The following is a 144,179-nucleotide window of genomic DNA, read 5'->3' as shown; positions in this document are numbered from 1 at the left end:
AAAATAAGCGAACACGATCTGGTTTTCTTTTTTTTTTTTTTCTCTTTTTTTAACCCTATTTATACAGATGTTTATGAGATACAGAGGAACCGTCTCGGACTTGCAGTTTGATTTCTCACCTTAGGATGCTTTCCTTCCAACAGAAAGAGAAGAGAAAAAGGAAACGGAAGAAAGTGTCACTTGGTACCTACTGGCCGGGCCGGGCCGGGCTTGGGGCCGGGGGGGCCGCGCCTCTCCGGCCCCGCCGGGCACCGCCCGCGGCGAGGCGGCCCCGGTCCCTCCGGCCGGCGCCGGGCCGAGTCCGGGCGGCCCGGCGGGGGCTCCCGGCGGCGCGGGGCCGGGACGGGGCCGGGCGGCGCTGGCCCTAGGAGTCGCCGGGCCCCGCAGTAGGTTCCTTGCCCGGTCCGCGGGCGGCGGCGCCCACCCCCTCGTGCAGGATGAGGTCGGGGGACTCGGAGCGCGGCGTCTCCAGGTTGCTGGCGTCCGTGTCGCTGTCGCTGCCCTTTTTGCCGCCGCCGCCCCCGTTGTGCGTTTTGATGTGTTTGCTCAGGTGGTCGCTGCGCATGAAGCGCTTGTTGCAGACGGGGCAGGCGAAGCGCTTCTCGCCCGTGTGAGTCCGCAGGTGCCGCTGCAGCTCGTCGGAGCGGGTGAAGCGCTTCCCGCAGAAGAGCCAGTTGCAGACGAAGGGCCGCTCGCCCGTGTGCCAGCGCAGGTGCGCCTTCAGGTGCGAGGTCTTGCCGTAGACCTTCCCGCAGCCGGGGATGTGGCAGCTGTGCAGCCCCTTGCGCCGCAGGCTGGCCCCCGCCGGCCCCAGCCGCTCGGCCTCCTGGCAGTTGGGGCAGTCGCAGGTGGCGCGGCCCGAGTAGCGGCGGGCGGAGCGGGCCGAGCCGCCCCCGGCGGCGGCAGCGGCGGCGCCCGAGATCATGGCGCTGGCCGCCGCCACCGCCGCGCTGGAGTCCGTGTAGGAGGGCAGCACGGGCTTGAAGCCCTCCTGAGTGAGCAGGTGCTGGCTGGTGGAGAGCAGGTGCGAGGCGGCCGTGGAGCCCAGGCCGGTGGAGCTGAAGGCGGAGTGGGTGAGGGAGCTGAAGTCGGGGTTGTAGGTGCCCAGCTGGGAGTGCAGCGAGGCCTGGGGGGCGCCCGAGTGCAGCGAGCTCTGCAGCCCCCCCGCCGGGTTCTGCACCTCCAGCCAGGAGCCCGGGTTGGTGTGCACGTCCCACCAGGAGGAGGCCGCCCCGTTGGCCACCTCGCCCGCCGAGAGCGTGGAGTGGAAGCCCGACTTGTACCAGGACTCGTAGGGGTGCGCCATGCCCACCCGCGGGTAGAGGCTCTCGGCCGCCGAGCTGTGCACTTTGGAGATGAAGGCCGACTGCCCGCCGGGCTCCTGCGGGGACACGCCCGCCGCCGCCGCCGCCGAGTTGGAGAAGAGGCCGCCGTAGTCGCTGCTGAAGGCCGAGGAGGTGGGCGAGGTGGAGGCCAGGCAGAAGGCGCTGTTGGCCGTGCCCGTGCCGCTGGCCAGTCCGCTGGAGCCCCTGCTCGTGGCCACCGTGAAGCCCGAGAGGCTGGAGCCCAGGTTGCAGCTGGAGGTGGAGCGTTTCCAGGGGTGGAAGCCCCCTTTGGCGAAGGCGCTGGACTCGGGCAGGGTGGTCAGGGGGCTGGTGTTGCCGATCTTGTTGCAGGTGGCGGCCAGCATGGCCAGGGGAGTCGTTCCAAATCTCGGCTCTTCCTGCGGGAGAGACAAAGCCGGCCCGTCAGCCTCACCCCTGCCGCCTCGCCGGGCTCCCGCGGGGACGCAGCGGCGCGGGTGGAACGGCGGCGCGACGAGCGGCACCGCGGAAAAGTTTTCTCCTATTTCGGAGGGAGGCTCCGGCCCTGCCCCGCTCGGCACGACTCGTTAACCGCCGGGGACCGGTCTCGGCGCCCGAGGGGTTTACATCGGAAGCGGATCCCGGCGGGGACGAGCGACACGCGTGTTCCGAGGGGGCGGCTCGGGACGCCCCGCGCAGCTCGAGCCTACCGCCGTGAAACCGAAAATCCCGTGGGAACGAAATACGGCGTCTCCTCGAGCCACCGTTCAGGAGCGGCGGAAAAGCGAGATGGCAGAAAGGCGAACGGGGTGCGGAGCCTCCGGCCGGCGCCGCGACGCTCCGAGCTAACAAAAAAATCTTTGGAAATTTACCGTAGCACTTCGAGGTTTTTTTTTTAAGAAAAAAAAAAAATTAGAAAACAAAAGGCAGCACAAGCAGCCCGACTTCTCTCCGGCCGAGCGAGTTCTCAGACCAAACTCCCTGCGAACGACCCGACGGGAAACCCGCGGCGAAATCCCCCGGGGCGGGTGGGGATGGCCTCTGGCCCGCGGGCCGGCGCGATTTGCGCGAGGGGCGGCCGCTGCGCGGCGGCGGCAGCAACAGTTTTCCCCGAGGGCAGCGGGGCCGCGCGCGGGGCCGACTTACCCCGAGGATAGACGTAGCCATAGCACGTCCCTGGGCTGGGCGGTGGGGCGGAGGGGGACGGCGCTCGGTGTGCGCCCCGCGCTGCCCGGCGGCGCTAAGGACACTCCGGCTCGGCGGGGCTAAACTCTGCCTAAGTGCGGGCAGCGCCCGCTTTGAAGTACCGCTGGCGGCGGCGCTCGCCCAATGAGGGCGCGGGCGGAGCGGGCCGGAGCGGCCCGGCAGCCAATCAGGCTGCGCGGAGGTGCCGGCGCCGGGGCGCGGGGCGCGTGCCAGTCAGCCGGCGCGCGGGGAGGAAACTCCCCGCTCCGGGCCGCGGCGGTTGCGCCGCAATTAACTCCGAGCGGCGGCCGCCCGCCGGGCCGTGACCCCCGCCGGCAGGAGCCGGCCGCGGGGACGCTGCCCCGGCACCCGCGGCCCTGCGGGAGGAGCGGGGAGCGGGGGGGCGGCGGCGGCGGGCCGGTGTCACGCCTGAGGCCGCTCCGCCGCCGGCCGTGGACCGCGCGGGCGGTGCTGGATCCCCCGCCTGCTCATCCCGGCACCTGCCGCCCTCGCCTCCCGTAAACCGACCCTGCGGTGCTTTTATTCGACAGGCCCTCCGGTGCCTTCGCAGGGCGCCGGGCAGCTCTCCGTGTGGGGTGCGAACCGCTGACGTTTTGCGAACACACGTTCGTTTTCTGGTTTTGCTTTGCTAAATACTGGAAGCGATTCCGGGCGCGACGTCTTTCTTACTTTCTTTGCAAAGGGAACCGAGGAGGCGTTTTAGTGACATAAAGCGCCAAAACATCCAAAGGCAGGGAACCGACAGGCATCCCGTCGCTCTGGTAGCGGGGCGGGAGGGGGGTCGAGGGAAAGTAGGGCATCCTGTCGCTTAAGAGAGAGGATTTTGTTTCACAGAGTCATCCCCGGCAAAAATACTTTGAAACTCAAATTCGCAGCCTGCAGCACTTTTCCCAAGGCTCACCTACCCCCGTGGAAACAGTGCTGGTGATGGCAGAAGGCTTGTTCCCTCCTGGCAGTGCTAGGGCGCTGCTGGAATAAGCCTCCCCAGCACTTGCCTGTGGCCTCTGCACTGTGCACACTCCACACGCCCAGTGAGCGACAGAGACTTTACCTGCTCTCTGCATGTGCGAAATGTAAGTCCAAACCTCGGCTCCTCAGTGTCTTGCGAGCTAGTCCCTTTGATTTGTAATTAGTGGAGGCTTCTGAAGCAATTGGCCAGAACTTGCCCGTCCTGTGTCCGCGGCGGCTCGGTAGGCGCGCAACTTTTCATCACCGCGACCGGCTCTGCGAGGTTGGGAATCGGAGCTTTTCCCCCTGCTCCCGCCGCCCCCGGTGCAGCCGGGGACAGCTCTCAACCAGAAAGACGAGTGCGTTCAAGCAACGCCGGGTGCCTGCTCTGCATCTGAGGCAGCAGCAGCAGCATTTCCTTCTCCTCGGTGCCGCCTCAGCCATCCAGTGTAAAACCTCCTAGCAGATGCAAAATAGGCATCGCTAAGGAGCAAGATGGAGAAACCGCGAATTTGAGAGGATTTCGCTTTTCTTTACTTGTCTTGATACTTTTTTTTTTTTTTTTTTTCCCGTGCTTAAATAAGGCGGGCAGTGCATTTTGTTGGACATTGTGTTATGCAATCTGCAGGACGCCTGCCACGCTAGGGAAGGATGTCCCCGGCGATGAGCTTTTATTTAAACGTCTAAGGCTATTTTCAAAGGGCGCTCGCCTTTTTGTCGCCGCGTATTAGACAGAGTCGGGGCAGCGGGAGGAAATACTGTTGTGCGCTTAATGCTTTCCACATTGGCTGGCAGCCGGCGCGGGGGTCCGGGGAGAGCCTGGCTCGGAAGGGGCTGCCTGGAGCAGATCAGACGCGGCGGCTTTACCCAGGGGGGCTGTAGCGCTCGGCGGGTGGAGGCGATTGAGAGGCGGTGGCGGGGGGAGCGGCAAAACCCCCGCGGGCGAGGCGAGGAGTCCGACAGGGGCACCCGGGAGCAATCGCCCAACAGGTGACTCCTTCCCTCCCTCCCCCCCCTCCTCCCTCCCCCCCTCCCTCCTTCCCTCCCTCCCTCCTTCCTTCCCTCCTTCCTTCCTCCGGGGGGAACCCGCTCCTTCCCAGGAGCCCGCCGGGGTGGCCGTCAAGTGGCAGCGAGGCGCTTCTGGCCGGCCCCGGGGCGGCGGGGGGAGAGGGTCTTTCCCCTCTCCTTGGGGAAAGTCATAAATAAAATAAGGCTGGAAGGCAGATCGAGAGCGTGACGTTAGAGAATGTTGCCTCTACATCAGCGAGTAAAGGCATCCGCTGCCCGCTTGCGCTCCCCCAGCAGCGCGGGGTCTCTGCTGGGCCGGGAGGCGGGCGATGGCTCTGCCTGCCTCGCATCTATCTCCTCGCCCCCTTTGTAGTCGGAAAAGTAACTAAAACCCGCAGGAAGGAGGCAGGCGGTGGGAAGGCTGAACGAATGGCGGCGAAAGGGGGAACGCCGCTAAAATCTTTAGGGGGTCAAGTATTTTCAGACGGATTTTTTCGTCCTCCAAAAATCGAGTTTTTAAACAAAGATCAATGTGTTATGCTAAAGTGTTGAGCTGACTGTTAAAACATTTGGGGGGATAATGACAATGTAACAAAGGCCTGGTTTGGAGTGAATCATCACCCTTTTAAAAGTTAAAGCAATTTTCAGGAGAATAGCTTTCAGCAAATGCTTTACATTATTCAAAACGGCCAAATAATGCTCTATTATAGCGCCTGAATGCTGCCAGTCAGCCCATAAGTGCAATTTGTGCAAAGGCTCGGTGCCTTATCTCCACTTCTTTATAAAGAGGTGAATATAAAACAATTTCTTCCAAACCCAGACAGAGAGCACGAAAATTGCTTCCCTTTCTGCAATCAGGGCAATTTAACTGGAGTGCAATTAGCACTATTAAATGTCGATTCTGCATAAACAAATCTGACTAAGAAGCGAAAGTGGGGTGAGAACCTCATATAAACTGAAACTGATTTTTTAAAATTATGTATCCGGGTCCTTTACAATTGATCCGTGACGTTTTCATCTCGGAATATATTTACATCATAAATACATTACGGTTAAATCAACATAAATCTTTTTCTTTTTCTTTTTCTTTTTCTTTTTTTTTTTTTTAAATCTCAATATGAATACTAATAAAGAAGAATAGCCTAATTAAATGCAACAGTTCACTTCCTTTGAACAATATTGTTTCCCATCTTCCCTTTACGCGTGTCTTTTGATCTGTGCAACTACTAAAGTTGCTGTCTTCAGGAGGTAAAGCTGGGAAACAATTCGTTCATTAAAGCTGATTGGGAGGCTCCTGGCTTCATATTCAAGAGCGTCAGATGAAATGGCTCTTCTGTTCAAACAGAGCTCTGGAAAAAAGCTAACAAATACTTTCCAAATAAATCGATTTAACAGCAGTTAAATGGAAGGTTGCTGCACAATTTCCCCTGCATCCTAGGAGGGGCACGGAGTTTTACACATGGATCTTACGGGTGGGAAAGGGACAAACCCTTCCAAGTTCAAGAGAAGCAGCCTCATTTTGTGCCAAACAGAAGAGACGTGGGCAGGAAACAGGGAAACTGCTCATCGCCGAGATAAATAATTGCGTCCTGCCAGATTTTTTTTTTTTTTTTTTTTCCGGCAACAGGACTTCCGTGCGACCCCCCTCCCCCCTCTCTCTCAATTACACTTTTCATTTACGTGATCTAGAAACCACCATTGATTATCAGAGCAACGCGGAGGGGGACCTGGTGATAAATTAATAACTTCAGTTAAGAAAAGGCTTCCCCACTATTCTGCTCAAGAGTAGGGGAAGGATTATATAGAGATAGTGTTAAAATACAGACCTTGGTGCCTGTTGAGTCCACTGAATTCTTTCCGCTATAGAGTTTTTCATTTGTGGGTAAAGATGAAGTGCAGCTTTTGATTAGAAGGAAATCTTTTATAGTTAATAAAAAGGGAATGAGCACTGGGATCAAACAGATCATGGAAATTAAATGAAAATTATGGCACTCTCCAACAATTTCTGCCTGAGCTTTCCTATGATGTTTGTTACATAATGCACTCCCCGCTCCTCCTGCCCCCTGCGCACAGAGCCCCGAGGTGGAGCATCAGACTGGGCTTTCATCTTTTCCCCGATCTTTAAGGTGACACACTATTTAGGAGTAACACGGCGACCCGTATTGCCCTGCGTTTAAAAAAAATCTGCACGATAGTTTTAGAAATCCTCTCGTCTGCCGAGCGCAGTCAGAAACGTGTCTGAGGAACTAATTCTCTTCTGCTAAATTTATTTGGACCATGTATTTTAAGCCTTCGCTTGTTCTGTTTATCTCAGCCGAGGACACGTTAACAGTTCAAGGGAGGGATAGTGTCAAAGGAAGGAAGGTGACTGCAGACTGTATGATGATTTTAATTACTCCAATTATTGGAAGATTATTCAACAGCATCAAAGGTTTGTTTTCTGCCTTGCTAGGAAAGTGTGAGGAACATTGTACGAGGATTTTATCTCTCGGTTCACGTGCTTTCCAGCGCTGTTTTGATATCTAGGTTAGACACGAGAAGCTCAGACTGCAGCAGGTTTGAAATTCAGCCCGTGCCAGCGTTCATGAAGCTTTCTTAACGCGAAGGTGTTTCTAAATAGAAGGAGTTTAATTAGCAAACGGCCGGACCCACGTTTATAGAGCGTAAAACCACCTTTTCACGCAAGTCTATTAAAGAAGCTCTGATGACTCGGTAATTAGGTCTGTGTTTTAAGCGGCGGAGCGGTGGCCACCAGGGCTCGGCTGGCAGCCCCCCGGCAGCGGGCCCGCCCCGGCGGGTCCCTGCCCGCCCGGCCCCTCGCCCCCCGCCGCTTCTCCCGGAGGCGGGGGGAGCAGCAGCGCCGGGCGGGGGGCAGCAGGGCGGGCGGGAGCCTCACCGGAGCAGCCTCACTGCGGGAGAGCCCTGTCCCCACACCTCTCCTCGTACCCCGCTTCTGAGACCCTCCTAGCGTTTGATATCGCATTTTCAGCCAGGCATGACTCGGAATGTTGGCTGTGATCAAGCAAGCTGTCCCTCTGCAGATAGAGAGATGTGGGAGCGTAATGGGCAGGATGATTGACGTGACAAAGTTCTCTTCGGTCCACAATGACCAATAAATCCTCCCGCAGGTTTCGCCCGTTAATGAATTGCTGGTTTGGAAGAGGAAAATACGATGGACCCCCCGTTCATAGGCTCCCCTCTCCCCCCTCCTCCTGTCCTGGGCTTAGGGCGAGGAAAGACAGGGAACCGTTCATTGTGCTCCTTCTGTGTTCTGTAATTACTGGAGCTCAGGCTTAAGGTGAATTTCAGCTCAGATCATGAACCATTTCACGTTCAAATGCAAGCTTGCAGTACTTTCCTAGTGGCAATTAGGAGCCTATTACAAGCCATTAGATTGATCAATGTACCTTAAACAATGTGAATGATTTATATGGCAAAGAAAAAAACCTTCTTACATCCATTGTACTGTTCCAGCGACCAACCTGGCCCTGTGTCTCCATTCATCACTGCTTTAAACCACAAAAGCGATTTATTTAGAAAACTTACATGCAAAGAAACAGGCTCGATTCCTTCATCTGAAAGAGTATCCGAGCTTTATCTGTCTTTATTGTCAAGAGATGTAGGCTGGAAGAATTGAGGCATATGGGGGAAGGAGGGGAGGGGTGGATTTGCTGGTTTCCAAACGGATTAATTCACCTTGTACCTGAAAGAAGGAAACAAAGAGATTCCTCACTGCTTCCTAAACAAACCCCTAATCTGCTGTGCATATGCAACGCAAAGAGGAAAGCAGTGGCTTACACATGTGTTTAACAAAGTGTTTGGGTAGCTTTTTGTAGCCTTTTAATGACATCGGGGACTCAGAACCACCAGCCCTGGAAGTTCCATGGCAGCTGTGGAGCAGAGAGTGGGCTGGGATGTGCTAGGTGTTGGAGGAAGGGGGTACATACAGCCTTCTTCACCATGGATAATTATTCTGACCATTGTACAATGAAGAAATGACAAAATATCAGCTGCTGACAAAGCCAGAGCAGCCATCCCGTAGGCCTTGGGTCTGTCTGTGTTTGTCTCCTTTCGGAAGACCCAGGGAACCTCTCATGCCTGGGAAATTCCTCCCAGCTCCTGACAGCCCCTGAGTGAGGGGCTGGGAGAGGTTGGTGGCTTTGCGCTTGCCAACGATTTGTTAGGGGTACAGAGATTAAGATTGGAAGGAACAGGACCACGCTTTGCCATTCATTCAATGGATGGCCTGTGTTTCTCCCATTTTCTTTACCTTTTTGCTAACCTTATTCACCTTGCTACTTAGCACTGCAAAATTACTGTCTTCTCTATACCTACAAAGTGACTGAATGAATCTTTGGCTTGGTGTTAAACTGTTCTGATGTGTTCCAAATTAAAACTACTGAGAAAAAAGCCCACACATGTGAACTAACTAAGCCATTCTTTAAAATGGGACTTTGATGGGAGCAGTGTAACTGGTGACAGTGTTTGTTATAAGAAAACCCCAAACCTTTGTAAATCTTAGTTCAGCTGGAAATTTATTTTGAGATTTCACACGAGGGAGAATGTTATTCATTTAAGATCCCAATTATCATTTGTGTTTCAGTAACAATCTGGTCTACTGTTTTCTACATTCTGGGCTCTGGAAATGGCTGCAATGCTTGTCAAAAGTCACCATTTTATCACGTCATTTTCTGTGAGGAGGTGAGCACGTGCACATGTCAATATCGGTACAGAGAAAAGAAGCAAGGGATGCGTGTCCAGCCCTATCAAGGGACAAGAGCCTTTTGTACAAAGGGCAGATACTGCCATCTGATTTTCCAAGTTGTCCATATGGGATTGAGACTATTCACTTACTTCTCTAGTTACTAGCTGCTTGCTTTCTTGATAAAAAGGGATTAGTAAAATGCAATATCTACCATCAAACAATAGATGCAATAGGAATAAGAGCTGTCCTTCCCCTTCCCTATAGGAGATCCCATAACAAGAGGAGGAGTGTTTCTATTGAGCCTGTCACGTACTAAACCCAGTTCTTCCCTTTCTTATAGACCCTATGCCATCGAGAGCTTAACCCACAGAAGCAGCAGTGTGTCCTCCTTAGCTTAAACCTGTTACTTCCCATAGAGGAGGCATAAAAGAACAATAAAAGATATGGAGGCCTCTTTCAAAGGTTATGTAGAGAGTGTCCATTTAGTCACATTGTGCTTTAAAGTCTTTTTCCTTTCCCTGAGCTTTGTATTTATCACTTTGCCTGGGAGAATTGCTGGGCCAGCCTTCTCAGGACAGGTTCTGGCCTTCTACAAAACTGTCTTACTTGAAGGGCTTTCTGCAAGCCTTAACCTACACATGTATAACCTCTTGTACAAAAGCAGCCTGTGCTTCCTAACATGCTGCTTCAGGCACTTACATTCCATCTGGGTTGCAATGCCCTTTAATTATCAGTCTTCTTATTGTGATCAAGTGAACTTTTACTAATCTCCACATTTATTGTTAAGGTAAATAGATGCTGCTTTTAATCAATATGGAGGGCCACACCAATGCAGTTCATAGTAACTTAAGTCAACTGTAAAGAGTTCAATGTGTGTATAATTACAGAGGATGTCAACTATTCACTCTAGTCTAATTCATTGTCTCTTTAGAAACAGACCTCTTCCTTTTCCCGGGTCCCACCCTCACCTCCTTTGCTCCCCCTGCCCCAGCAGAGGCCAAGCCAGCAGCAGCCCTGCTGAACTTCAGTTTGCTTAGCGGATTGAAAGTGCTAGGTGAATATAAGCATACAGGTACAATATAACACCTTCTTCCAACAAAAAAGATTGATTGCATTTTGGCCTTGGTATTAAATACGCTATTATCAGAAGAAGCTGAAATAATGCATACAGTCACTTCAAAAGAAAGCAGGTTTCCTTTGAGAACATACCTATTATTTCAATAGTACTTGAGAACTATTTCAATAGAGGCCAGGTTGTTGCTTACTAAAATACTTTTGAATTGAATACGTATATATCAAGGTTTCTTCTTAATTTTAGTTTGAATTATTCCTGAAGTTCTCATTAAATTTACCATTTGTAAAGGACAGATTAAATGAAAATGGCTTTAAGAAAAATAGAGCTTGAAATTATTTTGGCCTTTCTGACCTGGAAGAGGTGATAATTTGCAGCAGCACTAGATACTGGACATGTCTGACATTTTAGGTACTCCCTCACAGTTTCAGACCTTTGTACAGATGAACTCCATCTGGGACAACCCAGCAGTGAACTTTTTGTTACCTTAATGTAAATGAGAAGACTACAGCTGTCTTAAGCAATCTAGGCAGGCACCACCAATGGAAAATGAAACTCGGGCAAGGGCAACACTAAGAAAAGAATGTCTATTATCCACAATAATGCTCCTAACATTTTCTAAACAGCTATTACCTGTGTCTGTCCATAATTGTCCTTGTTACAGTAACGGTGCAATCTTCCCTTCAGAACACTTATAGAAATCTTTCTCCACTGACTTTTCCAAATGTAAACAACCTATACAGCATTCTCTAATGTAAAACAAATGTGGGAAGTAGGTCCCACATTAAAGAATCACTTTGACTGGAATGTCTGAAATGCTCAAGGGATTTTTGGGTGGATTAGAAAATACCACCATTTGCATTCAGTTTCCAAATGCGGTCCAACAAATACTTATGAGTGTCAGTAGGACCTATATAGCTCACTTTCTCTTTTGCAAAGTGATGCAAAACAAGCTGTGGTGGATTTTTGCTATCTGATATTTCTCACGGCTTTTACTGCACATGGACATGACTAATTTTCAGTGTTGACACCAACAAATATTTGTCTATTTAGAAAACAGCATGACTACAAAATTCCCAGTTACAGCAAAACAGCTAGAAGCCAACATCTAAATCTCCCCACCTCCACCATGTTAGTTACTCTCATTAAAAGGCGACTGACTCTCTGTAAATGCAGACCATTAAACACCCCAGAAGGATTGAAAGCGGTGAAAGAAAATGCAAGTTTCTCATTTCTAGAATCTCATCTCTGTATTAAGAAATAGGATGTTCACAATTCCTATGCAGTTCTTCTACAGTGAAACTTGATCCACCATCATGCAGTTTGGAGGAAATTTAGCAAAGCTCCTAGGTTTGTTCAGCCTGGAACAAGTATGACAAAAATGTGTTCTGTTTGCCTGTTTTCTTGTAAATATGATGGCTGAAAGCAGAGGTCTAAGAGGAAGAGCTGGCAATGTCCTCCAGGTCTTTCGTAGTATCACTGTACCTACATCGGTATGTAAAATCAACTAGTCAGACCTTTCAGTCATCATCCAAGACATTATGCTCTAACTTCAACAGAGCTTTATCTGAGTGAAGACTACATGCTCCTATTCAAAGTACGATGTTGAAGTCAGTGCATGTAAGAACTTGTGCTTGTTCAGAGAAAAATTTCTGCAAAATTGTAAAGTGCAAAATACAGATTTTGGAACAGTATGTTGCTGCATTCTCCTTTGACTCCTGAGACTGTTTTGGAACCCTGTTTTCCCAGCAGTGGGAAGGTGCCAATTCCCAGACTGCAGACGCGATACTGCACTTTTCCAGGGACTAGCTGTAGTACCCACAAAGAGACTAGCCTTATCCTCCAAAGCAACAGGAGTGCAGGAACACAGCTTTGTGTCAGAAGTGTAGACTGGAAATGCTACAAAATGTGGGTTTATTGCCATGTGAGGTAGGGACTCAGCCCATATAACACTGGATGTTCTAGTGATGTGTAAAAAATCTGCAGTATCTGGAGTTCTGCAGCTCCAATACTGAAATGCTGCGAACACAAACTATTTGCAGATTGTGTCTTACCTGAGCATGCACCCTCACACTTGTGGCTGCATAAGGAAGAGGGAGGGGATCTCTGTAAATTAAACTGCTTAAAAAGAAAACCAAATAGTCAAACTAGCAGCTTGGTAGTTTGATATTCGATTGCCTTTTGTTACAGTATTTTTCAAATAGCTGTTACCATAACAACATAACATATTTTTCTTTTAATTTTTTTTTAGCTGTTTGGAGAAAAAAATATTCTTGCCAGAATTCTTCCATAATAGCTTCCATTAACTGCAGTGACTTCTATTGGGGAGGCCAGTGCTGATGTCTCCTGCTGTCACAAGTCACTCACAAATCTAGCAGATGCTTTGTTTGATAAGGCCAATTTGAGCTTTATAAAATGTGTTGTGGGTTTTTTTCCCATCTCTGAAGAGCAAATATCAGTTAGGATGAGATTCAGAACTGATCATTTGCCAGGAGACAAGGTGCTTGATACCTGTCAGCAGAATATGTCCCACACTTGAAAAAGTAGATCAGACTGAACCGTAAAGATTCTCCTTTAACATAGCAATAGTGTACCAAATACCAAGAGATGGAGCTTAGAGACATATATAACAACAACAACAACAACCACCACCAAAAAAAACCCCCAAAAAACCCAACCAAAAAAAAGGAGAATGAGAAGAAGAAAGAAGGTACAAATCCTGTAGGAGCCCAGTATTTTTCCCTATTCTATAGTACATATTTTGCTAAACTCTTAAGGTAAATGCTGTAGATGGGAGTGGTTTATCACAATCAAACAAAACTTACTATAAAAACAATTGGAAAAAGCAAAAGAAAAGGAATCCACTTTAAACATTGATGCTGCCCCAGAAACACTGGCAATTGTATTTTGGATTCCTGTAATTTACATGACTAAGAAATAATCATTTTTGCAGGCCCTCCACATATTTGACAGTAGCAAACATGTCCAGATTTAATATTTAATAGTTTGTCCGCTAATACCATCTTGTTTCTGGAAACAGGGACAAAGCTACTTATTTTTGCAAGGTTTATTTTATAATAATCTTTTTATAATTTTATAACAGCTAGAACCATGTTTTAGTGCAAGTTGTTTAATTTTTGTAAGCAGTTAACACAGAATAAGAAAAGGTTCCATGAATTACTTCAATGTTGTTATCTAAAATTTCTCAGAGGAGAAGAAAGTTTAACTACATGTTATTTCTATGTTGATTACCTGGATCAAAATGACTAGCAGTGAGCCAGCCAGTACTGGCATGCTACTTTTCTAGGGGAGGTGTGCAAGGGTGGACAGCCCACGTTTTCCTTGTATTAGCTAAAAAGAATATTTTAAAATCTTTTAAAGCAAAAAGTGTTGCTAAACAATGTGCTTTATTTTTCATACTCCTTACCATAAATCTGCATTCACAAGAGTCGCTTAATTTCATTCCAGAGAGGATATTCCAGATTTGCACAAGTGTAAATGACTTTGTAAAATGAATGGTCATAAGGCTTCGGTGAGATTATTGCCATGAGATCAAATCTTCTATTTAGTTTGTGAAAGTATCAAACATTTCAGTGAGCCTGAAAACAGCAGTGTTGAAAACAGCATCACTAATCCTGTTGCTCTATTTAAAAATCAGAAGAGATAGCAATTTTTTCCTGTGTAGTTCAGACTTTTTTCCTAATGTGTAGCTGAAAATATCTCTGTGAGTAAATTAATTTTTCCCAAATTTCAGTCATTTATTTTAAATAAAGCAAATACACATTGATATATTTCCACTTTTAAGAATGCTAATTCCACTTTTGAGAATGCAGCGGGTCCAACATTAGACTGTCTGCTAGAGTATCTCTTTCTGGTTTAGCAACAGAGCTATGTCGGGGTTGATGAAACACTCCTTGATCACACATCACTCAATATAAAAAGGTGAAAGTGGTACTACAGATGCCTGTAATTTGATTGATAATGTTAAAAATGTTCATCCACACAACTCTCCGCTAGATTTTATTTGTTGCAGTGAGGTTACTCAGTCTGAGATAATTTCATGCAGGCAACAAATCTGCAGTTTCGAAATCAAGTGCTCCTTTTTTACACTCCATGTTGTTTGTATGTGCATGTAAAAAATGTAAATGAGAATTATTAAATTTATTAACAACTAAAATCTCTTGCATTCACACCAGTCTGCTGTAACTAGGATATAGAAGACAAGCTTTAAACAACAAGAGCTTTCATACTCTGCCCTAGTGTGACCAGTCATTGTAGGTTGCTCTAGAACTCATAACTACCGAGGGGATTTTTTGAAACAGGCCTTATTTGAACTTCTGAGCATGGTCTATAATCTTGCTTGATAATTACATCAACTGTGACAGTTTAATTCAGTGTAGGTATCCAAAACTATTTCTGAAATTAATAATAGGCATGCTTTATAGCTTATGCATGTCAAAAGTTATAAGACAAGTCTCATCATAGAATTTAACTATTTTAACATGACTTTTTAAATAGTCCAACAATTTAAAACAATTACATAACATTTTTTCTTTCTAACTTTTAAAACAAAAAAATGTTTCATTGCATTTATATGGTTGAATATAGTTAAGTGACCTCTACAAAAGGCTTCCTCTTTGAAGTATTCTCTGAAGAGAGCTTCAAGGCAGCTGAGTGTCTCAGATTGTGATTTTGTAAGGTTTTGATGCTAGAAAATTGTTTAACAAACAGCTTCAAAATATTTAGATTTTGATTAATAACACACAGTGCCATGGTATTTAAATAATATAAAGTATGATATCTAACATGTGGCAGAAGACTATGTGTTCCACATGGTTAGAAGAATAGGAATGGGGGCATACCAATATCTGAGCAGGAGGGAAATAGTTACACAAAGCCAATCAAACTATTTGTTAGAAATATATTAAACTGTTGTCTCTACTTGTGCCAAAACTTTTCCTCTAACTTTGTGCTTGGAAAGGATGTTCCTTCAGCAGTGTTCAGCAGTGTAGGGAGTTCTGGTTACCATTGCTTGGTTCTTCAAATGTCCACATTGTGTAGGAGTCTGCAGAACCCTGGATTTAGTTATCATTGACTTCCCAGCTGGGAACAGGGGATATTAGCCAAATTTCTTAATACAGTAATATATAAATAATACTAAGTAAATGCAGGAAATACGTAGTTGTGTATAACCGTATTGAAGAGCAATGCTCACACTGAAATCAGTCACAGGGCCTCAGAACTGTTGACTGTAGTTAAATTCCTATATAGTTTGACAATCTTCTCAAATGTTGAAACTTTACAGATAAAAGAAGCTTTTCTCTGCCAAAACTTCTACTCTGTCTAAGGAAGTAAAATACTACTGTATTTGGAGTCTTTTCCGTGAGAGAACCTGAACTGATGTTAAGAGGTACTGAACTAGCCTGCATTGAAGGGTTCATTTAAAAATCCCACCTCATTTATACCCTAATTACTTCGAGATTAGGATCACATCTACTCTCATAGTAATTATATATTATCTGTATATATTAGCTCTAGGATGATATCTGATGTTTGCGTACAAGTATTTATTTTATCAAATGAAGAGGAGAAAAGATCTACCCAACTCTAACATCATATGTCTATAGCTCATTCGCCTTTAAAAAAGTTCATAACCTTTTAATTCCAAAACAGAAAAAACTTGTAACTTTAATTTCTATTTAGGGACAAGCAAAAGGGGCAAAATAAAAGCCAAAAGCACTGATTTTTTAAAAATCAATTGACTGGATTAATCAAATATGACTGGAGCAAAATGCAAACTAATTAGCTATTTACCATGAGTACATTAACATTGTGAATACGCAAGTTGCCATTTAACATGCCAATTCAATGCTGCAACTGCCCAGACATAACACTGTCAGAAGACGAGGTGTTCCTGTAATTCTTACTGATTTTAACTTTTTTTTTTTTTTAATAATGGCTAGAAGTAATATGTAGCCACAGAGATGTTCAACAGAAAAGACTCATAACCTGCATTTGTGAGCAGTTTCACATTTGATCTATCAGTTGAAAAAAATCCTTCCAGCTGCAGTTCTCTATTAGTGATGGGCAGTGGTTACAATGCCGTGGTTACAATGCTGAAAGCATACTCCTTTCAGCCATGCACTACTATCTAAAATGGACACTGACACAAAAGTGATTCTGTCTTCAGATAGATTAACATAGCCATGACTTAAAAATGTGAAGAAAAGAGCTCATTCAGCAAGCCATACTAATTATAACTAGCCCACACTTGCAAATTGTTTTAATTGTAAACATTCCTGGATTGGTATTACTAAATCTCAAGGATTATTTTGCAGTTGTTGAAAATGGTCTCTATTTAATCTCTTTCAGAGGAGTTGAAGCTAGATGTGAAAAAAAGAGTAAATAATAAATAAAAGCTTTATAATCACATGTCTTGATACCTAACCAAATTATTATCTAATGACTGGAATCTAACTTCAGAATCAATTACAGAACTTCTTTTTTAGTGTTCATTCACCCTATTACAGAGATAATATAATAAAGATTTTAAGAGGACATTTTTATAAGTGGGAATATGACGTATTTCCGTGACTTGGGGTTTTGAGACTTTAGATCACCATCTTTAATCTCAGCTAAACGAAAGAGAGTCTCTCAAGCTTCTTAAGCACAAATACATTTTAGTGAGTATCCACAAGAAATGGTATTTAGGGCTTTTTAAATCAAGACATTTTTTTTTTCCCCAGGTGCTTTCCCTGGGTGAATTCCCAGTCTGAAGATGCACAATCTACTGCACAATCTATTCCAATTTCACATTTCAAAATTAAGTAGGTTGGTATTTCTCCAGTCAGTAATGCTGAAGGGTACATACTGAAAAAAGGGAGAAAGACCTTAAATCCTTAAGATATCAAGTACTTTGAAAATGTTTAATTCTTGCAGTCTCCAGGAATTACAGGAATATAAAACTGCAGTACTGATGTTGCTGACATAATGCTTTTTACTAGTGGGCTCTTTGTCAGGTACAGGAAGACTAATCAAAGCCTGAGGTGGCCTCGTTGTTATAATTTCTTCTTTCCCAGAAGTCTGGTTTCTGAGATACTGGAGCATCAGTTTTTCACCTGATGGATTGTTGACTTACTGTGATGAGGTTTCACAACCAAATCCTTCTTACAATGTGTGATTTACAGGTCTGGCTCTAGGCAAATTCAAGTTAAGCTATTTATGTCCATGTCACTTTGGACATGTCTTGTTTTGTGAGCAATTAATAAATAGGTCATGTTTTGTACACTGGAGATATTGTTGTTTGTGGTTCTCCCAAAATTTAAACATTTTACATGCCTCAGACCACTTCAGGAAGCTTGCAGGGTAAATGGAGTCCCCTGCTGAGCAGCTAATAAGGGAACTCACACTTTCAGAAAAGGTGTGTCTAATAGCAGGGGGTTACTATAAATCTGGTTTGAAGTACATCCTCACTTGAATGTTATGGGAGTGGCTTCAGTATCCTGCAGTTTCTGCATCCCACTTGTAGGTGCAGCCAGGCATATTTATAAATGCTGAAGGCTGAAATTTTTAAAGAGGAGTTATCAGCTCTCCTCAGAGATGAAAAAATAAAAAAGTCATTGGTTTAACCTTCTTCCCTCCTTCAAAATGCTACACGTTCTTACTATTTTCAAGTCAAAGTCACAACTTCGGGGGACTTTTGATTTCTGTGATGGTTGTACATTGAATGCATACGTATTTATTTGAGCTTAAATAGAGAAAATAAAAGAAGTAAAACTACTTTTGAAAGTACTTTATAAACGATCCCAGTTCTAATACTATGTTGTGTACTAGATAATATTGATATGAAATTGACCTCTGAAGTAAGAAAAAAAAAACAAACCAGGAAATATTTATTTTGTAAATGTAATGATTACATTTGTTCATAGCAGACTCTTAGACATAGTATCTCCCAGACAATGTTTGTGACTGCTGGGACATTTCAATTATTTCTAAAGAAATCTATGAAAAATGACTGAAAACCTAAGTTCATTCACATAATATCACCTGTAATTGTGCTATTAATGGATTTAACTCATCTTGCAGTTTCCTGAAAGACTGGAGAAGCTTTCTAGATTTTCTTTTCTAAACCTTGAGGGTGCTAAAGAATCTTTGAGCTTTGTCTGTTTCCCAAAAGCCCTTGCTTAGGTGTTTCTAAAACAGCTTGATGTTTTTCAGCTGTGCAGAAGGCATTCAAGCAAGTGCTAAGTGTATCAAGGGTAGATAAGAGGCCAGTTCAAGCTTTTAATTGCTTTCTCTCCTGTTTTTGTGGGTAATGTATCGTGGCTGCTCTGTTACTTGTACTTCCAGGTACAGACTGGGGAGGTGGCTGGGATTTGTATATGATCTATATGAATAATTTTTTTTTTTTTTTTTACCAAGTGTTTTACCAAATCTGGCTGTTAAAGATATTTTTGTGGCTAGCACAGCTGATGATCTGACAGCAGATATAACTTCAGCTTCAATGCTGTGGAGGCCATCTAGCCCTTCATATTACTATAGCATCAAGATGAATATTGGCACTAGTGACCATCATCTCTTTCCTGACTGAATGCTGTTCTTGGGCATTTTGTGCTTGATAGTATACCTCTCCAGAAGAGTGGAAATCTTAAACTCAAAAGAATCCTGAGGCAAATGGTATTTCAGTCTCATCTAATTCCTGTGATACATCAAGTGCTGAACGAAAAAAACCCAGAAATGACAGAAGAAATAACAGGAGAAGCTCAAGATCACCTTTGGCCTGAATCAAGAGGAGTTCTTACACTGCCTTGCAGATAGATGGGTTTGCAAATGCTGCTGTTGTTAATTCCCTTGAATATATGACCCATGAGATTGAAAGTAAGTGATAAGAGATCTCCTGTGTTGCCATGCTCGAAGATATAGGCAGAAAATCATCACTGGTTTCCTACAAGAAAAAGTTGTGAGTTGGTAAGTGCATTGAGATTTGCACTGGGGGAAATTTCAGTGACTCAGGCTTTCTTGACTGTTGAATGACTTTAAAAGTAGCCTGTGTTTCTGTGGGGATCACGGAGAAAGCATTAGCCAACATGAAAAGTATCATGGATAATTGCTGTGAAAATGGTTAACGTTATCTAAGATTCACCTATGAAGTCATCTAGATTTCCAGTTTTATCCACTGAAATAAGTGATAAATGTGTGAGCTCATGTTTTTGCTCTGAAGTATAGTGGCTATTGAGGCAAAATTCTTAATCATTTATTTTAATTTTTAACTGTAGGTGTTTTTATACTGTGAGCCTTTTTATCTTCTGGGTGTTTTAATTATAACTTTGTTTTGAAAACAAGACATGGCTTTGCTTGGCTCTTTGCATAACAAAATCAAGACCTTCATCATGAAGTTTCATCCTTGAGTCTGCTGAGTTAGAGAAAAAAATTAAATACTTATGAAACATTTTATAACTTTTTGGCTGAAATATGTGTTGAGATTGATAGGGATAGTGGTCAAATACTGGTGGTCAAATACTTCTCTGAAACAAAGCACGATTAGGACTGAAACTTGCAGATTCAGACTGTGGAAGTATGTTTCCAATCTAAGGGTTAAGAAAAGAGAGGCAATAATTCCAGTTATTATTCAATGATGAACTGAAACTTGTATTTGAGAACTGACTTCATAAGTTATCCCAGCTAAAATGAAAAAAGAAATACCTTTACTTGGAAGATAAAAAATTGTAATATTGTTCTCAACCATCTACTTAGGAAAATTGTGTACAAATTGATGTAAATTGGGTATTGAAGCAGAGGTATCACTAAAACTGTGACTGATTTTATTAAGTCTTCTCCCACTTTGTGCTACAAAACAATCTCTATCTTCTCGTTGGAATGGTTGGACACAGCTCTGTAATTGACTGTGTGGATTTCTTTTCCAGAGGCTGTAAATGTTTCAGATGTGTCTGTCAGGTCATATACCAGTTACACTTTAGTGTTAGACAAAAATAATGACACTTCGTCATTACTCAACTAACATAACACAGCAATTCAAATCTGGCCACCTACCTAAGCATTCCAACCTATGAAACGCTGTGAGGGAAGAAAATTGGAGTGGGATCATCACTTGGCAGATACATATCATAAATTAGTGATCTTCTCAAGGCTTTTTGCTGAACCAGCAGCTCAACTAAATAGCTGTCATTGAGGCACCGAGCTTGCATTGTAAGGGAAGGTAGTAAGAAGAAATCATCAATACAAACGTTTTAAAGCAGTCACTGATTCTTTGGAAGATAAACTGAATGGGATATGTAAACATTCTCAGCTGTGTGTTTCAGGCTAAATCGAGGCACCAAGGTAAGGATCATCAGTTATTGAAAGCTGCTTGTGGCATGGCCCCAAGTGAAGTGTAAAGGCACTGCAGTCCCTGCCTGCCTGCCCAGGGGCTTGGCTGCCTGTGCTCAGGGCACCTCTGATGCGGTGCAGGGGTGTGACCTGGCATTGGGGTGCTGTGAGTAGAGAGAGATTCTCACTGGGGGCTTGTCTGTGCTCCAGAGCTACGTTTACACTCAGGTGTGAGGTTGTGTGAGGCCTGCCTCTAGTTTTGTGACCTTTTGTGAAGGTCTTGTGATTCAGTCTCCAATGTATTTTCACTTGGCTACTTGGCTCGATCATGGACCTACTTTGTCACTATGGGGTTTTTTGGCAATTACTGGACTTTTGGCTGATCCTGGTTACCGTTACCAAACCTGCTTTGCTCTTCTTGCTCGGGTATTGTGGGGATGCTGCTGCTGTGCTGCATGCCTGGCCAGAGTTCTGCGGGCAGCTTACCTGCTCCAGGCCACCAGCTGCCCTGGTGGGAAGGGGACAGTCTCCAGCCCCTGGGCTGTGAGCTAGAGCCACCAACTGGCACATTTCACTCCCTTAGAGAACTTCGGGGAATGTGGAGACTTGTAATTCAGATGGAAGAGAAAAGGGCACATAGGAACCAGGTTTTCTCTAATTAAAACCAAAAGACCCATTTATTTTGGTGGGAAAGACTGCAACCAATTGTAAATACCATTACAAATGTTTTTGGAAACAATGGTTTACTTCTGCATGCCACTCCAGATCTTTGGGACCTTTGAGCTTTCCATCTGTCATCCAAAATGAAACTCTAATGGGTATAATTAACAGAGGAGGTAAAAAAAAAAAAAAAAGCTAAATGCTAATGTCATTGACTGACTTGGTTTGTGTTTCATAATTAAATTGTTCCCCCCTTTACAATTACTAAAGGACTTTGGACTAAGTTACTGTGCCACTACTATGAAATAAGGTAGGAAACATTTTATCGTATTTTGATTCCTATTTTTACCTCAATTTACATTATGGCATATTAAAGATTTCCATTGTTCAAATCAGTGAACTGACATTATTCATTGAGATTTTAACTCTAAATGTTTTCACTCTTTCAGTTTCCATCATGGATTTAATATAACTCAAATATAACTAATTAGCACTGAAGTACAAATTTTGTTTATCACGTTATTGAAGATATATTTTTTTAAAGCCTTCATTCCGATTACTTGTTTATTATGATATACTGCTTCAAATTAGAACCTTGACTTATTTTAATAAGGATTCTGAAATCTATTAATACATCCTGCATGTAAAAATGCCTAACAAGAATCCTGTTATTTCCATAACATAGTGGTATTGCTGTACACAAAGTGATTGTTTTCACCATTTTATTCAAAGATGCATAGTGTTAATACTTACTCCCCAACTTCAATATCACTTTGGAACCACTATCCTGAGAAGTAGATAATGTTAGAAGGCGAATTATTAATGCAGACTGGCATGGTCATCAATAGGCTACAAAATACACTTTTAAAATCATGCTTTTACAAACATGGAACAGACTCTGCTGTAGCACTGTATGCTCTAAAAGCTGCAGACACATTTTAGAAAACACTGATGAAGCCATTACTGCTCCATCCATTTGTTCATAGTATATATCATTATTCAAGAAATTTAAGAACTGTAATGATGGAAAATCACACAGAAAGAAAAGAAAAGAAACATGGACTTTGTCAGAAACAAGGGCTACATTTTTATTCAAGAGGCCCATAATGATGGAAAATCACAGTGAAAGGCAGAGACGAAACAGGGATCCCATAAAGGACTGACACACCACAGCGGCACAAGTAGTAGAACAGTCATAGCAAGTGGATAAAAATAAAGAAAACAAAATTAACTAGAGAAGAGCTGGACTCAGGCATGAAGCGCAAAACAGAAACAAATCATAGCAAATGCTGAAGATTAATTTCAAAGAATCTGCCGAGAATGAGTGGAGAGACAAGTTGCATCAATATTAATGAAGCTGAAATAGAACTTCAAACGACCATGAGTACAAAATGGCACACAGAGCATTTTCTTTTAAATAGGTTGGAGATTGGATCACGAGACCTTCACAAAAATGAACAGAATTCACAGAAGATGTTATTATGGGAAATATGATAAACAATCACAGCATAAATCTTAAAGAACTATAGAAATATTAATTACCAGAACATGCATTTATTTAAAATCAATAGCTTATAAACAAGATATTCAGGAAAGTAAGAGGATGAGACTTTTTTCTGATATCCACTGACCTATAACTGTCTTAAAAGGATCATGTATATCTTCAGGTACCAGTCTTTGATTTATTTTTCTTTTTTCCAAGCTGTCTAGGAGAGCTAGCCACCTCAAATCCTTAGTAATATATTCCACTTTAAGTTCATATAATGTGCAAGGAAATACTATTGCTCACCTTGAAATCAAAAAAGAATAAATACATGGGTTTTTTATAAGTTGGCAGTCAGAGCTCTGTGAGGGCAGGAAATAAACTTTTCTTCCCAAATTACTTAAGTTACCCACTCATATTAGACAACCATGACTACAGGCTATGGAGCTTTCAGAGATTCTTGGATTCTTGACATTAAAAATTTCTGCCCACCAGCTGACAACTGTATTCACTTCTCATCAGATTGCCTATGGTTAGAAACAAGGGTTTACACTTTAAGAACCTGATTTCTAAAAAAGACCAACACAAATGTGTAATTTTTCAGATGATGTTGTCAGGAGTCCTTCTAAATTGTAACTGGCATGTCAAACATAACTTTCTCCCTTGGGGAGAAAGGAGAGCAAGCAAGTACCTTTCCTGATAAACATCATTCTTCCCTATGAAAATTCCTTGTGACAGGCAAAATTTCAGTGTCACAGAGATACAATCAATTCATCTGTTTCACTTATGTAACAAATTAAACTATTAAAGGTTCTGCATCTGACACAAGAGTGGCTGCATGTTTTTCCTTCCTTTTGTAGCAGGTCCCTGATGTTATTTCAGTGCCTTCCCACAGCTTAGCAGCAGTAGTTTTCTCCACTTCAGGGGTCTCATTGACCTGGCTGTAAGTGCACTAACCTTTCTTTTACATCGTAGTAAAGACATAATGATCTAAGTAAAGCTATTGAGAGGAATAAAAATACCTCGTAAGCCAAAGTTTTGGTTTAAAAGAGAGACTGGGATATAGAATGTTGGCATAAATATACATACAGATGTAGATTAGATTTGGCAGAAGAAGAGTTATTTGCAGTGTTTCTTCAGGGGCGCAGGACTTGCATAGTGGCAGTCTGTAGTTAAACTCTGGCTGAAAATCCCTGTATAGAATTTATCTGGGGTCTAAAATCCATATTAGTGAAATCTGTATCCAAGTATATATGCTGCGCAGTCACACTTTGATTGTACCCACGAAAATATTAGGATTGTGAGGCAACAGGATTTCTGTGATGGTGTTTTATTTCTTATCATGGTGATAGTAAACTTTAACCCTTGATAAGTAATTTTCCAGTGTTTGGTAATAGGATTTCATTGTCTTTCTAGAACTCCTCTGCAGAGGTGTTCTCAGGCTGTCACTGAGCACTTCTGGCGTGCGCCATTCTCTGCTGCTGTGCACATCCTCCATCCCACAACTAGCTGGGCAGGACAGTGATCTCTTCCTATTACCGACGTGAACGTAATTCTCATTTTCGGAAAACGCTGCATGGGATACAATGGGAAGGTGACTGCTAAACATAGGTTTGTACTAAGCTCCATTGGCACCTTAACAGTTGTTGCTGGATGATGGTGCTTGCAAGGCAACTGTGGCTGTTACAGACCTGTAGTGGTAAGGACTGTTAAGACCTCTGCAATTGCTGTGGGCTCTTGGTTTATGCTAGCAGCACCAAGAGTGTGTGTGCATACGCAAGCTGTTTCTTAAGCAGGGGGTCAAATGCACCATCACACTTACAACATGGCAAATCACATGTTTACAGATCAGAGTACTGTATGGTTTGGAGTAGAAAGTTAAGAACAACTTTGTAAGTAAATTATGGGGAAAACATTGGTGTTGTGTGAAGCTTTGCTGAGCTGCTAAGCTTTTCCAAGTAGAGAATTACGAAATTACAGAGTAGCTAAGAGGTCCTTTCCTGAACATTTAAATGAGGCATAATTGTATTGTGACTTTTTCTTATAAATAAGAATACTACCCTGAAATTAAAGAAAAACAATATATATAAAAGCCAAGGTTTAAATTGCTTTTTTATTGGATTTTTATAATACAGTAGCTGAATTACTAGGAAGTAATAATTGGATTCTTATCATAATCACAGTATTACAATACCAGCAGTTTGCCATTAGTATTTACATGTAAACTGAAGCATTCTATAAAACAAATCTTCATTATAGTTGCGGAGATCACTGTAATCCTAACGTAGAACAGAAACTGTCATCCCACCTTCTCTAGGCATACAGTGTTGCCACAGTATTTCTGAATTGCACCGAGGTATACACCCATCTGATCATCCTAACAATGTACCTTCATAAGGTAAAACTCCTAGATGATTGCTGTTGTGAACTTTTGAAATTTTATGCATTTTCGTAAACAATCTCATCTTCCTGTATGTGTAGGTATGATGCACTTTGGTGCTTTATTCAGTAAGCCAAGAGGAACATGTCACAGCCCATTTCAGTGTACTCTGCTGGGCTCAACATCCAGCCAGTTACTCTCCATCTTTACTGTAGCAAGAGCTGTAGATGATGTAATTTTTGTGAGAGCTCTGGCTGACCTGGTAAAGGTTGCAGATTTGCCAGAGCTTAAAGAATTCTTTGCTATTTTGCAACTATTGCCCATGAGTAACTCTTTTTTTCCAGCCTCTAGAAATGTAGATGCATAGTACTAACCAGTTTTATCTGAACTCTTCAGGTTATAAAATACTTTATAACATGTTCTTCCATCAAAATAGACTGTATCTTATCAGGCTAGAACATAACTAGTTTAATCTGCATTAGGCTAGGCCCAGAAAGAGGTTTGTGGGTTTTTTTCTCTGAGAACATGTTTTTGAGTTCAATTATGCAGATCTCTCAATATTTTTTTACACCATGTTCAGTATATGAAACAGAATGAAATAATTGAATCTATCATAAAAATATTACATGACGAACATTTTTTGTGCCCTAGAAGAGAAACATGAAATATTCTTTGAAAACCAGCAAGAGCCTACTATATATACTTGCATGGACATTTAATTCCACACAGTTAAAAAATCTAGACTAAATGCCAAATATTATATTATTTTAGCTTTCTGTGTTGTAACTTCAAACTCACACCTTGCACAAAATCTAGAGGTTAGAGACAAGTTACAGAAAAAAAATACAATTTTCGCTACGGTTTTTTTTCCTTTCAGGTATCTCCCAGGCTGCTGAACATGCCCAAAGATTTGTAGAAAACAGAATCTAGTGTAAGTGCTTCTATGGGCTTATTCCTAGTCAGCATTCTTGCAGGGTTTTTTTGTTTTTTTAATAGCTATACAGGCATACCCAAATTAAGAGACAGAAGTCTCCTTACTAGTAAATTAGAGCATCTTCTTCCATGCTCAATAATGCTCTCCAAGCCACAAGAAGTATTTTACACTCACAATCTGTTCCTTTCTCATGCTTTGTTGTTCAACTATCAAGCATATTGATTAATCCACTCTTCAGTGTTACCATCCCCAACACTAAATAAATGTTTTTCTTAGACCACTACCATTTATTTTCTTCTAACAGTCCTTTCATATCCTATCATTTGTAGAAAAAAAACTAAATGAGGTTTTGCTAGAATAGTCCTAGCATCTCTGAAGCCTAGAAAAAGCCTAGTATTGCCCACTCCATGATCAATCCCAATTTAAATTTTTTTTCTCTGTTTTTATTAGTAGTAATCATAGAAGTATTTTTATTTTAGGTTGGTACTTACTTTTACACTGTAATTTTGCTAGGCTAGTTCAAAGTAGACCTGTTATTTTTTAACTAAAATTTCATCATTCCCAGGTAATTTCTCCTATATAGTATTACCCTCTTCTTGGGTTTCTCTCTCTTTCTGTGACTGAATCTGTCTTTCACAATTCTCACTATGAAAATCTCAGTACACATTATGCCTGTTAGTGATACTGTCCATCTTAAAGTTGTGAAATTTAGCTAAAATTTCCAGACTCATGATCAAGAAATATTATTAATATTTTTGCAGATCAGACTGTTCTGCATTATATACCTCTAGACTGCTGAAGTCTGGGATATTTCAGAAAGGGGTGAGAGACTCTCTATGCCGCCACAGCAATCCTGACTGACTTCAGAGCGGCACTAATGTCATTAACAACTTGTTACAATTCCTAAAACAAGGATAGCTAGCACAATACAAAAGGATGAAAATGAGTAACTATAAAATGCAAAGCATAGTCTGATTTTAAGCATATAAAGAACAGTATAAGGGTAGATTCTCTCTGAAACTGGATGAATCCACAGTTAAAAGAACAAACCCTATTGAACCTTACCAAACAAAATGCTTAAAAATATTGTATTAAAGAACAGTTCAGCTGGGTGATGATTACCTTTAAACTTCATAGAACTCAGTGAACACCGTTTAGTTTAGACTGTGCCCTTGAGTAGTGTTTCTTTCTAGCACTGAGTGTATTAGCGGGAGTCATCCAGTTCCCTCCAAGTGGCACAGACCCAGGCAATTCAGGAGCGGTGGTGTCCAAAAGCAACTGTGTTCTCCTCACCCCCTGGGTTGCACTTAACGTTGCCTGGTCACAGCAAGGATCAAGGACTCTGTCTTTATTCTTTCAGTTGTACAAAACCACTTATTTTTGCAGTTAACAGTGACTTTGCAGTAAATATATGTTCTGAGCAGCAAAAAGCAGAGTATGTTGGTGGTACAAACCACAAGGTGTTTGTTTTATTACTCTCCCTTAAACATTGTTTTTAATCAGGTAGAGTTGCTCCATTGCTGTTTGACTTCTGCACGTGTTCCAGTTGTACAATAAGCCGCATTTGTGCGGGAGAGCTGACATTGAAATGACTGCTCTATAGATGGTTTTTTCCTTTAAACTTATAAACCATGTAACAGAGTTAAGATTATTATGGTATAAACTATGTATGCCAGTTTAAAATGAAGTTTTTACCATTATGACAGATTTAGATAGAAACATTCAACCAAGTAAGGCAAACCATGAATCTAAAAGCAACTTGAAATCAAAAGCATGTAAAATGAAGTGTTACATTGTCAAGAGACAATTTCTAGCTGAAGGAAGCAAATGCTTTAATGTCCTGTATCTGTATTTAGTGAAGTGGCCATGCTAACAGTAAATTAGATATAGAGATTAATGGGGGAGAGGCATTATTACAGTATGTTGTATGAAAACCATGTTAAAAAATTATATTCAAACTTGAAAATTTTTGCCCAGCACTGGCTTTTGTACCATACATAGATGCACTGAAGTACATTAATAAAAGTAGTCAAGATCTTAACAATTTCTTTTTCTCTTACAAAGTTCATCTGTTTTGCCAGGTGTCTAAAATAAGAATTATACCTATTGTAGGCTCTTGTTATATATATATATATATATATTTATATATATATATTTATATATATGGTATTGGAACCATCGCTTTTAACATCTTTGTTGGCAACATGGACAGTGGGACTAAGTGCACCCTCAGCAAGTTTTCTGATGACACCAAGCTGTGTAGTGTGGTTGACATGCTGGAAGGAACAGAGATGCCATCCAGAGGGACCTGGACAGGCTGGAGAGTTGGGCCCGTGCAAACCTCATGAAGTTCAACAAGGCCAAGTGCAAGGTCCTGCACATGGGTCGGGGCAATCCCAAGCACAAATACAGGCTGGGTGATGAGTGGATTGAGAGCAGCGCTGAGGAGAAGGACTTGGGGGTATTGGTTGACAAGAAGCTCAACATGACCCAGCAATGTGCGCTCGCAGCCCAGAAAGCCAACCGTGTCCTGGGCTGCATCAAGAGCAGTGTGGCCAGCAGGTTGAGGGAGGGGATTCTCCCCCTCTACTCTGCTCCGTGAGACCCCACCTGCAGTTCTGTGTCCAGCTCTGGGGCTCCCAACATAAGAAGGACATGGACCGGCTCGAGCGGGTCCAGAAGAGGCCACAAAGATGATCAGAGGCTGGAGAACCTCCCCTATGAGGACAGGCTGAGAGAGTTGAGATTGTTCAGCCTGGAGAAGAGAAGGCTCCAGGGAGACCTTACAGCAGCCTTCCAGTACTTAAAGGGGGCTACAGGAAAGATGGGGAGGGACTCTTCATCAGGGAGTGTGGTGATAGAACAAGGGATAATGGTTTTAAACTGGAAGAGGGTAGATTTAGGTGAGATAGAAGGAAAAAATTCTTTACTGTGAGGGTGGTGAGGCCCTGGCACAGGTTTCCCAGAGCAGCTGTGGCTGCCCCCTCCCTGGCAGTGTTCAAGGCCAGGTTGGACGGGGCTTTGAGCAACCTGGGCTAGTGGAAGGTGTCCCTGCCCACGGCAGGGGGTTGGAACTAGGTGATCTTGAAGGTCCCTTCCAACCCAAACCATTGTATGGCTCTATGATATAAACACACTCCTTTATATCATGTAGCAAACTGCTCACGTCTGTATTGTGCTTATGAACCGGTGAGAAAAAAAAATTGTCAAAGTTAACTGGCTGCTAGATAAATACCAACTTTCTGGTCACAGACAAATATTCAGCAGAGTTGAATAATTTTATTTTAAGACAGTCAAAAAACGCTTATATTCTGAGAGCTATAATGTCTGCCCTAGAGAGATGGATAACAAAATTGACTGACAAAATGTAAGGATGGTGAGAAAATCAAATATCTGGAAAAGCTCCCCAAAAGTAGCCTTTCAGCAAGTTTGTGGTCTTATTAATAGAGCTAGGCAAATCCATTCCTCATTGTTGCTGTGAAATAGTCTTGCATAACCCTACAAATATGGATAAAAGTGGGCTGTCTTGAACTTTAGAATGGTGGAAAACTAAGACATGTTTATTCCATTCCTGAAAAGGAAACCAATGTTGGTTACGGAAGTTTGTAATTTAGGAATGTGAAAGATGCAGGGGCTGCTCTGCTGTTATTTATAAATATTTTATATTTATAAATACTTTTTTATAATTTCAATATTTCAGGATATTTTTGAATGTAGTAATCCAAAGTTTAATTCAACAGCTAACTATATTTTAATCTTAATTAGTTGGTTGATATTTTTTCCATTTAAATGTATAGTGTTAGATATTAAGACAGTAGAAAGACCTTACAAGCATGTTACTGACAAGAACCTACTATTATTATCACTATACTGATAGAAAAGTTTTGAAGAGACAGGGCATTCTTTTCCTCAATCATATTGTTGCAGAAATCTCATGTCACTGAAAAAAAAAGTTGCAACAACCATTTGTTTATGTGTAATTCCAAATTAGGTTTAGTAAAAGTCTCCTTTCTTAGAAAAAAGATTTTTTTTTTTTAAATGTTCAAGATTATATTCCTTTTACTGTGGCAGAGATGATATATAATCTGATGATACTCTCACCTTGACTCCTTCACTCTGGTGTTTTTCAAGTTTTGAGAATTTTATCTTATGGACTTAAAATAGGACATGCTATAAGAACAGTTTTTACTGCCTTCTCTCCTTCAATTTTCTTAGCAGGCAAACACTTGATGGTGCCTGTCTTTAATGGTTCAGGGAAGCAGAGACTGATTTAAAGAAAATGTCTTTAATTTTTTTGAAGAGTCCTGGGCTGACTTCTATAACATTCCACATTTAATTTTTCACAGAGTCTAAATGTTTCCTCTTTTCTTCTTGAAATCTCTATTTTATTCCCAGATCATTCTCTCAATAGGAGAATTGTTTATTATTTATTTATGTATTAAATGGCCATGTGAATTTTTATAAATAAATCCCAATGTGTTTACAATTGGCTCCTCCTGACCACGCATCATCTTTATAAATATCTAGATAAGCATAAATAAAAATCTAGTAGCGTGCCCAACCACCAGCGCTTCTTTGAATTGAAAAAGCATACAGATGCTCAGGGCACTTCTCTGGGCGCTGGGGATTTCACCTTTCCAGTGCTTCCTGCTCTGGTGTGGGATTGTTGGGTCATGAAACAGAAGACCAGTAAATCTGAGCCCACATCTCTACTTGCGGTGAACAACATTACTCTTTGTGCCTTGATGTTTCCCTTTCATTTATGTTATTATTTCCACAAGGGTCCAGGTTCTCGTTCAGTTTTCTTGCAAGCCATAATCATCTTAGAAAGCTTTTGGAGCTCACGCTCACTAAAAAAGCCTATAGAGAAGGACATCCTAAATAATAGCATCACATATTTTGACAGGGCCAATTTAGGTTGAGAGAATTGTTGTTTTCTTGCTGAAGACTTATTTATTTATTTTTGACAAATTCTTTTAACAGAACTTAGACAAAGTTAGATGAAAAAGGAATTCTTTTTCAGTTAATTTTTTTTTAAAAACTCACGAAAGGAAATTGCACATACAACTAATTTACATTCTCGGTAGTTTCTGAAGGTAACGTTAGCACAGCTTTATGACAGAAGAAAAAATTGATCCAGACACAGAATGCAGACAAGATGTGATCATTATTGAGTCATATTAATTGAAAATCTTTCTTTCTGTACAAATTATATAATCAAAATAATGCTATGCGGGGGTTGATGATCTTAATGACTCTTACATCTGGTTAACTATCTTTATTCTGTTTACAGATTAAAACTATATACTTGTTTGTTTGAAACAGCAAATGGAAAAAAATCTTTATTCTGAGAACCGTCCTAAATTTACATGCTGTATTACCTAATACCTGCTAGAAACACTGACTTCTGAAACAGGTCACTTCTTCGCAGAACTGACCCACAGGTCAAATCTAGCCTTGCATCTGAAGAATGAATAAACAGGCTTTGCATTCCTGCATTCTTCTTCTTAGGGACAGCAAAATTGATTTTCTAGAGCCATTTGTGAAACAGTAAAAGTGCGGGTTATTATAATAATGATCACTCATTATGCTAAATTCCTATTTACAGGTTAAATGGAACCTCTGTGTGGAGATAATTTTTCCAGCACAATTGTAAACTCTGGCAGACCCCTTTTACTTCCTCCTGACCATTTTGGCAGATTCTGACGGACAGAATAACCACAGCAGGGTTTAGTGCTTCTCTTCTGGAGGTGGAGATTGGACTCGCCTGCAGCAACTGTCCCTGGGGTTCTTCTCTTGCCTCCAGCTCTGAGTCACCAGGCCTGGGAAATTAGAAGACTTTTCCTCACATTCCATTTTTCTGCATAGGAAGAATGCAAATACTCACTTTTGTAAAGTAGCTGGGAGTCCTGACAGCAGGTAACAAGTTAAGTCTTACAAGCTGTGATGGGAAAAAACCCTGATGGCCCATTGCACCATGTGCTCAGGGCTGCGGAGTCCTCCTGCCTGTCCTGTTTGTGGCTTCTTGCCACACTGTGTGCCTGCTGGGGAACCACGCCTCAGAGAAAGGGTTACATGCAACGGCTAGAAGAGTAAACCAAGTGAGTTTTGTTACCCGAAGGCTTTGTCCTACTCCTGGGGCAGGAGAAAGTGAGGAACGCTGGGAGGATGCTTCATTTCGGTGTGAATTCCTCAGGCTGGTTTTGTACCTCACGCAGCCCCAGTTTGGTGGGGATTTTTGCACCTTCACCTTTCTTAGACCAGTTTCACCACTTGGCACTGCTTCCCAGAGGCACGGCTCTGTGCCTCACTGATTTTTTTGAGGGATGGAGATGGGGGACACCTGCTGCTTCCAGGAATGAGGCTCTGGGTGCCCGGTGTTCTCCTCAGGGCTCGCTGCCGTGGCCACCAGCCTTCCTACCAACCGCAGGTGTTGGGAGCCCAAGTGCTGGCCTTGCCCCGAGCCCCAGAGCTGCACGGCATGGAACTGGGAGCGTGGGGAGGAACAGGTACAGCTGAGGCTTCGGGTTTCTGCAATTACAGCAGACAAACGTCAACATCAGTTCCTACCACTCCTGTTTCATATGTTTGTATTGAGGCTGGTTTGGGGTTGTATTGTATTTGGGTTTTAGCCAAGAAGGTAAAATAGTAATTTATTATTGATGAAGGAAACATGTTTAGATTATATTATAGGATTTATGTGTATCTTGTGGAACGAAGTTGTCTTTCCTCTGCGTATGCTGTTTTTAAAACCCGTGTTTGTGCTCCTGCAGGTCACTTTATAGTGAACGAGCTGCTGTTTATACGCGTTGTAGTTGATGAGGTGAACGCCGTTCCGTCTGACCGCCGTACCGGGACGCTGCGCAGGGACCGCAGCCCGCGGGCGGCCGCCAGCGCTGCGCCAGGCCGCGGAGCGCAGGAAGGGCTCTGGCGGAGGGCGGGCGGCGCGGCGGCCCCGCCCCCCCGGGCGACCTTTCCCCTCGCGACGCTCCCACCAATGGGCGGGCGCGGCCCCGCCTCTTCCGCCGGCGCGTCCGCGTGCCAGGGGCCGCTCGCGCTGCTTCCTCTCGGGCGGGGGCCGCTCCGCCAGCTGAGCCCAGCCGAGGTGAGCCCGGCCCGCCCGCCCGCCTTCCCCCTCGCCCCCCACCCCTCCCCGGCCTCTCGTCGCTGCGGCGGGGGAGCCGCCGCTCTACCGGGGCGGGTGTTTCTTTTCGGCCCTCTCGAGGCGGAGGCCCCAGCTCGGCCGCCGCGCTCTGCCGGGAGCGTCCCTCTCCGGGAGGAGCCGAGGTTGGAGGGTGCGCGGCGGGAGCCGGGGCTGTCGCGGAGGCCTTCAGCGTGCCCTGCTCTGTGCTTTCAGATGCCTCCGAAAAAGGGAGGCGACGGGGTTAAATCGCACCCGATCATCGGAAGGTTTGGGACGTCCCTGAAGATCGGGATCGTCGGGCTGCCAAACGTGGGGTAGGTGGCCAGGGGAGCGCGGGGTGGGGGCTGGCGGCGGGGCGGGGGAGCAGGCGGGGCCGCTCTCCCCGAGTTCGCCTCTGCGCCAGGTAGAGCGAGTGACCTGTCAGGCTTTCAGGGTGCAGATAGGCGCCTGTAGACGCGTCTGCGAACTGAGGGATGCAGTCTAAGTGTTCTTGCTCAGGGATAGACTTAGCGTCTTTACCTTGAACTACTTATAGGTGGAGCGATGTGAACCGCTCGGGTAACGTGAGGCTGGTATGTACAAGTCTGGACAAGATAATTGTGAAGAATTAAAAGAAAAAAAGTCTTAATTGGTGCGGTTTATAAAATACTACGTTTTTTTGCATTTTTTAACTTCTGCCGTTGTGTATGTGTAATGCATGTTTTTATGCAAACGCACATGCATAAAAATTCCTTTCATATTTAATGTTTTTGGAGATGGTGACGTGCCCGGGAAGGCGTCAATGATACCCTGTCGTTAGCACTGAAAAGGACTTCCTTTCTTGAAACTTCTTCAGAGTTGGTAATGAAAAAAAGTGTAAGTTAGGGAGAGATAATGGAAGATGAATCGTTCTCTGGCATGTTTCTCGTCGGTAGTTGTTATGGCTCCTCAAAGAAGCCGTACTTAAGGCACGTAAAAAGGATGATGAATTATGTGGAGAATATCTGTGTGAAACTATTGGTATTAATTTGTGTATCCTATTTACTAAAAGAAGTTCTCAGCATTCTGAAACTTTAAATCTGTACAAAAATTGGAGGAAGTCTTTGAGCATGCTTCAGAGCCATAAGTACTGCTTTTTTGTCTCTTTGTTATAATTTACATTATTTTTCAGGATGTTAGGTAAGTTGTACACCAGAAGGGAAGTAATTAACAGTAACAGTGTATGGCATGTCAATGGGGAAAAATAGCATTTTCAGTTATGTTATGATGTAACTTTCAAAGAAGATTGTAACTGGTGTTTGAGCAGATTGGCAGTATGCAGGGCAGCTTTCAGATTTTCTTTTTTTTTTTTTTCCCCCGTGGCTAAGAAGTTATGTGAAACTAAAAAAACCCCAAATCCCATAATATTTATAATAGGAAATCCAGCAGTTAAGAACTTTCTCTTAGCAATAACTGAAGAATTGCTCTCTTTTGGTTTAAGAAAGGCCAACTAACAAAATCATCTGCTATTTGGTTTAAGTGAAAATGTTCTTTTTTCCCTGATAGAACTTGTAAGTACTTTTCCACTGATATTTAACAAGGATGACAAATGTTTGATAAAGTAGAACTATATCTCATATGCACAAAAGATTACTTGTAATTGATTACTGACGTGGTCTGCTTTTCATGCCCCTTTTTTTCCTCTTTTGATTGTTGACTTTTATTGCTTAGATACTGAAATTGTGTTAATACATAAATAAATCTGAAGAAACAATACAGTTGTGGAAAAAGCTGGTGAGTCTTGGCAAAACTAGTCCACTGTGAATAAGTTTCAAGGATCCTTAATGATTTCTCACTTTGTGCTTGAGGAAAATGAGTAGTGGCTAGTAGAGCTGTGCTTTGCATTTGAATTAATTTCTTTGCTAACTGATACATGCAATATAGTCACTTAGGGGAATTTTCAAGGGTGGGGAAGAGAGGTGAACATCTTTGGGTTTCAACGGGACCCTCCGTACGTGTATTTTAAAGTGTCTTCTACTAGAATCAGGGCAGCGGTCATTGTTCTTGAAGTAAAGTTCATTATTGCTTTGGGTTAGAATAAGATGTATTTCTATCCAGCACTTTTAAATGCTTTTAATTTGAACTTCTTTACGAATGTGTGTGTTTCGTTTATAGGAAATCAACATTTTTCAATGTTTTAACAAAGAGTCAAGCGGCAGCAGAAAATTTTCCTTTCTGTACTATTGATCCAAATGAGAGTCGAGTACCTGTGCCAGATGATAGATTCGACTTCCTATGCCAGTATCACAAACCCCCAAGGTAACTCAAATTCTTAATATTTTTCTTCAGTAAAGCAGCTGAAGTAGTTTTACTGTACCCAGAGTTTTCATAGAAGTTTATTGCAGCTATAATATCTTGTAAGTTTTTACTGACATCTGTTTTAGAATGTGAAATTATATAAGTACCTGGATTATACCTTCCACCCCATATGACCGCTGTGGTACGAGAATGAGAAACCTGGGAGCTGCTAGTCATTGCTCAGTACCATGTGGTGCTTGGTCTTCCAGTCTTTGAAGGTAGTGGCTCCCAGGTGCCTTGGAGGATCTTCTGAAGAGATTTGGAAAATGAACAGTAGTGACATACCTAACGTGCCATGAGGTTGCTCATTTGTAAAATTCCTACCCTCTATTTTGTCTTGTTCAGAATATTGTACGTGCTGTAGGTAGCCAAACAGATAAATATTTATCAACATACCTGTACCCCCAGTCTTTTGACAGTAACCTTTATGGGCAGCCTTTTCCCCCCTGACTCTTTCCTTTTTATAGGCTCTGCTGTTTGTTACTTGGTATATTCAGGGATGTTCCTACAATACGTCTATTCTAATTGTTTCTGTATTCTAGGAATGTATGTTGTCACATCAATGGTTTTTGCTGTTGACTGTTTCTGTAATCTGCTCTATATGTTCATTGTGGGATCTGGATTTTTGGTTGGACAGCAAAATTTAAGGTGCTTTTGGAAAACAAACTTAAATAGCCACTTGTGACTTGTTAATTTCAGTTTGCAGTTACTTGCAGAGATATCTTGAATAAAGCAAGTGTACATGAATCATAGTGCAAATTAGCATGCAGGTCTGTGCTTCTGTTCAACAGCTGGGCCTCAGTTTTAGTCAGATCACACCCACAAATAAAACAGATTGATTAGTCACTGATTAAAAATCCATTTGTTAACTTAGTTTTCATGTCTAAACAAGTTGCCTCTGTCGGTAATTCCTGTGCACTACTTAAATACCGAAAAATGCATTAATATGGAGCTGTTTAAGTGGAATGTTGTATCATGTTATCTTGTTTTTCAAGTGAGTATTAAGGATACGTGTTACCATATGGATTGTAAAACAAAACTCTGCTGAATTTGAGACGAAACTTTCTGGCAGTAGATTGTGCAGGGATAATGGTGTGGCTTTTAAGTTTTGTTGACCAATTTGTTTTAAATTGTAGTGTTACCACTGCTTCAATAATCTCTTTTTCTTCTCACTTAGTTAGGACTGCCTAATAGAAGTGACAGACAGAATATTACCTCTCCCCTCATCCAGCCTTTGGCCATCTATCCTTACAAGGAGTGCTAAGATTGTAAATACCTGTATGTGTGTTCTCTGACTTGCAACTCTCTGGAAAAAATCACTCTTAAATATTAATGAAAATACACTGAATTGGATAATAGGCTGGATATAAATAGTAAATCAGCTTTCATTTGAATGTTCTTTTGACTTCTATAAGAGATGTTTTTAAGAGTATTTGTTACTTAAAATCAACAGATGTGGAGATTAGTGGGTAGTTATAACTCCTGAGTTTGCTTATGCTGCTTATATGTTTTTAATATTTCATTATAAGAGTAATAAAGCAGGGACAATTAGTGATAATTCAGTAGCACAGTATACTGAAGTAACTCTTCTTGGGCTGTTTGTGTTTATCTGTCTGAGACTAACTCAGGAAAAGAAGGCTTATGGTCATGAAGATGCACAAATGAATTGTAATTTAAATTCCTTAATTTCTCTTGTGTAGTCTTGATTTTGTTCATCTTTATGTAATATGTTCTGTGTTAATCTTCTACTTGTTTGAATTAGTGGATGTAATCAATCTGTGCACACAGAATGTTTTATAAACAGTGAATTCTTTTTAAATTAAGACTCTTGTCTAGCCTCAAGATTTTGTCTTTTAAAATCTAAAGCATTCAGGTTTTTATTTCCTGTATGTTACGCTTAGTCATCACAGAACTGCAGTCATTGTTGGGAAATGGGGGGGAAAAAAAAGGTGACTCTGTCTTAACTAAAATAGTGTCTGACAGGCCAAAGTGATCTTGCCTTGATGCCTGCTGTGAGTGAGGGAAGGGAAGAGTGGGGCTGGGCCAGGCTGGCTGTTGCTGTCTGTCACACTGAGCTGAGGTTGCTGCTGCTACAGAGAGATGGACTCTATTGCTGAGAATGTTGCTAGTATGTGTTTGCGGCCGTTCTGCCATCGGAGGAAGAGTTAGGCTCCTAAGGTACCATTTGTTGCTTGAAGATCCCTTCCAATCTCCAAAACAAGAAAGCAGCAGCTTGGATGGGACTGGTGTGCAGTTACTTGCTAGCCCATGCTGAAAGCTGACTGGTATTACTTAATTGGAAATGTAAATGTTTGTAAATTAAATCATGTAGGCAACAATTTAGAGACTAGTATGTAAAGGTAAATCTGTACTTAATAGATTAAGATACACTGCCAGAACTTATAACCTGTGCTTTTTTTCTTTCTGCAGCAGTAGATGATATGTATGACTGTTTACAGTAAGTAAGTTCAGTGATACAGGCCGTACACAGAAGATGGGCTCTAAGAACTTCCAGTAAAAACTGCTCTGTTTCTGCGAAATGAAATAGATGAGCAAATTTCCTTGAACTTTGATGTCACCTGTTGCTCACTTTCTGGTGTGAATGAATTTGTAGAACTTAAAAAGAGACAATATATTAAAAATAATTCTGAATGCTTGTTATTTTTAAGTTCTTAGTATATATTCTTTTTCTAATTTATATATTTAAACTATTTGTTTGTTTTAAATTTTATATAATAATCAGTGAGAACTCATATTTGTTACATTGTGCCAACATGTAGCTTTTTTCAGAAAGGAAAGACTATTGGCTGTTTGTTTTGTTGTTCTACCCCAACATGGGTACTTTCAGGCAAGGTCTGACAGATTAATGATTTAATAGGTTCCAGTTTAGTAATTGGAAATAGAATATTTTCTTTGAACTGATTCACTTCAGAGTGAACTAGAAAGGTGTATTTCCCACCCCCACCCCCCAATATATGACTCTTACTCAGGTAGCAGAGGATGAGTTGTAAAATGAAAGAGATTTTCTTCATCTCAGCAGCTAGTTCCTGTCTTGAAAATTGGTAATTGGAAGCTAGAAACAGTTGATCTATGTACTGCAGTTAATATTTTAAAGGTACATTTTGTGTTTAGAAGTGCTGGGTTACACAAAAAGAGAACTGTGTGTGTAGCACATCAAAAGAAATTTTATTAACTTAATAAAAGCTTTAATACAGCTATTTTCATGCATTTTTTCTGTTCAAAATTTCATTAAGATGCTCCTTAATCACCTCAAGTGTAAAAATATTTTTTTAGTGTAAGTATGTCAAACTGATGTCATTTGGACAAGTGATTTGTGTCATAACTCACACGTATCTTGAGAGCCTCTGAGTATATATACCTACCAGGTTTAGCCCATACGGTCCTGCCTACTACCACAGCTGTAGTGTACCGTGCCTGACAGGAGATGTGTCTCAGTGGTGACATTTGATTCAAGCCTCAAAATGATTTTGAGTGAGGGGGTGAAGGAAACTTATTTCCTCTCCTATTTTTTAATTTTTTAAATTTTGTGCCCCAGATAATCTCACTGCAATTATTTGCATTCTTTCTTTAAACTATATGATTAACTAAAAGAAATACTTAGGAAAAAGCAATGTAAGCCTTAAGCTATGTTTTAACAGCAAATAGTTAAAACTGAAGGACTGTATTGACTGATAGTAATCAACCCATGTGAAAACATTAATACAAAAAGTGATTTTAAAAGGAAGGTTTAGACTGGATATTAGGAAGCATTTCTTTCCAGAACGGGTTGTTAGGTGTGTGATGGGCTGCCCAGAGCAATGGTGGAGTCCCCATCCCTGGAGGTGTTTAAGGTTGACATAGCCCTTAGGGATCAGGTGTAGTTGGGAACTGTCTGTGTTAGGTTAATGGTTGGACTGGATGATCTTCAAGGTCTTTTCCAATCTTGATGATTCTATGAAATGAGCCTAAAATAGCGTTGAGGGCAGCTTGAGAGTTGAATGGCTTTCTAAGAAGTTGTCACAGTATACATGTTCTCCTTCTGTGTTGCTACTTTTTCTTTAGGTCATTTGTGAACTCTAGGTGGATGACTCCTATCTAAGTTATATGAATTTTCAGGAAGGAAGAAGTTGCCCTTTTCTAACAGATACCAGGTAACAGTTTTTAAAGGCAGAAGAGCCTGTGCTCGAGACAGGAAATCCGTAGCGTGTTTGGTTTTACTGAAGAGAAAAGGAGAGCTGGACATTTTACCTTAATACTGAAGAATCTGGCATTTTTGGCATGTGGGACCTAGGATCAGATAGAGTTTGACTTGAGAGAAATTTCTTGAACTGTTTAGGAAATGAATGAAAAGTGTGTTATGAGCATTATCAACCAGGCTTACTGGAAAATTGTTGCATTTTTAACTTAATTGAAGCCATCATGTGGCTTTCCAGGGTCTCCTGGTGGCTGTGAGGTTTCAGTACACTGTAGCAAATGCTGCAGAGAAATTATTGGGTTATTGTTTTAATTGAAGAGAGATTGTGGAAACCTAAAAGAATAAAAAGCCAGGGAGAGAACAGCATTTTGGTTATCGTGTTTCAATCTAAGTCAAAGTTTCAGGTGTATGCTGCCTGCAAGGTTTCTCAACTAAACTATTACTCGTGGAGACTCGAGAAATAAATGTATGCCTCTTGCCCTCAAATTCTGGAGAGAAAAAAAAGTGCACAACAAATTGCAGATACCGTTTGTGTGTGTGCATTTTAAAAGAAAAAAGGTAACTGGTTGCACTGTACGGTTCAGTATGACTGTACTGAACAGGCAGGTCAGGTAAAGAAACTCCTGTGCCTGTTTAAATAACTGTTTTGGACAGAAGTTGGAAACAATGTTGATGAGAGATAGTTGTCCTCTGCAAAATGTGGAACCCTATGGATTCATAAGTCAGCTGTTTCTGAATAAATACCCAAACCACTGGACTACAAAACTGGACTTTCTTTGGCCCAGTGAGTCTTGTGCTCTTCGTTGCACAGTGCTCGTACAGTGAAGGCAGTATGCTAACACCAAACCACTGTTGCCGTATTTCTAAGTGAGGTGAAAAAAATCCTTGCTCAAGGATTATACCTACGCTTAAAATATAGAGATACTTCTGGATTTGGTAATCTGTTTCCTATTGTAAATTCCTGTGACATGCTTTATGGTAGATCGGTGTTGCACTGATTTGTACAAATGATCGGTTGATGCCACCTGTTCCTGATGATCATTTGAGGCTCAGTGACATTATGCTAATGCTGACTAACGAATCTTAAGAAATGGAAATTAATCTGTTCAGAGGAGAGGGAAAGGAAAAGAACAATCCAGTTAAGTCTTCTACACTTAGAAGAGCTAAAACACACTCGAGATATGTGGTACTCTTCCCCCATTCTTTGCAGTGTTTTCTGTTTATTTTGTTTTATTTTTTTTTCATAATGCTTACTCTGTCCTTCAGAGCATAGGCTAGTGTGACTAGTTTGTGCCTCTTTCTGCTTTTCTGTGTATTCATCTTTCTATGATGTGATTTAGGCTTAGGAAAGGGACTGCCAAGAATGGGGATGATTTTACTTTGCTTGGAATATTAGCTTTGTGGTACCCAAGGTGAAGGTGAGAAAACATCCTGGAAACCCGGATACTTGCCTTCAAAGGTCTCTTGCTTGTATTAGTCAATTGTGAAATAAATGTGCTGGGGTTTTCTTTCCATTGTCTAGCAAATGAGGCTGATTCTGGTGATAGTGGTCTATCTGCATATGAAGGTATCTGTCTTGCTCTAATGTGGCATCTTTGTAGTGAAAGTGTGAATTCTTCTGATGGCTGGCCAGGAAGCTAATCCTACCAGAATGATGAGAGGGGAGCATAGGAGAACATTTCTAACACCACCTTTGTTTTTCTTAAAACACAGTTTAAAATGACAATGGAGAAGTGCTTTAAAGAGTGTAGTTTTTCTGTCTTGCTGTTGATTTAGTTATGTGTCAAAAACTAAGGAATTATAACAGTTCTGATTGGGCAGTTACTGCTGTTTCTTCTGAGGTATGTATTAGCTGTGTCGTTCTGTCAGACAAAAGGAGTTTCTGGGTTAATGCATTAATAGTCACTGGATTCTGTCTTCTGAATGTGCATTACACTTGATAGTGTGTTAAACTTAAGGATTTGCTGTTTCCGGTTGAGTGTTTATACTGTTAGTTTTAAAAAAAAAAAAAAAAAAAAAAAAAGATCGCCAAGAACACCATAGTGGGACAAAAATGTGACATTTTCAAGATTTTAGTTCGGAATGTACTTCTGTTCCTTCTACTGTGTTCAACAGCATTAACTTGCAGTGTACAACATCTGTCTTCCCCAAGGATGGGTCCTTCTTTTCCTGGGCCTGGGGAAGTTTAAAGCTAAAAGGCAACATATTGTGTACCTGAATTTAAGTAACTCATGGTATGTTGTAAATATTTTCATTCACCCTTCTGGCTATTGTGCTCTATTCATGCTTGTTTCTAAGTGCATCACAAAGGTACTGATGATGTGAAGTGTGTCATTAAATTCCTAATTTGTCGCACCTGACAGGTTTAGTGATACTTTCAACTTTATCTTTGTAAAGAAAAAGATTTTGTCCTGATCTTGTATTGTGAAATCAGTTTACTTGAAGGAAATAATTTTTCTTGGGAAGTGTTAGAGGAAGGTCAAAACCAAAACCAGGATGATATCTTTTGCTTTTACGTCACCACAGTTCCAGAAATATTGATATTGCATACTAAGGCAGACTCTAATGGATCATCTCTTCCCAAATTAGGGAGTTCAGTTCAAGTGAGACAGCGCATCTGCTATTATTAAAACGGTGTTGTGTTATTTGCAGTCAAATGGAAGTGAAATAGCACTAAAAAAAAAAAAAGGAAACAAAAAAAAAGGAAACTTGGTTTGTTCTACTTAAGCCTGTTGCTCTGAGCAGGCAATGCTCCATAGACTTCCATAACGGTAGTTTTTTCTGTCTGGGCCATAGCTGCTATATACCAGGCATTAGGACAAGAAGAGAAGGGTGGCTTTCTGATGCTAGTGGAGTTTTCTGCTGTTACAGATTTGACAGCAGTCATTCTGTCAAACATTTTAATATTTGAAAAAACAAATATATTTATCAGCCTGCTGTCACACTAATAAAAGTAAAGCTCAGTTTAGGCTGTGGGCTATAAAGACTTCAGAAGTGTAACTAACGCTGTTCAGAGAAAGTTTCTGTATAGGGCTGGCTAGGAGGTCACTGGCTAGGTCATCCCTGGCACTCATTCACACCTATGTGGTTGCTTCTGTCTGTGAGCAGCACTGCAATGGTAGGTCTTTGGAAAGGACCTCTTAAGGTAGACCACAGAATTCATATATTCAGATTTGAATCTTGTGTTGAAGGACACTTGTCATAAAAGAAGGCTTTTCACTGCTTTATAAAGTGACACTGTATGTTCATGCAGACTTCATGGTGTAAAAATCTCACCCTTCTCACCGTTGTTATTAAAGCTATGGATTTGGGTGTTTTCTTTACACTTACTGTCAGTAAAATGGTGAATTTCTGTATTAATGTTATCATAGTGCTAGTGAAATACAGTGGTGATAATTTAAAATGCTTGATGGAAATTAAGTAATGTTCTGGTTATTTATTTTGAAACCATCAAGTTAAAGATTTTGATGACTATGGTGCGTGATTTCTGTTTTTTTTGCAAGTGAGGAATTTGCAGCATTTCAGTGTGGTTCTGTCTCTGCCACTGTTTATGATGGTGTTGTAATTTGCATAGACTGTATGAAGGTGCTTTTAGTCAACACCTTATCACAAAGTTTTAGGATTTTTTTCCTGACTCAGCTGGATTTTGAGAAGTAATTTGGTTTAGACTATACCCAAAAAGATTAATGCCCATTAAGTTATTTGCTCATTTTCAAACAGCTTGAGAATCTGCAGAGGATAAAAGGCTTGCAGTTTGTAAATTGTCATGTGCATTTCCCATAGCTCTAAAAGCTTTTTTCCATTTTTTGTAAGCTAATTTGAACTTCATGACTATTCTGTTGTTGCTATATAAAATGTTGTGTAGACACATGGGCTAACCTGTTGCTGTTAACTGTGATAGAAAACATCACAGCTGTTTACGCTATAATGCCATCATCTTAACTTGTTTTCTGTGTTCTTTCAAATTGTTTGCATAACCCTGATGACTGCTAGTTTTAATCATCACTGTATTAAGAAACTGCCCTTGTCTTCTGAGAAAGTTGCTTAATTTGCTGAACTAAATGCTAATCTTGGAGGTGTGCGATAGCAGAGTGCAGTGGCCATTTATGTGTCTTATCCTTTGGTACTGTGAAAACTTCTTGTTACAGATGACTGACTTCATGCCTCAGTGTTCCAGGCCTGGTTGATTATTTGTATAGTTGTCAGTATGATTCCACACTTAGAAGCTAGTTTACTTACTTCATTTTACATGAATAGTGGCAGAGAAATTAAAGAATTCTTTGTTTTACATGGCAGGGGACAATCTTGTCTTTTTTACATTGCATGTTAGATAAGAAAGAAAGCTACTGTCATGTATAACTTATTATAGAAAAAAGAAATGTTGGTTTTCAATGTTCTGCATTTATCTCTATGCCAAAAGTTTTGACTAATAATGCTTCAGTAATTAAACTTTTATATTTCAGCAAAATTCCAGCCTTTCTGAATGTGGTGGATATTGCTGGACTTGTGAAAGGAGCTCACACTGGCCAAGGCTTAGGAAATTCCTTCTTGTCTCATATTAACGCCTGTGATGGGATCTTTCATCTGATGCGTATGTAAACTTATTTATATATGTTCTCTCTGTAGCTTAAGGACAGCATTGTTGTACTCTTAAGAACTGTGGAACAAATATCCACTACAATTTTAACGTTTACCATTCAATTAAAAATTATCAGGTTTTGGATTTTTCCAACCAAGAAAATCCCTATCCTCTGCTATATACAGGGTATGTCTTTCTCATTGACATTGTGCTGAAGACAGGAAGGAACTGGGTTTTTGGAAGTCTTTTTGGAAGCAGTAATGATTTGTTGTTTTCTTTTGCCAGGAGTGCATGGCAGTTGATTTGTTTAGTTTTATAAAGGAGGAGGAATGGAATGTGATACTAAAAGGCTGAAATGGAAGTAGAAAATGAAGACATGGAGTTATTAGCAGACTCTGGGATTCTATTCTTCACAGGGCAAGCCTCACTTCTTCCCTTTTCTTCATTTCTGTGTGACTTATATAGAATCTTGAGCAGTCCCCCTCCCCTCCATCTGTGGATTCTGAACATTTATCAGTTAGACCAAGGGCTTTGATTCTCTCATTCATCACCTATTACCACAATACAGAACTGGCCTATTAACAGCACTTACAAACTTGGCACTTAAAAGCTTGTTGAAGGCGTATGTTGGTCTGCAGTACACTTTGAGTGTTGAAAAAGGCTTCTGGTCTGAAAAGATTGAACATAATAATGTCTGTGCAAACTTGAGGAAACTGGATACCTTTGTTGCTGTCTTTTGGCTGGCCATTATTATACAGTGAGTGATAAAACAATAGAACAGAATAAACAACAAGAAAAACATTGTTATTTAATGATTGGAGCAAAAATTTTTTTGTGGGCACGGTGTTTCTGAAACAAAAGCCAAAGGCATGGCCTACTACTATCTTATAGTACTGATTTAGATGCTTAGAACCCTTGTTCCCATGAGCTTGCGTTTCGAAGCATATTTATACAGAGCAGTGAACTGATGTGCTTCTACAGTCTGCATGCTTGCTGATTGGGTAAGTATGAGACCTCAGTCAAATGTAAGTTATTACGCATCGAGAATACCTGGACACTGATTTGAGGTGGAGTGCTGCTGCTGTGTTTTCAACCAAGTGAGAAACTTTGTGAGGAAAGGTATGTTCTTAGGCTTATACTGTTGAGAAACAGGACATGTTTTGGGGAACACTGGCCTTTTTTAAGGTCTTCCTGGAAGCCATCTATAACTGTTTGTGGAGCATTACTTTTCCTTTGAAAACGTTTATTTATATTTTATCTCTGGTACTACTAGTTTCTGTTAAAACATAGTTTCAGTAGAATAGAAAACTATGGGCTCTTGATTGTAGCTCAGCAGATGACAGCATTTAAAGCTAAGACATTTGGAAAAGATGAGGCCAGATCCTTACAGGGTAGAGTGAAGTAAGTCTTTTGAACTTGTGTGTTGTTTTAGGAACTAGTTCCATATGTGAAGGCTGTACTAATATATTGTTATCCTTTAAATATTTGTAACTACCCAAGAACCATTGAGACAGTATTCCTAGGAAAAAGGATGGATCAGTTTCCCCAAATCTGTTGCTATCCTAGGATTGTAATTACTGTTTTGCCTGGTGTCAGTTGAGAACAAGTGATAAACTTTATACTTGCTCTGTTTTGATACTTGTATCATAAGTGCTTGTTAAGGAATTGATTGATAACAGTCAGTGGAGAAGATGCTTTTTAATCTATATGTTGGATAATCCTAAGAATTTGTTTCAGGTAGCTGTTATAAGGGTTAACAGCATTTGTATTTTTCGTTGGGCATTGAAAGAGGAATGAGACTATTGTTGTGGGCTTTTAAACCATTTGGATACTTACTTTGTATTAACATTTGTTTCTTCTAATCTAGTCTTGCATTTGTTATATGTTTCAGTTTCTTTCAAAGATTTGGAAATGTAATGGTTGTAAAATGGTTGTTGCTGTTTTTCTTTGGGAGCAAAAAAGATAGTGGAATCACTTTTTCACAGCACTTCTTCCTTTTTAAAATTTTAACCCTGCCTCTTATGCTGATTTTGCCAGATGTTTTAGCTAGAACGCAAAGTAGTGATGAACTGAAGTAGAAATTCTGTGTGGTGATTGCCCAATAAATACAAAGATCTTTCAAAATACTACTCGGGGATAATAATAATAAAAAGCTAATATGAAATTTTGTGGTTAAGAGACATAAAACTACTTTTTTTTTTTGCCTGCAAAGTGTGTATTAGTTCTACTTTCCTTTCCCCACAGTACTATAAAAATGAAGATTTGGCACTAAAAGCTAGTAATAGCCCTCTAGCAAATTAAAAAAAAAAATCAATTGGTTACACAGCACAAGCTCCAGTTAAAACCTATAACCAAAGTTTTCAATGTACCATGCCAACTTATACTACAAAAATGTATCAAGCTTTTTATATGCTGTAATGTTTTTACACCCCCCAACTTGTCAAAACTATTTCCAATCTAAAAGTTAATTTTTATGAGTCTGGCATACCTGGAGTTTGCATAGTTTCTATCAGATTATAGAAACTACCTAAATTGTTTTGTAAATCCTTAAACTGTCCAGATCCTGAGAGTATGAAGCTTCTCTGTTACCCTTTACTGGGGCTTGGTCTAAGTCCTTAACGGACTGTGTGTCTTTAGGAGCCAGTGCTGAGACCGGCTGTCAGTTTACAGCCTGGTGGGTCGGCACTGGATCTCTGCAGTCATGTAGAAGCTGACTTAAAAGGAACCCAGACAGGTTGCTCCTATTAAAGGGGAGTAGGCAGTAGACTGGAAGGTGAGGCTTTGTGTGCCAGCAAGCTGGAAAGAAGGTGTTGCGGAAGATGAAGAGAAGATGAGAATGATAAAATGTTTTTAAGAAGAGATGCACTAGGAAGTGATCTGGGCACCAAGCATGAGAAATACAGCATTTGTTTTCACTAAGGTTTTGAGTTGATCTGAAACAAATTTTCACCTTTGAGCACTGAAACTGTTGCTGCCTATCTATGCTGTTGCAGTATGCACTACTGCTGCCTGTGTTAAAGGCTATCATGTGAAGCAGAGCCCTTTGGAGAATTGGTCTCTTCTTATTTCTGGATGCCAGGCAGAAGGTCAGAAGCAGGTCATTGTGGGGTTTGTGCTGTAGACTTCAAGGTCTGCAAGCCTGAGTATATTGAAGAAAGGTTTGTTAGGCTTTAACTGAGCTTGGTTCAGTTGGTATTTTTGTAAAAAGCAGTTTGAGCATTAACTCAAATTGTATTAATTAAGGTAATGATAGACAAGGAAGTGGCTAGCTTAGGAATGGAGAGCTTTTTTTGAGTATGACGAGTCAAATTTTGGGAATCTCGCTTGATCTTATAGTCCTAGGCTAAAGGTTTTGATTCTGTTTTATTCATTGAAAATGTGTTGAACTGTGTTTTCTTTAGGACAAAAGGTTTGTTTGTGTGTTTTTGTGGTTTGTTGTTTTTTTTTTTTTAGCTGGTATAACAGAATTTACTGTTGTTACCTCTTTGTGTTATGAGATGTTTTTTGAAGAAGGTTGTTGCCTGTCGGTTATCCATCAAGGTCACATAGGTGAGCTGCAGCTGTAGTACTCTCAAAGTAATTATAATTATATTTCCATTGGAACTGTGGAAGCTGTGTGGTGTTTACCTAGACTGTTTCTTTCATGGCATAAAGCTGAGGAGAAATGAGATTCATTTCTGTCTGGCTAATTCTTTACTTTCTTTACTTCATTTGAAAAAGGAAAGTACCCCCCCCTTGAAATGGTTATGGATTTTCAGCCTTCAGAGTTTCATATCCTAGATGCACTGTTACTTTCCCTAGGGGAGACAGTGTTCATTAAATCAATGAAACATTGGTTTTATGCCCAAGGCATATTTCGTATTTTAATATATCTAAAGAAATAGCAACAGGTGTGAAAACAGCATGTGGTAGTGTAATAGGACAAGTAAAAGGAGAGGTAAGTTTGTGTTGAGCACCACTGTATTTTTGTATGTGATTAGTAGCAGTATGAAGTAGATTCTCTTAGCAAACAAAGGGAATAAGTTTTCCTATACAGAATAGAGCAATACATTCTTGGGGTTTGATACTTCATATACATTTTTTTCTATTAAAGTGCACAAACTGAAAATTAATTACTGATATTTTAAAGAAACCATTTGATTTCAATACACTTTCTAAAAAAGAAAATATTTCAGAGGTTATCCCAGTTTCTTAGGGTTATATTTTATTTTTGTCTGAATCCAATCACGAAAATCTCAGATATACTTGCTTGCTTATTGGCTGAGTGAATCAGGAATTTAATTTTAAAATGTTTTTTTGTCCTGGATAGTGGCATCTACAGAATTTGTACCTTAGTAATCTGATATATGCTTTAAAGTAGTTACAGCTTTGTTCGTCTTCCAAGTTTCTCTGTTTAATTTGAAACATTTCTGCCAGTTCTGTTTTCCACGTTTCAGATATATTACGGTTTTAACTGAGGCAGCAATGTTTTCCTGTGGGCAGAGGGCAGGCTGTTTGAAGATGGTATTAGTGTTTGTTCCCAAGTTGCATGGCTTTAAACACCTTTCAACTTTTATGGCATATCAGTCACAAGTACTTGTAGAAAATTACTTTCTTTGTATGGTGGACTAAAAATGGCAACCTTGTTACAAGTGTAAATTTACAGATAACAAATAATGCTGTGGTGAAAAAAATGGTAGATGTCAGTATTTAGTCTCTGCTGCAATTCTGAGTTTTTGAACATACTGGATATTAAACAGCTAGAGCTCTTCATGTTTTTGAGTTTCTCTTCCTGCTGATGTCCCACAGTTCTAGCTTTCTGGAAAATATGTTACACGTTTTTCTCTTATTTTTAGTTTATTTAATAAAATCCAGACTTTATCTTCAAAGGTACAGAAATTGGAAGGAAATTTGTCTGTAAAAGTACTTTGCTATCAAATGCTCCCTTTTAAGAAACAAAAAAACCTTAGGGTTTGATGCCCAATGCTTGCAGCAGGGCAGGCAACATCGGCTTTTGTGGAAGAATTTGAGAGCTCACCTGCATTCCATCGCCTGATCTTCCAGTCCTGCAGAAGAACGTGGGAGCTGCCAATGGTGACATGGTGCTGGGGGAGCGCAGGCAGGTAGGGATGGGGGGAGCTCCTGCTTTGCTTCTCTTCCTGGAAGTGCTCTGACTTCACGGCAGAGGAGCTGTAGTTGACTTTTAGGGACAGGATGGGGAGTTTTGTAACTGATAGGCTGTGAAATCTTGTTCTTTGTGACATGAGTGAAAGAACGGTGAAGCTAGGTAAACATCCTCCTCGGTCTTATAGAAGTGATGGGTGTGACCAATGTGAATCAGTTCCTAAAAATCTTTAATTGCTTTTACTCCAGTTTTATGTCTGTTAAAACTGGAAATGTTTAGTACACCCCCTGGTTCTGCCTCCTTCAGGGTTTTAGGTAACTTCTAAATCAACTTGCTATCATTTAAAGCTTGGATAGATGTGAATCGTGTGAGTTGAGTGTAGTTTCATTCTTGTTTAAGATAAACACTAATCAAAACTGAGTTTGACAATGTTTGTACTGAGTTTTGCTCAGCATTTAAAATCAAGTTGTCTTTATTTTTTATCATTATGAGGGTTATTAGGAACTCGCAGTAATAACTGCTGGTGCTTTGATTTGCCTATAAAAATCTAAGTGTTGATAGCAAAGTTATTTAACTGAATAAGATGCATCCTCTGTCTGGCTTTATTTTTTGACTTTCTAGAAAAATTGTGTATTTTCTGTATAAAGATGCTAATCATTCTGTAGCTTTTATCGACTTGAGGCACAATGCATTTTTTTCCCATGTTTCTAAGAAGAAATCATACCTGCTGATTGCTGCTCTTGGAAGCTGACTGCTACAGAGAGGAGGCATATGATGATATCCACTGCACTAGCACTTCAGTGAACAAAGTATGTGTTGCATCTCATCCCTTCAGCATGTGTATTCGATGCATTGGGGATCACAGCGGCTCTGTTTATGCAGCTGTAGCTCGGCTGTGTTACTTCTGCTATCCAAAGGCAGTTTTTCATCTTTATAATGTGTCAGAATTCACCTTGAAAAGGTGTAAACATGGCTGTCTTGCAAAATTTTACTGTTGTCAGCATATTGTGGTTCAATTTTTTGAAGATATTTTCTTTTTGTTTTATATTACTAAACATAATTGGCACTTGTTAAAAAAGTAAATGAGGAACCCTAACTTTTTCTAGGACAAACATTTCACTGCTAAACTACCAAAGTTTAAAAATAGCTTGCATGCATTAGACTTGTTAGTGTTACACAATTAAGGTGTATTTCTGTATGGTATTGAATAGATAATAGTTCTCACTGAGATTTTTTTCTTCCTTCTTATTTGTTATTAAATTAATGTTTAATAAAATATTTGGAGTAGCTAACAGTTCAGCTAAACTTTCAATTAGCTTTTAGTGACTTCTCCATATTAAAACCAGAAATTGTGAAAGCTTTCAAATTAAAGTGGCTGTGTGAAACATTTTATTGTATTAACCTAATGCTTGGTTGGGTTTTTTTGTAAAATATTGTAAAGTGTTTTGATTCTGGGTAAGATTTTGCATGGGATACTTCATCTAAAGTTGTGAAAATGGCATTCCTCTACTCCTTTTAGCAAAATCATTACCAAAACTGAACTAATTTCTTTTTAGCAAGACTTCTTTGTATTGTATGTTGCAATTTCAGAATATTGGGTCCCAAAAAACCCCAAACCCTAGGGGTAATTTGTCTTAGGCCATGTGTTGTCTTTGAATTTTACCTCTTAGTGATCACATACTAAGGCCACCACCTTGAAGGGGCAGGGAGGCTAATAAACATATTCCAAGAGATGCATACAAATTGGCATATCATTAGTTTTTCCTAATATAAAGAGAAAATGCTTTTTTTTCAGTAGAGGTTTTTTTCAGGGGCTTCTTACCTTTATTTTACTTCAGACCTTTTGTTTGTGTAGATGATACAAGCAGAAGCAGTGGAGTGCTAGGTTTCTCCTCTCCTTATAGCAGTGTTGCACCTGCCAGGAGAAACAGAATGCACATGTAACAACCACTAGCTGAATCTAATCTGGCCTTTGCAACCCTCATGATACCGTACCATGTTCTGTGTGGTAATGAACAAGACTGGGGAAAGTGCCTTCTGAAAACAGATGTTCAGTTGTGAAGCAAACAACAATGCCGTATACAGGAATTCTGTGTGCATATAAGTCTTCCTTCCCCTTTTAAATAACATGAAGCAGCCCAAAGGAAGCACATTTGAATAAAGCTTTTTTTTTTTTTCTTTTGGGCACGGAAGTCAGGCAAAAAAACCAACCCACAAAATCCCCAATAAAAAGGGATTGGAGTAGGCAATGGGTCATGGAAGACTGATTTTCAAAAAGTGCTGCCTTGAAAAAAGATTTGTTGCAGGGAAACACATGCAGTCTTCCATTAATGTCATGTACTAGCCTTAAGCCATCTTGGAGAGCTAGTGCTGTCTAGTGCTGTTGGAGTTTTCTCTCTGGATCCAAGGATGGAAGCACAGCAGTCTTAGAGAAAGTGTTGGTAGAGAGAAGAAATGTTCTTAGAGACATCTGCTCAAAGAAGCTTCTTGAGAAATATCAATGTTGGATTGGAGTAAGCATTTGTGCGGCATCCAGCGGTGAAGTCTGGATGCAAGTGAAATTGGGAGTAGATTAGGGGTAAGACCGGGCATCCCATTGTGTGGTACAATGGCTATTGTGTTTCTCATGTACCTACTTTGCAGTATAATGATATGAGAAGAGGCCCTAGGATGAAGGCTGATGCTGCAAAGCAGTTGTCTGTTGATGTTGTCTACTTTGCAGAAGGATCTGAAGAGCAGAAAAGAACTGTATGTGTGTTTTGGATAGAAGTATGCTATTGACCAAAATGTTGGTAGTGGAATTAAAGGACCAGGATGGCATTTTTGTGGATCTTCTGATGTATAGCTTCAACTAGTGCTACCACTAAACCTAAACCTGCAAGAGGGAGACATTTTGTACACCCACATCCTGTTCGATAGACCAGTGCCAGTGCAGGAGCAACTACCTTAATTTGGCCAGTTGTGGAAAACTTGTAACTAATCAGATTTTTCACTTAGGCAAAAGAGATGAATACAGGAAGGACAATAACTTCCTAAGCTAAACTACTGCAGAAGAATTTTGCAGGACCTGTCATTGTTCTTGAGCATATTAGTGTCTCTGGGACGCTGTAAAATCACCCTCATTTCCTGTTTTATGCTGGTGTTCCTTTCCTTGTGGTGTGTATATGTGAACAAAATTTATGGGTTTGTAGCTCAAAACTTTTTGCAGTATGCTGTTTGTAGCTTTGTCTCCCACAGAGGAGTGAATTTGTTTTTCTGAGCACGTGGGTGCAGATTGTGGAAAAGGTGTGGAAAATCGTCAGCACTCTAGTGAGTTACCCTTTGTCTTTATTAAACAGTAAATTACATCGCCAGGCTGAGTGAAAGTTTTACCTGAGCTTTAATCCATATTCTTCTAAGGCCAGGTAACTACTATTTAAAGCACAAATAAATCCAGATAAGGGTTTAAATAGCCTTTATTCTTAAATTTGTCACATATAATTGTTATTCTGAAAGATGAATAAGCCTCCCCACATATATGGGTGTGAGGAGCAAAAATGTATACATTGCAGAATGGTATCGTTTTAATCCCTGATAATTAAATAAATGTGTCTCAAGGATATACTTCTTCAGAAAGAGCAAGATGAGAGCTGTGAATGTTCAAATGTTTTGTTACTAATCAAAATTTAAGAAGTTTGGTTTACATTGAGATTGCCTTTGATGTCACAAGTCAAATTTTGATTGTACTGTATCTGGGAGGTTTCTTTTCAGTCTCAAATATTAAGTCTGTAATTGTAGTTAATTAGTTATGCTCATCAGGAACGAAAATTATTTCTTGCATTCTTCTCTAGCCTTTATTGTAGTTTGATAGTGCTAGAATTGTAAGTCTTATGCTAATTGATGTTACAATGGGTTTTGGAGCCCACTTCGTCATTCATCTTTAGCCTAATATCCTGTGTTTCTCTAAGTCCAATTTTTCTTATCAGAACAGATGAAAACATAAAAATTTCTTGTCTAAAGGCCACCACCCTTACTAGAGTAGCAGCATCTAATGCCATTCTATTTATAGATGGAACTTGTTAAGTTTCCTCAGCAGGGACTTAAAGCTATGACCTCGTAGGCCAGAAACAGGAGAGCTACCTACTGAGCTACAAGGGCAATCTCTCAATTCTAAAGAATACATAGAAAATTTCTAATATACTGTACTGTGAGTCATAAAGTACTTGACCAGTAAACCCCCCCCCTCCCCTGAGAATAAAGGCCAGGCAGGTTATCTTTACTGAGTCATTGCGATTATTTGACCTACAACTACTTCTATTATAGTTCTGTGTGTCATATGGCAGTGTATAATTGCTATTTAGGCAATACAGATGAGACTTAAGTTTTTCTCTGTAATACTTTAAAGAAATTATCAATATGTGATAGTAGTAGAGGGTATTCAGTTAACTATTTTTGAAACATGTTTACGTGTTTGCGTGGGTGTCTTTAATGATGTTGTAGGGTATCCTGATTTAAGACAGTGATAGTTTAATACTTTGAGTAATTTCTTGTTCACTGTGCCATGGACTTTCTTGAAAGCTGGAAGGGAAAAAAGCTTTTTTAAAATCTGGTTGTAATATGAAATGTGAAAGCCTGTTTTCCTTTGGTTGGAGGAAGGCTACCTCAGAAAAGGTAAATCAACAATTCTGTGCAAGACATTGGGGACAGAAAAAGATAAGTGGCTGGCTGTCAGCATCACTTTAATTAGCTGCAGTGATTGCATCAGGAAGGTGAGTGGTCTGTAGACTGATAATATTGTAGTTTCCCTTTCAGAAAGTTTCTTTCTCAAAAGCACATTCCTCAAAAGAGACAGGAAGTTAGGGGTTTTTTTAATTGGTTGTTTGCCTTTTTTTTTAATGCAGAATTTTAATGAAAACTTTGAAATAGTCTTGTAGAAGCACTCCTCTGTTTCCCGATTTATACATAGTAGCCATGCCCCCTAACAGAGCTGAAGGCATATAGACCTGTGTTGGATTTGGAAACAGCAGCAGGAGTTAACTTGGTGCTCAGGGGCTCTTCAGCACTGTCCCTCATTCCTCCAGTTGACTGTGGCAAGTGAGTGTGTCAGTATCAAATGAGCTGATTTAATTATTGCTGAGACTGATATGATATTAGGTGACTTCATATTAAAATAGACAAGGAGCACTCGCAGAAGTGATTGTGGTGGATCATCTGTGGGAGTGGTGTCTCCAGGTGAGGGGAACCAATGCTTCAGCTCCTGCTATAGGTACAACTTGTATAGCTTTTATTGCTTTGAGGCAAGAGACCAAGTTATTCTGAAGATTTTTCTCTTTCTTTCTTTCTTTAAATAGGAACTAAAGTCTAAGAATTTTAAATAAAATACCTGAAATGACAGTAATCTAGTTGAAGAAGGGATAAAATATGTTTGAAGCACTTATGAAGAAGAGCAGTGGTGAGCACTGCGAGTGCTCTTTCTTGCTGGCTTATTTTATATCATTGAAAATAACTTTGTCATGTCATGGGCTTGTGTTCAATTCATATTCCTAAAAGTGTGCACATCATTGGACATATCTTCATTGTATCTACATTTGTAGTAAGCTTTATGCTTGCAAGGTATTTTGAATACACTTTATGCTGGGATTGGTCTCCTGGCCCTCAAAATGTATGAATTAATTTCTCCCTAATTGTCTGGATTTCTTGTATTGGTATTTCCATGATGTACATATGCAATACTGTCGTGTACTGAACAGTGGAGTAAATACTGCAAATGAAGACCAAGAGGAAGCTGGCTCTGTGTTTCTTATTCTGGTTATAAGTTACTTATCCTAGACAAACTAAACAAGGATCCTAGCTTAGTTAAGATATGTAATTATAAGACAAAATATAATCCCTTTTTTTGTGTGTCAAGCAAACCTGTCTGAGATCCTTGGGGTGTCAGTTTAGAGTGCTCCTTTTTTCTTTACCTGTAATCCCACAAGTGGTTAAAAGTTACTGGTGGCAGTTACTGCATGTTAAAAACTGCATGGTATCTACATCTACCAAAGGAATTGCGTTAGGAGTCACACCCGAGCAAAAGCTCTGTTCAATAATCCAATTCAGATGCAACCTTTTTCAGTTTGAGACTTCAATAAACTGACAGAAAAACCTTTGCTCCAGTTTTCTTTTCAAAACTGCTGTTTATTGGTGCAGTCTTGGTTTCCACAATGGTGAAAAATAGGTATCTGCCCCTTCCAAAGTCATACTTTGTGACTAGCTTGTACACTGCATAAATATGTCTTTTGGTAACTGAAGAGCTTGGTACTCTAACACCTGTTTTCATCTATATGTTGCCACTTTCTCCTGTGCTGTTGAAACTGATTGTAGAACAATGTGTAAAAGGACTTTCGGTTTTTAAAAATAACTGTATTTTACTTGCTGGATTGATTTAAAAAGTAGGTCATTTCCCTAATCAGATTTAACATGTAATCCAGCAATCATTCGTGCTGCTCTAGCTGAGGGAGCATTAAACTGATACTGTAAGTTGAAAAATGTGCAAAAAGGTAGCCGTAGGAAATAAGTGATGCAAATTGCATCTTCTTATTTTTTTTTAAATTTTCTTACAAGTCTGCAAGACTTAGATGTTTTCTTTCAAACCTTGCATGTTGTTCACTGCAGTCTGAGGAGAACTGACTTTTTGATGGTTGTATGTTAAATTTGGTTGCAGATGTGCCTTTATGCTGTTGTTGTAATGATAAAGTATTGATGTAAAAATCTGCTGGTGAGCCCTCAGCAAAGATAGTTGGTATTTTTCCAATATGCTTTCCAAAACTTCTCTACCATCCTGATGAAGCCCAGCTTCATATTTGCTAAGGCTGAAGGTTTACTTCTCTGCTTGGGTATACAGGTGATCATTTATTAATTGGTTATGAACAGCATCTCAGCAGAAATTCTGACGGTATCTTTTTTTTCTTTTTGTCACTCTTGCATTTGCTACTCTCAGGTTTCTCCTGGCTATTTTCTAGTGTATTTCAGGGTGTATTTTTGTCCTGAAATCTTACGTGGAAGAATAAAATTATCATTGGACTGGAATTAAGTGCTGGATGTTTATGTCAGCAGTAGTTGCTGGAGGTGCTTTGAGAGCTCTTGTTTTAATATTGATGCCAAGGAGTCTTTAGCCTCAAATGACATCCTGCAGCCTCAGTGCCTGGAGGCAATTAACAAAATGCATTAGTTATCAACCCAACTAGTTGTTCTTGTGGAATACATCAGAAATGCTACTTCCAGTTCTTTTTTTGAGTTTAACAGTTAAGGTGGGGCTTCATCACAAGATTCCTCAGAACCTTGGTGTTTATCCTTAGGTATGGAATTATTTTTCTGAGTATTCAAGCATTACATAGTTAATTTATGTTACAGTTAGTTTAAAAGGCTTTCTTTTTAAAAGCAGACAACACCCCATCTTCCCTCCTTCCTCCTTCTGTCTACCTTTCCTTCTTCTCTCCCCCCCCTCCACCCTGTCATAGAGGTTTTTCTTCCAATAACGATGATGGCAGATAAGCTTCCATACCTCAAGCTCACTTTACTAGTTAAACTTTTAAAATATGTTGGAGCATAGGTTTGCATTTCAGTACTTACTGAGATAGCTGTTACTGAGATAACAGTTCCTTGAGGCTTATTGAATATTTTTATGCACCAAGCTTTGGTAATTTGATGTGAAAATTGATGTCTCAAAACTAAATAACAGTAGGAATGGGAAGTCAAGTGTGTGAAAGAGTTGGAAAAGGGGGGAAATGTATAGCTGCAAGAATGTAGGCTACCTGAGAGGGATTGCTTGCTTTCAGAGAAAATATGGAAAGAAGCAGAGGGAATCTGAAAGATAGGCAGCCTGAGACTCTGGGTTCAGCTGCTTTGCACTGCTCTGAGGTGTCATAAAGCAGAAAGATTAATCCAGTGAATATCACCATAGAAATTGTGTGTGCATATATCTGTAGTGTAAAAGATAAAAATATTGATGTGTCATATTTTTTAATTGTTAGGGATAGTATGGTAACATTGCCATGCAGAGGAAAAAGTCTAATATCTTGGTATATGTGTTTAATCCATCCAAAACAGCAAACACTAAAATGTTTTAATCATAAGCAGATGGTTATTTCACCAGGCAGAATATAAAGATTGTTTTGGTATGCTTATTGCATTATTGCCTTCTCAACTTTCAATTTTTTTAATGTAACTAGATCAGTCAATACCACTCTAAGTTCCCTTTTTTCTTCTTAAATTTTAATCTGAATTATCAATATGTTTGTGGTTTCTTTTGTTTTGCCTCAAAGCCTTTTGCACTTAAATGCAAGTGTGAAGTATTATCCTGCATTCTGTGTAGTGTAGATGTTTTAATTTTTTTTTTTGTAACTGTGTGCTTAAAGAAAACAAAACTGTTCATTGGACTGTGCAGTATTTAAAAAGAAAACAATGGATTTCTGTAATGCCACTCTCAGCCCAAAACTACATCAAGCAACAACTGAAACATGTCACTCTTCCAGTTGGCTTAAAGACCTGAAAGTAAAAATTTTCTTCCAACTGTGCTACAATAGTCAGCCATTGTTTGAGATGAATATAGGAAAGACAACCAGCAAGAAAATATAAAATTTCTTGCCTTAAATTGATTTAATTTATATATCACAAGGTACTGTTTAAATATTGTGTGCTTTGTGCAATTACAAAACTTTGTGAGTGCAGGCAGAGCTCAAGTCAGTGTGATCCAGAACCTTACCTCAGTTTCTGCTTTTATCAAAATAATGGATAATTTTCTCTGAGCCATAGTTCATCTTCGTAGTTAGTATGTTGAGCTTTTATTTGAGGAGATTGTTTAGTCATTATGATAAAACATAGAAAAATTTTGATAATGAAGAGTTAAAAAGCTTTTCAGTGTTTTCTTTTTATAAGCCACCTGTTGCCTGAGATGCATAAGTATATAAATTCGAACAAAGTGCTCATCACTTGTCAGCCATCAGTGGCAGCATAAAAATTACTTGTGGTGCTTGCTTTGCAAGAAGTTCTTTTGTGTTTGTGACATCAGCTTTGTTTTATACAATTAAAGTATTACACGCTAGAATAATCTAAATTGCAACCACTAAATGGTGATGTAGTTCTTTTTTCATAGAGCTGAATTTGTTTACTGGTTGTATACAGCTATTGACTAATGTTTAACATGACATGTCCCTTTTGCCTTGAACAATCTTTGGAAAAGGTGGTTTTTTTGTGTCCTGTTCTTGTCTCCCACCCCCTCCATTCCTCCTCCCTTCTCTATTATGGAAGGCTTTTCTTGTACTTTTTTTAACAAGTAGATATAAATACATGTTAGGCTTCAGTATTTTTTTTTTCTCAACTAGCAAATTAATGGCACATGATGATATTGCAACAGAGAAAAAAGCCTTGCAGTAAAGTGATCTGGACTGCAGGAGATGTTTTGTTCCATATGAACACATTTTGACATGAACGGAATAGTTCTGGTTTGCACGGTTTAAAATAAAACCCAAAAGCAAACCCTGGTTTTGATAACACATACAGGGTTTTCAGATTCTGACCCTACTGTACTAATGACTGTACAGATACTTACTGAATGGCTTTCTCTGTTGGAAATACCTAATCTGTGATGTTCTGTTCCTCTTTTATTGCTGCATTTTTCTTTTATTTTTGTGTCTTTCCTCTTCAAAGTGAATGGGAAGAATTTGCATGTTACTGGGTTATGATTTCTTAATATTAAGTTGTTTTTCTTGTGTTAAACAGATATTCAGTGCTACAGAAGTTCAGGTCCTCCTCAAGTTCTGTAGTCTTGAGTAAACAATGATTTTTGTGGAAAGCTCAATAAGGAAGGTAAAATTAGTATAGTTTTTTGTATGTTGGTTGTATTAAGTATACAATAGGCCTGTCTTGTGCCCCATAACCTTATTAAAGCAATAATATCTCTGAAGAATTTTAATATATTTAAAGTTACGTGAGGCTTAGTTCCTATTTGAAGAAATTAGGCTATAATAAAGCTGTATCATTACTAATTTTTATATTAAATTGCTTTATTTTTGTAGGGAGAACATGACAACTGTGTAATTCTATAGTAATTTGCATGCAGGAGTTACTGGCTCCACACAATCTGTGATAATATCTCCGTGGCTGCTTATTAGTCCTGGAGCCTAAGACTGCTCTTAGTGGTCACCCCTCCTCCTTATGCCAGAAGAACTGAGACAGGAGTGTGTAAGCTCAATTTTCCTATTCTTTCATATAAAGTTGATCTAGTAAACTTATTCTTCTGAGGAATACTGCAAATTAGCAACCACTTGCCCTAGTGACTCCATTTTTTCTCATACCTCCTCCCCCTTGTGCTGATGCTGAAGTGAAATAGCTCCAACTCCGTTTGCCCATGTGTTCTAACCACTTTTTATGGCCCTGGTGGAGCATGGAGTCTGGTCATACTGGTTACAAGTGGGACAGAAATACTGAAGCTTGATACTAAGTTTCTTGAAACTTAGATATCACGATGTTGGGAAATTTCTTGTTTTACTAGTTAAAGCTTTTACAAGGGAAGGGGAAAAAATATGCAGTGGCGTTTCAAGGTAATCCCCCAATCCACACATAAAAAGGAAGTTAAAAATAGCTTACAGTCAAATAATGATTATAGCACTGTTCCAAACAATAATCCTGTAGCGATGGGATATGAAAAGGATATAAATGTAAGCTAAAGACCATGCAGAACAGTATTTAGAAATGCAGCTGTACTCATATAGCCTCTTTTCCAATGCAGTGGCTTTGATACGAATATGATTATTTTAATGCTTGCATTTCGCAGTTACGTTTAAACTGATAAACCATTAACAACAATCAGTTTACCAAGATGTTGTTTATTTTATTATTCCAACATCATTCTAAGCTACTAACTGGTAAGTTACTGACTCTTGCTCTCATCCTTTCATGTTTTCCTGTTGTCATTTTTCTTAGAAAGTGTATGTAAGCAAGTAAGAAGAGAGAATGAAAGTGACTTTTAAAAATACTTCTATATCCTATCCAAAGGCACAGTTCTTTTATTTAGTTACACTGTATTTGTGATTTGAATTCCATGAATTGCAGTCAAGTTCTACTCAGTGTGAATAAAGATGGCTTGGTGTAACCTAAACTAATCAGTATATATTTATATAAAACAAAAATAAGCACCTTCCCCTCTCCTGTATTGATTACATTTGCAGACTGACATTAATGTGCCACATATAATGAATAATTTAGTGTAGGAGTTAATTGATCATTTACAAATACACATTCTTCTTGTGGAAAGAGAGAGAATGTTTCTTTGTAGTTGATTCATCCCTGAAATAAAATAACAACATTGGTATGCTTGTTTAAACTAAATTTTTTTCCCTCTCTGTATGTTTTCCCTGTGAGTGGTTTTGAGTATTAATGGATGCAGTTGCACTCTTTGAATAAATAATTGGGGAGTTTTGTTCGGTGTATACATTTTTCTTTTATGCAGAAGTGTTATGTTGTCACTGTTGGACTTGCCTTAGTGTTGTTACAACTGGAGGGTGCAGCGTGAGTACACCTAGCAGAGCCAGCGCCATTGGCTACTCAGCTTTTCTGGTGTCTTGTTCACTAAACCTCATCAGGGCTTCAGTTATTAATAGAAGAAAAAAACGTTCAGAATTATTTAATAATTTGTTTTTAATGAAGCCCTCTATTTTTTTAAAGTGTTAGATATTAAATTTTCATTTTCTTCCTGTGCAGTTAGTTGTAATGTTGTCATGCTAAGATCTTTTGACTACCTCATTTGACCATTCTTGTTGAATAAGATGATGGATCAGACACTTCAAAAGGTAAATACATCATAATTCTGATCTTCCTAATTGGCCCCCATTTCAGACAAACGTTTCCCAGCTTTTCCTAGTCTTACTGTAACTGTAGGAGTTTCAGTAAAGCCGAATGTCGTGTTCTGCGCTTTGGCCACAACATCCCCCAGCAGTGCTACAGGCTTGGGGAGGAGTGGCTGGAGAGCTGCCAGTCAGAGAGGGACCTGGGGGGGTTGATTGACAGCCGGCTGAACAGGAGCCAGCAGTGTGCCCAGGTGGCCAAGAAGGCCAATGGCATCCTGGCTTGTGTCAGCAGTAGCGGGGCCAGCAGGGACAGGGAAGGGATCTTACCCCTGTACTCGGCACTGGTGAGGGCGCACCTCGATTCCTGTGTTCAGTTTTGGGCCCCTCACTACAAAAATGACATTGAATGACTCGAGCGTGTCCAGAGAAGGGCAACGGAGCTGGTGCAGGGTCTGGAGCACAGGTCGTACGAGGAACGGGTGGGGGAACTGGGGGGGTTTAGTCTGGAGAAGAGGAGGCTGAGGGGAGACCTCATCGCCCTCTACAGCTGCCTGAAAGGAGGGTGCAGAGAGCTGGGGATGAGCCTCTTTAACCAAATAGTAAGCAATAGAACAAGAGGTAATGGCCTCAAGTTGCGCCATGGAAGATTTGGACTGGATATTAGGAAGCATTTCTTTCCAGAAGGGGTTGTTAGGCGATGGAATGGGCTGCCCAGGGAGGTGGTGGAGTCCCCATCCCTGGAGGTGTTTAAGAGTTGGGTTGGCATAGTGCTTAGGGATATGGTGTAGTTGGGAACTGTCAGTGTTAGGTTGGACTGGATGGGTCTTTCCAATCTAGATGATTCTGTGATACTGTAGATGGTAATGTAGAGCATGCTGTTTAATGAACTAAGGGAACCAATTAAGTCCAGGAGCACAGTGTATGCTAGCAGGGTCTGGATATATGTGGTTCTTGTACTCCTGCCACGCAGATTTCTCTATCCCCTAGAGTAAGGGTGATTAGTGTATGGTGTACAAACCTGTTGTTTGCCCTGCACTTGGTTCTTGCTGTTGCAGGCTGGACAGCTTGATTTCTGCTCTGTTGTTGTGTGTCAGGAGCACGTTGGGCCACATTCAGGAGAGGAAACGTGGGATTTCTAGGAAGGGTGATGCTGGGAGCCCGCAGGGGTGACAGGCGTGACCTGCTTGGAAAATGCCTTCAGGCTGCCCCAGACGCCTGTGAGCTGCCAGGTTGTTGCAAACCACCATCGTTTCCAGTGTGTCGCAGTCACACCAAGGAGTCCTTACTACTTCATCTGGTTCTCATAAGCAACATCCAAATTGCCTCACTGCTGGAGAGAAATGTTGACTTTGTCAGCTAAAAACCTCAAGTTATGCTTTTCTCTCATCTCTTTCTGTTTATGGAAATTTTTGTGTGTGTGTGGAATTCCTGTGCACGTGGTAGTAGTTGCTGGTTTTGAGTTTTTTGCCTTCCTACTTTCTGTTTTCTTGCTATGTAACCTCAGGGTGACGATGGTTAACAGGATTTTGTACGTCAGTGGTGCTATTTACTAGAATGTTGCTAATTTATTGTACTAGAGCAGGAACAATATGAGAAACAATAATTTGCAGCCTTGGAGAGCTAAAAGCTTCTTGACTAGAAAGATATCTTCAGTACTGCTGCAGCTATAGGAAAATTGTTTTAAATTGAAATGTTAAATTTGGTGGAATTTGATAGGTTAAGCCCCAGTTTAACACAAATTTCAAATGTCATCTATAAAACCAGTGTGAAGTTACATATTTTTTTTTCTGTGTCTTAAATTTTGCGTTGAAGAACAAATAGCTGTTCTTTATTTTGGAACAAGCATAATTATGCAGAAGTGCATTATTTTTGTATTATACAAGCACTGCATAGAAATATTTCCACATAACTAGAATGAAATATTCAGCATGTTTAAGAAGAAAGAGCCTTTTGGAAATCTTTGGTAAGAGAAAAGATTATTTGTATGATGCAGTTAGAATGCATAAATCAGTCTCATGCATGGTATGCCGCCAGTTTTAATATCTTGATGGAGTGACTGGATGGGTAAGCTGGGCTTGTGCGTGGCAGTGTGGGGGAGGAAGGCAGATGGAGCTGCATCCGACAGCAAGGCAGCTCTTCCTGTGGAATGCAAACAGGCTCAAACGGCTCCTCTTAGGAGGAGGGGATATTGTAATACTATCAGTAATGTTGTGTTGAAAATTGAAAGCCAGTAACTGAAAGCACATTGTAAAGAAACAGATGATTTTAATGACTTGGAGGACATTTTTAAGGTTAGTAATCAGCAAACCACAAAGAAAATCAAATTGTGATCAGAGTTCTGATTTTTCATCGAAATCAAGAGCCTAGTCAAAGGTAATCCATCTTCTGTTCACTTAACATGTTTTTTCTTAGCTATGCTGCCTAACTGTTTAAAGAAAAAGATTTTATATATGTATGCGCTATTAAATAAGTGAACAGAACAGAAACTTAACAGCTTTATAGCTTTTTGGAAGTTCCTTCTCTTCTGCATAACATCTCATAACTTCAGAAAATTATTTCATAGAAACAAATTGTTTGAAATATCAGCATTGCATAAACAGTGGCTTGCTGATCGTAAAATGCGGCCTGTTTTCATGCCACTGCAGCAGCTATGCTTTTTTCTTTTTTTTTTAATAGAAAAGCCTCTTGTTGATTTGTGGTGTGTTTCTAACTTTTTTGAAGTTTCTGCATGGTATTTTCATAAGCTCTGAACATCAGGGTTTTCCTGCCAAACGAAAGGGAAAGAATCTTAGATGGGTAACATTTTTTTCTGCTATGTGATAGGTAACTTTTTTATTCCTGATCCAATTTAGGTTAGAACATTTCATTATGTAAAAATAGTATTCTTTGTCAGGGTTATTACAAAAAGGAAAAAATTTAACAGTGAACTGTGTCTTCATTACAAAGCTAAACTGGTTTGAAATCTTAAGGTTACTGAAGAATAGGATGTAACTCTTAAGAGATCTTTTCTGTCAGATTCTTCTCTTTCAACTAGCAGGTGATGTGAAGTCTGCTAGGACAGTTCTGGCCTCTGGCTTGCTCCTGTCAGCCCTCTTTCCAGCAAGTAAATGGTGAGCAGACTGCAAGTTGAGTGAAACTTCATGAAATGATGGTGGTGCTTGACTTGCAGTTCTGGGGAGCCGCCTCTAGCAGCAGTGTTGGGGGGGTCTATGTAAATGATTAAATAGTGTATAGGCCTTTTTCATGTCCTTTGAAATATTGGGGGTTCTTTTGTCATCTATCTTTCACCTAATGTGAAAAAATATAAATACTTCTATAGTTCAGCATCTGCTGAGAATCTACTAGTTGTAGAAACCCTAAAATAATTCTGTATGTTCTTATAAAAATGACAGCCTCTTTGGAATAGACAAACTCCAGGAGAAATGCTACATGATAGCAAAGTTCATTGCAGTATTTTCCCGAAAAGCTACAATAATTGGATGAAGATTTTTTTTTTTTATAGATTTAAGTGCTGATGAACAAGGAAGGACTTTCTTCAGGGACTTCAGAAATTGCCAGAAGCATGATGGCTAGTGTGGGCCTTTTCTTCTGGAGACTTTCTTTGAAAGCCAGTGTTTTGTGATGGAGAAGATCTTCATTCTGTCTAACGATTGACTTTTAGGCTTATTTTTTCCGGAAAATAAGACCAGTGTCAAACCAGAACTTGAACAAAAGATGCTGCATGCTGGAATTAGCAACTGACATAATCTTCTTCAGAGGTCTCTCTGACTGCCTGTGAGTCTGACAGTTTATATCACAGTTGTGGTAGCAGCAATGTTTAAACAGGCACTGGTCAAGTGAAGGTTAATAACATTAGTATTGTTTACTTCTCATTCTGAAACGTTTGGATTTCAAATACATCTTTTTTTTTTTTTTTAAAAAAAGATATATTTTTAAGATACACATTTCCTCATGCAAAAAGGCAGTTTCTGGTGGCTTGATAAACTTTTTTGCTGCATGATACGAATATTCATATGGGCATTCATATGTAGAGAACTGTGGTTATTTACTTTGAGAATTTGAGCATACCTTTATATAAACACTTATTTGGTTTTGGATTTCAAAATTTAAAACCCCCTGCACAGGTGTACATACTATTGCCACCTTTTAGTGAGGAGGAAACTAAGGCAGTACTGCCGAGACAGGCAGTCTGCTGTCCATTTAGTGATGGCCACGTGTTTTTGCTTGTGCGCTGTCGTGTGCCTATATGTGAGCACAAAATTAATTATGGTTGTGTGCCAGACTTTATGGAAGGCCTGAACTTGTTTATTAGTAATCAAGTAATTTGCAGCTGTAATCCTTGTGTTTGCCTATCTAGTAATCATGAAACTGGGGGGAAAGCCAATACACCTTCATATGCACTGTGTGCGGAAAGCTTAGCAAAGAACGTGAGCAACAGAAAATAATTCCTGATGTTGAATAATTATGTTAAATAATGAAAGAATATAATAAGAGATGAGAATTTATGGAAGCTGGTGAGTAACAGTGGGATACAAATAGTGGGGGAAAATATCAGAAGATATTTTCATCTGAAAGTGTTGGTCTCCGAAGAGATGACTTGCTAGGGCTGTATGTGTACATACAGTTTTACCTAGCAAACATTTTTAGGTGTTACTGTTAATACAGACAGATATGAAATATAAAATATGATGTAATAAATAGAAGGTGGGATTAACAGTAGTATGTAAAGGTAAAATATTGCCACTGTTTTAAAAGGGTAATTTAGTCGCAAAGCAAAACAAAGTACGTTACTGAATTGATGTTGCAAAGCAGTGCATTTAGAAGAACACAGCGGCTGTCTTGGCAGCTGTCCCTTAACTCCAACCCAGGGTGCCATCGTCACAGTTCTAGCTCTTCTTTGCTGCTTGTCTCTAGCTGCAGTTCAGGTGCTGTGGCAAAATACACCATCCTGAGAGGTGCAACAATTTGTATTAATGGTGTTTGCTCTATGTGAACCACAAGGTGAAAGGATAGTCTCTTAAGAGTTTATCTAACCATGCATAATGTGCATTGACATTTTTCATTCATAAGGGACTCTAGTTTCTATTTCCTGTGCTGAAGTTTTTAGTGTTTTAAACAAAAAGGTTTATAATAAACTGTACCTCATGGTACAGTACTTTGTACAATCTTTGTCTTCTTCTATCATTAAGAAAAGTGTTTCTGTAATGTTAATTAGCTAGTAACTGCTGTTTTCAGTGTGCTTTAATTACCGTATGTTGCTTGATTATATGTTATGAAATAAACTTAAGGTTATTCTAGATTGTTAAACGGTGAGCTAATATATAACTACTGTGCTTAAGATGAGGTTTTTCAGATACGGTGGTGGGGATATTGGCAGGAGGAAAAGCTAAAAATGCAGTCTCAGTATATGAAGACACTTTTAAGAATTGCCTCCTAGATTTAAAAATTACTATTTACAAGAAATATCTGGTAAAATACCATGAAAATACTTTGAATCATAACTGTGCATAATCATAGAATAGATTGTAAAGATGAAACTCAGATGATTTGCGTATGTGTTACTAATAGGCATCCTTTGCTGACAGTCTAATTGTACAATGCAAGATACTTATCATTTAATATCACTTAAGAATTTAAAAAAAAGCTCCTGTTCAAATTACGTTTAGTAATAGCTACATTACTAGTAGATAAATTACACGTATGTAGTTCTGTCTGCGCATGTGAGTATTGCTGCAGTGACAGTTGTACTTTTTAATTAGCAAGATATTTAAATAAACTGGTACTCATGGGCAGTTTAAAATTCAGATAGAACAGTGCTAAATAAGAGGTTGTACTTAATGGTTATGTTTGGTCAATGGACAAAAAGTAAGTTAAGCTTTATAGATGAGTTAAAACTTCTGATAACATATATTTGATTACCTTCCATATTAAAATAAAAGTTGAAAAATTTTTTTGAGCAGAATTTTTGTGTGTTGTAAAATGTATCCTGTAATCTTTTTGTCTCCTGTAGGAAGATATTTGCACTAGTTTTTATATTGGCGATTGACATAACTGATCTAACACTGGCAGCCACTAAGAATCTAATATTATTCATGTTCATTGACTTAATCTCTGGTCTCTGCAGAAAACGGTGCTTTAAATACTCAAGAGGTTTTTTTCCATGGTGCTTCTTTCTTTAGGTTGCTAGAATAAAATCTATTTGTTTCAGTTGATTGTACATAGAAATAAATGGTTTACATTTTCAGTTGATGCATGACTTTTTCATTTGCTTTACTATACCTTAAATTCTAGCTTCATCCCTAGTTAAGTTTTGTAGTTGTTCACATACTTCCCCTCAGATCTTCAAGTTCAGTGTAAGCAGCTGTATATCTCTGATCATGAGCTATCTGCAAATTATGCTAAATATTTTAAGATAAATCCTGTATTGTGCCAGTTTATTCCCCCAAACATTTTTTTGTCATAATTTCTTTTACAGAAACTTTTTCAAAATGACTTTGCCAAAAATATCAACTCTCAATAAACCATCAGTCAGTAAATCATTGTATTCAAGATCTTTTAGTTTTGTGGGGTTTTAAAAGTAAGTTTCTCTTTTTAAAGAGTTCTTCCTTTGAAGTAGGGTAAGAGTATGGCTCAACAATGTCGATCCCTAGGAGGATGAGGTCAGCTGGTGGGGGTTGGTTGGTTGTTTTTTCCCTGGGGCCTAATAAAATGTGGCATTTTAAGTGCTGTAGAGAGGGTCTCAATTGTGGGCGCTCTCGCAGTTAAGTAACTGCTTAGGGACACTGAAGATGCATTTTTTCATTCAAAGAAAATAAAACACTAAGTATTCCTGCCTCTATAAGTGTTATAAAATGTAACGTACCTGTTGAGTTCCCTCATTTCATTATTGGTAGTGGACACTGGTGCTTTGGTACAGGTGGGTCCTTCTGTTGTTTCTTTTAAGTTTGATACATTTTACAGCAGTTGTTTTAAGTATCAAAGTCCCACTGTCAAGTCACTAAATGTTTTTGTGGGGTTTTTTGTGTTTGGTTTTTTGTTTTTTTTTGTTTTTTTAACACTGCTGATCCTGTTAAATACCACTGGTGGCATTTTTGTATGGAAAGTTACAAGTCTTCTGGATTCTTTAGTCACCAGATAACTTGTGTTTATATAGTTAGTGATTATACGCTACTGCATTTTGATACTTTGTACTGTGATGAAAATGTAGTAACAAGAATAAAGTATTTCTGGAGTTAACGTTAGAGGAGTTTGGGGTGGGGAAGACTTTTTTTTGAGGGGTGGAAATTTGATGAGCCACTGTTATTAATGTAGTAGGCAATGTATAACTGAGATTTTAAAACATTTGACTTTAACTTGTTTTTAAAGTTGATAAAAAATATAAATGAATCAACCTGGGCTTTAGGTAAAAGATTTTCAAATTTAAAGCTTTTGTGCCCCTGATGGGATTATTTCAGTGGCTGACTGAAACATTTAAGAGAAGGAAAATGTTTCTTTAACTCTAAACAGAGGGAATTGAGCTGGGAATTGGGAACAGAGGTGGGGGAAAAAAACTTGAAACCCCCCTCTGATTATGATTGTCATGAAACTGAGCTTTGCTTAGAGATTTTAACCAATGCTATGTTTTCATAATTTAATTGGTATTTATTTTCTCAGACATAACTGATTTGGCTTTCTTAGAAGATGCCTATAAAACTGGATCCATCAATAAGTAACTCATTTACAGCATTATTGTACTCAATCGTGAGAAGTTTAATTGCAGTTTGCTTCCATCATTTTTCTTGACAGCTGTTGAAAATAATGTGGTAGAACTGGATTTATACTGACTTTTAGGAAGCAGATATTTGTTCAAAAGCAGTCGGGGAGTGCAAAGATCCATGCCAATATTCAGAATTCATATTTCCCTTGAATGGAAGGTTGTGATAAAATGGTACATGGTGTGTTTTCATTGCCTGTTGAAAGACTTTCATGCAGTTAAAATAAGCATTTTGATGGTGGTTGAATTAAGAGTTTTTGTCAGTCTCTTCTCATCATGGATGATTAGACTAAAACGTCTGCTTGTCTTGACTTGAGATCACCACAGCTTCAGATAACATGCTTTGTGATTGAAGGTCGAAATATTTTGAATTCTAATAGGCTGCCAGATGAATTGCTTGAAATAGACTGTAAAATTTCAAGGCTTCCTTTTCCATCTGCTGTGAAAAGAACCATTGGGAATGGTTGAGCTTGATGATCATAGAATTACGGGATGGTGATTCTAAAACCCTCAAAGGGAAGTTGCTATGGAGATCTAGTTCCAAACTGTGAAATGATTCACCTCTGAAAGGCTTCAGGGTCTGAGAAGCTGAACACATCATTGTTCAGGTGGTCATTGGTTAGGAAATTGCTGGTGCCTGTGTAATCAGCACTCCTGTGGTAGTTAACGATCTAAAAAGGTTTGTTCTGAATGATGTGGGACAACAGCAATGTGCATAAGATGGCTTCTCTCAATCATAGTTTGCTCAGCCTGGTGCTTGTAAAAATACAGTGAGCTAAATGGCAGAGAAATGAACTGCTTCATTGAGGAAGTCTTTTAAAAACAAAATTCTTTTCTCTGATGGATTTGACATCTAAAGTAAAAGGAGAACAACTGTTTCAGCGTAAAAAGCTGTGGTTAGATGTTGCAAAAGTATCACATTTATATATTTATTTTGCAAGCAGAAGAATGGCGGGGCTATGTATTTGTGTTTGCTCACAGGCTAAAGGAGTAGTACTGTTGGAAATGAAGATTTCTACCCAGTCATACCTCAGGAACAAAATGAAGTAGCCTCAATATGTTCATATTGCTCCCCTCCCCAATTTTAGAGACCTACCAGTCACTGTGATTTGACAGTCATGGAAAAAATCCAGCCTGTATATCCAGGATTCAAGTTAATCAAAGCATATGTTTTCTTTCTTAGTTTCTAACTAACTTGTCTGTTTTCAGGATAGGGAAAGGGTATAAGCAAAAAATGTCTGCATACATGCATAATGCAATGCATTTTGTCAACCATTGCTAAAATTTGCCAGCAGATTCTTAAACTACTTGGGCACTTCAACATACACACAAGTACTTAATGTACTTTTTCAAGGAAGGCAGAAGGCATTTGCTCTGTGTACAAGTAGTTATTGGCTATAGCTGTATGTACCTAATTCAACAGAAAACGTTTTCTTGACTATGAGAGATTCATATAAAGAAATTTGTGTTATTATTTTTTTCCTATCTGTTCAGTATCACCCTCATCACAATCGCTTAACACAGTCTGTTAGTGTGATATAGTAAAGACAGCGCCAATGGCTACTAGATGGTGCCAGATAGTTACAGAACACGACTGACATGTTCCATGATGTAGTTGCCATTGAAGTAAAATGTTACTAGAAAGAAAAGCAAATCCCTGAGTGTTACTGAAATAATGTACAAAATAATGAGTTCTTTACTTCCCATATAACTGGTCAGCCAATCTACAGCAAGTAGGATGTTTAGTTTTCTGTTGGGATGTTGTTCTGAGTTTGATAAGGAAGAGGAAGGGACTAAAATCAGGTCTAACATCTTAAGCAATATGCAAATTGTGTATTACCTTCTGTTTCCAGTATTTCAGGTGCTGTTCTAAAAAGATCATTTGATATTTCTTGTGATTCCGAGCCTGTACTGTTATGTGAGGTCCTAAGAACTGACATCACCTTTAATTTTTTGAAAAGTAATCACTGCATATGAAAAATCATTATGAAGAACAAACTGTCTCTTAACCAGCTAATGATTTACATTTTTAAATTATTAATAGGATTTCTATTAACAGAAATCAATAGGCAGCACTCTTACAAAATTTCAGTTTATTTGCAAAGAATAAGTCTGGATAAGCTGTATTGCTACTTTTGCATTGTTATGTATTATGTTATGAATGTGGTTCAGAATGTCCAGAGGGAAGGTTGTATGATGCACATTTTTATAAGATAAATTTACTGAGAGGCTTTTTGCTTTTGTTTTTAAAGATGTTTTATTCACTTAGCAACACAGCACTTCATTGCAAATTTATGCGGGGCATGTGCATACATAATGACACCGATCAAACAATTTTTGCTTATTTAAGTCTTTGTCAACTCTCGTTTCTGTTATATGTTGGCTGGTCTTTCCTCAGGTATATTTGCATCTCCTCACTTCCATTGTGCAATGATATAGATCCTCAAAGGAGAAACTTTCAGATATGGAGGATAAGATTCTTTATTGTTAACATGTGATGAGCTGAGTTTACAACTCCTTATAAATACCTTTCTTCTAAAAACTTGGTTACTCTTTGTAAACAGTGACTGATCTGTAAATCTAGCTTATTTTTTTCTACTCTGCCAAATTCCATAATCAATTTTTTATAGCATTTTTTTAAGGTACTCAAAGAAGTTCGACAGTTTTGTAGCACTTTTGCATTATCATAACAACAATGTAATTTTAAGTTTCAGAATATTTGGGAACTGCTTAGATAACTAATCTCTTGTAGCTGAAAACTTGTCACTGCTGAGTTTTGTTTAGATATTTATATATCTTAAGAATTGCTTTAAATGTTTTTGAAGAGGAGTTGCCTTATTGAAACAATTTTACACCCTTTATTGTGGGTTCCAGTAGGGTTGTGGTTTTGCATTCTGTGCTGAACCGAACTGTTCATTCTCTGTTCATTATTTTATAAAGGCTAATAACTCTCCAAGGTTTTGAAGAATGCAGAACAGTTGAGCTGGCTCTGCACAGGAGTCAAGGTGGGCTCAGCAAAGTTTAATGGCTTGGACTTTGAGGCAACATTAAGTATCCAAAGTGGTTCAGCAGAAATAAAATCACAGTAAACAGCTATGCAGTGCTATGCCAGACCAGATAAAAACTTCAGGGGTCGAGGGTTTTTTGATGTTTCTGCAGCTTTGGTGTAGTCAATCCATGACCCAGATAAACTGTTCATGAGTAATTAAAATGCTTCCTGTATATCTGGTCATTCAAGGCCAGATAGAACTGCCCTATAGGTTTCTGCTAGTGACAGCTAGTTGTTCATGATCTGTGTAAATATACTGTCTTAAAAATGCAGTTACTGTTAACAATTATATTTTGTTATGGTGGCTCTCAGAGATTCCAGTTAAGACTGTCACCCTAGAGCTTGGCACTGAGTATTCATAAAGAGAAAAGAAGGGGTCAAATGCGCCACAGATTCGTGATGGTGAAAGTAATATGAATACACAGTTCTAAATATAGGCATATTTGTACTTTCCGAATGCTTTCTGCTTAGTAACTATGTTTTAGTACAGTGTGGACACCATCATATTGCAAATACATGAGTTCCAGTCCACTTTTGAGTAGGAACACTGTCTTCTGTGAACAGTCTGGACATGTGGTACACAGGGGCATGTCAGAAGTTATCCACTGATGTTTGTGGCCAGACCTTCCTGCATGCACTAGCCTTTATGCAGGCGGTGCTGCCATGGGAGTGCTCTCCAGGGCGAATGATATTGTGGAGACTCTCCCTTGTTCCTCTTTGCTTCTCTTTTCACAACTTAAACTCACAAAGGAAGGTTTTCAGTCATTAGAACAGAAAGTAACATAAAGCAGAGTGTGTCTGAGCTCAGGTTGAGAAGAGCAGTTGTCTCTGAAGCAAGCGTTCACATTCTTCAGCCTTTTTGGATTTTGGCTGTTTTGCAGGGGTCCAGGCTAGGTTCCAAATGGCCCTCCTTCTTCCAGTTAACACAACTGTATTTTTGGAAAAATCTGAACAAAGAGGCTAGTTTTTCTTAAACAATTTATGTGGTATACCAGCCACCTCAAAGTTTTACATCGAATGCTGCCCTTCCTAGTGTCTCCTGATAGTGAGTCCACGCAAATTGCCATGTGCTGTGATCCTGGGTAAAGTGTGTTGCAAGAATAACCATGGAGTTTGTCGCAAGCCCTATTTGGTGGGTAGCGCAGTGACAGTATTTCAAATATATGGTCAAGGGCAGTCAGAGTGAGCCCTCTGCAAACAGAGGCGTGAAGGGCTCAAAGATTTATTCCTTCAGCAGTCAAATAATGTCCTTTACCCAGTGTGACCAACTTGATAGCAAATCTCAGCAGGTAGAAGGTTTTGCCTGTGGAGTGTTGACTACATCGCAGTGGTGCTAGGATGAAAGAGCAATGGCAAGTAAATACATTTTACATCTGAAATAAATCACTAATATTTGTCAGACAAACTCAAGGGTAAGGGCTCTGGAATTTTACAGATAAGCTCATTGGAGCAACTGTCTTGGGAACAACTTTTTTTCCTATTTAAACTGCTTCTACCAGGAACAGAATCGTGGCTTCTTCTGACAACTTATGTGTCCTGAAGTGAATTACTTTGCCTCCGTGTTTCCTGGGGAGGTTATAATTCTTATCTCTGACCTTGTGCAGTACTTGCTTGATGAGTACTTTTATGCAAATGTAAATTCTTTGTATGCTCAAGAAGTTGATACTACAGTCATTTAAAATCCTGTATTGCTGCTACATGCTCTCATTGTGTGTCTGCCGGTGCAGAAACAGACTTGCCCTTTTTTCTTAAATATTCCCAATAGATTTGATATTGAAAGGACTGCCATTCAGCTGCTATTTGAGACTTTTGGGGAGGGGTGCTTGATTTATGCTCTCTTGACTGCTGTGGTATTAGGGCTCAGCAGGGTAAATGTAGCTGCTTATCTTTTATATAGGTAAGTAATGAATTTGAGTCCTAATACCGCACCAGTCAAGAGAGCCCAAAGCAGCTGCTTTTCCATCCTGTGTCTGTGTAGCCATATGGTACACATAAACTGTAACGTTGTGTTTAAAGTAATTAAATGCTGCAACTAATATTCTAAACTGTTTTTCAGTTGCTAAAAATCAGCTAAACTTGAGAATAAAAACAAGTGTTTTTAATGGGAATTAAAACCTTTTCTTATATTTCTGCAATGCAGGTAAAACAAAATAATTATTGCCACAGTGACTGCTTGCATTTTAAATAAATTTATACATATTATTTTTAAAAAAACTAGTTAACTTTAAAATATGTAAGTTTTCTTGTCATTTAGGGTTCTGTGAAGCTGATCATCAAGAGGGTTGCAAATCATTGGCGGTTTCTATTTTCAGAGTTCCACATCCCAGAGTAATTTGCTTTAATTTCACCCAATTTAACCTATACTTCACACCATCACCATTCAGCTTTAATAGCTATGTTCTATGCATAAGAAAAGCAGATAAATGTCCACAATTAGACTGTGAGTGATTACAACTAGTTAGGGCTTTATGAAGACAAAACTTAAAGGGCTGGCTGTAGCACAAAACAAAGCCACAAAAGATGTCTGAAAAAATTCTTTCTTCAGAAGTCAAGGTTTGCTACAGCATTTTATTTAATGTTTTTTGTACTTGATTTTGCTTATGTTGAAGATGTAGGCAGGTGCACCTTCTTCAACTGAAAATTACTCTGCTTAAAGAATATTAGGTTTGTGTTACAGGTGATTAATTTCACTTGAAATTAGCTTGGAAGGGAAAACATGCTAAACCTACTTTATTTGTTGGTTCTTTGTTAACACGTGCTATGTTTAAGAAGCTGTAAAATGTTGACTCTGACAGTATTCTTTTGCCTTTCTAATCATGAGTGTGTAGTAAAATGTACCATCTTCAAAGTTTAATATGTTCCATAATGTTACATGTACTCGTACCTCAGTCAGAAATAGCAGTATCTTTTACTGTTTAAATCTTTATAATACTGATGATAGCATGTCAAGCCAGTCTAAGTACAGATATTATTTATAATTTAATGTTTTTGATACTTGTAATCTTGTTTCTTTTGATAGCTCAAAGAAATACCCTGCTTCCAGCCCCCCACCCAAGTAACCCTATTCTGTTTGTTTTGTTCTCACCCCTATTTCCACGCCAGTAAGTGGCCAGATAGATACTATTGCTTGTTTATTTATGGGCTTATAACAAGGTATGTATGTGTATTGTGGTGTGCCATATCTGTCTGTGATGAGCATCTCTTTTTGATAAAAGTCATTGAATGTATGCTGGAGAGGAAGCGCAAGTATCAATTATTCTCTAAGTCGGGTTTTTGGTGGTGTTATCAAACATTCTCTTATAGTCTATTGACAAAAAAGGCTGGTCATTACCCTCAGTACCAATGGGACTTTCAGCTTGTGGTGCAGTTCAGATTCTGATCAAATTGTAAATACCCCTCTTAATTACAGCATAACATATACCAACACAGTTGCTTACCTTTTGTAAATGACGAAGACAAGACTCCTAAATGCTGTCATATGGAGCCTGATATTAGCAAAATATTTTGTTCCATTTTACTTTAAGGATAAGGATAATTAAAGATATGACTGATATATCAAATCTAAATTGATCTTGAAGATATTAATTAGTTTCCATAATTGCAATTAGGACCAAAATCTAGATAAGTATAGTAGTATTTATATTTGGTTTTTAGTATCTTGGTGGCAGCTTGGAGCAGCTAGAAACAATAAAGTTTAGGCTATAGGCAGCTTCCTTTTTGTGTCAAACTAGTTTTATATGCTATATCATAAAACTTTCAGTCCAATCAGCAACTACATTTAAATACTGCAAATTGTGGCAGCAAAACAATAATTCTGCTGATTAGCCCCTTTCCATTTCTTGTAAGTGAACTGTTTATGCTGTTGAGTACCTTTTGAAAAAAGAAAAAGCCAAAACAGCCTTGATTAGTCAAGGAGTAATTGGATGACTTGATTTTAGCAAGAGAATGAATTGGTTGATGATAGCCTGTAACTAAGTGTAGTGGTTCTGTTCAGATGAATACATAACATACAGTCATCAGATCTTGACAGGTATAACATAAGCAATGCAAAAATCTCTGGAGGCTGAGGTAAATTTTGTCAAAGAATTTTGAAGCTGATTCTTGAAAGAAATGGAAAGAAACATGCCTGCCATTAGATGATACAGTTTAAAATGTGGCATTTGTTACTGCTGTGATGTATACATATTTATCTGCTATTACTTTTGTATGTGAAGAAAAGATGTAGTCTGTGTGTCTTGGCTGCCATCAAGACCTGACAAATAGAAGTTCCTGCTCTTCCTCAGGAAAAAAATGGAGTCAGGTCTCCAGCCAGTCATTCTGTTTTCTGGATCTTTTTTATCTAGTATCACTTGAAAGCAAAGAACCAGGTATCAGTGTGTTACTTCTTTAACCACATTGGAAATACTTTTGGGCCCCCCACACTTGGGCCCAAACAGTCCAGATAAAGTGCTCAGCGAAAGATAAATCCTTCCCTGAAACTGAAGAATTGTTTAGGTTTGGGCCCACTGGCAACAGAGTAGGGAGCTGGATATGGCAGCGATCATTTCCAAGCTCCTAATTTCTAGTAACTTCAGGTTAAGTCATTACGTTTGGTGCTGTTAGATGGCAAAATGAATTCTGCTGCTGTGTTATGCTTTACTGTTTTCCTGTTTAAATATTTGCCTTGTTCTGGTTGCAATATCTGCATGCCACTAAAACATTATGGGGATTTACTGCAGCAGATTTGTTTACTTACAGCAAGCTTGGCATTTATAACTCTGTAGTCATTGTTCTTTTACACTGAAGGAAGTGGCAGGGGTGTATCTTTCAAGCTAGATTGCAAATCCATCAGCGTTTTCTGGGAGATTATTTGGAAAAAAGCTTATAGCTAGAAAACTTTAAAATATAAAAGAAAAAGAGATGGATTCCATTCAACATCCTTTTGACTAACTTCTGATAAAAATATACTTTACCACTGGGGGATTTGTGAGACACCAGAGAAGTCATAATCAATTTTTTAAATAATGAAATTACTTTTTAGGGTCTCCCAGTTGACCTTCCAGTATTGCTGTATGCTTAGCTTAGTTGTTGACAAACAGATGCTTCTTTGTGGAGATTCTTGAGTAAGTCTATTTTGTGTACATATTTTTTCCTCCCCATAGGATAAACCGCTTCCTCTTTTCTCGTATAGTAAGTAGTATGCTATAGTTTCCTATAGTGAGAGGGCAGCAGTTTTGGAGCATAGACACTATAATTTCAGGAAACCTTAGGCAAAAGGAAGGTGCTGTGGCTTGGGGTAATGTTTGAGAAATACTGAGTCGTGTTCTAGAAGCAAATGCAGTTGATGAAGACGCGGGAAGAAAATAGATTCTCATTATATTCATTGGAGAAGGTCACTGTCCATAGGCTATACTGTCTTGAGAATGCTATGGTATGGCCAGTTTTGGAGAAGTTCATATTAAATATATTTTAAAATTAGTATTTCATCTTTCTGAAAATAAGTGGCATAGTTAGATCAGTTTATTGTTTGATGAAATTCCAGAATATTACATTTTTTTAAAGACAACTTTTTTAGCATAAGTTTAAAAATATTGAATTATTTAAAATGAAACCTTAGGAAGCTAGATCACAGATCTCAGCAACCAGTAGCCTGGCAGGTGTGAGTATGCTGCAGAGGATAGTGTGTAGGCAAGTTTCTAACCATGGAAAGATCCATCATATTTACAGAAGTTGAGCCCTCATTATGTCAATAAGAAGACAAGACACATTGTGTTTGAGGTTCACTGTATTTGAACACAGCTCATAATTGAAATGGGTTTTACCTCTGAGAGGTGTTTGTGCTTTCTGTTCGTCTGCAACTATCCCATTCTATTCTTCTTCCTCCTCACCTGGATGCCCTGTTAGGATGATTTTTCAGGGAACCTTTCCTCCCTTGTATTTCTACCAAGCTTGCTCGAGCTAGTAATCGGTTTGAGATCAAAACAAGACTACTAGATCCTTTTCTCCCTGTCACCATTATTTTTAATCACTGATGCTGTTCTAATCAGTGATCAGTATCAGCCAAGCCAATATCAGCATTTCTTTGTCGATGTTTATTTTTCATTTGCCTTCTTCAGAGTGCTACATGTCCATCAGCTAGCTGGTATTTTTTTTTCTTTGTGATACCCAAGATAATCTTACCTGTTCCTTCAGAAAACTGAAATTCTCATCTGTTTGATGTGATCTTGCATCTCAAGACCTACCTCACATCCTCCCTGCCTCTTCCAGTTCAGCATATTTTAGTGGGTCCTTTTCATTTTCAATGGGCTGCTTTTTTACGTAGTGCTCTATATTAACTACTTATACTACTGCTTACTCAAGGTTCGTGGCCTGTGTCCACTTTGTGCATCTTGTTCACTGTACAGGTGTTGCACTATCTTTAACATGCAACTAGTGTTCATTTCTTCCACAAGAAGAGTCAAGTGACCCAGTGAGGAGGAGAGGCAGCTAAATTGTTCCCTTGAATCATCAGCTCAGTAGAGGGACTCCTTACCTGACCAGGCAACTGCCTGTTACCACATATGGGTCTTTTGTCATTGATGTTGCCTAAATGAGCTGCAAGATGGCTGCTGACATGGGTGTGAGGGTGGCTGATGGGAGGAGGAGACTTGAAGGAAACTCTGGCAGAATGTTGAAGTGTTCATGGGTTGAAGCATTTAGTGGACTGAGAGGAGAGCAAAGGTGAAATGTATAGATTCAGTTTTATGGGGGTGGAACAGAATTAATTGGTTTTCAGTGAATAGAGAACAGGATTTTTTAGTGAAAAGGTATGGGAAGATGTGAAGAAATGAAGATAATTGCTGAAGAAGTGTTTTACTATTGTTTAAGACAGTGGAAAAATAAGAGTAATATATAAGCTGTGTTTTGTTATTATTGACTAATTTACCTTACACTTGCTTTTTCAGAAAAATGTCATTCTTAAGACCAAAACAGGCTGTTTGCTTTACTTTTTATGTTCTAAATGCAAGATCTTTACAGTTATGGAGGGTTTTTTTGTTGTTTCTTAAACCCATGGTCACCAAATATAGAAGAAAGATGTAAACAAAATGCAAATATATTATGTAGATGGTAATGGACACTTTTTTTCTTGATACCAGGAAGAAAGATAACCTACTTTTTTAGCTGCATAAACACTACTCATCTGTTGAGAAGGTTGGGCAGGTAGACTTTTCTTTGATCGTGTGCTGGCTTTATGTGTGTATGGCAGGGTTTTTGGTAGTGGAGGAGGGGACTACAGTGATGGCCCCCTGTGAGAGGCTTCTCAGAGCTCCCACAGCTCCAAATTGGACCCTTCTCTGCACCAAGGATTGGTGCAAATTGGACCCTTCTCTGCACCTCTATGATAATGTATTTAAGAAGGGGAACCTGGGAGGGGGATTTGCCAGGAGGACACCTGTGCAAACACTGAGGTCATTGGAAGAAAGGAGGAGGAAGGGGGTCAGGTGGGCTGGATCAGAAGCCTCTCCCTGTATCCGACAGTGAGACATCAGGGCCACCCCCATGGAGTTTATGGAAGTCCATGGTGGAGTAGGTGCCTACCTGCACCCTGTGGAGCACCCCACACTGGAGCAGATGACTGTGCCTGAAGAAGGCTGGGACTCCATGGGAAGAAGCCCCCACTGTTGTAGTTTGGCGCTGAGAGGATTGCAATGTGCAGGAGAGATCCATGCCAGAGCAGCTCTGAAAGAGCTGTGACCCATGGGAGGACTCACACTGGAGAGAGTTTGTGGAGGACTGTCTCCTGTGAGAGGGACTCTATGCTGGAGCAGGGGAAGAGTGTGAGGAATCTTCCCCCTGAGGAGGAAGAAGCAGTGGACTGATCATAATCCCGTCCCCTGCCCCTCTGCGCTGCTGCAGGGGAGGAGGCAGAGAAATTGGGAGCAAAGGTGATCCTGGGAAGAAGGGAGGGGTGGGGGGTTAGGGTTAGCAGAAGGTGGTTTTAAGATGTGGTAATGCTTCTCACTGTCCTACTCTGTTAAGTGATGGTGTTGTAAGTGTTTGAATTAAATTGGTGTTCTTTTCCTTCTTCTAATGAGTTTGTCTTTTGCCCCTGACCATAATGGGTGAGTCATTCCTCCCTGCCTTTATCTTGATTCCTTCCCATTCCTGAAGGGGAAGGAGTGAGGGAGTGTCTGTGTGGTGCTCAGTTGCCATCTGGGTTCAAACGGCAGATCTGTATGGTAACATCTTCCTATTTCTTTTTCCCCCTTTTTATTCAATATTTTCCTTGTAAATCAGAACAGAGCTGTTACATTTTGTTTTCTAGTATTTGTTCATCTGAACAGCCCATGTCCCATTAAGTCAGGTGTGCAGATAGGGATTTATGGACAGCAAAGACTACAGTATCTCTTCCTGAATTGCCTGGCATTGGTATGGGTTAGTGTAGTGAGTTTCTGTTTGACAGAGCAGCCTGTTCTCCCATCACAACCACTGTCAGAGTTGGATCTATTGCTGAGGTGATTTTCCTTGTACCAAGGAAGCTCATTAATCGTCTTTGGAGAGAGGCATCTGATGTGAGAGGAGGAAATTTCTGGTAACCACTGTTTTAAAGACTTCATAAGTTTATGTGAAAATGATTTTGACATTTGACTGTCAACAACATTTTAAACCTGCGTACCATGTGTTTTGATATAAAATCTATATTGCCAAAACCACCGTTTTCAGTTAAAAAAAAAGTTAAAAGAAATGATGAAGTTTAAGATGTGCGTGACAATAAAAAAGCTCAGTTTTCTCTATATCAGTTAAGGGATTCTTTGTAGTTTATTTTGTTTCCTGTCTTATATTCAGTACAAGAAATGCCTTTTTTTTTTTTTCTCATATGAAAAATCAGTTATTTTCATTTTGGTGATATTAATATAAAATTATTTTTGTGGTTGATTTCTCAGGCATATCTTTAATGTTACAGGATATGCATGCAAATACTCTGAAAATTGATGCAAGAATAAGTAATAAACTGTTTTAAATTGTTCATATTTTTATTTTTTAAATATGTATTGATTTTTGGGGCCTTGGGGTTTTTTTTGGTGATGGTGCTTATCTGATAATTTAAATCCTAGTTGAAGTATGTTGCCAGATTGTCTTCAGAAGGGCATGAAGTCAGCACACATGCTTCAGTAATATCTGGTTGTTTTACCCTTATGTTTCCAGTTGGCAATTTGAAATTATGGCTTCAACTGCACTTTAAATATGTGATAATAGCATGTGTTTCTAATAAGGGCCAGCACCATTTTGTTCAGATAGTGTGAATGGTTGTCACTCATATATGACAAATGCACCTTCATCTGCTTCTTTGATGGCCCCCTAAAAACCATACCCTCAAATCAGGCCGATGAAATTAGCTGCTGTGTAAATTGTGTGTCTGAGTGGTTCATTATCTAATCACCGTCAGAACCGCAGTGATAAAGTAGATTGAAACAGGGACAAGGTCTGCCAGATGATTTCAGGCCTTTTTTTTTCAAAGCTCTGTTTCCCTTGGAAACACTAAGAGTCATTCAGAACTTCAGAATTCTTTGTCTAGAACTTCTTTTTTTTCTTAATGCATAAAATTGGTCGGCCAGTGAGAGCTGCCGGGGTGATTTGTAAGGTTTTCTTTCCATGAGTCTTTTAGTCATTACTGTGTGTATTAAAATGTTCTGCCATGTTCAATTTAGCTACTATGTTTGCTACTGCTAGGTTAGATACTGTTAAATACAGTGGTACCTATTTTCAGGAAAGTGCTGTAGCCTGTTCCTATGTATAAGAAACTCTTAAAGATGTGTTAAGTGCACTCCTGAAATGACAAAGTGTTATGCTTTTAAGTATCTGTATAAAGCTTTGGATTCTGGAGTTGGCATATAAATTAACAGACTAAACCAGTATGATGTAAAATATTGCAGGTGACAGTATGACAGGCCTACTGACTTTATCATCTCAAACTCTTGTGACCCTTAAGAGTATGTTGTAAATATATATTTCTTTTTAGCTTAATATGTAATTTAAGTGTTCTTTTGTTTTAGGAGCATTTGAAGATGATGATATCACTCATGTTGAAGGAAGTGTAGATCCTGTTCGTGACATTGAAATAATACATGAAGAACTTAGACTTAAAGATGAGGAGCTGATCATGCAGAGTATAGACAAGCTTGAAAAAGTAGCTGTAAGAGGAGGAGACAAAAAATTAAAACCTGAATATGTAAGTATATGTAAATGACCTATAAAAGTAGGTCATTAAGTACTCTCTATTGAATTGAAGTTTTTGTGGTGTTGGGTTTCATCATTGGTCTCCCACATGTATAATACAAAACACTACTACTATTTTTATGTGTACTTTAAAGTAATTTTTATTATGAGTTGAAAAATTATCAGAATTATTTGCTGTGTTGGCAGTGATAAAGCTAGTTATAATTTTTTAAATGTAACGGTTATTTTCTTGCTAATACAGCTTTATATGGGAATTGCCAATGCTTTGTCAAACTTATATCAGTGTTTAGTTGTAGTTCAAAGTCCAGCAGTCACTTCTGGATTATTCTTGCTGTTAAGTTCTAGTCTGATGTTGGTACTAGTATTTCTGCAGCCATCAAGTGAATGTGTTTTCTTGATGTGGTTGCACTTTGTTTCTTTTAGTGCATGTTAAATAAAGACTGCTGGCTGAAATTAATTCTAGAATGTTGTGGAAACCTGTTTAAATGAGCTCAATTATCTCAGGGTAGTAGTGGTGTTTCTTTGTAAATTAGAAATGTATAATAATTACCAACTTCAGAGTATATTTTTGTAAATGATTATTTTACTGCCACTTGACTTTTGAGTCTGCTATACTTTGTCAATAGTCTAGTTATTAAATTTTCTTTATTTCATTAATCTTCTATAAATATTTCAGGTGGTATATAAAGTGCATTCTCTAATTACTACAGCTTATCAGTGTGGAAATAGACTATTTATGCTTAACAATTAAGTAGTAAAAAAATACTGGTTTCTCCCATGGCTTTTTAGGTATCACGTAGTAAAAAAACCATTGTCATATCAGTGCTGGTGTTTTAGTTTATTAGCATTGAAGTGCAAGGAAATTTATTGGCCCTACCTAGTGTTTGAAAGTAAATAGGAATTGAAAGTGAACATTCCTCCAAGATGTTGATCTTCGTGATGCAGTGTTAAAAAGCACCTTCTGTTGGTGAAGAACTAGACTTCTGTCTTGGAAAGTATTTTACTCCCTGATTGGTCTAAGTCAGAAAAAATAGCTATTGTTGGATGATATGAAGGCTTTCCTGCAACCCCAGAGATAGAAGCAGGTATGCTTCATTTAAGGTCTTAGCTGATGTGTCAGTCCAACCTTGAGCACACGTGGACAGTGATTTTTATCTTTTACAAAAAGTTGCACCTGCTTAGAGGAATAGTGCAGCTTATGCCTACAGTTTCAAATAGCATCCACACAGTCTTTCACCTTTTAATTCACATTAAAGAAAGGGGCAAGCAAAAATCCTGTCCATGGCAAATTCAAAATTCAGCCCAAGGCTAAATTTTGCATCGGTATGAGATGATGAAAATGAGGAGCGTTGTGATGCTGTTCTGCCCCAGTCTTGAGCTCTTATTGCTTACTTTCTTATGTGGCTGTCTTTGGAAACAGCTTTGTTTGGCTTCTCACATTGGAGATGTTCTCATCAAGTTTTTGAATATACATCTGGATGCTTTGAGGGTTTCATATCATAGTCTTCCTGCACTAAGGAAGAAGTCAGCATTTTTGTGACTGCAGAGAGACATAACTCAAGTGTGTTTTAAATAAAATTCTTAATAGTCATCATGTAAGTGTAGTGGGTGGTAGGTACAGTTACTGTTGTATGACAGAGCTTTCTTACTCATGTTTTAACTATAGGAAGTTGGTGTGTGTTTGAAAACAGAAAATGTCAGATTATTCTCAAATCAAGGGAGGCAGTAAATAACCTCAAATCTAGAAATGCAGTTTAAATCAACTAAATTTTTTTTAATCTGCATTATTAATCTCTCTTTACCCAGCTACGATTTCTCATCCTTTTCTTTGCTTCTTCCTTCAGTCTCCAAACTATTATTTAATCTGTAGTTCACCTGTCAAAATGACTGTGTTATCTTGTGTTTGTAAGCTACACTTCTTGTCATTCCTTGGTTTTTTATCCTTTCTTTTTAAGAGATGCGCAGAAAACACAAGCTTCTTGAAGTCATGTTGCTCTTCCACCAGTTCTGTTCTCAGTAACAGCTGTTAGACTTGGCCAGTCTCAGCTGAGTTTGTTAACAACAATAGAGGTTTCAAAGGCATTAAATGGCTTTGTTTCATGGAAAGGGGTGGCTGAACAGAGCAGAGGCACAAATTAATGTTCCCCTTTAGACAAAGGCTGCACCTACTACAGTCCCTAGGGAATCCCTTCAGGGAAGTGCTGTGGGGCATCATGTCTGTGAGTCCTGCTGATCTTAGACCTTCTTGCTTGTTTTCCTTTGTGACTTACATGCTTGAATTGTAAGGTAGACAGTAGACTTAGTAAAATGGACTCTTTTTAATGCTAAAGGCATGTGAAAGCTCTTCCTGGTTACTTTTTTCCGGGTAAATCAATCCCTAGGCCTAGTTACATGGCTTCTACAAATAGATCTATGTGGTTATAAGATTGTAACAGTGATTTTTGGTTTTTTTTTCCAGCTACTAGAGGGGTTTATTTAGACGTTCAGCCAGTGGGTTGTGAGGCACTCCTGTACAGCTTGCTTTGTCTATTTTCCTTTAACGTTTTGTGTTGCAGAGAAAGCCTATGGCTGCATTTTCATAGTGTACTGTGTGATTAACTGTGTGGTAAATGACTTATGGGTCTAGGAGAGAAACCATATCGTATTGGTGAACAAAACAGTTAAAAGACTTTGCCTCTCTAAAGCGGTAGCCAAATGTTAGGAGTGTCTTTTGCCTGTTTGATCATTCTGCATTTCTCAAATCTGTTGCATTTTGCAGTTAGCTTATTGGGCACAGAGAGATTTCCCTGTCAAGCACAATTTGTAATGTTGTTTACATGCAGTTTGTGCCTACTGTTCAAGGCTGCTTCTTTCCAGGGCAGAAAAGTAATTAAGAGACATAATAGACTAGAATTAATACTTTTTTTCAAACAGGTTGTTGTCCAAGAAGGGGTGGGGGAAGGGAGGCACTGGAAGAGAACTTTTCAGTATTTCACTTTTTAAGTTATTTACCAGTATAATATACTATTCTAATATTACTAATATTCTGTTCTTTCCGTAGCAGAGGTGTGCAACAAATGGGTCTTGTTTGTCCTCTGAGTGTTCCTGGTCATTTTCCCTTTCAGGAAAACTGGGAGGTTACAAGGGAAAAAAACAGTATTTATAGGTTGTTTTGGGTTTTGTTTTATTTTTAAGGCACAGTGTTAAAAATATTAGTCTCCTTTTCATTGTTTTCTTTTTCACATCCTTTTGGGAGTAGAGACACTTGAGAACATCTTAAGAGTTTTAAACAGTTGAGAGTTGTGAAAGTTATGTGGTTCATTCAGATAAATATATTGCAAGCTTTCTTACCTGTATCACTTTCAGACCTTTTACTGGCTTGCTTTCCTCTGCTGAACAGAACTAGCACTTGAATTGCATTTTTTGTTTCTTTCCACTTTTTTGGAGAGCACTTTGAGATCTATTGAGGAAGAACACTATATAATGTTAGAGAAAGAAGGTGAGGAAAGAAAAAGAACTAATATTGATCTTAGTCATGTATGTTTTTCCTTTGGTAGTCTCCTGAATATAGCAAATAACCTTAATATGAAAGCTAAGGAAAAGTTACTGATTTCAGAGAAGCTATGATCAACGTGTGACCTATGTAATCTTATTGTTGGCATCAAAGGGGATTTCACTGTGTGTTTCTTGAAACCTAACTCAAAGTAGAAGTCATTCTTCTTATTTTATAAATATGAATTGTCTGTGTTAGAGAACTCTCTTTATCAGTAAGCCTCCACAAGTGTAACTTGATAGTCTGAAATTTCCAAAAGGTTTAGGAGGGAAAAAAGAGAAAATTGTCAGTCTGTATCAGTCACCAGTTCTTAAATCTGAGATTTGGATTTGATTGCCTGCCTTCTCACACCTGTGTTCTAACTTGTTAATTAGCATTTTTCCTTCATGCAAGCCCATGTTGCATACAGTTGGTAAGTTCACCTTTGTGCAGTGACCTGGCTTGCAGTTGAATACAGTGTTAACTGTTCGTCCTGTCTCTCAGAGAATTGATTTCTCAATCCCCTGTCAGCAGAAATAAAATAGCCAACTGCTGTTAGGGAGCCATCAATGAAATAATTTTCAAGTTCTACTTAAATCAATGACACAATGTGGTCCGAGATCAGCAACATGTAATGTTGCCATAGGCTTTGAATAGCTTCCTTTACACGTACGTTTTTGTCTGTTTTGCAAGTGTTCTCACTGCCTTCTTAGAAATGACTGTCTGCCTTTAATAAGGGTATTAGTCATTTAGACTCAGTATACCTTTAGATATTATTTTGGCTATAACTTTCTAAAGAGATATTATAGAATAAAAATACCCCGGTTATTTGCATGTATTAAAACAGTGCAAATATACTTTCAGAAAGCAATCAGAGTAGTTTTGATTTCATATTTTAAATCTGTCTGGTGCTGGTATCTGCAGAGATATGAGAAAGATAGTGAGTTAAACTTTATTATTAGCTTATTATTCATCTGTCATTTTGCGTAGCAGGATATTTCAGAGTAAAATCAAATCCATATGAATTTATAGATCAGAATGTACAAATTTTAAGACCTATTTTAAAACTATACATTTTTTAATGTATGGGATTTTCAGGCCTGGAGACAGAAGTCTTGCAGCTAATACACTATAATATAGTTAAGTGAACATTATTGCAGGATTCTCTTCCATTACTGTTCCCATGTGATTCAGTTCTAGTCCTTAGAGACTGACCCTCTGCAGTAGATAGCTGTTCCTTCAGCCCTTTGTTAGTGCATCAGATTTTGAATTCCAGTGCGGAATAATTCTTAGTGGTAATGGTATCGTGATTTATATATCTGACTGCAAGAATGTTATTTATAGTTGAGTTCACGCAGATTATTAATGTTAGTGATATGAAGACAAAATCTTTAGGTCAGTATCAATGTCCACAGTGTTTAAGCTTCCAGTTTTGAAAGATGGCTTTTACAGTAGGTCAGGTTCAATGTTCACTGCATTTGAACTTTGAGTTTTCAGTTGAATGAGGGGTGCTTCTACAAGTCATGTGAGATATCTAATTTCCATTGTTAAAGTCTGTCAATTTAAAAATAAGATTAGTTTTTCAAATCACATTTTGTAAGAGCAACAGTAATTGCAATTAGGAAAAGAACAGTTAGAGATTTCATTTTTAATGTAATAGTACCAGAACCATCTAGTGCATATTTAACTTACAAGGAGGACATTAAGCTTTGTTTTGTTACTGTGATGGGTGATGAACCTAATAATTGATACAATGACATGGAGTGTAAGTATCTGTCAGTATATATGTACTATGAGGAGTAAAGCAAAATCTTCTTAATGATGTTTTAAGTAGCTTTAATACCTTTCTTCCTCATCCATTCCATTTAGCGTCTTGGTCCTGATAATACAGTAACGGAAAGATTATTTTTTTTTGTTCATTTAAAATTACCAGTACGGCATGGGAGATACTTCACAAACAGCAGAGACTTTGTAGATTCAGTTTCTTCTCATTACCAATACATACTAGGTGAAAATGGAGTGAAAATCTTTCCTTACTGCAATATTCTGATGAATGGGATGGCGCCGAGCAGAATTTGCTGACCTCGTGCTGCAAGCACTCGCCAGAGTTCTCACGGATGGGTGAACACTTATTTCCTCTAACTGATGATGTCAGTTGGGAATTTTCACCTTTCTTTCATTTCAAGTTGAAGATAAATACAGTGATGAATTGTAATTTCCCCCCGCCTCCAGTTTCTTTGGTCTCTCTTTGTGAGGAGAGTTTAGAGTCCAGTTTGTACCACTGGAGATGGAGGGAAAGGAACAGCATACGTATACACTGTTGACATACTTTCTGCTGATGGCTGTTAAAATTAGTAACTTAAATGTTAAACCATAGGGAAATGAGAAAATATTTATATTCTTAATGCATATAATTATGCCTAAAATCTTTAGTGGACCATTTACTGTGCTTAATGTGGTATTTAGAGGAAATTAAATTTTATTCTGGAGGACATTTGAATGTAACAGGAAAATTTTCATGGCAGATGTTTGTGAATTAATCTGTAGTAAAGCCTGACTTAAAAGTACATAATGTGTAAATAAACATTTGGATTTCTTCTGGTATTACCAGTAAACAAAGAGAAGTCAATCCTTAAATACTTCCTGTCAAGGCTGATCTTTCCTGTGTAGATTTGAACAGTGGCTTATAATAATTACTTTTGTAAATAATGTCTGTTTGGGTATGTGTAGATCTAAGCCATGCTGTAATTTTTAAATAGTATATACATATGCCCAAGTAACTCCATATATGAATAGTTGTTCTGAAAAAGACACCTTTTTCAATTGGCTTAATATCTAGAACAAATGCATTCACACATGGATTTATTTGGAAATAAGAATGTGTAGATTAATGCAGTAAGACAAGTTGAGTGGAACTCTGGAGTTCATTTTACTTTTCAGTGTGATTTCCCTGTTCTACATTTGTGAACTGCTAGAAATAATCACTTGTCAATAGAGTGCTTTCTGTATTTTTGCCTGCTTTTTTCTTTGAGAAGCTACAAGTGGCTATATATGATTTTAAGTATAATGCCTTAGAACTCACAAGCATGATCAACACAGGAGAATTTGGGGATTATTGACATGAATTACATTGCCTGGAATACTTGTAGGATGTTTTGGGTGAAAGTAGTTGCTGTGGTTCATAAACATTATTGGCATCTAGCTCTGAGTAAATCTTGTATCATGTACAGCTTGTACTGGCTCTCTTAGAAGGTATTGAATAGAAGGAAGGATAATACACTTGTCCTAAATCCATTACTTCTCCTGTTGTATTTTTATTAAAGTCAGTAAGCAAGGGAATTGTAAGAGATTAGATATTGTTTTGTACCACAGAGGAGCTCATTGTCACTCCAGTTGATGTAGTACCTGACTTGTTCTCTTTATTGCACCCAGCTGCTACAGCTTATTTAAGCACTTTACACAATAGAAAAACATGATCTAGCTTTTTTTTAAGCTGCAAAATTTGTCTTAATTATAATTTAAAAATACCACTGGTTTTAAATATCGTTTTTACAATAAATTCTTACATTGTCGCTTCAGCCTCACTCTTAAATTGCCGGAAAACCTCCAGGAAGAGCAGATTGCTGAGGCTATGCTAAATTGAACTGAAAAAGGTTTCCAAGGAAAACCATGAATAGGACAACAGTGGGCATGGTACACACCGTACACCTTGTGTTAACAAGGAAATTGGTGTGCACACAATAAACTGGGTTTGATGGAGCACAGTTTAGTTATGAGTACTCTACCTCAAATGGCATATTTATCTGTATCTGAAACACCATCATAGCTATTTTGAAGGCCAGATGGAATGCTAATTATTATCTAGTTTGATCTCTTGTATATCCCAATTTAATTCTCACAATTGTGGTTAAAATAGAATATATCTCCTAGGGGGGAAAATTAAACTTTATTTAAAAATTTTCTAGCTAGATATAAATTATTGTAACTTGCATAAGCTGTGCCAGTGATTATCATTACTGTTTAGACAAAGCTTTAGTCTGTATTTGTCAAGCTTCAACATCCACTCATTTAATTTCTGTATGCTAGTGTGAAAAACCCTGTACTGTGTGATTTTTTTTTTTTTTTGTTACCTATATATATGAAATGCAGTAAGAATAAAAGCATAAGATTTAAGCACATTGAGTCTTCATGTATAAGTACTTCTTGAAAACCTCTCTTTTTCTCCAGTTTTTCAGTATTTCAGATAAAAATGTAGAATTATTCATATTGGACATTCGCCTGTTTATATACTCAAAGACTGTATTAGTCTTTTAGTTACAGTGCAGTACATTTGCTTGCTATCCTCAAGTTTTCTCAGGCACTCTCACAACGGGGAAGTCCTCTACCTGGTAAAAACTGTATCCACCTTTCCTTGTCACCCACCCGTCAAATGTATGAATTTGAATTTATTGTATTGTAAAAAAAATTGTTTGCTTTTGCTAAATCTGTCTAGCAGCTCTGGTCACTACACACATGATTCATGTTGTTAGTAATTTACTCTTCTCAGAATCTGTGTCATTAACGTGATCTATTTTTGGCTGTTGATGAAAGATGATAACTAGCAAAATGCAAATAATTTGTTTGGAGTGCCACCAGAAACATGCTTATTGGAATTTCTGTTTACAGTTACATTCTGAGACCTACTGGTTAGGTGATGTTGACTGTTTATTGTAAGCAGTATTTTTTTAATTAAATACGTCACTGAGCTAGATTCTTTCGGGAAGTTGAATATATTAGTTATATGCTACTACCTTCATTATTGATATGCTGTACTGATTGGACTTCTCTATGAAATGAGAAGAGCTAAGAGCTACAGATAATGTTTCAGGTATTCCTTAGAGCTTTTGTGAGGTGCAGAGCAGTGAAAATGATAGAATTTTGGACAATTGAAACATTTTAATAAGAACTGTTTAACTGCTTTTGAAGTGTTTACTGGGATCTGGACAGTTATTACATCTTGGAAGTTTTGAAGGATACGAATAAGGTGTTGAGCAACACTATGCTTCCCCAAAACATCTCCCTTGATGAGGGGAAAAAAAAAGCCTACTGTACTCAGTTACTCTCTGTAGTAGCGGTGACTTTTGCACTGCCTGCAGGATCACGGAGAATTCACTTGCACTTTGAAGTGTGAAGTGATAATCCTCACAACTGCTTACTTCTTTATTAAATTTGCGGAAGTTAATTACATACCCTGATAATTTACAACAAAAAACTCACAATTCTCCGATGCCAAGTAGGCAAGTGAGTTTTCCAAGTTTCAGTTTAGTCCCTCATGCTGTAAGAAGAATTTGGCATTGACACACATTATTACTATCATCCATCCAGAGAGTTTATTAATGTATGCACATTTTTCTACCGTATCTCATGAGCATGTCTTGACAAATCTCCTAAATGCAATTTAAATGTATTTATAGTATTTTATACTGTTGGGATTTACTGTAAAAGTCCTGCTTAGCATTTGTGGGTTGACTACTTGCCACCTTTGGAAAATGACAGCAGGACGTAAAATCACTGTATTGCATATAGCTAAATATACTATAGTATTTATATGTACTAAATATATTGCCACAGATATAGTCAGATATTAACTGGTGTTTAAAACAGTGGTATTTGATATTCATGAAGTTTGCTGTATTTCAAATGCCTTGACAACTGTAAGTAAATTGGATTTTGGAGGGGGCTTTGATGGCTTTTGAAATGGTCCTTGCTCTAATGTTGCTAGCTGAAAAACAGAACAAGAATATGCCTCTCATCAAACAAGAAGTGGATCATTCTGCTGGTGACAGATTGACCTCGAAGTGTGCAACTGGGGAGGCCAGATCTAATAAAACAAAGTGGATCATTGCTCTGTATTCTGTTATTAAGCATCTCGGAGTTAACTAGAGTAGTGATTAAATGTGTTTTAAATTACTGTTACAGTGATAGTGAAGATAAAAAGGTCACTTCATACTCTTTCACCAGGCCTAAACAGAAGCAATTAATAAAACTAAAAATGATGCTATATGAGATATAACCTGAAAATGTACTACTTGCTTTTTATGTGTTTGACTATTGGGGCAGCTGAGTGAAGTAGTAGTATGTGGAAACAACTGTCTTTCTTCATATTGTCATTAGTATTTAATGATTTCTTGTTAAGAGATCATATCAATCTCATTTAAATGGAACACCACCATTGATGCAGGGGCTTCTGAGTTCATCTATTTCTCCTTTTTTTTTTTTTCCTTGTTTTTTCTTTTCTGGACCGTCTACCTTACATTCTGCATGGTTAACTGCCCAGATAGTCCATCAGAGAAAATTGACTTTGGCTGAATTTCTAGATTTTTACCTTGTCTTATTGCCTCACCAGCTTCAGACATAAATGCTGTTACGTGCTTTAAGTTTCCATCCTTTAAGCTAAATAAAGTTTTCCAATACTTTGTCACCTTCTCTGTAAAACCAAAATAAAATTGCAAATACGTAGCTGTTGGTTGTCACCGGCATATTCAGTTGTCAGTCAGCCTTCCCTGCAGAAGTTAGCCGTGTAATTACTCCTTTACAACAACAGTTGCAAACAGCATCAAATCAGGTACCCAAATGAGAACTCTGAAAAATTAGGTCTGTACCGAAGTGGATTTAGATGTATTACTGTAGGTAGCAGGTGAATGCTGAAGAGAAGTTCTGATTGTCTGCTGTGTGCTCTAGGTAGGCTTTAGAAAGAGCAAACTTTATTTGCTGCGTTGATGCTTGAAATTTTCTGGAGGTTGCATATTTTGTAGCTACCCTTACAGTGTGATTAAAAACCATTTCCTTGCTGCTTAAGCCTAAAAGATTGGCTTTGATAACTTGTGCTATAATGTTTTTTTTCTGTCAATTTTTTATCGATTCCAGTTTATATGGAGTAATGCGTTGCTATTGTGGAGGAACTGTAATGCTGAAAGCCATGTGGTGGGTGCCTACAGTAGTAGTTTAAAACCCGAAACAGTGTGTAATTGGAATTCCTTCACTGCTGAACAGGAATCTTGGAGATTGTGATGATTTTTATATATCTATTTAAACAAAAGCAGAGGATAAAGGTCTTAAATGAAGTGGACCTATTGCTAGAATTGCTTCCTTTACCTTGTTTATGCTGATTAATTAATAAATAAAAAGCACATAGGGTTAAAGATAAGATGGTACCACTGTTTTCTTCTTCATGTGTAATCTTGTTGCATGTCTCTACATAAGCTGTTCTGGCCACTCATCATAGTAACCAGCTGGGCCATTTCACCTGCTGGAGCCATTAAAGAGGACTCTCTCCCCCTAGATTAATCCCCTCCGACATTAGTTTTTTGCTCTGACAACTGGAGCAGGCATTCAGAATTTGCAGGTGGCCAGTGTGACGCACATAATTGCCTACAATTTTAGGCAATGAATAAAAATGGTCTACATTACTTGTCAAAGGTTGTATATGCAGTGCCAAGTGAGATCTATGGGAAGCCTTTTAGGGTTTAAAGAACAGTTAATAGCAAAGCTGCACAGTGCTTTTTTAATCATAATGCATTTGTAATATAGCACTTTGATCTTCTCCTTGTAGGAAATGGTGTTATATTAGCCACTTTTAAACATTTATGAGTGAAATTCAGTTATAGGAGAGTAAAAGTGATTATTCTTAGGCAGAACATGTTAGATTTCATTAAAAGTTTTAGCTTGCCCCTTCCTTGTTAAAATCTGTGGGGAGTCCTGTTCCTGGAGGGTTTCAAATCAGGATCTGAAGATTTAGAAGAGCTTTTCCTTTTTTTTTTTTTTTTTTTTTTTTTTTTTCACTAAAGCAACTGCAAGACTAGAAAAGACTGTTGTAAATACTGATGTTGTTTGTGGTTGTTTATAAATGTACTTCAACTGCATAGCATTAAGCACAAAAACCGTGTGCTCAATGGTTTAGGGAATGTTTCCTTGTATTTTAAAGATTCTAATTCTCAGTTGCGTCAATTATAACCTAAAAATGCATTATTTAAAGCATGATCATAAATTATCTACAACAAAAAATAGGCAACTCTAAAATGTACTACTCCTAGAAGAGCCGAGTTTGACCTTTCAGACCCAAGAGCCTTTTATTAACACCTGCCTGTAAGGAGAACCGTGCCACACGCAGCTTTCGGATTCACGACCACAAAACTGATGAGGAAAGGCTTGAAGGGTTCAGTTTGTGTCACTTGCTGTTTGCCGTTTCCATTTCACAGATGATTAATCTTTCTGTGAAGAAAGGCCAGAGAAACAAAGCACATTGGGCTCTTCCTGCAGTTACTCCTTCTGAATGCACACTAGCTTGCTAACTAAAAGGCCTTTAGATTTCCTGCCGAGAGAGATGTTCTGAAAGTGAATGCAGCTGGTTGGAGGTCACCAGTGCAAGGCTCTTGCCATTGTGTAATGGAGGCTTTGGCAGGTTTCATTTGGGGGGGGGAGGGAGAAGGTGTTGGCGAAAAATTAATGTGGAATAAAAAGGGCTTTGGCCATTTGAATTAATTTCTTGAAGGGTGGATCATCAATAATAGGCTCAATTTCTTTTGCTCACAATTTAAAAAAAAAAGATATTTGCTGTGTTTTTTCCCACCCATTCCTTTTTCTTAATGGCATGTTTATATTGTATGTGGTCTCTCGTGCTGGATGCTGAAATGTCGCGTCTTACTGAGTTTGAAAAGCAATCTAAAATGTACTGATTTTTACATATATTTTATGAACTCTGCTAATTTTCATAGTGGTGAGAGATGATACTTGAGTATTGTGTATTTAACCTCTTAATTGTGGGATTTGTATTGCTTTAATGATCGATATTGGTCTGTAGTGACGTCTAAAGCAGCAATTTCTATTTTTCTGGGAGAGTAAAAATTTGTTTTTACGAGGCATTATCAAATTTTTAATTTGTATGTATGTTTTGAATCTTAACATACACATGCCTTGTTTATGGAAGAGAATGAATGGTCTGATATCCAGCTGAGTTTTTGACTTTGTTTTTTCTTGATCTTGCATAGGACGTAATGTGCAAAATCAAGACATGGGTAATAGATGAAAAGAAAGCTGTCCGCTTCTATCATGATTGGAATGACAAAGAGGTAGGCTATAAATATTATCCCATGAATTGACTTTTAATTTTGCTACCTGTTACTGTATTTTTGTAAGGGTTTTTTTAGATTTCATATTGTATTCAATGCTAAATTTGTCAGCCTGTTCAATGTTTGTCAGTGATCTATATATTACACTTTAATTCTGTTGCCTTCTCAGACATGCCATGAGGAGAATGGTCATAAAATTAACTCAGGTTGGTATATCTTGTTTGTAAAATTCTCCTCCTGTATTTTCACTTCTAGATTGATGTTTTGAACAAACATTTGTTTTTTACTTCAAAACCGATGATCTACTTGGTTAACCTCTCTGAAAAAGACTACATTAGAAAGAAAAACAAGTGGTGAGTGTGTTCAGGTTAAATATCTAAATCTATGTTTCTGTTTCACATTTTTCAATGGTGAATATTTCCTTGTATGTTGAAGATCACCAAGGATATTAATTAAGAGGAATAAAACTAATGTTGCACTTTTGTTACTTGTACTTAAGTAGCCTGTCAATGGGAGCATAATGCATATGGCGAAGCCCTGAATGAAAGTGCAGAATAGAAAAGAATATGCTTTCCTTTTTTACGTTTTTACGTGAATCCATTAACTGTGAAGAAAATAGATTTGATTTAGAAGTTCTTATTTAAACAAACATATGGTTTTATCATGTTATATAATGCTGATTGAGCAACATCTTTTTCATTGCGAAGGAATGAATTGAATGACAGAGGACTAAAGCTATGTGAATTGCAGAGAACTCTTTCAAATGTGACAAAATTTCTTATTTTAACAGTACTCTTCTGTTTGTAGTTGGGTGCCTGCTTCCTTGCCACTGCTTCTGTTTGCTTAAGGTTTACAGGCCTCTTTTCATGGGCGTTAATGCCTTGAACAGCACAGATTTTAGTCAAGTATTCCTGGCATCAATATTATGACTTGAGTACGTGGTGGTTGCGAAATCAGTCTATCAGACATTCAATGAACTGGATGAAGATCCAGTCCTAACATGGTAGACATATGGTGGGAATCTGCTTTTGAGAGGTACAGCATTTAGCATGTCATTGGAAGCTCTAGGTGGGATAAACAGATAAAGGTTTGTGGAGGAGGGAACAGTTTGAGTAGTATACAATGAAGAAAAATCTATGGCAGTATATTTAGTTTAAAAAAAAAAACCAAACAAACCTTTTCTTAGTATTCAGATCCTTAAATGTTGTACTTGTGAGATACTTTGAAGATATATAAACGTATGTTTGTGAACAGATATATGCATGTTACTCATCCAAACAAATCAAAAGTATCTAAAGCGGAATATCTGAATTCTCCTGAAGTACACCCTCTGTTTCTCCCTGTACTTCATTAAGTACTTAGATGCACATGGTTTCAATTTTCCATTAAAAATTCTCATTTCCATATGATATCAAAGAGTGAGAAGGCTTTAAACTGAAAAATAAACATTCATAGACTGGAAGCCAAAACAATAATTAATGTCAGATGGTTAACTCCAATAAATCATTAGAATAAATTCTGTGAAATTACTGCAACTAAAACTGTCCTTCTGATACTCCGAGACATTTTGTGTTAGTATTAAAGAACAAAATTTAACCTATTTAATAACAAAGCCTTTCAGCTCAAAATGCAGACCTTGGAATAATCTTGATAACCAATGTAATAATGTAAGCTTTTTATATTTGGCCAAATTTTATAATTTAAAATTTGTTCCTCCTTTGAATGCTTTTGATGATTTAAACATGAAAAGTGATTCTAAGCAAGGAAGTCTTTAAAATTAGGATAGTACTGTTTGCTCTGTTACTGTCAGGTGATATTTTTTTTGAAGTACAAATATTGAGGTTTCCTAAGGTTCGCTATAACAGTATACACGTGGAAGTTTATGTGAAAATGGATGAGTTGGTTTCCCTGTCCAAAAAAAGGATCCACGCACCTGTATTTGGATGATTACAGGTAGAGCTCACTGGCTCTAATTGTACAGTAAATACCATTTCCCAGACCCTAATGGTAGACAGACTACTTAGGAGACGCCAGTCTGTGATTTAGCTGTCGCCAGTCACCCCATGTTTTTTGTGAGACTAGTTGTGATGATGACATAGTTGAACTCAATTGAAAGCAAATCTTTGTATAAATTGCAATTTTTAATTTGTAAAAGATCAGATGTTTGAGTTGAGGAGTCATATAATGAAATGGTTTAACTGTTTCTATTACAATTAATGATTTAGTTTTTAAAAAGTATACCCACATCTCATGGATGTGAGTGTAATTGTAGCTGAAAGATCAAAGCCTGGGTAGCTGAGTGATGTTCCAGAAGAGAATTTACCACATAGCCATTTTCAGTACAGTTTCTGCCTCCTGCTGTTCCTATTTTCCCTCAAGCTAGCCATTGACTACCCCCTGTGCATCCCTGCTCGTAAAAAATGATTGAGGAAGTATTTGTCATGTATTTATGAGTGGGAAACATTGTGTGATAGGGAAAGGCATCTACTAGAACCAGAAAGATTGCCATTTTCTTTCATTCAGCCACTCTGCCACAGCTTTAAATCCTCTGTTTATGCAACATAGCTTTTATATTTAAGAGCAGAATAAATGTTTTCTATGAAGGATGCTAACGGTAGGCTTTTGTCATTTGTGTGGTGCAAGCAGATGTAAATGATTAGGATATATTTTACTGTTAGATGCCACTTAATTTGTGATTTTTATTATTATTTTGAGGAGTAGAGGTTCATATTTGAAATGCAAGCCACATTTAGACTAGTCGTTCAACTTAAGTTTATTTCTGAACTTAATTCATAATATTGCTATAACAAAAGTGAAGTTAATGCAGGAAACTCAGCAGTAAAATGTTTTCATAAGACTTTTACAACCATCAGAGTGTTTAAAATGGCAAAGGAGAGGAGAGGCTTTTTGATTGTGGGTAGAGAGGCAAACTAAAATTGCTTTACTGGGTCACTCAGAATTAATGAACATTTTAATTGTTAGTTAAAACACAAGTGCTAACATATTATTTTTCAATCCAAGAAGAGAAGAAAACACTGTGAAAGATAGGACTATTGTGTGTTTGAGTAGGTGTGTTGACCTTTTGAAAGATGTAAAAACTGGAATGGCTCCAAGCAGTTACTTGCTGGTTTTAACAATGTTGAATTAGTCATTCAGCTGATTTATGATTAAGACCTAGCTCCTGAAGAGAAGCTGACATGGCAGCTGTGTTAGTCGCACTTGTGTTATGATCAGATGACAGTAATCATGATGTTGTATGGGGGAATCCACTGAAACCATTCTTACTACATATTGCTGTGCTCTAAATGAATGTTTAAGCCCTTCTTTTAATAATTCCTAATGGTTTTTATATGGATCTAGTACCTTAACATGGTATATATTTGAATTTTACCGTGAAAGAATTCTAAATAAGCCTCTTAATTTTCAGTTAAAACTGCTTTCTGAGTCACAGGATGTCACATAAATCCAGGACATGAAATTTATCAGTCCTTCACCTAGTTAAAGGTTTACATTTTAGTCTTGCTAAAGAGGGTGCTTTTAGCAGGTCATAATATGGATTCTAATTATGAAATATATTGAGCTAATTAATGAGCAGATGTAGTGGCCCATGCTATTGTATTTTGGACTTACTCTTTACAGTGAGCACGAGGAATACTGTATGTGTCAAAGCTGCATAGACTGATCTTTTGACTCAACTTCTCAGGACTAAAAAGCAAATTTTTTCATCCTATGCCTAGACTGTAATTTATAGAGCTGATTATGCTGATAAATATTTTCTAGTAACTATAGCATCATAATTAAGTCATCTGAGACTTGATATGGATTTTTGAACATTGTTTTCTCTAACATCATTCAGAATTGTTGAATATCCAAATGTTAACGTTATTTTCAAGGGCTTGTTTCTTAAAATGTTATGGTAGACATTCTGTTAACAAAAATAAGTTGGGTGTTGATGGAATAGGGCACCTTTCTTGAAGTATCTCCTGCGTTATTTAGAAAGATGGTATAGATGTCATAATAAACAACCTTTTTCCCATTAATTTTTATGGCATTTTTAATGTTCTTAAGATAGAAGAGGTATAATTAGGTCAGATGAAGGGTCTATGTTGTTTGGTATCATGTTTCTGACAGGCCACTAACAGATGTCCAGGGAAGATTATAGGAACAGATTAAGCAAACAGAGTGTATGTGTCCAGCTTTTTGCAATCTGTTATTGTAGAACTAAGCCAGATATGATATACTTGTGGTTAATAATTTCGGACTGATTTTTATTCTATGAATTTAGCCACTGACCTTTTGAACTCAAGTATACTTTTGGCATCCCAATATCCTGAAGCAAGGACTTCCACAGTTTAACTATGTGCTATATGGAGAAGTACTTCCTTATGCTTGTTTTGGATCTGTCACATCATAATTTCATTTGATGCTTCTTAGATCTTCTAGTATGAGAGTGAATAATCCTTTTTTATTCATCATTTCCATATTGCTTCAGATGTTCCAAATATTAAAAAAGGGGGGGGAGGGAGAATCTGACATCAAGAAAGAAATATCAAGGGTAAAGTACAGGAAGACTCAATAGATTTGAGTATGAATTAATATGCTTCACTCAGTTTTTCACTTTTAAGCTAACTAGGAATGAGAGTTATTACCTGGTGGCAAATGGAGACTTGGTGTTCTTGGTTGCATTTCTGTGGGTGTGTGCCCAATCATGGAATAGATCTAATAGTTGTGTGTTCACCATCTTATCAAAAGAGCAAGGCCATGTCATGTCCTGGTAGAGCAAGAGGATGGTGACAGGAGAAGTAGTGCTATTCAAAAGGTTTTCATGGCTTCAGTACCCTGTTAAAAACAAGAAAAGAAAACTTAAAGAAGCTCAAAAACAAAAAAACCATGTGGTCATAAGCCTCTGCTTCCACTCTTTTAAATAATGTCTAATTTTTGAGAAGCCCTGGAGATACTTTTTTTTGTACAGACTCTTCTTAAATTGGTTACCAATAAATATTTTATCTCCATGGTAAAAATAAAAATTAGTGAAAGTTCTTCTTATTATTTTACCTGCATTTTGGTTTGAGACCTTTCAAAAAGACACTTTAAAAGAAATAAAGATTAATGGAAATGGTAATAGTAACATGACATCATGACATACCTTGAAGCAAAACACTCTTTAACAAGCAGTGTAAGGATATGTACATTTAGGAACCTTAGTAAATAAATTTGCAGGAAATAAAGTTAGGGAAAGAAGAGCTACACTCCGTCTCTTTTGCAACTAGTAATATGGTGGCTCCGTAGAAGTGTGAAACATCGCTGTCTTAGTCCCACAGAAACACAATCTCCTTTCACTGTCCAAGTTTCAGTCCTTTTCAAATGCTGTCTGAAATTGATGAACTTTGCAAATTTTGCTAAGAACAAATAAATTCCCGTTTGGACCAAATATTTAAAAATTGTTCCTCTTGTAAAATGAGGGATGTTGCTGTTAATGAACCTCTGCGGTGCAGAGATAAACAGAATTACCTCACTTAGAGCAAACAGTTATTTGCAAACACCAGCATATTAGTTTTGTAGTGAGATACCGGAGTGAGGACAGAATGCAGTTTCTACTACCTTCAGTTTCTGAATTACATCTATTTTTTGAATTATGGTAAGTGTATATTTAAATACCCTATAGGTTGTACAGTCATGAATATTTAGGTAAATAAATTTTATTTTTATAAATATATTTGAGAATGTATTCGGTGTAGAATTCTTTAAATCAGAAGTTGTAATGCCATCGTGATATTGAGGTGTTTTCTTGACATAACTGCTTAATGATTTTAAGATTGTTTTCTATGCTGACAGATTTGGAAAATTACTATTTTTAAAATATGTTGCACTTCTTGTCTCTGCCTTACCGCTGAATTTTTTTAAAAAAATATTAAAAGGTGATTTATATTATCTGCGTATAAATGGAGTTTTGCATACACAAGTTGTGAAGTCAGATACTCAAAAGTTGACAAGATCCAGAATTTAGGCTTCCTGTTGCACTTTACTGCCTGATTGAGAGAGTACCTTACAGCTCAGGTTGTTTTAACTAGAGGATGACATGTTTTCATGGAGCACTTACCTACTGTAGTAGGGGATAGTGCATGCTATTTGCTTAATACAGTTATTCTTTATTACGTCTTATACAAATTAATTAATGAATATGTATTAATTTATCATCCATCAACCTAATGGTGACCTCTTCTTTCCAGCACCTTTGCCTGACATTGCCAGTTGACTTCTTGTAGACTTCTGTTGTGCCAGTTCCAGTGACTTTTCATTCAATTGTTCTGTCTATCCCAAACTTTATTTGCTACCCTTTTCCCAGCTGACATGTTCTCCATGGGTCTTTGCCAGATTGACTCTCCCTCTTCTCTGATTTCATCCTATTCTTGCTGGCTTAGTTCCAGTCCAGATCCTTTGGTCTGGATGATTTCTGTCACCAGACTTCCTGCTTTGCTTTGCTTTCCTTTGCCTCCCCCTCTGGAATCCCCTGTCTGTTTGAATGTGAATACATATTGTTTGGGTAGCAGCAGGTGTTGGGGATATGTCTTTAAGCATGGGGAAGATGGGTCCCTGCTCTCAGGTCCAGTGTGTAGCCTTGCCCCAGACACAAAAACACCTTCCAGAAAAAGTCTAGCCTCACTCCAGTGCTCCACTTGTATGCAGATGCTGTGGGTTATGGAAAGAGATTAAATCACTGAGACTCTTCAGTGTTAAGTTTGACCAGTTTTACTGCTGAGGACACTAATTTCTGATTTGGATGGAGTTTTGCACAAGTGCCATAGTTTATATCTGATACCAAGTTTGCTCTGTACCAAACATCAAGTCTTGGCTCCTAAGCATTAGGACAGTAAATCTTTCCAAGTAAAAAGTTTCTGGGATATTTTAAACAATGGGAATGCTGTCTGATGAAGCTTTTTTCAGAAATTTCAATCCACCTGGTTACAACATGGTGCTTATAAATAGCTAAAATGTAGGTTGTGAAGTCAGGAAATAAAACTTCAGTAATTTATTTTGGGTATTTTGAGTCTTGAAACTGGTAAGAAGGGGGTGGTGGTGCAGTGGAACCTCCTGATTTTTGGGAAGGCCTGTCCTGGGCAGATAAAGGTAGCTTCAGGCTATTCTTACAACTCCTCAAAGGCCACAGACTATAGAGAACAAGATGACCAGAGTAATGAAGAACAGTTTCTGCAGTTTTGTGAGTGATACATGAGAGCCCAGCATACCACAACACCAAACACCAGCCTGACACAGCCATACCCCAGCAAGCCTCTCGTATTCTCTGAGAGTATCCGTGTGCATCAAGCTGATTATACTGTCAGAGTAACGAACTGTGTCCTGACGCTTTGTATCAGTAAGGCTGTGCTGAGTGAAAGCAGCTATAAGTAACTTTTCAACTTCAGTGCTGTGTGTATGATCGCTGTCTTGCCAGCTGCAGGTCATACCAAACCTCCTTTTGAACAGTTCAGCTTTGCTTCCCATCTTCTGTTTCTTTTCTTCTCTCTCCAGATGCTCTTTGCAGTGTTTTTATTTTTTTTGGCTGTCATCATCATAATTTCTGAGCTGTTTGCACACAATTCTGTGGGTGCAGTTGTAACACAGAACAACCACAGCTTTGAGTTCGGATGCTCCACTAATTTTATAGTTTGCTTGTGTGTTCCTATTAATTGCTACCTGCTGATAATACTTCTTTTAATACTTCTGCTGTGGCAGTTTGGAGAATCAAGTAATTTGTGTGATATTTTATTTAAACACTTGGATTTTCATAGGCAAAATCTAAAGCAGCAGATGATGGCTTTCAACAAGCAAAAACTTATCTACTTATAAAGTGATCCAAGCCTGTGCAGGGCAAGAAGGGGCATCTTTATTTGTATATACTGTCTGAACACTTTAGAACTTTGTTTCCTCCCGATTTTCATTGGAATTGGGACTTTTCAATAAATATTTTTGTCATCTTTATAAACACATCTTACTCAAGATGTATAGTACTAGAGGAAAAAATAATCAATTAGTTACACAACTGTGCGTCATTCAGTGTGTAGATCATGAGCAGTGAAGAGAGAGATTTCCACAGAAAATGTTATGTGATGACATTGTGAAAGACGATGTGAACTTTGTTGCAAAATCATTGCAATGCAACATTTTCCTGACTGGATGGATCATGAGGTACAACATCCTTTTCAAACTTCAAAGACTGCTTAAATTGCTCAGAAACAAACCTGAGATGCTGAAATATGTCTGAGTAGCAATTTCATTATTGCGTAGTGGATTTGGATAAAGCAGAGCCTAATAAGTAAGTGCTCTTCTTTCTTCCCATTATGGTGTGTAAAGGACTTCCTTCAATTTTCTACTACTTACTTTCTGCTGTTTGGAAAGCTTGTGCTTTATGTCTCAGTTTTCCTTACTGTTACCCTGAAAGTGTTGGTGCTGGTGAAATCATAGACAAAATGTTTTTGGGAAATGTTTTCTACTTTAAAATCAAGTTACCCAATAAAAATACTGATACTGTCTAGTAATAGCAGATTTTAAAATGGAATTCTATCAGTAATTTATCTCCTGAATGATGTCTGCCAAGAAAATATGTGTTCTGTCAGTTTTCTTTTTTCAAAGGCTTTCCAAATCTACTTGGAGTGATTTAAGTGTATGTTGTGTGCAGTTGTGGTCCTTCACTGAACGCTGCTCTCACAGACTTAGCTGGTTAAGCAATGTGCTGCTTGCTTGCCTGACTGCAGATCTCTAGTTCTTTGAATCAGTTCTTTAGAATGTTTCCCTCTTGTTTATTGTAGGTTAGAGCATAGCATTTGACAGTGTATAGTTTTATATAGTTTTACTATACTAGTTTTACTGGCGACTGAGTTTGGGAATTTTCAGTAGCTTGGTATCTTTTCTGATACTCTGAAGTGAGATTTTTAGCTTCAGTGTCTCATCTTTCTTTTTATGGCTTATGTTTTTAAATTCAGACTAACTTCTGTTGAGGAGAATAGGCATCTCTTTTTCATAGTACTCCAAGCCAGTGAAATCTTAAACACTGAAATGGAAAAAGTGAAGGAGAAACAATGTTTTTCTCACTTTCTTTGTTGCAGAATGAAAGAAAGGGAAAGGGCAGGCAACTTAAGAAGGCAGCTTTTATACTGAGGACCAGATTCTGTGATTTACAGTATGTTCCAGGCCAGGGTTGTTAGTCCTGAGCATCATCAATGCAACCCCATCAGCAGGTCCTCAGGGATTCTGGAGACTAGAGTACTAACCACCATATCAGTGCTATCATCTCTCTACAATATCATTACCTCAGATTCAGGTTTCACATCCTACTTTTAATGATAAATAGTTCATTAATGATCTCACTCTTACTCATTTTAGAGCAAACCATTTTGACTGTGCTTGTAAGCCTGTAGATGTTTGTGTGTCAAAATTCCTTTCACATTTCAAGTTCCTGATGAGAAACATCGTTACTAATAAAGAAGTAGAACACTTTGTTTCCTTACTTTTTGTCGCGTGTATTTCAAGCACAGCCACCTTCACTGCAGTGATTTTTGGATGTAATAATATTGATGAGAGAAAGAGAAGGAAATAAGGTGAAATAGTTTACTCAAATTTCCCAGGGATAAAGATTATTCTTTAATTAAAAGTGAGTGTCTCAATCTACTTGGAGAAGACAAGCTCCGTTCTGCTGAATTTTTCTGTTTATTGTCTTATAAAAATATTTTGTATCTCCTTTGTGATGCAAGTTACAAAGGCCCAGTTACACTTCTTTGCAGTTAAAATGCTATCTGCTAATATGCTGTAACTGAATCAAGTTACCTTTTTCTGCATATTGGAACCTCAGGTGAATTTTGACAGGGAAAGAGGTGTAGAGACTGATCTAAACATGCCATGGTTTGGCTTCTGAGCTGAAAGAATAACTTGAATTTGTCCCATTAATGAGCAGGTCTTATCCTAGACAGTTGTTTTTGGTTTTAATAAAGGGGGGTTTGCCCTTTTTTGCTTTACAAATCAGCTAATAGAGATTTTTACAAGAGATGATGATAGTTGTTTATTCTTAAGTTATTGTGTTTTTATTATTATTAATTTGAGCCCAGTGCCTTTCAGAATGAATGAGTATTTTTAAGATGGCTTTGTCAACTAGACAACATAGAAACAGAAGTTGTGTATAGTCCATAAAGCAACTAAGCTGCTCTTACAAATCAAGGGAAAATAGATACCATGGATATGTGTCCCCAGCTCTTAACATCTGTTGGGTCATTGTTGTTATATCTGACATGGCATTTAAAACCACCAGTTACTTTTTATGGGTGTCCTATTGAGAATTTGGAAGACAGAGAGGAAGGCTGTTGAACGTCTGTAGAGAAGTCAGTGGCTGTGGTCTCACTTGGTGGGATGGTACCAATGTAAGTAGCTCCTTCTATTAGGATCTGACACCTCCTTGCAACCAGTGGTTTTTGAGAGGAAACACAGTTTTTCATTCTCATGGTAGACACATCAACAGTTGTAATAACTGGTAGATGAATTTTCATTTTAGATTTCTTTTAAGGCAAAAACCCTCTGGTAATATTGTCTCCTATTCTGAAATAACAAGAATTACTTCTGTTGGTTATGCAGAAACATCTGTATGGGAAAATTTGGATTGGACATTGCAATCAGTGTCACTATAATAGTATCTCTTAAACAATTAGTAAGTAACTTTCCTGTCATAATCTGTTACTCAGTATTGGTATATCTGATTTGCAAACAAGTACATGTATGTACCTCTAACATTCTGTGTATTGAATTTGTCTGTCTAGATTATGTCATAGCAAGATTGCAAGACACGCTGTACAGTTCTGATAATCTCTTTAAGTCCTCAGAGTTGAAGTTAATTTTATTTCACCTACTGTTCTTTATCTCACTGCAGTTGATATTTGAGATATTTATGGGGTCTGGGAACAATACTCATCTTGAAATTGTTCTTCATGAATGGTCTGCAGCATCTCCATTCTCTGTGGTTGAATGGATTGTTGTTCTGTTTTCTACAAGTAGGGGCTAAATGGGAACATCAGCCAATCAAAACTAATTTATTATAAATAAAAAATAATGTTTAAGGACAAATATTCTTTTATACAATTGGACATACAGTCTGCTGTGGTTTTGACACACATTTTTCAAGTTTACTTTTACCCTGAAGTAAATTTTTTGTTTCACAATTGACAGACACATTTTTCATTGATGATTACTTTGAAAATCTGATGCATTTTATTTGTGGTTTTTAAAATAGTTTTTCTTCTGATTTTATGGTTATTTACAGCTCAATATTATGTATTAAGTATCTGGAAATATGTTTTCATTTGGCTGCTTAGTTTTCCCAGGAAAGTTTACTTACCTTATATAATTTTGGCAAAGTATTTTATTTTCAGAACTTGAGTTTCTTCTAGTGTCTAATAATAATGACTAATGTTCAAATGTTGATAGTCACTAGTTTTACAATTAATAGAACTATGTATTCTTGTTTAGAAACTAGGAATAGATGCTTCTTCATATTTAAATCGAGTAAAGTTTATAGGTGTTATATGTTTAATGCAAGAACTCACATGAGACCTTTGGTATGGATACCTTACTATTCTCTGCTTGACCTCTTATTTATAATTTGGAGTGAAATTAAATAAAATAATGTTTGGGATTTACTGTGCTCTGGCAATAGTTTCTAAAACCTGAAGAGATGTTTAGAAGATAAATATTTGAAAGAGAGTAAGTGAATGTACTGGTTTTGTGCTTCATTGAGTTGAACAATGAAAATGTGTTAATCAGATTCACTGTATATCAAGTCTCACTCCTGTTCTCATGCACTGTCACAGTGTTACACTTCTGAAGTGAAAATGTATTTATATCCAAACAAATGGTTTTTATTTTAAAAAAATCCTGCACCTAATACATTGAAAACCTGCACAATGTTGTCGATCTAAAACATGTGATGGTTCTTCCAGCTTATGTTTTATTTAAGAGGGTCATTAAATCCATACCTGTTTTTATTTAATAAAATCTTTATGTCCCAGGATACCCAGATTAATGAAGTGTGCGTGCATGTGCATGCATGTTCAGTTTCCCATAGGATTTTTAAAATTATAATTATTACTGTTTAAAAATAACTTTATGAAGGGTAAATGTTTGTCTTTGGCTCCCTCTATCTGCCTGTGTCTACTTATCTTTGTGAATTAATGATTTTTCATAACTCAATCCATCAGATAGTTTGGAATCAGCAGATAAGATGTCTGCAAGTGTTCCATATATGTGTTATGTAAAATATTAAATAAAAATATGGTAGAGACACATAGAGGACTAGTAAGGAATCTAGTTACTCAATCTTAAAATACAAGGTCAGTGTCCTTGTGCCTAGACAGTCTATTTCTGAAATATTTTTCCATTCTGGTCAAAGTCTAATTTCTGTACTAGGTTTTTCATAAAGAACAGCTATACGGTCAAAGTATTTTAAACAGAAACATGGTTTTAGTTGCCTGTCTTGCAGTACTGTGTGGATGTGTGATAGCCTTTTGTTTCTGGTTTCTAGTTATGTTAGTACTCTATTGACATAGAAGGGTAACTAGATTGTTCTATTACTGATTTCTGACAAACAGAAATGATTTGATATGCTAAAGCTATTTCTGACAGAAGATATAAAGTTTTGACAAACATGCATGGCACAGCAAGTGTCCAATTCTAAAGAGCAAAATAAATGCAAACCACCATTATGGGGAACACAAACAGCCTGAAAGCAAGTTATCAGTAAGCAAATAATTGTTGAACTGTTATGAATGGAATAGGATGTTGAAATAGGGCATGATTGGCTGATGTTACATATGTCCTTGATTACCTTCCTTGTGCTTTTATCCTAATAAGTGACATTCTTTGTATTCCCTTGGATGGCTAGACAGTCTGACACTGAAGAAGAATAAATATTGCATGTGGTACACATTAAGCTGTCATCTAGGACAGCATTTATAAAAAGTAACTAGAAAAATTCATAAGAAATTCTGCAGTGCTACAGTTTCCTGGCTCCAGTCATAATTGTCAAAGTTCTTGACACATTCAGGTCTTCTGAAATGATTTGGGTTTACAGTTACTTGGTGTATGAATAATTATTAAGGATTCATTTTCTCTGATGATGCAGACGTTAATGTTAGTTCTCAAAGTGTTGCATTTTCATTAAAGGCCATGTAGTAACAAAAAAAAACCCCACAAGTGTGGTGTATGTAGCTAGTCCTCTTGCAGAAGTCAGAACCAGGAGATGTGTATGTGTAAAATAAAAGTAACTGATAAAATTAAAAAGCTGTTTTTCAAATGCTGTCTTTGAATCTTGGTGGTAAATTCATTCTGAGCATGCATTGTTACTATTATTTTACTTTGGAAATAGACCTAAATTTTTGTGTAAAATATCAATCTTCTGTTTTTCTTCGCTGACTTAAAATTAAGACTCAAAAGCAACATAGCAGGATATCATGATCTTTGCAAGGGCAATGGAGAAAACCCCTTTTGAACTAAGTTGATGAGTTAGTGTGTGAAAGGTAATATTTCAATCTTTAATTTTAAGAAGAGGAAAGTGAAGTAGTTACATTCTTCATACTCTTTAAGCCTCTGACTTTCTTGTGACAGTTTTTAGGTTGACCAAGAAATACACAATGGCTCCTTTGTCTTTTCATGTATTTGTTTGTTGCCTAACATAATACCCTGATACTCTCTGGAGTTTGACACAAAATTTTACTATAAATATTTTTTAAAGGATTCTTACAGCTCTATCACTGACTGTGTCAATGGAACATTCTCACTGTATGCTGTATTCATGGTATAATCTGGTTTTGCTGCATATGAAAATGCAGCCTTCTTCCATTTGTGGGTACATGTCTCTCCATTTGTGGCAGTACTGTCTAACTCATGTGATCATATTTTTTATTATTTTACTGAATTAAGAAAACCCCATAAGGCAAAATAGCTTGTTACTACCTCATCAAGTTGCTTGAGGACTAACATAATTTTTATAGGTGACATTGTGCTTATTCTTATCCCTCTTCCAAGTAGTCTATAACTTACAAGGCCTCATTGTGGGTAGCTCGGAATGGGAAAATAATGTCATTGGCCTCTTCATAAGTTTGCATTTAATGTCCATTGAAAAGCCTTAAAATAGTTATTAGAACAGGCTTGGGAAAAAATGTGTATTTATGGGAACAGATAAAACTGAAACACCTGTTTAGGTTGAAGAAAGTTTTCTCCAAGTATAACACTACTCAAATGTTACAAGTAACTGTTAACTCTGTAGACCACTACAGAGCACAAAATATTTGCCCAACTGGTAAATTGAACTGTAAGTCCCACTGTGGGAAATTGCTTTGCTGTGCTCCAAACAGCAGTTATCTTAGTAATTGTACCTGAATTCTTTTGTGGCTAATAGACAGTTGATGTCCTTTTTACCATGTCAGAATTATTTTATTGCAATATTATTAATTGTAAAAATTTCAGGTAAGATGTGTTTGTTTAGTTTTAGATGGGCTGAATATAATTTTTAATTGGTGCTCTGAGAGCACTGGTTTTTGAATTGAGAATGTGCATAACCCTGCATTTCACATTCTAAACCGGCGCTCACAACAAGGAGCTTATCAGAGCAAATTGTCTAGTCCATCCCCTTCCTCACTCAAAACCTAATGACCCTTTATCATCATGGTTTAGATTGCTGGACACAGATGTGAGAAAATACAAGTAATCTACAGGTAACTACAGTAGCTGCACTGATGTTCTCAGAGAACTGACTGCTGGGAAGATAAAAAGCTTCCCACAGAGCCTGTGACTTTCCAGCAGCAAAGCACATCATGAGCTCATACATGAAGTTTTATTTGCTGAAGATTCACAATAAGATGCATTAGGACATTCAGCAGGGTCTCTTCTTAGATGAGCACAAGAATTCAGTGGGGTTGTTAGTTGATGCACTAGTGCATGGCTTCCCACTAAAACTGGAAAGTCCAACAATACCAGTAATGTTTCTTTTTGAGAACATCACAAACTACAGCTGTAATATGATGTTGATGTTAACATAGTTTGTTCCTTGATAGTAAGTGATCCAATATTGTTGGATTTTTTTTTTTTTCTTGTTACGGAAAGTATTCAGGCAGGAAGCAAATGTTCTTTAGGAAAAAAAAGCTGCTGGCTGTTGAAATACAGAGTTAGCAGTACATTCTAGATACTAAGGTAGAAGTAAAGTCTTATATGAAAAGACTTGCAAATGGTTAATTACTGTCTTTTTTCTCAGCATTTTTGGTTGTAATCATGAAGTAGATCTAAAGATCTTTGGGTATGTGATGGGATTCTTTGACAGGGAATGGGAGGGGAATAAAATATTTTTCAGATAAATTTCACATACCTTAAGGTCTTGTTTACTATTTTTTAAAGTATTTTTTTGTAATTCAAGAAGCTGCTGTAATACAGTTGTTATTTTTAGTGATTCAGTAAGGTTGAAATGTATCTATTAAACCAGATGGGAATGATCAATGTGAATCAGTCTGCCTACACTTTCATTCTCTTCTAAAGTAACTTAAGTATAAACACAGTTACTTATGTAGAAAAAGGAATTTGGATGCTGAAATGCTTCCCCCCGCGCCCTCCCCCCCCCCATTTTCTTAATCATCTTTATGTTTTGGGTTTGTGAGGAGAGAGGTAGAATGGCATGAGAGGTATGGGTCATCTCGAAGTGAGGATCCACAGAGGGTGGTATTAATTATTAAGCAGACAATAAACATTAGTGGTGGTCTTAACAGGAAATGCTAATCCTGCAGAAAGCCTAAAACCCAAGCCAAACAAAAACTTAACAGCCTCCTTCCACACAGAAAGAAACAAAAAATAAATCCCGCAAACAGCATCCTCCCTCCTCTAGTACTGTAAATGAGACAAACTTATGTCTGTTTAAGTCCTTCCACCCTCTTCAATCACCCTCAAGGCTTCTGTGTTCTGTTACTGATCCTGGGGAGTTGCTCCATCGGGATTCAGTGCTGCTGTCAGTGGCGGACCTTTGAGCAGGAGCAGGCAGGGCTGGTTATAAGACTGTGGCTCTCAAGCTGAGCCACTGACCATAGCAGCAGTCTCCTTAATTTTCTATTCTGTTGTTGATCCTCCATGAGAGGAAAGACACTGTGAAAACTGTTTGTTCTTAATCATTGCCACTTGCCTCTGTTCCACGTTTTTTATGCCCATTTTCCCGCTTATGCTGATCTAAATGGTAACAAGCAGAACTCCATATTGCAGAGCCCAACGGACACTTTCTAAGAAATTGTTTTCAGTGAATACATGTACCTTTTGGTTCATAGTAAAGACATGCAGAAATATTTTATCTTTTTCTAGTAAATAGGAGCTACAGGAAGAGATATATATATTCTCTTGTTCTGTTTTATCTTTTGAGGAAGACAAAAGAAGGGTTATGTGTATATTAAGATTAATCCCCCCTACTTTTTTAAACCTTGAGATTAATTATAAGTAAATCCATGTACAAATTGCAGAAAACACTTGATGTTTCCTTTTTATGATATATACTGTGTTTCATATTCCGTAGTGGCTTTAATTCTCAACTACAGTAGACATACAGAGAAAAAGAAAAACGTTGGCTGTTACAAAGTTTTGTTTGAGCTTTTTAAACTGAGTGATTAGCAGAAATAATGACCCTGTCAGCCTTAATCACATTAAAATGTGGTTAACATCATTTAATTTTTTCCACTTAATATGCGAAAATTTCCAGTAGATTTGCAGTGAAGGCCATTGAAATTCCATTAGAACAAGAATAAAAATTTCAGGCATCATTTATTCAGAGAGGGAATAAAGGTCTCAACTGAAAACTGCTGAATCTTTCTGTTAGGGAAACTATGAATCATTGCATTGAGCAGTAACTTCAGCTTCTGTAGTACCGAATCTGGGTTGCTTTTGAATGAATGGAATGCATTTGTAGTGTGGTGCTTTTCTGAAAATTTCAGCATATAAGTTTTGCACAAATTCAGTAAGTGCTTTCTCCGTAAAGGATTATTACATAGTATTTTATAATTGCTGTAGAGCTGGGGAAATAAATAATTCTGTTTTAGGCACCTCATCACTGTGAAGTTTCATACTGTGCATTATTTTCACTAAAACATTAAAAATTGCATCTTTTTTTCTGATTGATATGTAATGTATAGCTGTGGTTTCTGTGTGGTAAATAGCAAAATGAGGACATGTGTGGAGCTACAACCAGAATATTAAGTCCTATCAAGTCTCCTGCACTCTTGGCATTTCTGGTTGCATGCTCCACAGCATGTATTGAAAGTACAGCATACAGTAACTATATGAATGCGCTAGAGAAACTATCAACTGCATCTTTTTCTGAGAGAAATTTCTCTTTATAGGGAAGATACAATATTAGCTTTACCATGTTTGTTTGCTCCAGTTAGGTTCCGATTTTTTGCGCTCTGCCTGTGTAAAAGGAAGATTTCATCTGATAAGCGGAGGCACTAGATGTACAACTGTACATTCTCTAGACTTTACCAAAGGACTTGTATTGAATACTTCTTTAAAACAAATACTAATGTATGTATCTGATAAGACATAATTCCTTTATTTATTTTATTTTTTTTTTGGTCTCTGGTACTTAAGTAACTACACAGTGAATTGGGGCACCTCTGTTTTTCAAATTGATATTTTGTTCCAGAGCCTAGTTCATTTCAGCCTATTACATAATTAATTTGTCCTCTCTCTAGTGGGAAAAGTGTATTTGTGCAGAACACAAATTTTAAAATTTCAGTATTTGTATGATTTATTTTTTAAACAAAATGTAAGAAAGTGTGGCGATAAATACTTAATGTGGTGCTAAATACTGTGATATATACAGTGGCTAAGGAATTTTTCTTTGAAATAGCTGTTACTAAACTTAAGAATTGAGCAGATCTAACAGAAATTTGGAAATGCCTCTGATCCAAATCTACCTCTGTAAGTTGAGGAACTAAGGAAACTGAGTAGGAGGTGGGTCCCTGGCCAGGACCAGAACTGTTAACCCAGCAAATGAGATAAGAGGAAGTTGGAGTGTGGGAATGAACAAAATCTGCGGTAGGAGAGCGGTGCAAATTGGGTGAAGAGGTCTCTAAGTTTTGGGGGTCACATTTGGGAGCATCCTGCTAAAGAGCTGTTTGACCAGGGTGGAAAGCTTTGAAGACTGGAGAATGACACTGGGAAAAGAAGACACTGTGAGCAACAGAATGTGAAGAACTGTCGGATGGAATGGGAAATTAGGAAGAAGGGTCAGAAGAGACTGTACTCACTCTTTTTTTTTTTTTTTTTTTTCCCCTTACAAAACACATGAAATTCGGAGGTACTGTGACTTTTTGTTTCTGTGCTCTTAGCAAGTATCTGTGACATCTTATAGCAGAACGTCTTACCTCTTCCCAGTTTCTAGTCTGTTGAGGGGTCAATACTCACTGTAGCTCCATTAGTTCAAAGATAGGTTTGTGTAATGGATATGTAATAAGTACATTCTTTAGAATTTAACATGTTTATTGGTTGCTTTTTTTAGAAATTGGAAATCATGTACAACCATATTAAGTGTCTTAATGGGAAACACTTCAAAGTCAGAAAATGTCAGAATGAAGGTTGCCAATTCATTTCAGAATCCATGTCCTGTCCCAAAGAGTGTTCTGCTCATGTGTGTACCAAAGGGCTCCCTTTTCTTTACAGCCAATCTTGTTTTGCTCTGTGCAAAAGCTTCATCTTGAGAATTCAGTAGGGTTGGGTAGGATAGGAGACTTCTGATGATGGCATTCCCTTCCTCTGGAGCAAAGCTTGATTCTGATGTAGAACTGAAGGAGGACAAGGAATGGCTTTATGTTAAAGGCATATTACATGCCTGGAGATTTGGTGATGGAGAACTGCATTTTAGTTCTCTCTTTTACATTTCTGTTTGTGATGCCAAGTACGAAAATTCCATTAAAATTTTCACACATTTTTAAATAATCATGTTCTTAATTTTCTTCATTTGACCAATTAGGGTAATGAAGTCCAGTGTTCTCATTAGTGCTATTTCAAAAATGTGTACCTTGCACAAATTTTGAAATGACTTGCTGTCAAGCTGTGATACAAGTACTGCAGTCACCTCTTCTGCCTTGCCCATGCTTTCCTCATGAGTGGTACTGGTAACTATACATGGTATTATGGGCTGCTTTTGACTTTTATTACTTTCTGTTTTGGAAGAGCAGAACTCATGAACTCTAGTTTTCCAAGAGGTTGGGTTCTGAAGTGTAGTTTTCCAAGAGTTTGAGTTTTGTTTCCTTACAACAGTGATTCCTAATTTATACTCATTATTTAAAAAGCAGTGACACGGTGCACTGAACAGCAAATAGTGTCATATTCTGTGGCTTGGGAGGATTGCCACAGAATATGATGCTTTATGCATGATGATCAGTCTGCCAGGCTACTGCTGCTGGTCAGGTGGCTAGCTCCAGCCAAGTCAGATATGTGGTGGTTGAGTTCTTCGTGCCTTTTCCCCAGTGGAGGCATTGGTTTTTACAAAATGTGTAGGAACTTAATTTGTATGAGATTGAGACCTCTTTGTCCCCTTTTGCATTTCTGCATAGCCTTTATGTACTTCTGAATTCACAAAGTGTAGTGCTTCCTTGTAACTATATGGTAATCCCTAAATTACTGTAATCCCTCCTCTGCATTCAGTACTGAACCAGTTATTGTTGGTAGCTACACAGTATAATGACTTTCGTAAATTAATTAAGTTTTTTTTTTAACAGTAGTTGATTGTTTTGCACTTAATATTGGAGGCTGTTCATAGAACCTTGCTGCTGCCCTGGGTTGAAAATGTTCTGCTAATTTCCAGCCTACGTTTTCCCATGACTGGCTTATTTCATTGGTGGTTCTGGCAGCTTTGTCCTGTAGATTAAATAGTATCTTATCTAATTGGTGTTTACCTCCAGTACTTATTTAAAGTAGGCATTATCAATTTTCTCTCTGTCTCCCTCATTTGCATGAGGTCTCCATTCCTCTGATAATCTTAGACCTGTTCAGAATTTAGCTGACCACAGCTGCGCATAGTACTTCACTTGCTTTCATGAATACCTTATATGCATCCTGTTAAACAAAGAGAAGCATTTCCAGTAGGATCTGTAGATTACATTTGCCTTTTCCCTGTTGCATTGTCTTGGTGGCTTAGAGGTCCTCTGAAGAAGACTAACCCATCATGATCACCCTTCTATGTCACTTCCAATTGATGATAACTTTCCTTGAGGAAAATGTCTCCCGCTCTTGTATCGAACGTAAACTTTGCATGTAACTAATGTTTATGTCAAGGTCATTAATGTATTTAAAAGAAATGAGTCCTAAATTTGATCCTTGTGAAACTTGATTAACGGTATATCCTTAAACATCAATTCGTTTCCTGTTACAGATCCAGTGCATTACTCAGTATGCGGTCTGTACAAATCCACTTCCTCCTCTTCTCCAGCTGAATGAATAGTTTCACACACAGCACACTATCACATACTTTATAGATGGATTTCTCCTGCATAGAAAATCATATGTCATATCAATGAGAATAAATTTATCAGGACATGCTTTATTTTTTCCTTTAAAGCAAGTTACTTGTGTTTACCCAAGGTTATTTTCTGTGATTGTTTCTTCTTTGATGGTGTCATTGCTCAACCAAACTAAGACTAAAATGGGATTGTATCTGTTGATGAAGTGATTCTTTGGTGGAGAAATGGATAGACTATCATGTCCCAGAATAACTGCCCACTACGGTGGGGTTTTTTTAGTAATTTTCCTTTATCTAGGTCTGCTTTTAATCATCTATCACTTATTAGGGCTCTTGCCTGTTGAGCAGGCCTTTTCCAAATTTAAATTCTATGGATTTTCTAAAACAGAAGAAGAATCCATTTCAGCATTAAAATAGGAATGGTCCTTTTCATTGGTTACTGAAAACTTTCCCTACAACTCGTGCTAAAAGACTGTGATTGCTTTAAGCAAATAAACAACGTTTCTAATGGTCAAAACATCTGGTTGAAAGTTGAATAATTCACAACTTCACTATTGCTTTGGGTGTATGTATTATTTTAGTCTTCAGTTGCATGACTGGATGAAGTGTTTCCAACTGCTGTTTTGGATAGAAAGGATGAATATACAGAAAGTAGAAATCATTTTATAGAGGCTGTTAGAAGTCTAGATTTTTTTTTCCTTAGAAGCTGATTAATGATTTACATTAATTTTTAATGACAATGCACATTTATGTCATAGGTTTTTTCTTTTTCAGTGTAACTGTATATTGGACCACATTACTTATAGTATATCCCGTGCATATTTGAACTACTTTGAAAAAGTGAAATGATGTGATGTTTAGCTACAGAGAAATGTCAAAAACAATGCATTTATATGATATGAAAGATTTGCAAGCACAAGCTAGCAATTGATAGTAATATTATAATTAGCTCTTTATACAGCCTGTTTTTTATTCATGAACATTTTCATTTATGTTGACAACTATCATGTATGCCACCACACATGGAGCCTTTTCTTTACTCAAAAGAGACTGAACATGAGTTAGTATGGTTTTGGGCTTATGTTCTGACTTTCTATTGAAAAATGGTTTCTGGGCCAAGTCATAAAAATTAAAGTAGCTTGCATTTTAGGTTTGGTTTTTTGATTCTATTGTTGCTAGCGCTACTGTTTGTAAGGCTAAAACATACCACAGAGCGCTGTAACTTCAAGGTGAAACTTCTCAGTCAAATAATTTTTTGTTTTTAAAATTGCTGTGGGTGTTGAGTTCATCCTAATTCCATAGTCAAACTGAAGATAGGTAAACTAGGAGTTTTATAATAAATCAAATTTTAGTTTTGTGTTTGCAACAAAAAATGTTTTGTACACACCCACCCACAGAATAAGAGTATTTATTTCTGACAGAAATTTATTGTCATTCCATTTTCAGCCATAAAAATCTGGGTCTAACCGATCCTTTACAGTCCCTCAGATAAATGAAGTGTCATTTCAGACACCAATCCAGATACTGACTCCTGCTTCTGAAAAAAATCAAAGTTGGTGTTCCCCTAGGACAAGTATGTTTTAGTAGATGATTCAGATATTGTTAATTTTTTTCATTTCACCATGGTTTAGACAGGTAAACAGACTGTGTCTGTAGAATTCAGTGCTTTTGTGACAGCTTTTCAAATCAGAGAATTGCATTTCATACAAGGCATCTCTGCACACTGAAAAATCCTAACTCATTTAGTGTTTTACTTGGACATGGACATGTTCATATGACAGTATGGTGTATGTTGTCGTATTTATTAGACAGCATTTTGGGGAAATGTATCAGCAGGAGGTAAGACTGAGGCATACCACATGATTTTATATAAGCAACTTAGGCGCTTAAGGTCAGGGTTAGTTTCTAAAGCAGCCTATGAAAAGGGGAGAGGGAAGATGCTTTAAGAAGAAAGTGAGAACAGGAGCCCTAATTTAAGTTCGCTGAATTGCCCTCAGAAGAGCCTCCTGCTTCATTAACTATATAGGGAGCAGAGTGAGATTAGGTATCTAAATCAGGTGTCTGGAATCAAACCTTGTATTCTTTGAGTTGCTGTAGTTTGAATATTGACCATTCAGCTAAATAACTCCTTCATTGTTATACTGAGAACTTAAATTGTGTTATTTCCCTGGATAAATATCAGTTTCCGATTTATTGAGTAGCATATTTCAGCCTAATAACAAGCTTGATGTTTTCTTCATCAATTTAGTCCCGTATCACCAGCTTCTATGATTCTTATTACTAGTTTCGTTAAAATGTCACTCCTAGTGTCTTGTGATCATAGAATGTTTGTACTTGGTAACGGTCCAAGGGGATGGAGGGAAGAAGCGGGATTTATTATTTCAAATCTAAAGCTCTTATTGTGGTAATATTTGACTCTTGCCATTTTAATACGTACATAGTTTTTAACAACTGATGGAGGGAAGAAGAGAGCATTTATGTGAATTCTGTGGTTTGAAGTGGCTCCACAATTAAGATTTCACAGACTAATGCTGGAGAAGTGAAGAACGTGTCTCCTTCTGCCATGTATGAGCAGGAGAGGATATTTCATTAAGAGAACAGCGGGGTAATATTCTGATCCAGTTTGTTTAGGTTTCATTGAATTATTGTGTGACATTAGCAAAAGTCAACAATAACATGTTTTAGTCTGTGTTTGTTACTCATTGCAGGATTTATAATTAGCACTAGTGGAATATATTTCCAATTACTCTTTATAGTGTCTTATTTCAAATGTTGTTAGTATTTATTTATTTCATTACATAGGAGTTTTATGTGGGTCGTATTTTTCTGTTTGGGAGTATGGACTGGTGTTTGCTTGTGTGCACACAGTACAAAGAAGAATTGTAGAATATAAACTTTAAATGGTGGTGTCCATTGTGCATTTCATGTAAAGTTTCTCTTGTTAAGGCATCACATGGTTTTTTGATCAAATATTCTATTTAAGCATGGTTTATAATTTTTTTTAATCGGATTATGTGTTTGAGACTTTGCTATAATAGCGTTGATATGAATTTTCCGACTTTTTTGTACAGGACCCTTAAGAATACAATTTTCCATGTGACATAACCTTTGTCTCTTGACAAGGCTTCTTAAAATTATCATGCCATAATGTAAACCTGACTATGGAATAGGGATTCTTTCTACTAATCTTTTAGTAGTATCTCAGTCATCATCATTTTGCACATAAGCCTTGTGACGTGAGATTTGCTCCTTCTGCTATAATTTATGAACGAGCATTTGTTAAATTATTTTGTTACAGTTTTTGAGATAACGTTTCAAAACTCTGCATTTTGTAAATGATAGCAAAAAGGATGACAGGATGGGACTTTCCAAAGTCACTTTCTGTGCTGGAGCCTGTTACACCTGCAACTACAAAATGTAATGTGCATGATTTGTTGTAGTCTGCATTGTTATGCAGTTTCATCAGTATTCCAGTCTTAACTGTGCTTGATCCTTGCTGACAACAGCAGCCATGGTTTTTTGGGTGGGTTTTTTTGTTGTTGTTGGGGTTTTTTTTGTGAGTTAAGACAGAATTAATTTTCAGAATTGGCAGACCAGGGAGAACTAGAGACTGTGAGCCTTTTATGTACCAGCAGATATTACAGCAGCAGTGTAGTACTGTTTTCATTATTGTTTAAGTCATAATTGGTTTTGATCACTTTAATGGGGACTATAATTTGGATAAAGAGATATTACTGAAGTTTTGAAAGTTAGATCAGAAACTAATGTTTTAAAAATGGATTTCAAGATACTTATTCTTCATGAATGATACTTCTTACAAATGTTTAAAATATGGTTACCTTGACTGACATCCTGTTAGGTGGAATTTGCTGTATAAGGTACTGAAAAATCTTTTCTTACTGGGAGCTCTATACAGATTAGCAGAAAAGTAATTCTGGATTATTTTACCTACTTCTCTTTGTCTTTCTACCATCTTGATATTTTTTAATTCAAACTTGGTTGTAGGTCATCAACTTGATTTTTGTACTATGCATGCTTTATTTCTCCTAGTTATAAAAGTATTTTGTCCATTAACTACTTGTCTGTACTCCATTTACAGGTAATATCATGTTCTCTGGTATTATTTCTGTCAGAGTTCCAACATTTTGCAAACCTAAAGCAGCTAAACAAGTTTCATGTCAATTAAGCCAAATCTTTATATGAAATATGTTCCAAAAAGTAGTCAGTAGTATAAAGTTGTAAGTGAAGTGTTATGTCGTTATGTGTTTTTAACATACCATTAAACAGCAAATACCTCCAGGTAGCTTTCCAGACCAGGTAAACTGAGAACTGTATACTACTACCATATTACATTAGACAATTTATTAACAGAATTGTATCTTGAGGGCATGAAGTGCTTTCCTATGAATTTCCAGAATGTTGCCTCTTCCCCCCTGCGGTCAACTAATACTGTTTTCTGCCTTGAAGAATCTGTTTCAGGTGATCTTATATGGGATAATTTTTACTCAGAAGTCATGCCATATACAAGCTTTCTTCAGTAATAAACACCAGAATTCCTGATTGAATTTGGCTTCATGGCATTGGTAGGCTAACTTAAGGCACTCCCACCCTTAACGGTCTTCACTTGTTCCTGCACCACTCTTCACTTACATTGGCACAACTAGTTGTAAGGATACATGGGAAAGTGAATTGGTCCAGCTTAAAAGAAAAGGAGTGTGGAGGGGGGACATGAAAGAAATAAATTCTCCCTCTCTCCCAAACCTGCTTTTAGCCAGATTGTTTTTGTTGAGGAATAGCTTGAGTATGCCTGCAGGGAGTGCTGCTAGGGTCCCTGCTCCATGTGCAGCTGGTAGCAGAAAAGCAAGTATAACATCTGGATGGATAAGGAATGGGATTGGAAACTCATGGCCAGTTGATGAAAATGTTTCTTTAGAATCTGTGGTGCAACATGAACTAAAATAGTAGGTGCAATACTGGTCATCCCATCTAACAAATTATTTTTCATAATTATAAGGGATTTAAGATAATAGCTGTGATGGAGATCAAGGCCCTGGAAAAAACTTGCTTTGACACAGATGAGGCAGAGCGCCTGGGATTACTTATATTTCAAAGGAGAATGTTAAGGAAAGTTATAAGCCCACCTGTAATAAATGGTAAATGACAGTGTTGATCAGGAACTTCTTTTCTTGATCCCATATGAGTTGAAATTACAATGAAGTTAAGAAGTGTGAAATCCAGATCTGGTAGAATAAGATATTTTATATACCTATTCTGTCATTAAGATTCCTGAGATGATGGGATGTGTTGCGAGTCCCCAAAAATGTTGTGGTAAAGAATTTTAAGGACTGTTTCACTGTGTTTCAAGGCTCAAGTCAATCTGTGTTGGAGATGTGAGTGATGTCTAACGTGCGAGACAGGTTCTCCCCATTGGTAAGGTTCATCTGCATGCAGTGAATAAATACTGGAGGGGCGTCAGACTCTAGGAAGGTATCGAGGAACTTAAAGCGTTCAGGATGCATAGGATAAACGAAGGTCTCTTTTTCCTTGACGGGCTGAGAGGAGTTGTCTGGCCAGGGAGCAGCCCAGAGTGTGGAGGCACTGCGTTTGTTCTGAAGTGTTACTAGAAGGTATTTGCAGGTGGGGGGTGGGAAATGGCCTTTTGAAATCGAGAATTGCTGTGTTCCTCCTGACCATCTGGGAACAGGGAATAAAGAAATAAATTCAGAAATGACACTGATGATTTGAAATGGGATTTCCTAGGTCAGTAACAGGTACTCCCAAACCTGTAGATTTCTTGTCTTCATAAAAACCAAACTGTCATGGTGGGGAAGAAAGTACCTTTTTATTCTTTAATGTTTTCCTGTTTAGTCTTTCTTTCTCTTTATGTAGTGCAAGAAGAAAGGGGTACCCTAAAAAAGGCAGGTAGCAGTAAGAGTTACAGCATGTTGATCTGTTACCACAGAGTATCACCTGTGCTTTCTGCTTCCTGTTCTTAACTTCTGCCACTGACCTATTTTGTAATACAAAATTATTATATACACTGTTTTCATCATTTTCACCATTCCATTCCTTGATTATATAAATTTGGAATGAAAGCTTACTGAGGCTGTGAATGTTTCTTATTTATATAAGAATACATATACATATTCATCTGTATGTACAGCACTGAGGACAGTGGGACCTGATCTGTGCGGAATCTCTGCATGCTAACAGAACGGGAGGGAAGGACATCACAGATGAACTGTGTCATGCAGTGCTGGTAGCTAGGTAAATTAGGTCTTTTTCTCTCATCCCACCAAATAAACTAAGCCTAGTGGTACTCATAGTAGAACTTTTTGGGACCTAGCAAAAAAAAGGAATCGTTGCCTAATTTATCATCACTTTAGATAATTTGTGGGTGATGGGTGAGTCTTCAAAAGTCAAAAGAAAGGCACAAAGAGGAAAAAAGAAAGACGACATTTTAAAGTCAATGAATTTCCTTTAATTTCAAGAAGAACATTGGAACAATTCAAATGTTTTAATTGCCTAGAAGCAAGTCCATGTTGGCTATTTATTACATGTCTGTGTTATCAGATGACTAATATTTTGTTTGTGATAAATTGAATGGTCTTGCATGTAGTGAAAAATATACTTTAGTACATATTGGGATTTTTATTAAGTCCTTAAAGGTTTCAGTGCCTTACAGCATTCTCATAAACATGATAGCAAATACTGGCTAGATGGAAACTACTGAAAGTTGAATGTGCAAAGCTAGTTGGAAGATAATACACAGAGCATAGTTCTCAGTGGTTCACTTTCCAAATGGAAGAATATCTCATTATGAGATCTGCAGAAGCGGCTGCTCATTGAATACTGTTACGTATTTCCATTAATGAGCTGGATGATGAGCATTCTTATTAAATTTGTAGATGACACCAGACTAGGAGATGTCCGGGTATGTATAGAACAAAATTAGAATTTAGGAGCATCTCAAGGAATAGAAGAAATTATTAGGAAAAAAAGAGCTAGAGTACAACTTATGAGAAGGATTTTATGCAGGAATAATCAACTATGCAAATATAGTATAAGAATAGCTAGTCAAGCAGGGTCATACAATAAGTTATAAACTGAACGTGAGATAATGTTGCAGTGCTGTCACAAAAAAAAAAAAGCTATACCGTGTTTTATGAACAGGAGAATCACCTGAAAAATGTGAGAGTTAATACTCTAGCTATTTTTAATGCTTATAAAACATTATTATTGAAACCTGTGAGGAGTGCATTAGGTACACAATGTGCGTGCTTCAGGAACTTTCAGACTAATTGGAGACAGTCCAGAAAAAGGTTCAAAATCAGAAGTAATATGTGACTTACAAGGAAAGCTCAAAATAAAAAAGAAAGACCTCGGTTTTTAAGTGTGTAAAATGCTGCTGTAAAGAAATAGGGTGTGTGTATTCCCAGTCCCTAGTGTATAGGCTCAGTTAAACTAATGCATTTAAATTGATATAAAGGTGGCTTAGGCTACACATACGGAAAACTTTTCAACAGTGGGGAACAAAGCACTGAACAGATTGAGTTCAGAAGGTTTTAAAAATCTGGGGTTGGTCAGAACTGCCAACAGGAAGAGCCTGTTGGAATTGCTAGGTCCTCTTGTTCTCAGTCCTATCTGTAAGTCTTTTTTTCAGTCTTTTGTATATTTTGATCACCTGCTTTGATCTTATCTCATTATCTGCATTTGTTTCTTTCCTTCTTGTGGTGCTGTCTGGTATTTTCTTCTTCCCTGCCATGTTGTTTTGTTTCTGCTGAGGTTTCCACTCGTAGTTCAGATGTAGAACAGAAAAACAATTGTTTCTCTTCCATGAGTAAGATGGGGGGTTTTTTTGGTCTTGCTTGTACAAAAGCATACTTCACCTTTCTTCTCAGGGGTCAGTTTTTCAGATCATCTTGTCTTGCAGGTGTTCACTGAGCTTAAGTTCTCTCTGCAGGTTCTTTCTTCCATCGCTACTTCTGATTTCCATCTGAACTCTGTCTCTGCTCCCAGCTGGATCTCTCATGTGAAACTCTGTCAAATATTGATTTGTAGTTAAGGTACACTTAGCAACTTTTGTACTACTCTATTCAGTTGTCTGCAAATTTTGGTTTCTTCTGCCTCAAGAACCATCACCATTTTTAAAGTGAAGCCACTCCCTTCTGCACAACTGCCCTTTATGCTCTGCTTATTGGCCTTCTCAGTAAGCGCCCTCATTTTCAAACCTTTCTCCAAGGTCTGTTCTGCATCATGATTTAGTATCAGGAGTTAACTCTGGTCATAGTCCTAATCCTTCTGGACTTGAAGTCACTGGCTTCTTTTGTTTACTTTTTCCTTGTCAGGGTGATGCAGAGTTAAAAACTGGAATGCTTTTAAATAATGCCTTCATAAAATTTTGGAATTTAGTAGTGGCAAGAAAACATCTTGGTCTTTTTTGAGTTGTTAGTAGATATGCTGACATGATTTTGTCCTTCCTTATCAGCCAACAGTAACAGTGTTGGGTGGAAGTGAGAATTTTAATTATTATAATCTTGGCCAGAATTTTGAGTGCTGCCTTCATTTGCAGGTTGTTCAGATCTAGTTTCGTTCCTTTGTCAGGTTTTTACACAGTTGTCTTTTAAATTAAGTTTTCAATTCAACTTTTATTTAAGATTTTCTTTTTGCCATCACAGAATGAATGGTTGTCTTACTGTCACTTGGGCCTGTATTTTTTTCCAGAAAGGATATTTTGTTCATTTGTGTCAAATAGAATCCAACTTCAGTTCAGGAACTCTGTAGCTGCTATTGGCACACTCCTCTCCACAGAGCCACCTGGAGAGAAGAACCAAGCTGCTTCAATGGGGGAAAGCTGTTGGTCCACTAGTGCTCTGAGAGATTCCTCAGTTATTACTGAGTAGTACTAGAATAAGCATTTCTTCTTTCTGCTTTACATTTTATAATCAGAATTTAGTTTTAATAACAGCACTTTTGGAAACCAAATTACAAAAGAGGATATTTTTAATTGCTTTTAGTGTGTACGCTGTTTTCACATAGTTTTCAATTTACTTTGTCAAGTGTTTTCATCTTGAGCACTTTCTTATTTCTTAAAGTAGTCTCAAGCTGTTAGTCATGGTCATTGGTTCAGCCAGTTCTACTGTTTGGTGTGGCTTTTTTTGGTTTTTACTTTTCATGTTGTGATGTTTTAGTGTTTTGTTTTTTTTTTTATTTGAGATTTTCTTGTGTTAATAGTCTTTTCTCCTAGCCTAAAATCCAATACCCTTCATCATTCATTATCAAGCATTGCATGAAATAATGGAAAGATACTCCAGGATTGGCTTAACAAAGACCCAAATGGGTGTACTAATGCTGTCCTTTTACAGCCATATAGCGTTTCCATGGAAAAATTGTGTTCAAATATAACAGACTTTGCCAATTGTTACTATGTGTTAAGAGAATTTTGTTCTGTTTAGCACACTTGGTTATGTCTAACAGGAAAGCAAACTTGCACTATTACTTTATTGATTATTAGTTAAGCATTTTTGCATTGGGGAAAATTTCATTTAGAAATATATCAATATTTATATTTGGGTATTTACTTTTTTTGTTTTCTTTATTTTGATCACAATTAGGGGAATTCCTTGGTAGTTTTTAGTAATCCCAGTGACATTGAAAGTCACAGACGTGAAAGACTCAGGCAGAGAACCCGACTGTCTGTACAGAGTGGGATGCAGTACCTTATTCTTTTAGTGAGGCTGTAGCAGGTCTGATGTCAGTCACTTCAGAGACCTTTAGACCTCAGTGCTCATTTATTGCTAAAATGTACCAGCTCTGCTCCTGCATTATGAAGATCATCTGTCAACACTTTGAGATATTCTCCTTTGTTATTAAGCTTGTGATGCTCTACACTGTCAGGTTTTTTGCCAATTATAGTTAAGGTACAATGGTGTATTCACTGGATCAAAGTCTCACACTGGCGGTAGAGGAATGATTTGTAAGTCTTTATTCATCTGAATTGTACAATAGAATACCTGAGGAATGCAAATAATCCCTCTAAGGACTCAATAGAAAAGCTGTTAAAATGACAGTCTAAGACTATTATTATTCTGAATTGGTGTTTTAGCCAAAAATGATTATTTCTTATCTTGTTGTTCCACAATAGTTCTTAGTTTATTAGTTACAATGACCATATTTACCAAACAGAAGTTGAATCCAATTTTTGACATTACTTTCATGCTCATTTCTTTTTTCCAAGTTTGCATGTTTCATTCTGTCTTTCACTTGGTATATTATTTAATTAGTCTAGATTCCAGTGTTAGATACTTTTTTTTAAAAAAAAAAGTATGCACAGATGTTTAAGTACACTTCTGAATAGCACCATTTCTAGATACATTTTCTGTAAAAGGCTGGCATTTGTAAGCTCTGAACTTTGGTATCCAGTTTGTTAGCCAAAATAAATTAGTTAACTACAAATGTCAGTTTTAGGTGCTGTTAAATGTCACATGTCATATTCAGAAATGCACCTTGATTGTGATTTTCTGTTCAGACGTTTCTGAAGGCAACAGTGTTTCAGTATCAGTTCTGGATACCAGACTATATTTTCATTGGATAACTGGAGGAAAAAAAGATTAGTATAATGAGGATTGAAAACCACTGACGGGGTATTTACATAAGTAAATGATAGAAGACCAGCCTCATATAACAAACGTGTGAAAACTGTTGAGTGAACTTTTATATTCTTTGTCCCATCTAAAACCCTACTCAGTGGGCCATGCACTTAATCTCATAATAGCTCTGATCCCCTGCTATTTTCTTTGACAAATGTGTGTTGATGAACTTGTGGTTCAGTTCATTTTTTTCTGAAGTGACATTTGCATTGATTATTTAAAGGTTTGCAGGCCACAGTTTCAAAGCACTTTAGTATAATAGCAGTTAAAACCTTAGTCTAAATCTTGGAGATTAGCAGAACTAAGAAAAAGAACTCAGCAAGCATAAAACCCTGTGCTGTATGGTGGGTGCTTCAGGTCTGAAACATCTACAGCACCCAAAGTACTGTATTTTGTACTTTGAATCTTAGCGTACTACAGGAAGTATTCCCATGCCTCTTGTGTTTTTCTGCTGAGCACACAGAATTGTCATTCTTACCATTCACACCTGTTCGGAAATAGTGCCCTGTAAATAACACTGAACTCCTTACAGGTAATTGATTAATATCTCCCTTAAATTTAAAATAAATAGTACTTGCAGTCATGAATGTGATACCTATGTTTAAAGATTGTTTAAACAGCTGCTACAAAGATTTTCTTAATTTTAATAGGATATTGAACATTCAAAAACTTAACACCACACATCTCTAAATTTGTAGTTTCATTCAACTAAAAAAAATACGTATTAGATGTACAGAAAACTACTACTGATGCTCCAGTTATTGATGAACAAGAGAAATAAGAAAGTTGATTCTTTATTTTAAAATAATAGTAGTATAATATCTATAATCTTTGTCCTGGGGAGATAGTAGAAAGGTGTGAGAAATTAGTAGAAGCATGGCTCTGTATTCATTAGTTCTGGCGTACTCCAAAATCAATACCCAGAAAAAGCAGGATGCTGCCTGCTGTCCAGGAGTTTTATAGAGTGTAGTGTTCTTACCTGTCTGCTAGTATCAGCTGCCCTAGCCACCGAGATGCTTTTTTTGGAGGAGGTGGGGGGGTGGGGAGAGGAGAAACTGAAGACTCCTAGTTTTACCGCATTTGATAAATATCATTCTTGGAAGTCTCAGAAAAATGTACATCCGTGGATCTACAAAGTTTTATTCAGTTAACATTTTAGATTGCAAGTATTTAACCTCTACCAAAAACCTAGTTGTTGTCTCAAATTATGCCTATTTCTGATAGATTAAATGCCAAACAGAAACCAAGAAACAGTGAAATGTTAATGGAGTACACCTGAAGCAATTGCTGCCTGTTAATGCCTTGACCTTGGAAAGCAATACACAAAAAGATGGCATCATAAAACCGTGCAATTCTTATGAATATGTATGTGCTACTTGATAATAATGAATGTGGTACAGCCATGCATGCACTACAAGATAATGTTGTGCCCTTTGTTGTCTACAGGTTGATAAAAATTAAAGAGTGGGTGGACAAGCACGACCCGGGTGCTTTGGTCATTCCTTTTAGTGGGGCCTTGGAACTCAAGTTGCAAGATATGAGTGCTGAGGAGAAACAGAAGTATCTGGAAGAGAACATGACACAAAGGTTAATTAGCATTCATTTTCCCTACACTTTATTATCAACTATTTCCTTGCAGTAATTTAATTGCTTGCGCTGATAGAATAATAAATGACAGAGTAATTACCATTATAAAGAGAGAATCTTCTCCTTTCTTTACCATGAGACAGAGTGAAAAGATTTATTTTAAATTAAGTTTTTAACTGTCATCTGTCATCTCTGTACAGTGTTTTAATTATAACATAGGTATTAGTTATGTATATTTTTGAGAAGGAATGATCACCAAAACTGTTTCGTCATCCATGGGGAATAGGGACAGTGGAGAAAATTTTGCCATAATTTTTCTGAAGAACTATAATAAATTGTTTCAGTATTGAATTTCAGTCAAACAGTTATGCTTTCATGACCCGGAGTCCTGAAAATTGCATGAGACCAAAAGTGCTGTCTGATACAGTGATTTAAATTTATCCTATATTTCTGTAGCCTGCCAAATAAACAAATCAAAGTACTGTCTTTGTGATTCTGCAGTAAAAAAGTAGTTCTTCTGAAAAGAGTTCAAAGAGAAAGGCTACTATGATTATTGCTGTGTTTAAAAGTAGAGTCAGCATCTTCAAAATATGTGATGTCTTCCCATGTAAATTGATTACTTGGGGCATTTAGCTGTTTTATGTGTGTATGTTGAATGAATTGGATTCATTTTTTTTTTCAGTGCTTTAGCAAAGATCATTAAGGCTGGATATGCAGCACTCCAACTAGAATACTTTTTCACTGCAGGCCCAGATGAAGTGCGTGCATGGACCATCAGGGTAAGATTCATACTTATTCATCAGCTATATCCAGTTCCACACTATTGAATTCAGATTGATATCACTGACTTTGAAGTTTGTCATGGTGGCGGTTAGCTAGTCATTACAGATGAGGTTTTTGTCCAGGATAACTTTAATTATTTGTGAGCTGCTGAACAGTGAAAGTGGAGCTGCATTGATTGAGGCAGGTAACAATTGATTCTGCCTATTACATAGTCTGAATTTCTTCATCCTGTAGAATCTGTCTACCCTCCTCCTGTGGTCAGAGATAAGACGTACCAGTATTGTGCTTGCTTAATCTGTGTGACTGGGTTTGTCTGCAGTGAAATTGATGTTGCTTTTCATTTTGTATTCACTAAGTTTGTTTGGGTTGCGGATGGTTCATTCCTCCTTTGCTTTGCTCGGATTACATTTTCAGCAATAAAAGCAATATAACATCATTATATTCCTCATGGATACACAGTTGGGCTCAAAAAACTAAAATCAGTGTGCAGTAATTCAGGTCTTTTACTGACTTAAATATCTAGACCTAGTTTATTTTGATAGTTTTTTATGTTTATCCAGGAACTTATGTAATGCCTAAAATTATTTTATGTATTTTAAATATTGATGTAGAATGATTATAGCCATACAGATAGACTAATTTATTCCCAGAGGACAGTAAGAGCTGGGCTGTAGTGGTTTGCCTTTGAATGTAAATATATTGTAATATAAAGATTAGTGTTGAAAAATATTTTGAAATGCATATAGTTACAAACTCTATCTTAAAAAATTACAAAAATGTCAACGTTTGGAGGTACAAATCTGTCATTGAGCTTTTATTTTTTGCATGAGTGTATTTAGTGCTGTGCAGTGAATTTCAGTGTGTATTTAATTTCATTCAATGAAATTAATTTGTTTTCATTAATCAACATAATTTCCAGTAAATCTATATTTTTATTAATACTGCTACAGATGTTGTGTATATATTTTAGCACATTAAACTTATTTTCCTAAAAGTATGTTTATTTTTTTAGCCTTTTCATCTCATCTCATCTCCTTTTACAAGATAACTGCTAGCTGAAGTCCCTGAAATAGCTACCAAAATAATATAAAAGCAGAAGTTTTGTTGTTCTGATTCTTACCATGTTTTTTAAAAGCATATTCTGAAACTGCACTGTTTTCAGTAGGAGAAATACTTGCTCTTTATTAGAAAATTTGAAAGCTGGTTTATCTTAAGACTGATTGTAAGTATCTTTGATTTAATGTGCAAAGATATTTAGTCAGGTAAGCATCAGTGAGTAGCCATATTAACCCAATACATCTTTTATTGTAAAAACTGTGCTTTACAGTGTCAGACTCCTTAGCACTTTAACATGCTTTATTAAGCAGCCTTTAGGTCACCATTATTTCTCAAATTTCTCTCCATGGTTGTATGTGCACAGAATGTATGTCCTTGTAATTTAAAGCATGCGGTTGTAATGCATTCTTCTCCATTGCATAAACTAAAATTATCTTATAATAGTTGCCTGTGATTTTTTTTTTATTTTTTAGTGATTCAGTTGTTGACATTTTGGTAAAAATACTCATTTTGATATGTATTAGACTTAATAAAATTATTCTGAAACAAAAATAAGCAAATATGTAGGGCTTGAGATCCATAAATAATTTTTGATTACAAATGTTTGCCAGTGAACGTTACCATTTAATTGAAATTATTTGGATGTAAGTACAAGTCTTGAGTAATTCAGATTTTAAAGTTATTTAAAAATCTTTATTTTTCTCACTTTTTGTATGGAGAGCTAGGGATCGAAGTGAATCTCAGAACAAAACATAATCATAGCTTCTAAAATCAATACTGCTGTTGATACCTATTAGGAAAAACAAAGCTGCCTTTCTTTAATATCAGTTGGTTTATCTGTGGCGAAGGTATCTATCTGTATGTCCCAATACTGAGAATTACCTAGCTGTATGCATGACATTTTAAATGATCTGAAACAAAGTTTCAGCAGATCCTGAAAGCATATCAAAAAGGAGAAACCTCTTTCCTGCAATCAGTCTTCTTAAATGCAATTAATTTTCCTCTGGTCTTTGCTTTGACAGAAAGGGACGAAGGCTCCTCAGGCAGCAGGGAAGATTCACACAGATTTTGAAAAGGGATTCATTATGGCTGAAGTAATGAAATATGAAGATTTTAAAGAAGGAGGTTCAGAAGCTGCTGTCAAGGTGAGCTCCCCATCTTTTTCTTCTCCCTTCCTCCATATGCGCCATTTTTCCATTTCAAGTCTATTTTTCACTGAACAGTCACCTCTAGCAATAGACCAGAATTTATTTTCATCTTTTACTTAAGAAAGAGTTCAGATGCACCAACTTACTGAACAGGAATGCAACTATTTCAGTATCCAAGATATGACAGTTTATGGACTAGATGTCAACACTAAGACCAAATGCTATGCTACATTTTTTTTCACGTTAGTGTTCAGAATTTAATAAGCTTTTAAATGAATTCGGTTTTGAAGAATCAAATTTTTAAGATGAGGTTGTAGATTTTTGAATCACCTCTAAAAGAAATGCAAGAAACACAGAAAATCTCTTTCTTCTAACAGTGTGTCATCTTGTTTTGAGTTTTCAGGAAAGGTATTACAAATATCAGATGCAAATAGTTAAGAAAATATTATATTATAAAAATGTGCCTTTTTTTTCAGGATTAGTGGATTCCACTCCTAGGCTTTGATAGGCATAATTAAAATCTTAAAATTTGCTATTTCAGTATTTAATTCAATCACCCTTTGATTTCTTATTAAAAAATGACATGCCTTGCTTTGATTGTTCAGGGTGCCATTAACAGTTGTACATAGTCCATGAAAATATATTACAAAAGGTGAAGTTTCCTAGCTACTATCTACTGAACAGACAGTGAATATCTTTAATGAAAAACTTTTCTTGAGCTCACGCTGCTTTGTAGTGACACTTCTATTAAGAGTTTTATCTGCTTTCTCAACACTAGAGGGCAGAGACTGATTGGGTGCCCAAAGTTGTGCCCTTCTTAGAGCTGACAAATTATATCTGATTTGAAGTTATTAAATATGAAATGAACTTGTACATATCAGATGTCATAAGAAAAGCTGTTCTTCTCTGTGTTGCTATTGCATTATTTCCACCTTTTTTAAGCAGAGAAACTTCCCTTTATTTCATACACATCTGATTTCTTATTTGGCATTTTTGATGTTTTATTAAGACTTTTATTTTATAAAATTGCAATTACAAAGCACATTAGTTTGATTTAATCAATCTCAGTATTTGAAAGCTCCTACACGCTATAATGTGTTAAAGAATTTAAAAGGTTCAGCTTTATTGTTTGCTATTTGATAGCTTGAAAGGTATGCAAAACTATGATTTCAAATTCAGCTTATTCTCAGTGGTATCACTAAGGAAGATCATACTGAGCAGCGGGACTTTAATAGGTTTGTTTGAACCCCAGGAAGTGAGGGAAAAAAATCCCAGTATAATTGGTTCGTTGCGGCATGTGAACTGCCTTATGAAAAGGGAAGTAGAGTTGTAGTTGTAAAGTGAAACCACAGCTATAAATAAATCTGATATTCAGCAGTCAGAAACTGCTTTATGTAACCAAGATTCAAATTTTGCCAGCAACAGTTTTTGATGCTCAAATCTGAGTGTTTTCCCTGAGAGGCTACATCAGTTAATACCTATTAAATTAATCTATAAGTATTTTGCATGTATATTTTTATTTACTTTTCACAGTGTGAGATTCTAAACATCAGGCTTCCATGATCAATTCTTTTTTCTCACGATGAAGTTTTTATTGTTTTGAAGTATCTGTAAAGCAAGCATATTTGCATTTGTTACTCAGTTTTTAAATCAAGGTTAGAAAAAACCCTTGCTCTTAGAAGAATGTGTTATTACTCTAGTCTTTTCTAATTTGCATTTAATACAATGTTTCATGCCATACACAATACTAATTACTTTTATATTGCTGGTAAATTTCAAAATTAAATTTGGGAGCTTTTAGGAGTCAACTGAAATAACAGTGGTAATGGGAGTTGCTTGCTTTGTATGTTATCAAGTTGATCGATTTTTAAGTTTGATTTTGTGTGTGTCTAACACCAGTACAGCATAACTAATTTAATGCCAGTGCTGTGAACTATACACTGAATAGCTCTGTGTGGGCTTTGTAGTCTACAGGGATATCACATTATTAGCAATCATATCTGCTTAGGCAAAGCTGGCTTCTACAGATGGCTGCTTTCAAGTGCAAATGAACTGGTTAGACGTGTCTTGTTTAATACATACTCAAGATTCACAAATGGGTATTGATTTTTTCAACCAGTGTTTCTGATAGCAATGGAAATGGATTAAATGGTCTCTAGAGAATTTAAAGGAACACTGTCACTTTTAATTAACTGTAAACTGGTAACAAAAATACATAAACTTGCATTAGTGTGTCAAAATGTATTTAATTAAAGAAGTCTATGCCACTTTGACAGCATGCAATAGTGTGCTAAAAAAATCTGCATTGTTACTTCATGGAGGTCAGTTTTTTCTACAAATATTTGTGAGTAATAAATGTATTCAACTGTTAAATGTTTCTGTACCTGTGCCTGCAGCTCATGCTTGCTGATTATTTTTACAGCACTGTTTTATTAGTGTTTATGCCATCAATTAGTCTAATTACTCTTGACTTTGAGCATTATTAGGATCTTCAAAGGAAAGAACTACTAAGTCTACTTGAAAGTAAACCTTTTATAGTCTAAACAGATTTCCGGGGGTAAAAGGGGGGAATATAAAAACATTTGCAAAGTACTTTTTCTTATTTATTGATGGTGTCATATGGGGCAAGGTCAATTACGATTCACTATATATTTATTGTTGAGGCTATTTTATCTGCAATTTTCTGTAGGCTAGCATCACTGGTGACAACATTCAAATAAGGAATGATGGCAATGAGGTTATCGAGCCTCTAAATTTCTAGACAGCAATATGGGGAAATACGTTGCTGTACAGAGCGGGTTTTGTGAAAGAAAGGTGTCTAAGTTAACTATGTACCATTAATCTGATCTGTTCTACTGCAACTAAGGTCATTAGTTAACAGCTTTCCTGTAATGGGATCTTAGCATGCCACCACTGTGATAGTGTCATTGAGAATAATGGCACAGTGAGGTCTTGCATGGAAGCACTTTCTCCTGCAAGAGAAAACTTCAAAACAGGAACGGTTATTGAACTAAAGCAGAAGCTCTCAACTTTTCCATATTGTGGATCACTTTTCAAGATAAATGCTTCTGCAGACCACCTCCCGCCCAGTCTGTCAATCCTAATGCACAGCTTCTCTGTAGCCTCTATAATACTAGGTTTAATTACAACAAGATAAAGATAGAAAAATATAATAATAAATTCTGATGCGGAGAGTACTGATATTTAATAGATTCCTTGACTATTTTCTGCTCTCAAGTACAGCATTTTCGTAATGAATTTTCTTTTCATGTCTTTGGTCTACATGCCTTCTCCTGTATCCTGGTTTCACAGCCTATCTGCTCTTATATATGTCCTTCTGAAGCAAATTTCTTCTAAAGGAGATTTCTGACAGGAAAACTGAGCCTGTGTTTTGTGCTTCTCAGTCCTTCATTATCTGGGCACAAGCAGACAAGAGAGCCCCGCTCGAAGCATGAGGCATGTACGGTTGTGACTTTTGCATCATGTTCCCATCTTTAGTTTTGACAGTACTCGTTTGTCCAGCTTCTCAGAAGTAGTTCGTATAGCAGTCTAATAGCCATGCAGCCATGATGCAAACTGTTGCCAATCGCCCTTTCCAGCAATATTGTTTTAGATTCCTGCCGCCAGTGTTTGCCATCTGCAGGTTTTTTAGATGAAGAAAAAGAAAGCCTGGAAGCTGGAAAAAAAAAAATTGAGTTGTTTGTGTCCCTTATCTTAAGACATGCCAGGGTCTACATGTTTACCACTATATAATGCAGATGGCATTTAGGCACCACCAATTCAGTGGAGGTTAAATTATTTTTCTATATATTTTATATGTATGTAAAACCAAATTCTGTCAAACTGAGGAGTGTTGTGGCTGTCAGACTCTGAAGCTGAAGCAGTACCATTTCTTTACCAAAATGTATTTAAGTAATTACCATTTGAAAATACTATAAAATGTCTAATGAAATAACCCATTTTCCTTTTGTCTGTTCTATTTACAGGCTGCTGGAAAATACAGACAACAAGGCAGAAATTACATAGTGGAGGATGGAGATATTATCTTCTTTAAATTTAATACACCTCAACAACCCAAGAAGAAATGAGTATCAGATGTTCATTGCTCAGAAATAAACTGTGCTGCTTCAAAAAGCATATGAATTTTTATTTAGGATGGAATATCTGGAAACAAAAAGCATACAGTTTCTACCTAGGGAACTTCCCCTCCCCCCAGTGAAATTATTCTTGTTTGTTTTGAATTAAAATATGGCACCTCCAGCGAACATGCAAGTTCACTAAATGTGAACAGCTTTGCATTTCAAACGATTAAGACCCTACTCCAAATTGTAGAAGCTTTTCAGGAACCATATTACTCTCATGATACTTCATTAATCTCCATCATGTATGCCAAGCCTGACACGTTTGACAGTGAGGACAATGTGGCTTGCTCCTTTTTGAATCTACAGATAATGCATGTTTTACAGTACTCCAGATGTCTACACTCAATAAAACATTTGACAAAACCAGCCTTGGTGTGTTTGGGGATGTCTGTATTGACTGACTGTGGTGTGCTGAATGCGATACGGCACCTGGTGGATGCTGATTACAGAATTTTAAGACGTGTATGATACAGTAACTGGCAGTGTGGGGCAGCTGCAATTGTATCTCGAAAGTGAGTCTTTCATGGGAATCAGAAGATTAGGATGCCAATGATTTGTCTCAAAAAAGTTAATGAATTTGTAGATGGACGTTCACTGAAAGATGATAGTAAGGATAATAAGAACGATACAGCGTAAATTATTTTTACTGGAGAGAAGAAATATATGTAGAAAAATCATGTTATCTTTGAGACTGAAGCGTTGTTGTTCAAATCATTTGGAAAAAGTATTTCATTCTTGCCTTGAAATTACTAAATTGTGAAGTCTGGAGCAGCAGTGCCTGATGTGTGTTGTCCTCTCAGGTCTGGTTTTCAGGCCAGTGGCGGGTGACACAGATAGTGTTGTGAAGGAAGAGGTCACGCTGTGCTGGATAGGTAAGTCCTTCTGCTGAAATAAGGTTGCAGCTGTGAGCACATTTACCCCCTTTGCCATGAGGGAGAGCTAGTCTCTTTGGGTAACAGAAGAACAAGTTTTTGGCAAAAACAAAGCCGAGTTTGTACTTTTAATGCGAGCTGTAGAATTGCCTTTACTTGCAGTCTGTTTGATGTATTTAAAACAGCCTGGCTTTTTCTGCAGTGACAGTGTGCCTGTGGCTTCAGCTACAGATTCATCAGGGTCAGGACTGGGAGAAATGCTGATGTTACCTGTGGCTGCTGGTGTGCCAGACCTCTCACATTGCTGTGATAAATTTGCTTCCTATAAACTCTGAAAAGGCAACTTATCACTGACTAACCTCCCCTCTGTGTTCAAGAAATTGGGAGCGCTGGTCATGTCCTGCTCCGAGGCTTCCCTCGAGATGCTGCCTTTGAGCTTCATTGCTCATTTCTGAAACAGTAAGACATGGGTCAGCCAGAGCCACAAGGCTCATTGTTAAAAAGTTGGCATCATGCCTTTAATTGCACTGAGGAGAAAGAGGGAGGGCAGATGACTTCAATACGTAGTTGTTGATTTTGTTTTAAAGAGCGTCTCCTTTTTTTTTTTTGTGGTGGCAGGAAGGGGGCGAGTGTTGTAAAGCAGGGAAATTAGGACTTCAGATGTTTTGGAACCCTTGAAATTCTCTTTTGTATCATTTCCTTGGTGCAGCTTGTATTTGTTCTTGGAATTTATATTGATGTTACATAATTGAGAAAAGATTAGGATCACCAAATCTTTTGTTAAAAGTCAAATCCAAAAGAAAATGGAGCCTACCTGTTTCTCTTGGAAGTCAGCAAGGTGCTAGTAACAGAGAAGGGCTCATGCTGGGTTTTAGATGCAGTGAAAGTGAGAAGTGGATATGTGTTGGCAAAAGAGAAGTAACCTCTTCACTGCACTCATACCCGCTGAAATGTCTTCTCTTGTCCTGTCTGAAATTCATTCTGGTTTCCGAAATGTTCCTGTGCTCCCTCATTGTTACCTGTTACATTGTTACGTGTCAGTGAAGAAGCTGTTAGAAAGAACAGCACAATTAATGGATTGCTTTGTATTTTTGCATCTCTTTGTTACATTTAATAAGCCATATTTGTTTAGATTTGAACGTGTATACTTCACGATACCTCCCTGTTCTAAAAATAATTATAAATTGAATAAGTTGTTTCTGATAGTTTTTTTTAAGCTATTACAATATTCTGAAGATAGAAAACAAACTTAAAATATTTGCCACATATTTAAAAATATACTATTGTGTTTTATGTTTCAGTTTATTAACTTGACTGAATAGTTTATCTCTTCAGCTGTTTTAACTAATGTTCTCTTAATTACTGAAGCTAATCAATTATTCCAGAATAAAACCAGGTTTTATTAAAAGAAAGAATAATCTGATAAGCTCTTCCAGTCCTATCACTGGTGACTTGTGGCAGCCTGTGTTTCTCATCTGTGGTTCTGAGTGTACATCTAAGATGTACAAATCCTAAAACCTTGTAGATATATGTAGCAAGTGTCAAGTGCTCTGTTTTAAATAGAAACTTTAAATAGAAGCTTAAGCCAAGCACACATTTACACATTTCAGCCTGCACAGGAGATTCCAGTGTAATGCATCCATCGGACTCACATTTGCTCTTCGAGTGAAATCTGCATGCATGCTCTTCACTCAGTGACCTGTACTCGCTGGGGGTGATGATGGTGAGTAGAAGACGACATTTTGTTTCTCCAGCTGGAGAAGGGTGAGAAAATATTGTAGGCACTGCTGTTCCAAAATACAGAAAGTAGGGGATTTTGCAAAGGAGGAGAAGTACTAACCATGCCTCGTAACTTGCATTCCTCAGTGCCTAAAAGCCATGGCATTGATGGCATGTTTCTGGAATTAAACAAATGGTAGTGGAACAGGGAAATTGCTGCTACCTGCCTCTGAACTGACCAAAAGGGAGAGTGCCAGAGTGATGTGGAGAGGTGTGTGAAAGCCGCTGTGCCTGCACTGGCATGACATGACTGTAGGAGTAGACCTGGAGAGCAAAGCAGTTGGCATGGAGGACCTGATGTTCCCACAGCAAGTATTTGGGGGACTACCGTGGACTAGTTGCAGGCTGGTCCCATGAGGAGTTAGAGGGCAGTTTTCACTTCAGTCTCAAGAGACAACCAGTTTGCTGTAAGATACCCGAGGGATAACCAGTTTGACTCCTGTGCAATGCAGAACAAAGTAGGGAGAGTGTGTGTGTGTGTGTGTCTGTGTGTGTGAAGGGCCATGATCAGGAGATTCACTTTTAAAAGTATGTTTCTAGTCAAATAAAAACATTGCTGTAGACAAGTAAGGGCTTACTGCTGTCTTATTGGCAGAATCAATGGCAATATCTAGGTGTTCTGCTTGGGCACCCCAGTACGTGACATTTCAGATCATTAAGAAGCACAAAGAAGAACAGAAATTTAACTTTTGAAAGTGATTTGTACCCACAGATAACCTCTCCTGTAGGATAGAGGTATCCTGCACAGGGGGAACAGGCTTGGGTTTTCTGTGTGGATTAATATATTGGATAAAACATAATATTGTTTCTATAGTATGTTGTTACCTAAAGTAAAACAGATAATGGATATGCTCAGTAGTCAGTGATGAACTAGAAATAGCCACCTAACTGCCTGAAACTCATGTGTGTGTCCAGCTATTTGGAAATTGAAGTACACTTTTTAGTAGGATAAGAGCCACCAAGGTGTAGCTGGCCATCTCTCAGCTGCCATTTGAGCATCTTTGGGGTCAAAATATTCCACAGAGGAACTGAAGGATTTCCATGTCTTTCTAAATTCAGTGTGGGTGACAGGCTAAAACAAATACTTATTTTGCATGGTTTCAGCTGTGCACTTCTTGCCACAAGATGATGTGGATGCTGAAGGTTGGCAACTGTTCAAAAATGCTTGGACAAAGCTGTGGAGGAAGAAAGGGGGTTGACTGGGGAAAAAAAAACCCTGTTAAAACCAAAGATATCACCTCTGCACTTGGAATGTCTGTAAGTCATAAATTGTTGGATGCTGGGGGAAAAACTGGTATGTATACCTTGTCTCTCTCAGGCACCTGTTGTAAAAAAGTGGACTGGATGGGCCTCTGATCAGACCCAATACCACCATTCTTGCCTCCTCTCCAAAGCAACTTTTCTTCAAAGGCTATCCCCAAATACCAGTAAAGAACATGATCTCTTTAACATCCTTCCTGGTTCTGCATTTTGATTAAAATCTTTATTTAAAAGACCAAAACTAGTATTGTCTTAATTTCATCTTCTTTGCTCTTTCATTGACTATGTCCAGCCCTGTAGAGGTGGCAGCATTACTGTAATTGCTTTAAATGATTTACCTTTCCTGAAGAATCCTTTCTAACCTGCTGCAGGTTTCCATCTACCTTCTACCCTTCATCACCAAAGTTTACCCTGATCTCTTCACAGACCACAGGGCCTGGTTAGTCAAGGAGTCTGTATGCCAGAGCGCCTGCTTCAAAAATGCCATGCTGTAAGTTGTATTTTCCTTCCTCCTCTCCCACAGAACAGGCTTCCAGCTGGAGCAGCTGCCCCGTAGCTGAACACCTCCCTGTGCTCTGCCGGCACTGCTCATGGTTGCCCGGCGTGCTGTGGGCAGGGGCAGCCTTGCCAAGCGCAGGGCACCCCGGCACAGGGCGCTCAGCCCTGTGGCAGTGCGCTCTGCTCCTCCTGCCTCTGCGCCAGCAAACTGGCAAATAACCCTCATAGCTTCAAGAGTGCTTTCTTGGTGCAGCATTTTATGTTCTTGTAGCTGCCAGGCTTGTTCAAACTGTCCTTGCAGAGCTCTGTTGGGTCCATACCATGGCGGTCAGCAGTGATGCATGTCCCATTCCAGCGGGTAGTTTAAACACAGTTTCTTCTACCAGATGCAGGATAGGACTGTAAAATTGCATTTTGAAAGAGCAATGTGTGTGGCAAGGTTTTCAGTTTAAAAAAATTTAGCTAAATTTTAATGTTTCTCTCCACGCATGAGCTCAGCTCACAGAGGATGAAGGGGGGTAAATAATTAGAAGTTAGTAATTGTTTAAAACTAATAATCACTTGTTTTCATTTTTACTCCCCCCATACTAATTCCTTATGTTTGATTATGCTAATCCACCATTTCACTTCAATTAAACCAGGAAAACCACCAGAGGCTTTGAAAAAATAATAATCAGAGTAGTGGTATTCATCACAGAATCCCAGCAGATTAAAATAGTGGTGTGCTGATCGGGCTTTGAAAGTTTTCAAGTAAATTCTGCATTTCAAGACTGTCTTTGAAGCAGTTACTTCTTGGCTTCTATCTACATGTAGTGCCCATTTCTGATCCATAGGAATAGACACATATGGCAGCGTGTTGCATATTGTGAAATAAGTTACATGTGTGTGCTTGCTGTCATGAACCGATGATTTGGTAGGTGCCTGCTCATCAGAGCTCATTACAGCTCTGCAGAGTTACAGAATGCCTGTAGCGTTTTATTTTCTACATGCAGAGTGTATGTGCTCAGCACAGAAAAACTATAAGCCATACAGAAAATAAAATCTGTGGCTGTTGCAAGAGCACGTGATGTGTAAGTTAACAAAATACATTCACCAGAGTATCGGAAAGTGAGCGGGACAGCAGACCCGGGCTGGCTGAACAGGAACACGGGGGTTTTCCTGCCCATCGCGGCTCTGCCCCTGCTGCGGGAGGGGAAGGTCTTTGGCTCTGGCACTGCTGGGCCCTGTGGGGCAGGAACACAACAGGGGGAATTGAAAAGGCTATGGTTATATATGGGGGGATATCCAAACACAGATAAATAACACACCAGTGGTTATTTTGGTGAGGGTAGGGATGAAAGAAATATTGCTCTGTGTTGACAATGTTTTTATCCCCAGTGAGCCAGGCCCTTCAGCTCAAGCAGAGCTGGGTGTGGGGTGAACTGCCTGCGGACCCTCCACCACCACAGCCACGAGCAGTGATCCCCCACCTTGCCCATGGCAGCGCCTCCAGGTCTGAAGTTACAGCTAATTTAAGCCTGGACTTAAAAGTGCAGAGTTAAATCCCTGCACTGCTTGTACCTCTTATACTGAGTTCACTTGCTGTATTTCTGTGAGTCTAATGATCTTAGCAGCATGCAAGAAGGAGGAAAGGTTTGTGAGGGAGATTTGGGAAACCCCAAAGGACCTTGACCACCTCACAGCCATGGATGCACAGAGGATCTGCCTACACCTGAAGTACAGCCTGAGGTAAGCACGTGTGGCCCCAGGTTTGGAACCTACTCCTGACAACAAAGAGAGGTACCTTGCGCAAAGGGAGTTCATAGTTTGATTTATGGTAAACATGTAATAATTTAAGTCCTTGCTCAGTAATGAGGAAGGCTGCTGCCCACATAAAAAGGTTGCCAGGAGCGAGCTGGTGCAGCAGGACGGGCTCCGAGGAAGGACACCGCAGCTTGGTGTGAACACTGCTGGCGGGAGGGTTTAACCACACCCAGCCACTGCCGCCTGCCCCAAGTGCCGATGGGACAGAGGTGATGCAGGTGTCCTGGACCATGGACCCCCTCCCCTCTCTTGTTCTCTGCTAGGAAAACTCACCTGTGCCGTGCAAGGACAGAGCTAGCTTTTCCTGGAGCCTCTCATGCTGCTGAAGGGCCACCTTGCCAAATGCGTCAGCAAAAGATGCAACCTTTTGTTCTCCTTTGAAAACTGCACGCAAAACCTTTTAGCTGTCAAAGAGTTAAACTTCCCTGAAATCTGAATCGTGTGCGAAGTATCCAAATTTGGTTATAAATCCTGTTTAAATTTCAAAGCACAGCATTATTGGAGGTAGCAATAGTAACATCAAACAGCCTTGATAAGATCAACAAATTACTAAGTATAATTGTTTGTGCTGGGGTGTGTGCAAGGAGATAAATAGCTCATAAATTAAACACCAGTGCCTGAGGGTGAGTCATTCATGGATTCAGAGCTGTCCTGACACTCTCAAGCAAAAAGTAATTTTTCTTAGTTCAGTAATTATGCAATTCAAGATCTAAGATCAGCAATCAATGCTAGGTGCACTAGCAAAGGTGGAAGAGTACCTCAGCTATTGGCGTTTCCCATACATTGATTAACAAAAATCTGTTGCTTGTCCCTGTAGTGGGGAATACTCTGACTGAGGTACAATTCTTCAATAATGAGGAATGAAGGGATTAAAAATAGACTAAGGGTCAGTTTTTGCAGATATAAATTGGCAGCACACTCTTGGGTTCAATAGAGCAGTACTAGTTTATACTAGCAGAAAATCTGGCCCAAATTATTAAAGAAAATCAACAACCCCCCCGTGATAACTGCTGTTAGTCATCCAGGCTAGTGCCTGTTTGAGAGGCACCTGGCACCTCGCTGGCTGTGCTGCAGCTCGTATGCTCTCACGCAGGGTCATTAGAGCCCCTTCCTGACTTATTCATAAGACCCCGTGAGGATCTTGGTCTAATCAGGGTTCTCCTAAGGACAGAGAATAGTAATGTAATCTGTTATTGTAACAACATCATCTTGATCTGCTTTTATTTACTAATGTTTTGCTAGTCATTAAATATTTTTCTGCCAAATTTAGACAGAGATCATACTGAGAAATCTTATTTTTTGGAAATGCAGCATAAATCTCGCAACTGCTCAGTAGTCACTGCTGGTGTAAACTCCCAGCCTTCAGGAGACTACTTGATGTGTAACCTAAAAGCCTCCTGACCACCTGGATCTCAAATAGCTTTCACCTTGTCTGTGGAGTGTCATGACGGGGGGAAAAGTGGTGGGAATCCTCCTGGAGAAGTATGTCTGTGACAGTCTTTAGACTTTCCCACACAGACAGTTTGCATCCCTTGACTCTGGGCTCCACCCTGATGAACCAAATGGTTGCCGTTGTCTGGCTATGCAAACAAGTACACCATGAAGTAAGCAAGGATAAAGACTAATCAAAATGAAAAATTATTTTTGAGGTCCCTCTTCACATGTTGTGTTAAGATGAAAAAATTTATACAAAGATGGTTTTACTTCCTAACTGGCAGCCAAACCCTGATGTCTCCTTTGCTCAATGGGCTTCAGTGAAATCCCCAGAGTGGCAGTGTCCAGCTCATGGTACCCCAGCAGGTTACAGGGCTGGTGCATTCAGGACTGCCTGAAGGCTGCGCTCCGCCGAGCAGCACGTCGCTGCACAGGGATGTCCCACAGGAATGACTTTCACCTCAAGGAGGAGTGTCAGTATCTCCATTCCTGCCAAACACATCTCCTGTCCCTCCTCCAACGAACTGGGAGCATGTAGGGAGCGAGACAAAGCTGTGAGGACACTTCTTATACGGAAAGGTGCTGGAAGTCTGTGCGAGGCATAAATAGGGTTTCCAAGTTCCTACCAAGGGATGGCTGCTATTTGAGTCCAGCTGTTGACATATTTATATCTTTCATAAATAAAAGTGGGATCCTGCCTTTAGTCTTTGTGTAGCCTTTCACAGAGCAAACACTTTGACAGTCAGCTATTCCCCAGGATGGGTTCCCTCAGTTGTCACGAGGACTAATGGTGCATCAGTTTTCATCCAAAGATATATTGGAGAGATGGAAACATAACTGGTGTAAAATTACATGTATGCTGTATGATGTATGTCTTCTCCATTAAGCAAGGCTGTCTTCTTGTGACATCTCCATCCCTTCACACGCAGTCTGGCTTTTGAAGCCTTGCTCAAGTTTTCTGCAATTCCTGACAAACACTTGGTGCTCAGGAACTGGTCACCAGGTAAGGCCACTTCTCCTATTGCAGGCTGCCTTTTATGTGTTGTGTTGCAGGGAACCCTTAGCCTTGGGGAGGTTCGTATCTAAACCCAGTGTGTTGGTTTGAGACGCACTTGTGGAAAGTGTTCGAGGTCAGCCCTGGCTTCACTGGCAGATGCCATTCTGGGAATGGAAAAGAAATGTTTAATTTATATTTACTATTTAGGAAAAAAGCTGTAAGTGTGCTCTTTTATTCTAAAATAAAAATGCGTTAATGACTGGAGTGTTTAGCCCATTGGGGATGTCATTGTTTTCAATTATGTGCCATTCTGATGGGAGAGCACAGATTCTTAGGCTGAATGGAGATTTGTACTGCAGCTATTTGTGCCTTTTAAAACATTTTCTTTACTACTTTAAGAGAAAACTGTAAAATGGCAATAATGACATATTATTACAAGTAAATTACACTGTAAAATAGCATTAATATTGCAGTTGAAACCTAGAATTTGAAATAAGATGGAAATATTCATTTGCACACAGCTTTTGTTCTTATCAAAAGCGATTTGGATTAGGAATGAGATTTACTTAGCGCCTGCACTTGCAGGCGAGCTAATGCTCAGTCACCTGGTTGTGGCACAGGCTGTCAAGCTCATCTGTCACGAACTGCCACAGGAGCCCTGGGCAAAGCCCAGCACACCCCGGGGTGGCACAAAGCACCACGCGTTCCTGAGCGAGCAGAGATGCTGAAAATGAAGCACCGAAAGACCTCATGTGTGCAGCCATGCCTTGGGTTCAGTGCCTGGGGAGTGGGCTGGGCAGCCAGGGCTCCCGTGGGAGCAGGGATGGCCTCTGTTTTATCTCCACGGCAGAGGTGGGTCTGTACC

General features: G+C 38.4%; 2 protein-coding genes across 3 annotated transcripts; one reads left to right on the top strand and one right to left on the bottom strand.

The window, feature by feature from the left end:
- Positions 1 to 364: 364 nt before the first annotated feature.
- Positions 365 to 2,538, bottom strand: SP9 (Sp9 transcription factor). Its single transcript, XM_074910868.1, has 2 exons — positions 2,451 to 2,538; positions 365 to 1,723 (listed from the first exon to the last, which is right to left on the bottom strand). Exons 1-2 carry the CDS (start codon positions 2,469 to 2,471, stop codon positions 365 to 367), a joined length of 1,380 nt encoding a protein of 459 aa, XP_074766969.1. The 5' UTR covers positions 2,472 to 2,538.
- A 30,511-nt stretch (positions 2,539 to 33,049) lies between these two features.
- On the top strand, positions 33,050 to 135,037 carry OLA1 (Obg like ATPase 1). 2 transcript variants are annotated; one of them, XM_074910448.1, is made up of 11 exons: positions 33,050 to 33,131; positions 33,384 to 33,484; positions 35,304 to 35,447; positions 44,145 to 44,272; positions 81,984 to 82,159; positions 94,705 to 94,785; positions 95,041 to 95,138; positions 127,402 to 127,542; positions 128,225 to 128,321; positions 130,404 to 130,526; positions 134,516 to 135,037. In XM_074910448.1, exons 2-11 carry the CDS (start codon positions 33,384 to 33,386, stop codon positions 134,615 to 134,617), a joined length of 1,191 nt encoding a protein of 396 aa, XP_074766549.1. In that variant the 5' UTR covers positions 33,050 to 33,131; the 3' UTR covers positions 134,618 to 135,037. The 2 variants fall into 2 exon arrangements, with proteins under 2 accessions (XP_074766549.1, XP_074766550.1); XM_074910449.1 differs by having other exon boundaries at positions 33,085 to 33,484; positions 127,465 to 127,542.
- The last annotated feature ends 9,142 nt before the right edge of the window (positions 135,038 to 144,179 follow it).

This window comes from Athene noctua, chromosome 7 (assembly GCF_965140245.1).
Source record: "Athene noctua chromosome 7, bAthNoc1.hap1.1, whole genome shotgun sequence".
Lineage (NCBI taxonomy): Eukaryota > Metazoa > Chordata > Aves > Strigiformes > Strigidae > Athene > Athene noctua.
This window is presented reverse-complemented; position numbering and strand designations above follow the sequence as displayed.

Bases quoted from the DNA above. Each gene is read 5' to 3' on its own strand.
- SP9 (XM_074910868.1), bottom strand. From the start codon at position 2,471: ATGGCTACGTCTATCCTCGGG. The intron at 1,724-2,450 runs GTAAGTCGGCCC...TCTCTCCCGCAG, and splicing joins TGGCTACGTCTATCCTCGGG to GAAGAGCCGAGATTTGGAAC.
- OLA1 (XM_074910448.1), top strand. From the start codon at position 33,384: ATGCCTCCGAAAAAGGGAGGCGACGGGGTTAAATCGCACCCGATCATC. The intron at 33,485-35,303 runs GTAGGTGGCCAG...TTTCGTTTATAG, and splicing joins GTCGGGCTGCCAAACGTGGG to GAAATCAACATTTTTCAATG. The intron at 128,322-130,403 runs GTAAGATTCATA...TTGCTTTGACAG, and splicing joins TGCGTGCATGGACCATCAGG to AAAGGGACGAAGGCTCCTCA.